This window comes from Anabrus simplex, chromosome 5, assembly GCF_040414725.1.
Source record: "Anabrus simplex isolate iqAnaSimp1 chromosome 5, ASM4041472v1, whole genome shotgun sequence".
Lineage (NCBI taxonomy): Eukaryota > Metazoa > Arthropoda > Insecta > Orthoptera > Tettigoniidae > Anabrus > Anabrus simplex.
Genome location: NC_090269.1, coordinates 392076105 through 392220283, shown reverse-complemented (window position 1 = coordinate 392220283; position 144179 = coordinate 392076105). Strand labels below are relative to the sequence as shown.

The 144179-nt window shown below is 39.2% G+C and overlaps 1 protein-coding gene across 1 annotated transcript; it reads right to left on the bottom strand.

Annotated features, from left to right (window-relative positions):
* Positions 1–54368: 54368 nt before the first annotated feature.
* LOC136874562 (uncharacterized) lies at positions 54369–98357 on the bottom strand. Its single transcript, XM_067148199.2, has 3 exons — positions 98238–98357; positions 62219–62405; positions 54369–54656 (listed from the first exon to the last, which is right to left on the bottom strand). The coding sequence occupies exons 1-3, from the start codon at positions 98355–98357 to the stop codon at positions 54427–54429; spliced, it is 537 nt and encodes a 178-aa protein (XP_067004300.2). The 3' UTR covers positions 54369–54426.
* Between the last annotated feature and the right edge of the window lie 45822 nt (positions 98358–144179).

The following is a 144179-nucleotide window of genomic DNA, read 5'->3' as shown; positions in this document are numbered from 1 at the left end:
GGAAGAGCAATATAAAAATGTGTTACTCTATGACGAAAAAAAAACCTGTTAGAAAGAAAAACGTTAACACAATTACAAATTAGTGTACAACTGTATATTCATACTCCTTTGTTCGTTATTTGGAAAAAATATACTACTGTCATCTGAACCCTTTAGGTCCTTATTGAGGGATACCTACCTTCCTTACCTATCAGCAAAGTTCATGAGATCTGTCTCTTGGGTCATTTCGGGTTCTTCGTCACTTGCTGAGGTAAAGGTAGGGTTCATTAATTCTAATATATCTACTGGAATGAATGGTCTATTTAAAAGATTCCTATTTATTCAGGGAAATGAAGTAATTTACTATGTCAACGATGTCATAGTCAATTGTGTCCACTGGACACCACAATCATTTTTACATAAATGTCAGAACACTGGTGTGAGACTTTAACGTAACTGCCTGATGGGCAATCTTACTAGAAACCATTATCTCAATTATTAATCATTTAAGAAAGGAAAGTCTGGAAATCCTTAAATTCGGCTTCCATGTGAGACCACATGTACCATCATAGTGATTCGTTATGGTCCAGCCCTCGTAACACGAACTCTGGACTCTGAGTATAATTAAGGCCGTCCAATCGGTGCGTGCCACACAGTGGTTCTACGGCATGGACCCTTAATTGAATCGATGTGACCTGCGTCTATGTCATGGACCGACATCTACTCTTCTAAATTACTTTAAAGTCATTGTGGATGATGACCGCAAGGAAATGATGCTACAATGGCATATGGCCCTAATCTAAGTCACTGAGGTTGATGACCCCCTGACCATCCAAGTTTCTAGGCTGAAGGCTAAACACAATTAAGTTACATCGGTTGATGACCAAAGTTTCCACTTTACTATCCCCAGCACATTCACTGCTCAATCAATCCAAGTTCAATAATTACAACAATAGCAATGCTCACAAACTTTGTGGCAGTAAAATCCATTTCCTTCGGATATGTCCCTTTAATCTTTACTTTATTTTAATATTCCCCAGACAACAAACTAAAATTTCCAGAATGCATCTCCAAGTTATTCGCTTGATTAAAGTTATTTCAAACTGCGGTTTCACTGAATTCAATAATTTAATAAATTTAAATGATTTATCGAAATGGTAAAGAACAGTAAATTTTATCTCCGCGGACTCTGGTTTCTTCACAAGTTTCTACGCAGCTGTGATGTGAATTCAATATTGCGATGTTTATCTGGCTGGAAAAGAATTTGTTACATCATTCATGTCCAGCTATATATCTCGTATCGTGATATCACACTTTAAAATTCTAATCTAGTCCTAACCGTTATTAACACTTGGATATCCTACTAATCTACGTACAAACCAAACAACTCGCCATATAATTACGATGTCATATCTCGTCATTACCATTATGAATTTTGCACACCCCTCACAGACAAATCGATCATCACGACCATCGCCCTATATTTTGGACAACCCTGAAATTGGGTTACTCTGTTCCTTATACTCAAAGTTCATGGTTTCAAATGTTCATTACGTCCCCAATTACAGTATTTCACAATACTTAGATCATTACCGGCTATGAAATTTCAACTAAATCCAGCATTTTAACGTTTCCCTGGCCGAGAATACAGTCTCAATACCAAGCCTGTCCCGTTAGATAGCTGAGGTGTCTCACCCCCCTCGCTCGCTTGGCAGTTACAGGAACCACCTGGTTTATTCACAGTTGACTGACTTCTCAAAATGTTCCCTTTAAACTCTGCCGACATAATTAAACAAATACGATATTCTAACCAACAAAATGCACAGATTATGCTTCAGGATGCCCACACTAATTATACGCGTCGCCAATTGATACCGCTATAGATTTCTATGAATTTCTTTCCATTCTCAACATTATAAAATATTCCTCGGGCTATCATATCCCGGCTTCAATGACAGGACTCTAACCTGATTCGCACATCTCATCTCAACTCATATAAAACACTCCTCGGGCTTCAGTGTCCCGGCTTCAATGACAGGTCCAACCTGATTCACAAAACTAACCTCTGTTTCCCAGCTCCACAATTATCATCGACCAAGAACTGGAATAAAATCCCCACTAGAAATCCTAACGTCTAATATCGCACAATGCATTAATCATGAATAACTTCGCATAAATTATATCGTATTTAATAACTTGATTTTTAAGAGAAATGACTGAAACATTCTACTAGATCTTTTATTGTCAGTCAGACACAGTTTAAAATGGGCATTAAATAAAAACGTTTCTCTCCGTGACCAAATTCATCACCCTTGGCTCTCACCCGACAGCGCGCTTCCACTCGATTGAAAATGAGTGACCATGGATTATTATTATTAACGTCAAATTGCAGACAGAAGAATTTTACATCGAATGAACATCTTACTTCGACATCACAAAATACAGGCAGTACACTCACACGGATGACGATCTACATTGGACGTGATATCACTTCGGAACCCTATTCAATAACTTTTTACAACATTATACGGCCCTCGCAAGACTTCAAAAATTTATCCAAGTGGAAAATAAAACAAATGACTCTTTTAGTCGTACTCTCACATTTACAAAACTGAGTAGGGCGACCACTGCGTCGTATATCCCCATGCAAATACACTTTTAGAAATCACGAGATGAGATATAAGAGGTAGTAAGATGGGAAGTCACCTACCTCATGTCGTCACGCCAGTATTCGTCTTAGGGCTCACCTGTGACCCTGGCAATTTAGCCATCTTTACATTCATGGCTGTACATCTCATTATGTTTCTTCAGGTTTCCTGGAATAAAGCATTAAAAAAAAAGAAATACCCTTCACTTGTTTGCGGAGCGCACACGATGGATTATAATTATTCCCGCACACGAATTACTTAATCACATTAGAATATTTCAGTACTTTGACCGTCCTATCTGGTACACTTATTTCTCTCAAGAAAACTATCTCCCCATGGAGTCACGACTTAGCCACACTGGCTAAAATCTGCAGTCGAACTCAGTCTACTTTCGTTGATTTGATTTCGCGGAGCAACTCAACAATTTCGTCCGCTTTGTATCACAAATGCCGGAGAAGGGAACTTCGTCATGGCGTCCCTTCATATTTATAGCAGTTACCCCCTCTCTTCGGATCTCTCCCCTTTCCGCCAAGAAAAATTTTATAAATTTTCTGACTTACCTAAACTGTAATTTCAAGAGTTTTGAAAGTGACTACATGCTTGCTACATTTCTGGCGGTAGTGTTCGTGGACATTTAAAAATTTTACGGGTTCGATTTGTGAGATGATTGACCTCCTTTGATAGGCACTATATTTTTTGACTTGGCGTGGTCACGCCGTGTACACGCGCTTTGAAATAGTTCATAAAAATTACTTGAGATTCTTCCGCCGTCGACACGTGTGTTTGACGTCACGTACCCCAGAGCGTGGGACCGAAGGTAATCACCCCCTCGTCACGTGTCAACTCCATGCTATCAAGAATCCAACTTTAAGTTTAATTGTCATATTATGCATAATGTTCTTAGGGCACAAAGGTCATGGGTTCACATCATTATAAAAGAAAGATAGATAATAGACCGTCCCAAGTTTATATAAATTAATTAAAGAAGATAAGAGTTTAAAAGTAATACTGGCCTCAAATTAAGAGTATATAGAGTCAAATAAATTGTGTAATCCGTCAATTAAGACTCAATTGGTCGGATGATTTGTTATTTATATATATATATATATATATATATATATCAAATTGAATAATTTCAACTGTGAACGTTCAGGAATATTGATATTGTTTTCCAAGTTCCAGGAAATATTTATGTGTAGTTTCTTGGGATGTTTATCGCTCATTTGCGTCAACACATAATTTGTCATTTTTGAGTTGTTGGATTTAAAGGAACTGTATTGAAGCATAGCGTCAGAATTCTACTTGCGATGCAGAGCAATTGTGTCGCTGTCGCACCCTTAAAATCCAGCTGCTCGATTGCTAGCAACACTGGCACATTTCACTTGTGCTATGACCCTGTCTTGTTATCGCCAAGGGATTTGCATGAAGAACATTACATTTCTTGCTAGAACATTCGAAGTCCGTATGTGTGACAGGTAGGGATATTGCTGTTCATGATATTAGTGGACAGCTGAATTTTGAAAGCAAGATAGTCACAAATTTCTATCAGCTAAGATAATGGACCCTAAATAGTCATATTTCTTAATGTGACATCCTTGCAGCAAACAAATCTTGTAATTCACTCGAAGACTTAGCTTTTAACTATATAGGAATATGACAGTTTGGCTAAAAAAATGTGAACTTATAAAAATAGCTTGTAATATTATTATGTGTGACGTTATTGTTATAAATTATATAACACTATTTCTACATAAGACGCGGTATATCAAATAATCAGTTTGTACACTTTCAGCATTCCTATGTAATTATGATGGTTCGATGAGAGAAGATGGTAAAACTTGCCCTGAAATCCGTTTTAGATGAAAAACCTTTGCAAGATAATGACATTCCCAGTAGAATTAATGTTATTAACTATAATTGTATGGCGAAAATTGACCTGTGTGTTTATATTACAATGAAGTTTCTCCCTTTCCCAGAAAATGTTGCAGATCTTGGTATGATGGTATCATTCATTATGGAAACATAGAAAAGTCAACTTCTGGGAGTAAACATTTGATGGCACTCACAAATGCTATTTGCTCCTCCTCCTCCTCCTCCTCCTACACATCATAATCATCCGGTTCCTCGTCCACGGATGTTGATAGTAGGAGCAGTGAATCATCGACGATTTAATTTGTGTTGCGACGTACAAACGGCAAGAAGACAGTGATGTAAGTGAAGGGGATGGTCTGAGTGTTGATACCATAACGACTGACATACCGGTCACTTATAAGAGTGGGCCTTCTTCCTCGTCTAGTACTCATCTACACTTAGAAAATATGTCCAAGCACTTCAACGTTGGGATTAAACCCACTTCAGAAATTAATAAATATTATGTAGCACATTGTCGCGACAAAAATTTTGACAATGGGAATAACAGGAAGAAATTGTTTGTTTACTATTGAGTTTTTAATTTCACTTTTCGTGCTAAATGCTGACATTGTACTCCCTATAGCAATGCGGAGGGAGATTATAGAAACATTTGGAACAAAAGTACAAACAAGAACTGGCTGAAAAAACTATCACTGGTTAAAAAAAGGACACTTAAAGAAGTGGTGACAGAAGATACCATTGTTGCAGTTTATGATTTGCCAGAAGTTATGAAACTGCCGAAAGGTGGCGTATCAGTCTTGTATTATAAATCGAAATGAAATGATCTGAACTTCACTATCTACAATTTGCAAAAGAGCTCCGGTGAATGGTACAGTAAGTCTGTGTTGTAAGCAATGGAAATGATATACAACAGAAGTATGCTAGGGGAGGCAAAGAGAAACAGAATGACAAACTAAGATGTGAGATAGGTGGTCGTAATGGAAAACCTAAATAAGAGGATTTATAGTAATAAAGATAGTTTTAACATGTAAAGAGGATGGAGGAGGAAAGGATACCTAAACCGATTATGGATATGATGTTCAAGAGAAAGAGAGTGAAGGGAAAAACAAAACAAGGTGGATCGATTCAATAAACAGGAGTGAAAGAAGAAGATACCTCCTGGACTGGAATAACATGATGAAAGAACGTTGGTGGAATATGGGAGGGAGGTGAAAATGTGCCTTAAAAGCCCCGAAGAGGAAGGTACTATATACTGAAAAAAAAGCGGAGGGTCAGTTATTCGTGCGATCTCCACCATTGGGTGGAGAAACGGGAGGAGGAATAGCTCACGTGTTAGCTAAACCTAGGAGCTATAGGAGCTTAGCCATCCCTGGCGTCGTACACTTTGTAATCTATGAACTGACGACGTGTGTACTTCGATACTTGAAAGAGAAACCTAGCGAAAATAAGGAGAATTACTTTATAGTTTACTTTAACAATTGCGCCGGACAAAGAAAGGTATGATTGCCGCGTATCACTACGCAGCCCAGTTCCTGGATATCAACAGTATTATGCACTAATACCGTATAATAGGCCACACACAAAACGAAGGTGATTCAGACCATTCCTTGTTAGAACGAAACGTAAGACGTATATTGAAAAATGGCCCCCTATGCTCACCAGAAAGTTTTTGTGCATAAGACTCAGGTTATTAAAGATGACCACAAATGCAGCAGGCATCGCCAAGGTATGGAGAGAATACTGCATCGAGCTGTTCACTGATGACCCACAAACAATTCCATGTTGCCAGGACCCAACAGACTTTGAACCAATGATCCTTAGAGAAGAAGTGGAACGTGCAATAAAAAAGCTTCGGAACCCGAAAGCACAACGCCAAGATGGAATCACTCCTGAAATCCAAAGGAACATGGGTGACCTAGATGTCGACATCCTCCTTAAGTTATGTCAGAAGATATGGACATCTGGAAATTGGTCGGACTAGTGGTGCCACTTCCTCTTCGTACCACTGTTCAAGAAAGGTTCTCCACTTGACTGTGAAATCTATCGAACTATAGCCCTCATCTCCCATGCCAGTAAAATCATGCTCACAGTGCTGAACGAGAGGCTGAAGGCCTTCTTACTTCCACAAATCTCAGAGGAACAAACTGGGCTTTTTCCCGGAAAAGGAACTCGTGAGCAGATCCTAAACATCCGATAGCTCATAGAGAAGACAAGGGAGTACAATATCAAGATGTTCCTGTGCTTTGTGGACTAAAAGAAAGCCTTCGAAAAGATAAAATGGTCAAAGCTCTGGGCTATACTCATTGAGATGGGGACGCCGAGACATATAGTGTATTTGATTCAACAATTGTACTCTTCGAACACTGCGACAGTGAGAGTTAATGGCGACTTCTCGGACACCTTTTCTACTAGTGCTGGAGTGCGACAAGGTTGCATTCCTTCCCCCTCTTACTTAATGAGTACATTGTGAGGGAGATTCTCGAGGACTGGAGTGACGGCATCACAGTTGGTGGCAGGAAAATTAACAATCTCAGATATGCGGATGACACTATGATAATTGCAACAGATGATCGTGAACTGGAAGCCATCATGCGGAGGTTAGACGAGCGAAGCAGAGGAATATGGTCTTGAAATCAACTATAAAAAAACAAAGTGATGATTGCAGACCGTTTTAATAACAACAGACCTGCCATAAAAAGAATTGCGGATTATGAGGTTGTCAGTCGCTTCGAGTATCTAGGATCTATTGTCACAAATACTGGAGACTGTAAACCTGAGATCCGCGAGCGCATTGCGATTGTGAGAAATTCAACAGCAAAACTTACTCGCATCTGGAAAGGCACCTCCATCACTAATAAGACAAAGCTCGCTCTCATTCGAACTCTGATCATCCCTATCGCTACCAATGGAGCAGAAATTTGGACGAAGAAGACGGCGGATCGCCGCAGGGTAGATGCTCTAGAAATGTGGTGCTATAGGAGATTACTGCGAATACCATGGGCAGCACACCGTACTAATGAATCGATCCTGCAACAGCTCGACATCAGTACAAGACTGTTGAGCCTTATCAACCCAAAACAACTCATATATATTGGTTATGCTGCCAGAAGGCAGGAGACAATGGAAATACTTATCATAGAGGGAAAAGCCGAAGGCTGAAGACCTAGACCTAGACACCATTACGATGCATGGACCAGATTAAGAACTTGAGCAGGAGGAGATTACAGCAAGCAAGTCACCATGCCCAAAGCAGAGACTCCTGGAGGAAGATCACCAAAAGGATTGTCGCGTGATACCACTACAGCCTTAAGAAATGTTGGACTAAAAGAGATGCCCCTACTAGGAGTGACAAGACAACATACAGTGAAGTATGCCCCTACCAGGAGCGGCAAGCCAACATACAGTGCAGTATGCCCCTACCAGGAGCGACAAGCCAACATACAGTGAAGTATGCCCCTACCAGGAGCGACAAACCAACATACAGTGAAGTATGCCCCTACCAGGAGCGGAAAGGCAACATACAGTGCAGTATGCCCCTACCAGGAGCGACAAGCCAAAGTACAGTACACTGCAATACACGCCTGCCAGGAGCGAAAAACTAACATACAGTGCAATATGCCTTGTCCCTACCAGGAGTGGAAACCCAACATAAAGAGACCCATTGCGCGTAAAATATCCACAGTCGGCAATGGAAATGTGCTGAACAAAAGTATCTGGGATACAACATTTGCATTTGTATGTTGCGACTTTTTGCACTATCTATGGGTTCTCTTAAGAAAGTAAGTTTTGCCACTCGATGGCATGAATACCTGCTATGAAAATTAGTGAAAACTGTAATATTTCTAAAAATACAGTTTTCTCATTAGCAATAATTATCTTATGAAGTATTGCAGGTAGGAGCATGAAGTATTCCTTTTAACACTGCTTTAGATCCCCTTTCACGCAACGCGTCGCATATTGTGAAGTAATCAACTTAAATACCTGATATGTCATCAAGAAAGTTCAAGCCCTGTACTCGCCTCTTTTCGTCACCTTGCCTGTGAAGGTATGAGGCCGACAGCCAGTATGCGTGTCTCACGAAAATTTAGAGAAAAGGACACACATTTCCAATATTCAGTGATGTGACGAGGATACACATTCATACTAACCTAAATCATGCCATGTCCCAGGATTCTCAGAGCTTTCTATGGTAAAAGTATTACTCGCTGTCACATCTAATTCCATTTGAAGAGCTGTTTCATTGATTTTCTTTATGCTTGAACTTAAACACCGATGTTTGTCAATGGTATAGTTGGCTGGTCCATGTATGTTTCCCACGAACCAGTCACCATACACCTGAAATACAGAACAGACAAATGTCATTCAAAGCAGACGCTCAAAGAGAAATTGAAGAATATTTCAGATTATTTTCATTACTTTACTTTCATTCATTCATTCAATATGCGTACCTCATTAATTGCAACAAATAAGATATCATCAAGAATATTACTAAACTGCTTTAAAGATGATTTTTAATTGCATCTTCCAATGCCGGTTACAGATAGTACCGTACATGTATGGATCACATTAGCGCGGTGGTCTGGGGATCGGTAATAAATGTACAGGGATCTGAAAGTGAAGTAGGGATGACAAAAAATGTTTAGTGTTGAACTGTAGCAGTATTGTAAAGAAAGGAATAGAATTAAGTAGTTAATAGATGTATACTGAAAAATGATATAATGGATGCAGAAATTTTCTCACGGAACTGGAGAGTTTAGTAAAATTATTTCAAGAATAAAATTTACTGTTTCCACCTATCCGGTACAAATTATATTCTGCAGTGATAAAATCCTACATGAATTACATATACTAATATACTAATCAGGTACATGTTTCGCCTTAGTTTTTGGGCAACTTCAGCCTAAATAATAATCTTAAGGTCAATTCCTTAAACCAATTAAATATTTGAACTTAAAACTAAACACATGGTCTTAGACTTAAAAAATTTGGTACACAAGTTGTGCTTCAGGTGATGTTTACATAGGTTTAAAATGTGTTCATTAATTAAAACCCAGAATTTTTGACAAAGAACCAATTAAAACCATAATACATTGAATAAAATTGGCCAAAGCGCAAATTGGAACTTCACCAACTGTTGGATGAATCATTAGGTTCATAGTTTGTAAAAATGTGTTAATCCAAAGGTGCTTATGGTCACCTATGTCTGTTTGTCTGTTTGTCTGTTTGTCTGTTTGTCTGTCCTTCTATAACTTAAAAACTATTGGATATATTTCCACCAAACTTCATATTTAGAATCCACCTGTCCTTGGGTAGGTTTTAGCGCAAATATCGCTTCTAAATCCCTGAACTGAGTGGGGATTTTTACGAAACCGAAACCGTGATTTTGCACTCCCTCAAAGTATACAAAATCGAACTTAATGGAAATCTACCTGCCTTAATGAAAATTCATTTTTAAACCTTTTTTTCTCATATGCATCATTTCGATAACAGGATTTAATAAGGGAGATATCATTAACGGACCGTTTTTCGGTACAAATCCCAGCAGACTTAACGCATGAGTGGGTGCGTGTAAAGCGTATTTCTTACAACTTGAAAACTACTGAAGATATTTGAACCAAACTTTATATATAGCATCCATCTCTCCAAGGGTAGGTTTCCTTGGCGTCTGTTAGTTAGTTTGTTTGTTTGTCTGTTGGTCTGTTTTTCTTTCTATAACTTGAAAACTACTGGATATATTTCCACCAAACTTCATATTTAGAATCCACCTGTCCTTGGGTAGGTTTTAGGGCAAATATAGTTTCTAAATCCCTGAACTAATAGGGGGTTTATACGAAACCGAAACTGTGATTTTGCACTCTCTCAAAATATACACAACCAAACTTAATGGAAATCTACCTGCCTTAATGGAAATTAATTTCTAAGCTTTTTCTTCTCATATGCATCATTTCTATACCAGGATTAATAACGGAGATATCATTAACGGACCATTTTTCGGTACAAGTCCCACCGGACTTAACGCAAGAGCGGGTGCGCGTAAAGCGTATTTCTTAGAACTTGAAAACTACTGAGTTATTTGAACCAAACTTTATACTTAGCATCCACACCTCCAAGGGTAGCTTTTAAGGTCTATACCATTTCAAATTCCCGGAATGGACTGGGGTTTTATAGGGGACCGAAATGGAGATTTTTACTCTCCCACAATATATAAAGTACAAGACCAACCTGACTGGAAATCGATCAAACTGTTTGGAAATCCAATTCTAATTTCTTTTTCTCATGTGCATTTTTCAACGAGTGGAATAATAAGGGAGATAACATGAAAGATCGGATTTCAGGCTAAGTCTAGCGGACATAGCCCAAAAGGTGTTATACGTGGAGCAGATTCCTTATCTATCTAGATAAATCATATCGTAACGACCGTGTGTCTGTGCATTGACTATTTTGGCGAAATTTTCGTACAGCTTTCCGTTTAAGGGGGATTAATGTCCACCTGCATATTTTTTAGCTATAGCTTCCTGGAAGTCCTAAATTTTACCCCTCCTCCTCGCCCAAAATCAAGATTGCCTCACAATCTGCCACACGAGCTGAAAAATTGAAATTAAGCAAATTTATACGTTTTAGCCGGTAACCTACGGAAAACTTCCAAGATCATGAAATATTTCACTTTTTATGCCTAATAATATCGAAATATAGGCAATTTAATGACGGTGCAAACCTTCGTTTCGAGGTATTTCGCAGCTAAACGGTAAGTCCTATCACAAAACGGATGGCACGATCTCCGTTCAATTTCGAGTGATATACAACTTTGTTCCTGTGATATTTTGTCGTATCTCTCTCTCTCTCCCTTATAGGGTAGATTTGGCTGTATATTTCGATGGTTCGTAAATTTTGTGCTTTTTACATGTGTATTACTTAGTTTGACACACTTATAGGAAAGGTAGAGTCATCGAATTTGGCACGCATATTGACACGACCAGTGTCTATATGCGAACCCAATTTCATGATTCTAGCTTCCACATAAGTATGTGAAAAATACTGTAAAATGATGAAAATGTACCCAAATTTCACCCCATTCAAATATCGTAACTCAGTCGAACCCATAAATATGTGAGATACGAGAAAATGTTTTAACACCAAACATGTAGAGCGATAAAAGGGACGTCTGAGGGTACAAACAGTTTGTTGGTATGATGTACCGTTTACGAGCAGTAAATCTCGAAATGAAGGTTTGCACTTTCAAACGTGCCCATGCTTATCTGTCATCTATATAAATATAATTGCAACGACCGTCTGTCTATACATTGGCTATTTTGGCGGAAGTTCCGTACAGTTATCCATTTCAGTTGTAATAATGACCATCTGCATTTCTTAACTTTGGTATCTGTCGGTTTGATTATATGAGTTTTTATAACTTGAAAACTACTGAATATATTTCTACCAAACTTGATATTTAGAATTCACCTGTCCTTGTGTAGGTTTTAGAGCCAATATTATTTCTGAATACCTAAATTTACTGGGGATTTATCCGAAACCGGAACCATGATTTTGCACTTTCTCAAAATATGCACATCCGAAATTAATCGAGATCTACAATCCTTAATGAAAATCCATTTCTAAAACTTTTGTTTTCATGTGAATTTTCGACAGGAGGATTAATAAGTGAGATATCATGAACGGTTGGTTTTGCAGGTTAAGTCCAGCGGACGTAGCCAAAATGTGTTGTACGTGGAGCAGATTCCTTATCTATCTATATAAACAAAATCGTAACGACTGTGTGTGTCTGTACATTGACTATTTTGGTGAAATTTTCGTACAGATAACCTTTTCAGGGGTAATAATGATCGTCTGCATATTTTTTGGTTTAATTTCCTGAAAGTCATAATTTTTACCCCCTCACCCAAAATCCAGATTGCAGCATAATCTGCCAGACAAGCAAGAAAATTGAAATTTGGTAAAAGTATACGTTTCGGCCTGTAACGAACGAAAAACTTCACAGATCTTTAATTTTTTATCCCCGAAGAATATCGAAATATGGAAGCAATTTTAATGATGGTGCAGACTTCGTTTCAAGGTATTTCGTGGGATAAACGGGAAGTCGTATCACATAACGGATGGCAAAATCTTCGTTGAATTAGGAGTGATCTTCAACCTCGGTCTTATGACTTTTTATCGTATCTGTATCGCTTATACGTTAGATTCGTCTCTATTTCCCGATTTTAAGTAAATTTGGATTCTTTACCTATATAATTCATACTTTCAATCACTTACAGGAAAGATAGTATGATCAAACTCTACACGAACATTGGCCCACCCAGTACCCATATGTGAGCCAAATGCTATGTCACATAATTATCCGAAAAGTAAAGCAATGTAAGATAATCTTTAAAAAATTTCAACTTATTGAACGTTTCTGACTCAATCTGACCCATGAATAGATGAGATGCGAGAAAATAACATAGGACCAGCCATTTAGATCGCCAAATACTGCGCCTTACGGTACAATCCTTTGTGAATATGGCGTACCGTTTAGCAGCAGTTAATCTGTAAATGAAGGTCTGCAATATTGTAAACATGCATATACTTTCGTCTGTCCATCTATATATTGTATATTCATTGATGTCGATTTGTAGCGATCGAGAAAGGGTGTGTCCGCTATTGTAATCAGTACTCCCTACACCAACTTTGACTGCTGGCAGTAGGAATGGGGTCCTTCTCCAACTCTTGTGTAACTGGCATTAGTAAGGAGGGCCTACCATTTTAATGAATAATTCACTTCTCGATTTGCTTGCACAAGGCAAGGAATCATGCAGTTCTGTTCGAAAGTCCTCTACCCTATTGTGTTTGGCTCTAGGCCAGGGTACCCGCCATTATAAACAAATGTTCCAATCTAAAATTTGACTAGCAATAGGCATAGTAGCCAGCTATTTTCATGGAAACTCACTAATTATGTGTGACTGGCAATAAGCTGGCTGGCAGCAGTAAAAAGGGCCTGTCATTATAGTGATAACTGCACAACTCAATTTTGACTGGTGGCAGGGAAGTTTCCTGCTATGATTATAAAAACTCCTCAACTGTAATCTGTCTGAAAGTAGGAAATGGGTCTGCCATTGTAACTAAAACTCCCCAAATCGATTGTGACCGCGCAATAGGCAATGGGGCCTGCAATTATAATGTAAACTTGCCAAATCGATTGTGAATGGCAGTAGGCAAGTGAGCCTGCCGTTATCATCACAACTCCGCAACCCTCACTTTACATTGGAAACAACGTATGGGGACCTTCCCATGCTATTTCTCGGATAAGGCTAAGAGACATGCAATTTTAAAACAATCTCATTTACTGCACGCACAGTATGTACGTCGATATCCGTATACAATGTAGAATACCGTAGCGAAGCACGTGTGTATTTGCTAGTCTATATATATAAAAGCAAGTCGGTGTGGAGCGATGTATATATAAATATTTAAAAATGAAAAAAGACGTGAATTAATGATGCACTTCCAGAAATCTCAGAAATCTGAAACTTGGTACGAGAGAAAAATCGAAAATTCTCAAATTTCCCTTAAGGGGGCACGCTGGGGGCCCTCAAATTTTGGGCTCGGCATAAGAACGCAGTCGTATATTTTATCCAAAGCCACAACCTATAGGTTTCGTGGACTTGAAAATTTTCAGGAATTTCCTAATTTTATTCCCGTCCCCCTAAATCAAGATGGCGGCACAACCTGCCAGACGAGGTAGAAAATTTAAATTTGGTGAAATGATAGCTTTTGGTCCCTAACCGACGGAAAAATTCCAAGATGTTCAAATTTTTCACATTTTACCCCCACAGATATTGAATAATGGAGGCAATTTTAATGACTGTGCAGACATTCCTTTTGAGCTATTTGTTGGCTAAACGGTAAGTCGTATCACAAAACGGACGGCACAATCTCGCTTCAATTCGGAGTGATCTACAACTTTGGTCCTATGACATTTTGTCGTATCTCTCTCCCTTATATTTAGATTTGGCCCTATTTCCGGATTGTTCGTAAATTTGCTGATTTTTACAAGTATTCTTCATTGTTTCACACACTTATAGGAACGATAGAATCATCAAGTTCAGTGCTCACATTGGCACAATCAAGGGCCATACGTGGACCAATTTTCATGATTCTAGCTTATATACAAGTAGGCAAAAAGTAATGTAAAACGTTTAAAATTTACCCAAATTTCACCCTATTCAAATGTTTGAACTCAATGTACCCCCTAAATATGGGACATAGGAGGAAATGGTTTAGAAACAAACATGTAGAGCGATAAATGGGGCGTCTGATGGCGCAAACTGTTTGTTAATATCATCCACCGTTTAGGAGTTATGAATCTCGAAGTGGAGGTCTGCACTTTGCAACGTGCTCATGCTTATCCGTCATCTATATTCTATATATTATATAAATGCAAGTCGGTCTGGAGCGATGTATTTATAAATATTTAAAAATGAAAAAACGACGTGAATTAATGAGGCACTTCCAGAAATCTCAGAAATTTGAAACTTGGTGCGGGAGAGGCTGATGACCCCAGGATCCCTAGAAAAATCGAAAATCCTCAAAATTCCCTTAAGGGGGCACGCCGGGAGGGCCTCAAATGTTGGGCTGGGCATAAGAACGCAGTCGTATATTTTATCCAAAGCCACAACCTATAGGTTCCGTGGGCTTAAAAATTTTCAGGAATTTCCTAATTTGTATCCCCCTTTCCCCTAAATCAAGATGGCAGCACAACATGCCAGACGAGGTAAAAAATTACATTTGGTGAAATTATAGCTTTTGGTTCCTAACCGACGGAAAAATTCCAAGATGTTAAAATTTTTCACCGTTTACCCCCACAGATATCGAAATATGGAGGCAATTTTAATGACTGTGCAGGCATTCCTTTTGAGGTATTTGTTGACTAAACGGTAAGTCGTATCACAAAACGGATGGCACAATCTCAATTTCGAGTGATCTACAACTTTGGTCCTATGACGTTTTGTCGTATCTCTCGCCCTTATACGTTAGATTTGGCCGTATTCCTTGATTGTTCGTAAATTTGGTGATTTTTACAAGTATATTTCATTGTTTGACGCACTTATAGGAAAGATAGGATCATCAAATTCTACACGAAAATTGGCCCACCCAGTAGCCATATGTGTGCCAAGTTCTATGTTTTAAGCTGTCACATAAGTGTCTGAAAAGTAATTCAATACGAGATAAGCTTACACCAATTTTACCCTATTCAACTTTTCTAAAACAATCTTGCCTTTAAATAGAAGAAATACTTGTACATATCATAAGACCAGCCATTTAGATCGCTAAATGTGGCCAGAGGCGTCTAATCGTAAAATCCGTTTTTCGATATGATGTACCGTTTAGTAGCATTTATTCTGTAAATGAATTTAAACATCCCTATAAATGTTCCTCAACTGTTATCCATTTGAAAGTAGGAAATACGGTCTGCCATTGTAATGAAGCCTCCCCAAATCGATTTGGCTGTGCATTAGGCAGTGGGACCTCCCGTTAAATGAAAATTACCAACTCCTTTGTGAATTGCAGTAGACAAGTGGACTTGCAGTTATCATCGCAATTCCGCAAATAGCACTTACATTGGAAACAACGTCTGTGGATTTCACAATGCTGTTTATCGGATAAAGCCAAGACACATGCAATTTAAAAAATCTTACTCACTTCAAGTGCCGTAATTTACTTCGATATCCGTATACAATGTAGTGTACCGTAGCGAAGCACGGGTACATTTGCTAGTGAATGATATTGACAATATGTTCGAACATACACGTTCTTAACTTCTAAAATAGTTCCATACAACCACGCTTCTTCCTAACGGGATATTCTGAACACAAGCACAATAATGCAATACATACCGTAACTGTAAAGAAGACTTAACAGGTTATGTGAAGAGTTCCTGAAGATAGCAAACGAATCATTCCAAGTAGCTGTAACCGTAGAGGTGAGGAGTTTCTCAGTACTTATGGACACTCTCAATTTAATACACGAAGTCTTTAATCTCGTAAATATCCGCAGTTCTAGCCCTTCAGCCAAGGAACTCAATGTTGAATACGTCCTATGGATATGAGCTTCGAATTTTAAGTAAATGAAATATACTAAGTATGAAAATAAATTTATTTCTAAAAATTAAAATCTTTTTCTTAATCATGATTACCCGGTCGATTACATTAGCAGCTTGGCTTTTTCTACCACTATGAGCGCTAATTGTAAAGAAATTCGGAGATCACTTAAGACCTCAGAAATATATTCGGTGCGGAAATGTTTAAAAAATAAAAAGCGCCTGAGGGTATTGAACCAAGGAACACATTGCACAAAGAATTATGCAAACAAGTTAATTTGGCTAGGATTTGAATCAAAAAGAAAGCGAGAAAATAAACAAGCGCAGAAGAGATTTTCGAAATATGTTCTTTTAGTTTGATAGAGCTATCCAAGACTCAGAATTTGAAACCTTTGCGGGCCCTTTATCCTTCAGATTTCGGTACAATTGATGAAATAACTTAATTTTACGTTTTTCGTAGAAAGGGGTCCCCTCCCTTGCCTGCTAAGAAATGCTTTCTACATTAAAACAAAAACCCTTGTCAAGACTGCTGATGGCTTGATACGCGTATGAAAACTAACAAAAGTACCCGTGCTTCGTTACGGTATTCTATATTGTATTAGGATATCGAAGTAAATACTCTGCATGCAGTAATTAAGATTGTTTTAAAATTGCATGTGTCTTAGCGTTATCCGAGAAACAGCATGGGGAGGTCGCCATACGTTGTTTCCAATGTAAAATGTTTCTTACGGATTTGTGATGAAAACAGCAGGCTCACTTGTTTACTGCCATTCACAATCGAGTTGGGAATTTTACATTATAATTGCAGGCCCCATTGCCTACTGCGCGGTCAAAATCGATTTGGGGAGTTTTCGTTACAATGGCAGGCCCCCTTTCCTATTTCCATACAGATTACAGTTAAGGAGTTTTTATTATAATGGCAGGCAACTTCCCTAATACCAGTCTAAATTGAGTTGTCCAGACATCATTATAATGACAGGCCCCTTTTCCTTCTGCCAGCCAGCTTACTGCCAGTCACACCAAGTTGGTGAGTTTCCATCAAAATAGCAGGCCACTATGCCTGATGCCAGTCAGATGTTATATGAGTACATTTGTTTATAATGGCGGGCACCCTTGCCTACAGCTCAACACAGTCGGGTAGGGGAGTTTTAAACAAAACTGCATGCTTCCTTGCCTTCTTCAAGTCAAATCGAGAAGTGAATTATTCATTACAATGTTTCGCCTCCTTTACTAATACCAGTTACGCAGGAGTTGGAGAAGGACCCCGTTCCTACGGCCAGTCAAAGTCGGTGTGGGGAGTACTGATTACCATAGCAGACACATCCTTTCTCGATCGATACAAATCGACATCAGAGAATATATATAGATCGACATACGAAAGTATATGCATGTTTACAATATTGCAGACCTTCATTTACAGATTAACTGCTGCTAAACGGTACGTAATATCGACAAAGGATTGTACCATAAGACGCCGGATTTAGCGGCCTAAATGGCTGGTCCTATGATATATCATCTATTCGTGGGTTAGAAACGTACAGTTTTGTAAGATTATCTCACATTGCATTACTTTTCGGGTAATTATGTGACAGCTACATACATAGCATTTGGCTCATATATGGCTACACGCTTGGCCAATTTTCGTGTAGAGTTTGATGATTCTATCTTTCCTATAAGTGACAAAGTATGAATTATGCATGTGAAAAATCCAAATTTACTTAACATCGAGAAATAGAGAAAAATCAAACATAAAAGGGATACAGATAAGACAAAAATTCATAAGAACAAGTTTGTAGATCACTCCAAATTGAACGGAGACTTTGACATCCGTTATGCGACAGTAAATCCCGAAGGTCTGCACCATCATTCTTCGGGAATAAAAAGTGAAAAATTTAAAGATCTTGGAAGTTTTCCGTCCGTTACAGTCTAAAAGTATAATTTTGTCAAATTTCAAATTTCTTGCTGGTCTGGCAGATTATGCCGCAATCTGGATTTTGGGCAAGGAGGATAGAAATTAGGACTTTCGGAAAACTATGTCAAAAAATATTCAGATGTTCATTATTACCACTTAAACGGGTAGCTGTACGAACATTTCGCCAAAATAATCAATGTACAGGCACACAGTCGTTACGATTATATTGATATAGATAGATAAGGAATCTGCTCCACGTACACCAGATTTTGGCCTATGTCCGCTGCACTTAACCTGCAAAACCGGCCATTCATGATATCTCCCTTATCAATCCTCATAATTTCGTCCTCATCCTGATGCCCAGGTCGCCTAAGGGCGTCAAATCGAAAGACCTGCAACTGGAGAGCCGAACATGTCCTCGGACATTCCCGGCACTAAAAGACATACGCCATTTCATTTCATTTCAGGCCATTATTTCTAAATCTCTGAACTGACTGGGGTTTTTCGAAACCGAAACCGTGATTTTGCACTCCCACAAAATATACACAGCCAAACATAATGGAAATCTACCTGCCTTAATGGAAATTAATTTCTAAATCTTTTCTCATTTGCATCAATTCGATACGAGGATTAATAAGGGAGATATCATTAACGGACCGTTTTTCAGTACAAATCCCACCGGACTTAACTCAGGAGCAGTTGCGTGTAAAGCGCATTTATTACAACTTCAAAACTGCTGAAGATATTTGAATCAAAATTTATATTTAGCAGCCACCTGTCGAATAGTATATTTTAAAGGTCAGCATCATTTCATGTTCCCGGAATGGACTGGCGGTTTGTAGGGAACCGAAATGGTGATTTTAATCTTCCACAATATGTATAGTACAAGACCAACCTGACTGGAAATTGACCCAACTTGATGGAAATGCATTTCCAAAACTTTTCTTTTCGTGTGCATTTGCTATCACATGGCCACTGGTCATGTCAATATGCGTGCCGAATGTCATAATTCTGTCTTTCCTTTAAGTGTGTCAAATGAAAACATATAGATGGAAATCCATTTCTAAAACTTTTTTCGTGTGCATTTGCTATCACATGGCCACTGGTCATGTCAATTTGCGTGCCGAATGTCATGATTCTATCTTTCTTGTAAGTGTACCAGATGATAACATATACGTGTAAAAGTATAAAATTAACTTGAAATCGAGAAACGTATAAGGAATAGAAATACTACAAAAATTGATAGGACCAAAGTTGTAGATGTCTCTAAAATGAAAGGTTATTGTGCTTTCTGATTTGTGATACGACTTACCGATTAGCCACCAATTATTCCGAAACGAAGATCTGCAACGTCATAAAAATTGCATCCATATTTCGATATTTTCCGGGGCCAAAAGTTATACATTTGCATAGCTTAGAATATTTCCTCAAAGAAAAGAGTGTCCAGCTTTCGGGATAAGCACTCGCATACATACGGAGTAATTAAGGAAGCAAATAATACAGTTAAGAAATTTGAAATTAATAGAAGATGGATTATAACTGAGGACAGCCGGATGACGACAAAAATGTAAATACCAAGTCAATGTATTGGAAAATCAAATTCCCCTCAACAAATTATGCTGGTGTGAGTTATGGGTATAAGAAAGCGGTAATAGAGAAGAAATTTAGGCGCAGTGATTCTTGGGTAAACAGGTAAGAAGATGACTAATGGTGTTATTAATTAAGCTAATCGAGGACGGTTGTAACCTCCAACGATATTCCGCCAATATACCGCAGAATGGCCGATTGACGCCTCTCCTGCCTTCTACCCAAGGAACAACCACGAATTTACAGGCATGATGTGGAAAATGGAAATGCGTTACTTCCCTGCTGGCAAACAGTCAGAGACATTGCCATGGTAACCTGTAGGTTCGTTGTCAGTCTGTCGGTCACTCAATGCAGAGCATGATACCCGCAGAAAATAGTAAATTTCTCCGTCATCTGTAGAGGAAGGTAAATTATGAACATACGAAAGTTGTTTATAATGAAGAGACGTTTCACATACGGTCCACGGAGTTTACAGGAAATCAATAGTGTAAGAGAAATTGGAGGAAAACCGTTCTGGTTTTCCTATAAACCCCCGTCTATTCAAAGATTTTGAAATGACATACATATCGAAACCTTCCTCGTGATGAGCAGAATCTAAATATGAAATTTGGTTGAGATCTATCCAGCCGTTGGTGGAACAAACAAACAGACAAACAGACACGAAAGATGAAAACAACCGATTCGGTCTCGAGTGGACCTAAAACGGATAAATATCACAAAAATTGGCAAAACAAACGAAATTACAGACAGCGGACCCCCTACGACTTTATTTATGTAGATTAAGGTCAGTCTATATCAGCACACATTAAAATCTTTTAATTCGTAACCCGTTTTTGGAATGTTAGTTACATCATCAGTGAATAAAATAAGAATATTAAAATTCACACAACTTTGTCGTCTTGATTTTAAAATGATTTAAAGCACAATTTTATAAGAATATCTGTCAAAATCATGTTTAAATCAAGACTAAATAATTATGTGGATATTACTATTTTAATTTAAAAGATTCACTGATGATGGAACTAAGATTCCAAAATCCGTTTTTGATTAAAACATTTTAAAATGTACCGATATGTACTGTTTTTAATTTTAACAATACACTAAGAGCTGAACATAAAGTCGAATCATAGGGCCTCACATCACGCCACAGGGCACTCTAGTGTCAGAAATAAACAGCTGGAACACCATTATTACAGCTAAAACAGACACAGAAATGTTGCTGATTGAGACCTGCGCGGTCGTCTATCGAATCTAACGCCTTATCTTCAATTTTCATCCAAAGAAACGAGATACTGAGAGGAAATCTCGAGTCGTAGTAGGCCTGCTGTCATATGTTCAAAGTTAAGAAAATTAACCCTTCATAAAAATAATTATGAATACACAAAATCTTAAATTGATGCATTTCCTGTTCCCACACAAACGGCACCTCCAGATCATTTCGAAACAAAAGCAAAGTAATCTGCGTACAAACCATTAAGGCCCTTTGAGATAAAGGCTTGCACTATCCGTAACCTCGGCACTTGATGCAGTAGAGTGGTTAGCTCTACGCCCGGCGGCCTTTGCGCCCAGGAATTAACCTGGTACTCATTTTTGGTGCAGGTTGAGTGAAGGCCATGTGCTCTCCGGAATAAATATTTCGTTTGTTAAATTTTACGACTTCCTGATGGGGATTCTAACCCACGTCTTTCCAGGCGAACGCCATGACCGCCTCGGCCAGGCATCCCCTCATGATCATTGTACCTTATAATACTAATATAAACGGTCCGTTATTGGACATTACGAATTTTCAAGCTAACTCATTCCTGGTTGCCAGCGTTTCGCTCTCGTGTGCTAAGTTGGACTCATCAGTTGTTACTTAGCACACCCACCAAGACGCATGGCTAGTGCATACCGTGGAGGCCACTACGTAGGCTACTTGGAGCGACCGGCTGTGCCAATGCACTATGAGAGACTTTGTCTCATTACCAAAAATTGATGCCTGCTTGGCCATCAGATTATATAGATGTTGATTCCCATTGGGAACCCGAAACATGCCATGCGTCTTGGTGGGTGTGCTAAGTACCAACTGATTAGCCCAACCTAGCATACGGGGGCGAAACGCTGACAACCAGGAATGAGTTAGCTTGGAAATTTATAATGTCCAATAACGGACCATTTATACTGGTACTATAAATTTACTAATTCGCAACAAATGTTTCAGGTTCCCTATGGGAATCAACATTTATATCGTTGTACCTTGACAAAATGTATAAATAACGTATAAGGATTACGTTTTTAAAGATTATTCCTTAAACATCTTCAGTTATGTATTGTTTTACATAATCCTAGCACCAACAATTCAGCCACTTTTATATTTGAACTTAGTTTAAGTAATTGCCATTGATCCGCGTTTAGTGCTGTCTGGGTGACAGATTCTCTATCACTTGTTTATCAATGTTTATATTATTTCAAAGAATTTCGAAATTAATCAAACATATTTCTTGGTACATAATTCCAATTGTTAATTCCCCTTATTATATACGAATGTTTGCCTTAATTTGTCGTCTTAAATTCCAACGTTACCTTCATATCATGATATTTTCTCTATTTAAAAACTCCTCTCATTATTAAGTTCATTCCACGACATCACCCCACTGGCAGTTCGGAACTTACGCTTAGCCGAGCATCGCGCCTCCTTGCTCCCAAATCCTCCCAGCTCAAAATTTACAACATTTTCGTAACACTCCCCACTTGTCGGAAACCAAGAACAAAGCATGCTGATTTCCTCCCAGTTTTCGAATCAAGTAATCCTGGTGAGAGTGTCATAGACTAGAACCATACTCTAATTAGGGTCTTACCAGTGCTTTAAACACCCTCTGTTTTACAGTCTCTATCATAACACCTCCACCCCTCACGTGAGGGCCGGGATGAAACCTAACTGGGCGCGGAGCTACAACATTGGATCTCATGAGCAAAATATCCTAAGTATATTAGTCATATTCAACGTTCAATACAGTGCTAAAATACGTTTCCCAAAGGTACATAGTACGTGTTTTAGAAATAGCTATACTAAATAAATTATGGTTTTTAACATCTTACTGTGTATATCTTGACAATTTAATTTGAAGAATGCGCTGCTCAAGTTCACTTGCTCATTAATGTTTATAATAGTGTAATTTCCACAGCATTATGTGTTTATCGTACATTTTACTTAAGAAATAACTAGAGGACTCGTTATAAGTAGGTCAGACAACTCGTCTTGGTATGTCTGCCGTAGTCATATTGTTTTGCCGGCCAGTTTGAAAGGTTTCATGAACATTTAATAGAAAGCGCGTTACGGTATCCCGCAGTTTTTTAGACAGAATTCATCCATCCTGACGTGATCATGCCGTCCGTTTGGTAAAAATCTATCCACATGTTCACTTTCTTTATCCTGCTGTTCTTGATGTAAAGCTTGGTATTGTGTCATGGAAGGTAATGGTATTTTTAATCTCAGTCCTTCTATATAGAACGATTGTCTTGTGAGCTCGTAGGTTAGTCTCGAAGGAGCGTTTTTATCCAGGCAGAGATAGTTTTAAAGATACATGACCTTCACGCTTTCTAGTGTAGCTAGGTTATCCTTCAATGGATGTTCCCAGTTAAGGTCTAAGACGTCTGTCATGATGGGGTCTGTTTAAATGTAGACTTTTATTCTCAGCAGCTTGTAAGTTATTGAGGAACGCTCTGCCATCTGTTGAATATAATTGGATGCTGGGAAATGTTAGAGAATCAAAGAGTATCTAGTACGGAATAGTATTCTTCCGTGTTCAGAGGAAGTGTATACTATCTGGCTTGGCAGGTAGAAATCAAAAATGGCTACATGCTATGACATTACTCTAGATGAAAATCACACATATCAGAATACTAGCAAATGTACCCGTGCTTCGCTACAGTATTCTATATTGTGTGCGGATTTTTCCGTAAATTACTGTAAAGGCAGTGAGTAAGATTATATTAAATTGCATGCCTCTTTGCGCTAAGCTAGAAACAAAACAGGGAGTACGCCACACGTTGTTTCCGAAGTAAGGCAGTCATTGGGGAAATTTTGAGGAAAATGGCGAGCCAAATTTCATACCTCCAATCACAATCGAGTTCGGGAGTTTCTAATATAACGGCAGGCTTACTTGGCAACTGTCATTCACAATAGAGATATATACAATCAATACAATCAATACTGATCTGCATTTAGGGCAGTCGCCCAGGTGGCAGATTCCCTATCTGTTGCTTTCCTAGCCTTTTCCGAAATGATTTCAAAGAAATTGGAAATTTATTGAACATCTCCCTTGGTAAGTTATTCCAATCCCTAACTCCCCTTCCTATAAATGAATATTTGCCCCAGTTTGTCCTCTTGAATTCCAACTTTATCTTCATATTGTGATCTTTCCTACTTTTATAGACGCCATTCAAACCTATTCGTCTACTAATGTCATTCCACGCCATCTCTCCGCTGACAGCTCGGAACATACCACTTAGTCGAGCAGCTCGTCTTCTTTCTCTCAATTCTTCCCAACCCAAACATTGCAACATTTTTGTAACGCTACTCTTTTGTCGGAAATCACCCAGAACAAATCGAGCTGCGTTTCTTTGGATTTTTTCCAGTTCTTGAATCAGGTAATCCTGGTGAGGGTCCCATACACTGGAACCATACTCTAGTTGGGGTCTTACCAGAGACTTATATGCACTCTCCTTTACATCCTTACTACAACCCCTAAACACCCTCATAACCATGTGCAGAGATCGGTACCCTTTATTTACAATCCCATTTATGTGATTACCCCAATGAAGATCTTTCCTTATATTAACACCTAGATACTTACAATGATCCCCAAAAGGAACTTTCACCCCATCAACGCAGTAATTAAAACTGAGAGGACTTTTCCTATTTGTGAAACTCACAACCTGACTTTTAGCCGCGTTTATCAACATACCATTGTCTGCTGTCCATCTCACAATATTTTCGAGGTCACGTTGCAGTTGCTCACAATCTTGTAACTTATTTATCACTCTATAGAGAATAACATCATCCGCAAAAAGCCTTACATCCGATTCCACTCCTTTACTCATATCATTTATATATATAAGAAAACATAAAGGTCCGATAACACTGCCCTGAGGAACTCCCCTCTCAACTATTACAGGGTCAGACAAAGCTTCACCTACTCTAACTCTCTGAGATCTATTTTCTAGAAATATAGCAACCCATTCAGTCACTCTTTTGTCTAGTCCAATTGCACTCATTTTTGCCAGTAGTCTCCCATGATCCACCCTATCAAATGCTTTAGACATGTCAATCGTGATACAGTCCATTTGACCTCCAGAATCCAAGATATCTGCTATATCTTGCTGGAATCCTACAAGTTGAGCTTCAGTGGAATAACCTTTCCTAAAACCGAATTGCCTTCTATCGAACCAGTTATTAATTTCATAAACATGTCTAATATAATCAGAAAGAATGCCTTCCCAAATCTTACATACAATGCATGTCAAACTTACTGGCCTGTAATTTTCAGCTTTATGTCTATCACCCTTTCCTTTATACACAGGGGCTACTATAGCAACTCTCCATTCATCTGGTATAGCTCCTTCGGCCAAACAATAATCAAATAAGTACTTCAGATATGGTACTATATCCCAACCCATTGTCTTTAGTATATCCCCAGAAATATGATCAATTCCAGCCGCTTTTCTAGTTTTCAACTTTTGTATCTTATTGTAAATGTCATTGTTATCATATGTAAATTTTATTACTTCTTTGGCCTTAGTCTCTTCCTCTATCTCAACATTATCCTTGTAACCAACAATCTTTACATACTGCTGACTGAATACTTCTGCCTTTTGAAGATCCTCACATACACACTCCCCTTGTTCATTAATTATTCCTGGAATGTCCTTCTTGGAACCTGTTTCTGCCTTAAAATATCTATACATACCCTTCCATTTTTCACTAAAATTTGTATGACTGCCAATTATGCTTGCCATCATGTTATCCTTAGCTGCCTTCTTTGCTAGATTCAATTTTCTAGTAAGTTCCTTCAATTTCTCCTTACTTCCACAGCCATTTCTAACTCTATTTCATTCCAGTCTGCACCTCCTTCTTAGTCTTAGATGGAGAGTTTTCATTATAAGGACAAGCCCTTTTTGCTAACGCAAGTAACAATCGAATTCAGAAGATTTGATTTTAATCGAGAAATGTAGCGCTATCTAACGTATCAACTTATCAGTGTCTCGTGATTCGTAATTCCGGAGAGAGTAATAAAAAATGAGACAAATCGGTTTCGTAGAACGGACGGATGGATTTGCCAAAGCAAACTCTTTTAACATACAGATTGCAATTCGTACGTGTAACGAAGCACACAGGCACCGCTAGTACAAAATGGAAAAGGCAGGAACAAGAAACGCGTTTACCGAACTTGACAAGTTTCTTGCCTGTGATCTATGCATCTCAGACCCTCAAACTGAGCTGAGAGGTCTCTTTCGATACCAGTGAAACGGTACACCACAACCATTTCCCCTGTTTGTCATGAAATATTTGGACATTACTTTGCGGCAGGTTAGATCAAATCATGCTTAGTGGATGCATTTTAGAGTAATCTGTTCTCTAATAGTAGTAGTAGGCCTGTTTTAAATCATTGTCATCTTGTGATCTAGTCTCAATATCTGTATAAATATATACAATAAGAGTACATTGCTCGGAATTTGAAAAGAATGACATTTTTGGGTATCGGTCATGTTCACAGTAACAAGGAAATGCACTTTTTACTTAACCCTAATTTCTGTCTGTCTGCCTGTATATACGCGCATTACGAGAAAACGGCAGAAGGGAATTTAATGAAAAATCGCTATGTAAAGTCGGGGAATGAGCCACTACAATCTAGGCTATAAATCATTTTACTCACATTGAGTGAAATGGTACTTTAGGGGAAGGTTTAAAATTTAATTCTTAAATATATATATTATTAGTGGTCATATCGATAAATACTACATAACTAAGGTTATCTTCTTCTTCCTCTTCTAAATCTGTTTACCCTCCAGGGACGGTTTTTCCCTCGGACTGAGTGAGGGATCCCACCTCTAGCTCCTCAAGGGCAGTGTCCTGGAGCTTCAGACTCTGGGTCGGGGGATACAACTGGGGAGTATAACCAGTACCTCGCCGAGGCGGCCTCACCTGCTATGCTGAACAGGGGCCTGGTGGGGGATGGAAGATTGGAAGGGATAGATTAGGAAGTGGGAAGGAAGCGGCCGTGGCCTTAAGTTAGGTACCATCCCGGCATTTGCCTGGAGGAGAAGTGGGAAACCACAGAAAACCACTTCCAGGATGGCTGAGGTAGGAATCGCCCACCTCTACTCAGCTGACCTCCCGAAGCTGAGTGGACCCCGTTCCAGCCCTCGTACCACTTTTCAAATTTCGTGGCAGAGCCGGGAATCGAACCCGGTCCTCCGGGGATGACAGCAAATCACACTAACCACTAAACCACAGAGGCGGACTAATTAAAGTTGTATAGATTTAAATTTCCGATTATTTATATATATTACATTTTTACCAGACCGGCTATGATAACAGATATTCATGAATTTGTATTTTTGTTGCTAAATCCATATCAACCGAGCCACGATAAAATGTACGAACAGAATTTAATGAAGATCGGTATATAGAGTCAGGGAATAAGAAACTACAGTCGAAGCTATAAAGAATTGTATTCACCCTGGTTGAAATGGTAGTTCAGGGGAAGGCGCTTAAAATTTATTTTTTAAATACCCATGTTATTGGTCCTACCGAAAAGTACTCTACAACAAAAAAAGTCATAGAGAGTACAATTTCCGATTATTTATGATTTATTCAGCTTTACCGTACAGCCTACGATAACAGTGGTATTTTAGAGTCGGAAGAAAATTAAATGTGAAGGCCTACAATATCGATAGAGCATAACATTGATCAACAATAACATTACATTGATCATTGTTTGTTGTAATGTTCTTTGTCTCTTATACTGCCGCTCAACTCCATTAGATGGGAATACTACCGCGTACCGAGTATAACAGCCTGACTGAGTACTGACGAGACATAGCTGGGGAGTAAGATAACTTCCTTCTTTAGCATGCCATTCCTCTGGTTAAGATATTTTCTGATACTACTGGTAGGTAACACACTGGTTCATCATAGTATTTCAGCTATTCGATCCCTATTCCGACGCGCTATTTTGAAAGAGCAGTGTGCACACTTAAGGCAGAGGCTCACTTAGTAGTAATATGACCTGTTCTAGAATTACAATGTAGGCCTATTCCAAATAATAGCACCACAACTCACTGAATAACTCAAAATTCAACCTTGAAAAGAGCCATTTCTTAAGAAAAGATTATTCTGCTTACTTTTATTTAATCTTTTTATTCCAAATTAGCAGGGAAGAGGGGGTTTTCTCCTCTGGTTAGGAGGAAAAAATTGCCTCCAAGTCAGATAGCTTTTTTCCCCCGTCTGTGTATTGAATCAAGAATTTCTGAGTCATCGTTTACTCCTAAGAAACAGATGAGTAAACGGGCATAGTTTTTGCCCTGGAACTGTCCACTATTCGACTCTTTCCCCCCCCTCCCTGCCGATAAAATGCGAATATTATTCAAGGATTACGGCTGTCTGCGACTTGGTCATTCCAGCTCTGGAACTTTGGACTGTTAGTTCGGAAGTATAGTACACTTCGTTAAAAGTGAGAAAATGTGTGGTTTTTCATTTGATCGACTATTTCATATCAAAGCATCGCTTTTAATCGCGCCATTCCTACTGACGTCATTGCAATGACCTATGTTCATTTCAGTTGGGAAAACCACTAAGAGAGTCTTTTTTAGAATGTAAAAAGGCAGGTGGAGAGACAGTGTGTGCCATAACAATGAAAACTCCCCAACCTGATTGTGACTGATGGTAGGCAAGCAGGTTTAACATTACAATGAAATTTTCCTAACCCAGTCTTCATATGAGAAAAGACGTTTAGTGACTTCCCCGTCGCGCTTCTAGGATAACGTTAAGAGCAATGCCATTTAATACAACCTTGCTCACAACGTGTACACTACCAAACCTAGAATTCTGTAATACAATGTAGAATTCCGTAGCGAAGCACGGATACATCAGCTAGAGTTGCCATATAACTTCAAATCTCAGGCTGTGCCATTAGTGACCACACAACGCCGTACATATTTCTATACTAGTTTCAATATTGGACATTTTTGAAATAAGTCTGATTAATATTCAAACACAAAATTATTAGATCTTAATATTTTTGCATGACATTACTTGTTTGCTACATTTTGCACTACAATAATGATCTTTCAAATTTCATCCCTGTTGAGTTAATTTTGTGTACGGTTATTCGGTCGGCGATTGCAGAGTTGGTCCCGGCCCACAAGCGGCCACGGCTGGTCCGTGGTCCGACAGCTCTGTACTCCTACCGACAAACCGAGCAGAGGAGGAGTGGACACGGCTCTACCGTGGGAGACGGAAAGGAGTGACCCTGACCGCTGGTTGTCCTGAGAATGGTTTTATGTGGTTTTCCGTTCTCCTGCACTAAAGTGAATGCTGGGACAGCTCCTAGTTTGGCCATTGGCGCAAACCCGGTCAATTTTCCCAGCACCTCCTTCACCGCAACAATTTTTCTAGCCTGACAGTCAGCGTAGTAGTAGTAGTAGTAGTAGCAGCAGGAGTAGCAGTCGCCGTGGTAGTAGTAGTAGTAGGGCTGTTTTAAATCATTGTCATATTGTGAACTAGTCTTGTTATGTTCACATATTATTATTATTATTATTATTATTATTATTATTATTATTATTATTATTATTATTATTATTATTAACTTTATCGGTTGAAGACATACCGAGTTAAGATAGTTTTTGCTGGGTACAATGGCCCTTCTTCCTAGCAATGAGATACTGAACTTCGTGCGTATTTACTAGAAATTATTTTCATTTTAAAACTTGAACGTGTTTTCTAACACTCGGGCACAAGTACGGTTCCGAAACTATACTCGTATTCGTCTGAAAGTTAAAATATTTAAATCAAATTACTGTATCTCACCTTATTTATATCAAGACCACTTGGTCCTCGGGGCAATGTGCATGTTGAAGTTTCTGCGCTGGCAGCACCAATGCAGAGCAGACCAAACAGGAACAACTGAACGTAGCCGTGCGAAGCCATGGTTGACGATTGATACCAATTGCCAAAATTTCTCGTCTTTAAATGGGCCTTGTTTTTGATACAAAGGCCTCTTCTTAAATGAAGGTCACTGTTCCTCTAACACACAATTTCATAATAATAAGGCACGGGTGAGGCTATGATAGCCAAAAAAGTGTCTCTCGTGAGTTTACGATTGGCCCCTTAATCTGCAGGACAAAGTTCCAGCTATTTGTGACCTTAACCCCTTCAAAATTAAGATTGTGGTTTTATCTCTTTGACGTATACATTTTTTGTTTGAAAAAGGGCCAGTAAATAGTATTATTTAAGAAGGGTGATCGACAAGGAATTAACAACACCTTTTGCAAAATATTTTATTAGAAAAATTATAGCATTATACATAACAAAACAACAGATGTTTCAACGTATGAACCAAGCATTAACATTTCTCCCATCCTCACACCGAGTTGAAAGCGTCTCCTCCATTGAACTCAGTTCCTTGGGAGTAAAGGATGCCCATTTCTTCATCTGAACCGAAACGTTGAACCCCTCGAAATTTCCTCAGAGTTACACAGAGTTTAAAGCCAGACAGTGTAAGTTCCGGACTGTGTGGCGACTGATTGGGCATCACCCAGCCATACTTTTCAAGTTTCTAAGAACAGAATTCGCAACAAAAGGACACTTGTCCTTGTGATCAACACTTCAGTTCGAATGAAGACATGAAACTGGTGGTACAAATGTCGTTACACTCTCAAGGAATTGAATTATATGAACGAAACGCATATAACATGATGTCATATGGAAGAAATGTCTCCACATAAATATTGAAATAGAGGTAAACCTGCGGGCTTTTTTGTGCATATATCCTTTTGCTTTTTCAACTCATTTAATATTTCGTTAAAAAGACCTTTGTTACTTTTCGATTCGCATTCATCTTCATTAGTTAATTTATGTTTACAAAGAAAAATGTGACCTCTTAGAATGTTAAGAACTCAGTCTTTGAATGTTAGGAAATATTTCTTTTTTACGTCGCATCGATACAGATAAGTCTCATGGCAACGATGGGATTGGGGAGGCGTAGGAGTTGGAAGGCAGCGGCCGTGGTCTTAATTAATTTACAGTCCCAGCTTTTGCCTGGTATGAAAATGGAAAACCACGAAACACCACCTTCAGAGCTGCCGACAGTGGGCTTCGAACCCACTATCTCCCGAATGTAAGATCACATCTGCGCTCCGCTGCCGGTCTCTGCGAAATTTTTATTGATATTCACTTAATTTGCAGTTCGCAGGTACAAAACAAGTTTTTATATGCTTTTCAAATTATTTAAAAACAACGAGAGTAGTTGAATATAAACTCATACATACATACATACATACATACATACATACATTATCACTATAGACTGTTATGCCTTTCAGCGTTCAGTCTGCAAGCCTCTGAGAATTTACTAAACGTCGCCACAATCCTCGATTTGCAACTAGTGTTGTGGCCTCATTTAGTTCTATACCTCTTATCTTTAAATCGTTAGAAACCGAGTCTAACCATCGTCGTCTTGGTCTACCTCTACTTCTCTTACCCTCCATAGCAGAGTCCATTATTCTCCTAGGTAACCTATCCTCATCCATTCGCCTCACATGACCCCACCACCGAAGCCGGTTTATGCGTACAGCTTCATCCATCGAGTTCATTCCTAAATTAGCCTTTATCTCCTCATTCCGAATAACCTCGTGCCATTGTTCCCACCTGTTTGTACCAGCAATCATTCTTGTTACTTTCATGTCTGTTACTTCTAACTTATGAATAAGATGTCCTGAGTCCACCCAGCTTTCGCTCCCGTAAAGCAAAGTTGGTCTCAAAACGGACCGATGGAAAGATAGTTTCGTCTGGGAGCTCACTTCCTTCTTACAGAATACTGTTGATCGCAGCTGCGAGCTCACTGCATTAGCTTTACGACACCTTGATTCAATCTCACTTACTATATTACCATCCTGGGAGAACACGCAACCTAACTGTTCTAGCTTCGTATCACCAATATGACATTCAATTCTGTTGAATTTCCTACCTACCGACATCAATTTAGTCTTCGAGAGGCTAATTTTCATACCATACACATTGCACATATTTTCAAGTTCCAAAATATTAGACTGTAGGCTTTCGGCACAATCTGCCATTAAGACCAAGTCGTCAGCATAGGCCAGACTGCTTACTGCATTTCTACCTAACTGAATGCCTCCCTGCCATTTTATACCTTTCAGCAGATGATCCATGAAAACTACAAACAGCAAAGGTGAGAGATTACAGTCTTGTCTAACTCCTGTAAGTATCCTGAACCAAGAACTCATTCTACCATCACTTCTCACTGAAGCCCAATTGTCAACATAAGTGCCTTTGATTGGTTTTAATAATCTACCTTTAATTCCATAGTCCCCCAGTATGGCGAACATCTTTTCCCTCAGTACCCTGTCATATGCTTTCTCTAGAGCTACGAAACATAAACACAACCGCCTATTCCTCTCGTAGCATTTTTCAATTACCTGGCGCATACTGAAAATCTGATCCTGACAGCCTCTCTGTGGTCTGAAATCACACGGGTTTTCATCCAGCTTCCTCTCAACGACTGATCGCACCCTTCTTTCCAAGATGCCAGTGAATACTTTGCCTGGTATACTAATCAATGAGATACCTCGATAGTTGTTGCAATCCTTCCTGTTCCCTTGCTTATAGATAGGTGCAATTACTGCTTTTGACCAATCTGAAGGTACCTTACCAACACTCCATGCTAATTTTACTACTCTATGAAGCCATTTCATCCCTGCCTTCCCACTGTACTTCACCATTTCAGGTCTAATTTCATCTATTCCTGCTGCTTTATGACAATGAAGTTTATTTACCATCCTTTCCACTTCCTCAAGCATAATTTCGCCATCATCATTTTCCTCCTCCCCATGAGCTTGGCTGTTCACGACACCACCAGGATGATTTCCTTTTACATTGAGAAGATATTCAAAATATTCCCTCCACCTCTCCAGTGATTCCGTGGGATCTATTGTGAGTTCTCCTGAATCACTCAAAACAATGTTCATTTCCTTTTTTCCTCCCTCCCTAAGATTCTTTATTACTGTCCAGAAAGGTTTCCCTGCTGCTTGACCTAGCCTTTCCAGGTTGTTACCAAAATCTTCCCATGACTTCTTTTTGGATTCAACAACTATTTGTTTCGCTCTGTTTCTTTCATCTACATACAACTCCCTGTCTGCCTCGGCCCTTGTTTGGAGCCATTTCTGATAAGCCTTCTTTTTACGTTTACAAGCTGCTCTTACTTCATCACTCCACCAAGATGTTCGCCTTTTCCCATCTTTACATACAGTTGTTCCTAGGCATTCCCTTGCTGATTCTACTACAGCATCCCTGTATGCCACCCATTCACTTTCTATATTCTGAACCTGCTTACTGTCTACTGTTCGAAACTTCTCACTAATCATATCCATGTACTTTCGTCTAATTTCCTCGTCCTGGAGATTTTCTACCCTTATTCGTTTGCAGACAGACTTCACTTTCTCTACCCTAGGCCTAGAGATACTTAGTTCACTACAGATCAGATAGTGGTCTGTATCATCGAAAAATCCCTGGAAAACTCGTACATTCCTAACAGATTTCCTGAATTCGAAGACTTTTAAGATATAGTCTATTATGGATCTGGTACCCCTAGCCTCCCATGTGTAGCGGTGAATAGCCTTATGCTTGAAGAATGTATTCGTAATAGCCAAACCCATACTAGGACAGAAGTCCAGCAAACACTTCCCATTCCCGTTAGCTTCCATATCTTCCCCACATTTACCAATCACCCTTTCGTATCCTTCAGTTCTATTTCCAACTCTCGCATTGAAATCGCCCATTAGCACTATTCTATCCTTGCTGTTGATCCTGACCACGATATCACTCAATGCTTCATAAAACTTGTCAACTTCATCCTCATCTGCACCCTCACATGGTGAATCCCCAGACTAAAAATTACGTTTAGCTATTTACTAGTTATTTGCCGGTACATTGACAAAAGCGGTTTGTATTGTGAGTTCACTTCTCAGTGATTCAAAGGAGGTGACTGTTCCCTCTTCCACCTGAGTTGATCACTGTCGTGAGTTTCGCGATTCACGTTTGAACAGTTGGCACTCCCTCCTCTAGTCGGAACAAATATCCAAACGAGTTCGTGCGCCCTGTGTGAGAGCTTCTCTCATCCCGCGACCAATAGCGATGGCGTTATGTTGTAGTCGAGAGGGGAATTTCCTGTTGTAGGCGTTAGTAGCTCTCCATTTGCAGCTGCTGACAAATGAGTCTTCAAAAATTATGATTCAAGGAAGAATGCTGGGTATTAAGCCCTGTTACAAACTCCAGCTAACTCAAACATTGGAGAGAAGTCCTATAGGGCTTTATTATTGCATTCGTATTGACACTGTGAGATACTTCTATATTATAAACAATGTTTGACGTCCCAATAACTACTTTTTCCGCAGATGCCGAAGTGCCGGAATTTTGTCCCACAGGAGTTCTTTTACCTGCCAGTAAATCTACAACTGACGTATCTGAGTACCTTCAAACACCACCGGACTAAGCCAGGATCGAATCTGTCGAATTCGGCTCGGAGAGCCAGCGCTTTAACCGTCTGAGCCATTCAGCCCGGTCTTCATGTGAATATTACGAACTGATATGTGACTGAACTAGTGACAGATTTCCATTAAGTATTAATTGGTTTGTGTAATTTATGACTAATTATTTCATTATTTTTGTCTAAAATGTATAACGCCGACTTAGTATCTCATTTCAGTAATTCATTTCACTCTTACTCCCCCCAAAATTTGTTGAAGATATATTTAATTTGAATGAAGTTTGACGCGAGAGAAACTCTCACGTGGGACCACTCGTGTCACAGTTCGGCTGGCTGCCACTCATGGGTTAAGAAAAGGATTGTAATTTCTAGAAATAAATAATAATTATATTCGCATATGTTATTATATTTTACTTAACTAAAATTCAAAGCTTATATCCCTGTAATGTTTTCAACATTGAGCTGGTTACCTGAATGGCTAGAACTGTGATTTATTGTTTTTGCGAAGAAAAGGTGTCGCTACTGCGTACCATACTGTACCACCACAAAGAGCAATAATTATTTATTATTAAAATTATTATTCTTCTTTCTTCGTTATGCCCGTTTACAGAGCGCGTTGGAACTTGTTAGCTTGATGGTTTTCCTTTCTTCTTCTTCTCCTTCCAAAATCTTTTCATGAACTCGCTATGCTGTTTCTAGCATTCTGCCGTCCATTGCTTCCCTGTGGTTCTTTTTGCCTTTTCCGTGAACGTGCGTTTTGCAACCAGATCCCTGATGATATCTTCTGTGATATTCATTTCTTTTAAGTCCTGCTTTATTTCCTCTAACTAGCTTATTTTGACCTTCTTTGATTTAATTATACCAAACAGATTTATTTCTTTTTTGCATATCTAGTGGCGTCCATTCTACAGATGTGGCCATAGAATTTCAATCGGCTCCTGCGTACGGTATCGGTGAAATTGTAGATTGCTTTGTACAAATCTACAGTTTTCATTTTGATCCATATACCATTTACATGAACGAGGCCATATATTTTCCTAAGAATTTTTCGTTTTTGTATTAAAATTATTATTATTATTATTATTATTATTATTATTATTATTATTATTATTATTATTATTATTATTATTATTATTATTATTATTATTATTATTATTATTATTATTTTTGCTATTGGCTTTACGTGGCACCGACACAGACAGGTCTTACGGCGACGAGGGGATAGGAAAGGGCTAGGATGGGGAAGGAAGCGGGCGTGAAATTAATTAAAGTACATCCCCAGCATTTGCCTGGTGTGGAAATGGGAAACCACGAAAAACCGTAGACGGAAACCAAAGGGTAGTTTGGTAAATTCTGTTTTTAATCTTTTAATGATATGGGGTGCGCAACTAAACGAGGTCCTATTCATATGGAAGGACTTAGTGAATGCACAGAGGCTTGCAGACTAATCACTGAAGTGCGTAGTAGTATATAAAGTGTGAACATATTGTAAATTTCAATCGTTCCGAAAGTATTTATAGATCAAATATTCAAAAGTCGACATCTGTGGTGTGGAAGTTAGTGTGATTAGCTGCCACCACCGGAGGCCATGGTTCTGTTCCCGGCTCTGCCACGAAAGTTGAAAAGTGGTACGAGGGCTGGAGCGTGGTCCACTCAGGCTCAAGAGGTCAACTGAGTAGAGGGGATTCGATTCCCACCTCAGCCGTCTTTAAAGTGGTTTCCCACTTCTCCTCCAGGCAAATGCCGTTATGGTGCGTAACATAAGGCCACAGCCCCTTCCTTCCCTCTTCCTTGTCTGTTCCTTCCGAACTTCCCATCCCCGCCAAAAGGCCCTGTTCAGCATAGCAGGTGAGGCCGCCTGGGCGAGGTACTGATCATCATCCCCACTTGTATCCCCAGACCCAAAGTCTCACGCCCCGAGACACTGCTCTTGAGTCGGTAGAGGACCCTCCTGATTCCGAGCGTAAAACTAACCCTGGCGCGTAAACGGATTAAGAAAGAAATATTCAAACAAGGCTTTCGACGATCAGAATCCCTAATTTTTGAATGTAACCTACGGCATATTTTGTGGAAATGGCCTTCAGACTGTAATAATTCTGTAAACAAGAAGGTCCATTTAATGAAACAGTATATTGGAGAAACAGTGTCTGATAACTTCATGGATATTTTATAATAATTTAATTCATAAAAAACGACTTGAACAACTATATGACGTATTCTAGAAATTGCCTTCTGATGATAATAACTAAGACTCGGAAGTTAAAGACCTATTAAAGACATGAAATATATAAAAGGGCTAAAACTGGCAAAAGGACGTGATAATGCAATCCAAATGCATTCATAATTTTAGTTTAAATTACATTTAATGAAGGAATAAAATGTTTTAGATATATAATTCATGTGGCATGCACCATACAGTGCAACCACATATGTGTGAAATACTACTTTTTTCAGACATTACATATCGAACCCATGACCTCTAGTGGACCAAAGGGCTCAATATGTCTAAATTAATATTATTGAAGAAAAGTAATTCCGGGTCTGTTATAAAAAAAGTTGCTTAATTTATAATGAAATGTTTTCTCCACAGAAATTGCAATTGTTAAACCTCACCTCAGTTGGCTTTGCGGTATATCACAATAGTCTTCTCCAGGTTCTTAGGTGTGAAGGGTTGTCTGGTTTCAGACAGCGCGTTGCAAAACATCGAGAAACGGAAGTTAAGGGTTCATACTTGTAGTAAATGAGATCTTCCACTTTAAAAGCACTCATACCAAAATTTTCTCCTTTCAATATTTCACTTACCTTCCACATAATTTCATACCCCTATTTTTTAGCCAACGGCCGTAGCCGTGTTGAAACACCGGATCCCGTGAGATCTCCGAAGTTAAGCAACATTGGACGTGGTCAAGAGTTGGATGGGTTGCCAAGCGCTGTTGGAGGGGGGTAAGGGAATGGAGGAGCGGAAAGGAACTGGCCACCCTACCGCACGTAAACTCCGGCTCAGGAACACCTCTGCGGAGGTTCGGACCTGCCTTCGGGCAGAATAACCCTTACCTTACCTATTTTTTAAACATTTGAGAATAGTCTTCTTGTAAGCACCAACTCCATATTATTACCATGTGCACCCGATATCACAATCCAGAGTGAATAGATTCCAAATACATAGGTTGGTTTAAATATGTCCTGCAGTTTTCCATTGTTACGAGTTTACAAGCAGATGGATAACCAGACAGACAGACAGACAGACACCAAAGAGAAAAGTACTACCTCATGTTTCCTCGGTGTTCACTTACATTAATTTTCAAGCCGAGCGAAATATTACGCATCCACTGATTCTCTACTGTCATGGATGATTCAAATAACTGTAGGTCTGCGAGAGTGTCCAACACTGGCTGCAGAGCATGAAGGCCGTGAGAAATAGTATTTTTCTCCGTCATTTGGAGAGTAGTAGAAATTATGTAAATAAAAAGAACTATTTAAAATGAAGGGGTGTTTCATATATAGTCTACATATTTTATATTGAGTAGTGTAAGTGAAAACTGAAAAACACTTTCCTGGTCTTTCTATACACCCCCAGTATTTTCGGTCATTTTTAAATGATTTGAAAATTCGAATCTACTCCTGGATGAATAGACTGTAAATACGAAGTTTCTTCGAGAGTAATCAGTAGGGTAAGAGACAATTGAAACAAACTCTCCTGGTCTACCTAAAAAGAACATTCTGTTCAGTTATTTGTAAGTGATATACTTATCAGGACCTGGCATTGAATAATAGACTCTAAGTATTACTTTTGGTTGAGATATAATCTACAATGTAAAAGAAAATCGATAAACACTCTTGGTCTTCCCATGGAACCCAGTTGGTTCAGAGATTTTTAAATGATATGCATATGGAAAACCTGTTCCTAGATGAGTAGACTCTAATAATGAAGATTGGTTGAGGTCTATTCAGCCGTTTACTTGTGATGATGGAAGAAACAAATATGCATGCAAATAGACACGAAAGCTAAACAATACTGATTTGACCACGAGTCGACATAAACGGTAAATATATCAAAATTTAGAGAAATAAATTACATTGCGGACATGGGACTCCCTAGAATTTTATTTATAAGACTATTACTACAATCCATAACTCATCTTCCAATAAATGAATACCAATTTTCCCTCTTGAAGTCACACTTACACCTTCATATTAAGGAATTTTCTACATTTAAAAATTCAATTCAAGGTTATTCGCCTACTTACTTTATTCCGCGCCAGCAATCCACTGACATCTAAGAACATTCCGCTTAGATGAACTCCTCAGCGTACTACTCCCAAGTCTTCCCAGTACAAATCTTGCAAAATATTCTTAAAACTACTTTTTCAGGAAATCTCCTAGAATGAAATTGTGCTGCTTTACGTTGGATCTTTCCCAGTTCTCGATTCAGGTAATCCTGGTGTGGGCTCCGCACAGTGGAACTATACTTAGATTGTATTCTTATACCCTATATTGAACATGCTTACTAAAATTCCTAAATGTGCTCATAACCATATGAATAGTTCTATAAACTCTAAGTACAATCCCTTCATGCTGAATAGAATACTCTCGTACCCTAATTCATGATCGCCTGAAATTGGGGAGACAGTGATCGTTTATTGAATTTCATTAGATACCTGCATAGTTTCGTCTTTTCCGCGTTATGTTCCTCTAGAATGGTTTCAAATGGTGGAAATCCTAATTCATGCAGATCGATTAATTTGGCGTGTTGCAGGTAGATACGCATTTCTAGAGAGTGATAATGAATACCTTTAACCTTCCACTGCATTCCTAAGTTATATTTAATCCATTACGTCTGCTTTTCATCTTTATCTGTTTGCAAACTGTAAAGGAATGGTGGACTAAATACTAAAGTCACTACGTTTGGTGCTCACAACACTGTGCAATCCAACACGCCTACCTCTTTCAGCACAAATTTGTTTACGTTCACTTTAAAACCTTGCACATCAACTACCAATGTTCTTGACATGATGAACTACAAAACCGGCAACTCCAACACACAATAGTGACATCACCCTTACGCTTGTCAATTAACTTAACATAATCTGCTCATCTATTTATATCGTCATACGTATGTAGCTTCATCTTAAATCGGTATGAAACAAATCTATAAAACACAGTGAACATCGAGGTGACGTACCACATGTAACCGAGTTCACAGACGTTCATAGGCAAATTCTCCAAGACTTAGGTTATAATCTCCTACACCAGATTCTAGATATTATTCTAGATATTATGAACGTAGTAGAAAAGCTTTGAGCTCAATTCCTGTCAACCATTTACTTTGGACGCAATAAACAATGATGAATTTCGCTTCAATATCAATCCTAAATATACATACACGCTACATCATGAAACTTTTCCTCTTTATAGAAGGACGCATTGATCTCCATGTGCATCCTACAATCATCGTTTAAAGTAGGCTACTACCCAAATATTTGTCAAGGTTTGAAGTCATTTTTTACCTCGTAACTTTGAAAAGAAACAGTTGGGGTTAAATTGACAAACATCGCCGGTCAGAGGATAATTTTTGATAATTTTTAAGCTAATATTAATTTTCTGCAACTAACGATTTAGGAGATACTCAATTGTTAACTTAAGGGTTGTTTTCACCCCCTAATTATTTTTTACTATGAAAGTTATTTAATGTATGTTCCGAGAATTCTGACCGAATATTTTCAAAAGAACCAGTTAAGTGTGATTTGAAATAAACACTTGTGGGAGGATAAAATTTGATAAGTTAAAGGCAAAAAATCAGTTTCCTAAGACAACGGGTTGAGTAACATAACAGTTTTAAGTTAAGTGTTGTCTGCACCCCCAACCTATTTTTATGCTAAAAGTCATTTAAAGTATCATGCAAAACTTTTCAATGTTAGAAGTAATTTTTACTTCGAAATTTTTGAAAAGAAACTGTTAGGAGTGATTGTTATATATCACTGGTTAGAGGATAATTAAAAAAGGCCAAAATTCAGTTTTCTACCATGAACAGTTGAAAATGTATTGAATGTTTAAATTAATGGATGTTTCACCATCTCCCTGACACGAGCACATTTAAATACACTACTTAAATGTATTAGAGTAACGCACATTATTAAACAAATTCTACATACATACATATAAGTGCACTGGGCTCATGACCGCGATATTACAAAGCTCTTAATGAATCAACAATAACAACTTAAAAGAACGGTTCGTTAGTGAAAGAGCATAAATCGTTCCATACAGGTCATGCATAGCAACCATCTTGCCAAGTTTCCTTTGCGCCAGAGGTCTACGGGCTAGCGTAGGGAAGGGCAGCAGGGTAAGAAAACGAAGTAGAAGTGGAACTGTATAGTCTGTACACCCTCTACCAGATTCGTAAGTCTGCACACGTAGGCACCTAGTTTTGACATCGTCCACCAGATCACAGCACATGCTCACTGCGTTGCTTGATAGCTGTACCATAAACCGCACCCACTTTTCAAATGGTTCGCTCTTTGTGACGTCACACCCCAGCAGCCCTTCGCGGTGTGGCTATAATCCGCACAGTCTCTCTACTTTCCTGTACCCAAAACACAAATAATTCCACTCCATGTTTCGAGAGTCTGTTAGAAAGACGAAGCCAAAACATGATTTTGCTTTAGTGCACATTGTGTACTCCACTGTGAATGTTCTGAAACCATCATGACATGAAGTTCTGTGTTGTATCCTTGCTTATTTCTGTCACCTTCTTCTCGTCCTCCGTCCCACAAATGTTCTTTGTTAATTTTTGTCCCGCCCACTAGTTCGTATGTTAATAAATATGAAATTAAATAAGGAATAGTAACTGAAAGCAAAACAAGTGATCGATGTATGTATGTATGTTTAGTCCTCAGCCCGAAGGCTGGTTGGATCCTCAACAGCTCCGCCATCAGCTGTCATAGATGGCCTAGGCATCACTGAAGAGGCGTACTAGGGAAATGAGGAGCGAGGTAGTTTCCCGTTGCTTTCCTCACCGAGCCAGAAGCTGCTATGAAAGTAAAAAGACAGAGTAACCCTTAAACACCGGGCTGCAGAATCTGCAACAATACAATTCTAATACTGCAACAGAGTACCATGAGAGTATCGGACAAGGCGATAATGTAACCAAGGGTAGGTGGATTTTATCAATTCCACGAGCGTAGTAGTGTGAACATTTCCCGACACTCTTCGTTTCATAACAGGTCTGTTAAAACTCTGCTCAGCACGAACACCCCCACACCCCCACACCCCCACACCCCCACACCCCCACCACCGCAAGATGTGCTCGTGGCATGTGCCACTCATTAAGCCCATTAGCTATCGTCCAGCACTGAAGTACGTCAAAGATAAATTCTCGGATTCAGTTGACCTATCGATATTAACTTACTTGCCATTTCGTGGTCATAATTCCTACCATTCGTGTTACCTTCGCAATTTACATTTGGTAAATTGAAGTCAAGCGCTAAAATCACGTACCTTTGCGTATAGTCTCCTACAAAACTGATTATCTTATGAAAAATTCCACCTAAGTGTCATCTCCTCCTTTTACAGTCTCTATACTACAAAAATATCAAGTTGCCTAGTATCTTTAGACATTAGCATTACAGGTAGAATATCATGTTCCTCATCTTTAACTCTTTCGTAGCTTACAAATTCGCAAGCCCACTGCCACGCACCTCCATCCGCACGGCCAACTCGCCCGGTTACAATCATACAAGCATCGAATTTGACCCAAAAGATTTGTACCTAAAAATAGCAGCTGCACCACCAGACGAGAACACGGATTTGCACCGCTAAATGTTTACAGTGTTGGTCTTTGATCTAAAGCATCCCGGCTTCGATTCCAGGAAATTTAACTGCCATTGGTTAATTCAAGCTTTGCAGAAAACTAATTTTAGCTTAAAAATTATCATCTAACCGGCGATGTTTATCAATTTAACCCCAGCTGTTTCATTTCAATATTACGGGGTAAAATTGACTTCAAATGTTTACAAAGTCTTAAAATTCGAAAACGTATGGGTAATGGTGTATCACGTTATACAATCTTGGGCAATCATAGTTTTTCTTGATCAGATGATGTTACGTGTGGAATCCTCCACAATACACGTCGAAGGTAGTTTCCGGTATTTCTGCTGTTTTAATGGCATTGTAATCACTTCGATCACGAATCAGAATTAGCTCAGTTTCTGCGCTGATTATAATATGTCTATAGTATTCATAATATGTTTTAATAACAGTCTACATGTAAAGGCACCACGCTTATAAATCATCATATTGTTAGTAGCTTTTGGACAACTTCCGTATGGTGTTAGTTTCTTCAGCACTAAAAGAAGTGCACGGTTTCATTGCACTAGTAATACCAACATTCTTTGATTTTTCAATTTGTGTACTATTTACTTCATAACGCGCCTCAGAAAGGAGGAAAGCTAGACCATGGTTGTTTAGATTAGATGTGCTCGTGCCATTCCAATCCGCCTTATCTATGCACCCTTCGATATAGAGGTAACTTTGATGAGGTAGGGTGTATGTGTAGGCTATGTTTGTATCTATCTATATCTAACCGGTGATATATATATATATATATATATAAAACAGCTCACCTCTAAGAGTTTCTTTTCAATATTTCAGGGCATAAGCTAATTTTATCGTGAAATACTTTCGGATAATATTTTAAATTATTTTTAGATTTGAAATAGTGGGTGAAAACAACCCTGAATTTAAAATGTATCTCTCAAACCGATGAAAATGAAATGTCGTATGGCTTTTAGTGCCGGGATATCCCAGGACGGGTTCGGCTCGCCAGGTGCAGGTCTTTCTATTCGACGCCTGTAGGCGACCTGCGCGTCGTGATGAGGATGAAATGATGATGAAGACAACACATACACCCAGTCCTCGGGCCATTGGAGTCAAGCAATTAAGGTTAAAATCCCCGATCCGGCCGGGAATCGAACCCGGGACCCTCTGAAGCGAAGGCCAGTACGCTGACCGTTCAGCAAAGGAGTCGGACTCTCAAACCGATCATCGTAGAAAACTGATTTCTAGCGTAAAATTCTTCAACAATTATGTTATAAGCAGTTATATATATATCAACTTCCCCCTAACTTTTCCTTTTCAAACTTTAGGGATAAACATAACTTCTAACGTAAAAAATGATCCGGATGACACTTTGAATGACTTTTAGAATAAAAAGTAGTTTGCGGTGAAAACAAACCTTAGCTTAAAATTTCTACATCACCTAACCATTATTCGCAGCAAACTGATTTTAGCATCAAATTTATTATACAATATCCTCTAACCGGAGATATAATATGTTAACTTACCCCAGAATGTTTCTTTACAAAGTTTCAGGGTAAAAACGACTTCGAACATTAAAACATCTTGAGTGACACTTTAAATAACATTTAGAGTACAAAAATAGTTTGGGAGTTGAAAACATCCCATACATTATACATTCATTGTCTCCTCAACACTTCGCCGTAGGAAGCTGTTTGTAAGTTTAAAATAATTCGTTTTACCTACCGTATATTCTCACATCACGTTTCTGCTCTTTATGCGTATATTTATGCACATGTGGTGTAGAGTTGCTTAGAAAATGACCATTTTTTTATTTATTCTCCATTTGTAGGGTATCTTGGTCATGTCCTTATAGGACTAACCCTGGGTCAAGTTCGATGCTTGCATGCGTTAGTTAATTCCGTTAAGATGCTGTGGTTTAGGTGGTGATTGAGGCGGAAGTTGAAGGAGAACTTGAGGTTGATGTGGAAATCACACACACACACACACACACACACACACACACACACACACACACACACACACACACACACACAAAACTAATCTACAGCTATGTTGAACGCGGGGAACAAGATGGCGGGACACATCAGGTGTCATTCCAAGGTCAGCCATGCTGTGATCTAGTGAACATGGTTATGCATGTGTAGACTTGTCTTACTGCAAACATAAAACTTAACTATTGCCTTTTCAACAGCATTACACTTTGTGTCAGACAGGAATGACATGATGTATTTACTTTACAAATGCTTCCTTCTCAAAAACTAGTTTTTAACATAGGCACTCACTTCCCGGCATGCATTGCGACACAACCAGTGAACGAGCATACATACGTGGTGTAAGCACAGTTCCGTCTTTTCCGCATTATGCTCCTCCAGATGGGATTCAAACGGTGAAATCATAATTCATGCAGATCGATAAATTTGGCGTGTTGCAGGTCGATACCCACGCATAGATTTAGAGCGATAAGGAACACCTCTCTCTTTCCACTGAATTCCTAAGTTATATTTAATCGATTGCGTCAGTTTTTTAATTTTCATCTGTTTGCAAACTGTAAGGGAATGGTGGGCTAAATACTAAGCCCACTACTTTTGGTACTCACAACACCGTGCAATCCAACACAGCTACCCCTATGAACACAAATTTGTTTCCGTTCTTTTTAAAACATTGCAAATCAACTACCATTGTTCCTGACATGATGAACTAAAAATCTGACAACTCCAACACACATTAGTGATATCACCCTTACGCTTGTCAATTAACATAATCTGCTCATTCATTTATATGGTCTACCGAGGTCGATAGCTGCAGTCGCTTAAGTGCGGCCAGTATCCAGTAATCGGGAGATAGTGGGTTCGAACCCCACTGTCGGCAGCCCTGAAGATGGTTTTCTGTGGTTTCCCATTTTCACACCAGGCAAATGCTGGGGATGTACCTTAATTAAAACCACAGCCGCTTCCTTCCCATTCCTAGGCCTTTCCAATCCTATCGTCGCCAAAGGCCTATCTGTGTCGGTGCGACGTAAAGCAAATAGCATTTATATGGTCGTACGCATGTAGGCTCATCTTAAGTCAGTATGAAAAATTCTGTAAAACACAGTGAACATCGAGGAGACATAACACATGTTTGCGTAAAATAACCGAGTTCACAGAGGTGCATAGGCAAATTCTCCAAGACTTAGGTTATAACGCACTATACCAATACGAAATAGATTCTAGACATTAATAGGAACGTTGTGAGCTCCACTTCTTCAACCATTTCGTTTGGACCCAATAACAATGATGGAATTCGCTTCGTTATCAAACAGAAATATATATACACCCTACCTCATGAAAGTTACCTCTTTATTGAAGAACGCATAGTTAAGGTGGTTGGAAGTCTCCTAGCACATCTCTACTAAACAACCATGATCTAGCTTGACTCTTTTCTGAGGCGCGTTACGAAGTAAAAAGTGCACAAAGAGATAAATCAAAGAATGTTGGTATTACAAGTGCAATGAAGCTGTACCCTTCTTTTAATTTTGAAGAAAGGAATACCTTAAGGATTGTGTCCAAAAGCTACTAACAACAGGATGACTCGTAAGCGTGGTACCTTTACAGGTAAACTACGGTATTATCGAAATATATTCTGAATATTATAGCCTAGACGTATTATAATCAACGCAGAAACACAGCTAATTCTGATCCATGATCGAAGTGATTTCAATGCCCTTTAAACAACAGAAACACCAGCAGACTCGGAAAATAACTTCAACGGGTATTGTGGAAAATTCCACAACTAACATTCTCTGATCAAGAAAAGGTTGTATTGCTCAAGATTGTAGAAAATGTTACACCATTAGCCATACATTTTCGAATTTGGAGCTCCATGGGTATCCTACAAAACGTCATTTAAATTAGGCTACTACCCAAAACTTTGTTAACGATCGAATTCATTTTACCCCGTAATTTTGAAAAGAAACGGATGGAGTTAAGTTGATAAACATGGCCGGTTAAAGAATAATTTTAAGTTAAAATTAGTTTTGGGCAACTAACGATTTAGGAGATATGACTTCCTAACTTAAGGGTTGTTTTCACCCAGAAATAATGTTTTAGTACAAAAGTCATTTAAAGTATTATCTGAGAATTTTTAACGTTAGAAGCCAGTTTTGACCCAAAATTTGCAAAAGAAACGTTTACGTGTGATTTGAAATATGGTGGGAGAATAAAATTTGATAAATTACAGAGAAGAAATCAGTTTCCTCAGACAAGCTATTTTTATTCCAAAAATTATTTGAAGTATCATCCGAAATTTCTCAATGTTAGAAATCATTTTTAATCAGAAATTTTTGAAAAGAAGTTGTTAGGATTGATTAGAATATTATATATCACCGGTTCGAGAATAATTTGTGAAAAATCTAAAAACAGGTTTTCTACCACGATCAGCCGAAGATATATTGAATATTTAATTTAAGGGATGTTTTCACACTCTCCCTGATACGGGCATATTTAAATACAATACTACATTTATTAGAGTAACACAGGTTATCGAACAAATTCTACATACATACATACATACAAGTGCACGGGACTGTTGACCGCGATATTACAAAGCTCTTAATGAATCAACAACAACAACTTAAAATAACGGTTCGTTCATGAAAGAGCATAAATCCTTCCATATAAGTCACGCATAGCAACCATCTTGTCAAGTGGCCCTTGCGCCAGAGGCCTACGGGCTAGTGTTGGGAACGGCCGCAGGCTTAGAAAAAAGTAGAAGAAGTTGGACTGTAGAGTTTGTACACCCCCTACCTGGTTCGGAAGTCTGCACACGTAGGCACCTAGTTTTGACATCGTCCACAAGATTGCAGCACATGGTTACCAGGTGGCCTGTTTGCTGTAGCATACAACCGCACCCACTTTTCAAATCGTTCGCGCTTTGTGACGTAACACCCCAACAGCACTTCGCAGTGTGGCTATAATTCCCACGACTCCTTACTTACCTGTATCCAAAATACAAATAATTCTACTCCATATTTCGAGAGACTGTTAGAAAGACGAAGCAGAAACAAAATTTTCCTTCAGTGCACATTGTGTAGCCTACACCACTATCAATGTTCTGAAACCATTATAACATGAAGTTCTCTTTTGCTTCCTTGCTTCTTTCTGTCGCCTTCTGCTCGTACTCCGTCCCACAAATGTTCTTTGCCAATTTTTGTCCTGTCCACTAGTTTGTATGTTAATATTTATGCTGTTAAGTAAAGAATGCTAACTGAAAGCAAAACAACAGATCGATATGAAAGTCAAAAGACAGAAGTAGTGCGACTAGGGGGATTCTAAACCACCTTGTCAGCATTGTTCTGCTGAGTCAGCACCCGCGGTCATTGACCCCTTAAGTATACCTATACGGCTTCTGACCGCGAGGTCATTGATCCCTGGTATAGTAGTACTGCAATGCGAATTTTGCATAAGAGAGCGAGTCTAATTTCACAGACGCCATCTTGGAGTGGCCTAACCTCACTTTTTCAGTCAGCTGGCCTTCCCGACGCGGATTTTGCATAAGAGAGCAGGCCTAACCTTACAGTCGCCATCTTGGAGGAGTCTAACCTTACTTTAACAGCTAGATGACCTTCCCGATGCCATCTTTAGCAGTAGGGCAATGGGGATTCTCGCGACGCCATCTTGACTATTAGGGCAATTGGGTTTCGCATAAGAGAGCATGCCTAACCTCATAGATGGGCCTAACTGCACAGGGCCTAGTTTTATGGTCAGATTCCCTTCCCGACGCCATCTTGAGTAGTAGGGCAAAGGAGATTCTCGTGACGCCATTTTGAGTAGTAGGGCAATGGGGATTCGCATAAGAGAGCATGCCGAACCACATAGATGGGCCTAACTAAACAAGGCCTGGTTTTACGGTCAGATGAACTTCCCGACGCCATCTTGAGCAGTAAGGCATTGGGGATTTTCGCGATGTCATCTTAAATATTTCGGCAATGTAGTTAGCGTATGAGAGCAAGCCTAATTTCATGGAGGGGCCTACCTTGACTTTTACGGCTAGATGCCCTTCCCGACGCCATCTTGAGTAGTAAGTGAATGGGGATTCTCGCGATGGCATCTTGAGTAGTAGGGCTATGGGAATTTCGTATATGAGAGCACACGTAACCTCATGGAATGGCCTAAATACACAGGGAATTTTTTACGGTCAGATGCCCTTCCCGAAGCCATTTGGAGGGGCCTCACTACACAGGGCACAGTTTTACGGTCAGATAACCCTTCCGTCGCCACTTCTATCCTCCCACCAGAGGGGACACATATGGCCTAACCTAGTTTTATGGAAAGATGCCCTTCCCGACATCATCTTGGAGGGGCCTTACTACACAGGGCCCAGTTTTATGGACAGATGCCCCTCCCGACGCCATCTTGCAGGGGCCTAACTACACAGGGCGCAGTTTTACGCTTAGATATCTTTCCCAACCGCCGTTTTGGATGGGCCTAAATACACAGACGCTATCCTGGGCACAGTTTTACGGTCAGATGACCCTCCCGTTGCTATTTTGGAGGGTTCTAAATACACAGTCGCTATCTGTGATCTTAAAAGAAGTCAGCTTAAGGCTTTATGTCTCCATCCGACAGACAACTTAGTTGTGCACCTGTGTTATCGAGTGGTCTGCTTATGGCTTTACGTCTGCATCCGACAGACATGTAACTTGACGTCACAGTTATATGCTTGCGTACGAGAGCAAGCCTAACCACACACAGACGCTATTCTGAAAGAGGCTATCCTTACAGACACTATTTTGGTGTGGTCTGGCCCAGTTTTATTCTGATTAAGGCTTTACGTCTCGATCCGATTGTAAAATAACGTGACGTTACAGCGTGAGTGATTTTAAAAGAGGTCAGCTCATGGCTTTATATCTCCATCCGGCAGTAACGAACAAGTCTAAACATGCATAACCTTGACGACGTGATCTTTACGCCCCTATGCGACAGACTGTCTCCTACGGGATTGAGCACGTGCCATACTGAGATTATTTCCTTACAGTCTTTACGACATGTGTGCATGCTCTCTCATTGCTTGCGTTGCAGTGCATGTCGGGAGGTGAACACCACATGCGTCTGGGTGTGGTAAGGCTTGCTCTCGTACGCAAGGATATAACTGTGATGTTACGTTACTTCTCCGTCGGATGGAGACGTAAAGCCATAAGCAGACCACTGGATATCACAGGTGCACAACTAAGTAGTCTGTCGGATGTTGACATAAAGCCTTAAGTTGACGTTTTTTAAAATTACAGGTAGCGACTGTGGAGTTAGACCCCTCCAAAATAGCAACGGGAGGGGCATCTGACAGTAAAACTGGACCAAAGATAGCGGTGGTGTTGTTAGGCCCCTCCAAAATGGCGGGCGGGATCGCCGCGTGTAGTTAGGCCCCTGGAAGATGGCTTCGGTTTGGACATCTGTCCGAAAAATTTGGCCCTCTGTAGTTAGGCCCCTCAACGAGGTTAAGTGCGTTCTCTTACGCGAATCAGCATTGGCGAACTACTCAAGACGGCGTCGCGAGAATCCACTTTGCCCTACCACTCAAGATGGCGTCGAGAAGGGCATCTGACCGTAAAACAAGGCCCTGTGTAGTTAGGCCAGAACTATGTTGTTAGGCATGATCTCTTGTGTGAATCCCCATTGACCTAATACTCAAGATGGCATCGCGAGGATCTCTACTTCCCTACTACGCAAGATGTACGCGACTGTAAAGTTAGGCTTGCTATCCTATGCAAATTCCGCATCGGGAAGGGCAACTGGCTGTAAAATGTGAGGTTAGGCAACTTCAAGATTGCGTCTGTGAGATTAGGCTCACACTCTTATGCAAAATCCGCATTACACTACTACTACACTTGGGGTCAATGAACTCGGGGACAAAACCCGCATAGGTATACTACTAGGATTCAATGACCACGCGTGCTGAGTCAGCAGAAAGAAATGCTGACGAGCTGGTTTAGAATCCCCCTAGCCCTACTATTGACAGAGTAACCCTTCAACACCGGGCTACAGAATTTTCAACAATACAATTCTAACACTGTACAAGAATACCAAGACAGTAATGGGCAAGGTACTAATGTAACCAAGGGTAGGTAGATTTTATCAATTTAACGACCCTAGTAGTGACAAAATTTCCCGACACGTTTAGTTTCATGATAGATCTGTAAAAACTCTGCTCGACACGAACACCCCCACACCCCCAGCACCGCAGGATGTGCTCGTGGCACGTGCCACTCATTAAGCCCATTACCTATGGTCCAGGTTTGAAGTACGTCAAAGATAAACTTTGTGATTCAGCTTACCTTTCGATATTAACGTACTAGCCATTTCGTGATCATAATCCCATAATTCGCATTACCTTCCAGATTTATATTCCGTAAATTGAAGTCACTCGCTACAATCACGTTCATTTACGTATCGTTTCCTACAGAACTGATTATAAAAAAATCCACCTAAGTGTCAGCGCCTCCCTTTACATGTTGTATACTCCAAAAACATCAAGTTGCCTATTACCTTCAGAGATGACCCTTACAGCTAGAATGTCATGTTCCTCATATTTAACATTTTCGTAGCTTACAAATTCGTCTTTCGCCAGAATGAATAGTCCCACTGCTGGCACTCCTATCCTGTCTCTACCATAAACACTCCAGTTCCATGAGAAAATGTCCTCAGTCAATTATATCCCTTCTCAGCCCAGATTCAACTCCTGTCGCATTACCTGGTAAATATAATGTCTGTTATATCACACAATTCAATCCTTACTTTACAATACTCTACAGTTCAACACAAATATTAACACGTTTATGTCATCCCTACTTGACTTCCAGATTCCTGTACCCTCATAACCGCTCCGCAGTCCACCCCCTTTCTCTGAATGTACCTCCCTATAACCCTTTTAAACAAACTTACCAACCTTTACGTACCACTGCGGTTCAAGTGAAGACCATCTTATCACAGAGGCCTATTTCCTACCCATCACTTACAATCTACAAATCTCACTCCCAGTTTCTCATATACACACTCCATAGTCTCGTTAATATCACCGATCACTTTCCAGTCAATGTCCACCCTACACTGGATTCCACTGATAACAAACATTTGTAATAAACAATGAGGTAAGATTCCTAAGATCAAAACACAAGCATTTTTTTGCTAGGGGCTTTACGTCGCGCCGACACAGATAGGTCCTATGGCGACGATGGGATAGGAAAGGCCTAGGAGTTGGAAGGAAGCGGCCGTGGTCTTAATTAAGGTACACCCCAGCATTTGCCTGGTGTGAAAATGGGAAACCACGGAAAACCATTTTCAGGGCTGCCGATAGTGGGATTCGAACCTACTATCTCCCGGATGCAAGCTCACAGCGGCGCGCCTCTACGCGCACGGCCAACTCGCCCGGTAAAACACGAACAAGTGTCCACATCATTATTATACTACTGAGTTACACACGACGGAGTTACAGGACATATATTGGCCATATCACAGGAGATGATCAATGACTAGATGTCAGCAGATACCTGGGTCCAGTCAAACAGCAGCGCAGTCGTTATTGATACACTGTTCCCCGTCGTAGATGTCGTTAATTGGTGTAGTGTACACCCTATTTTTCATTTATCCCCACTGACAGAAATGCGGTCAGGAGACCGGGCAGGCCAATGGACTCAGTGCCGAAGGTCACACTCGATTTGCATTTACGTACGATTTTGGGCACATATTTTATAGACATATGGTACGGCGAACTTCTAGATGCACATATCCTAGTAGCCCCGCAAGGAATGCCAGGTCTTTACCAGGTATTGACTCGGCAGTGAATAAAACGAACGACAAACAACGAATTCATCAGTCAGGTAGAACATATGTTCACTGAGAGATTATTTCGTGTTTAAATCGTAGGAATCATCCCAGTATATGTTTAGATATACCCTTATTTGCTAGTGTGCATCGACAAACTAAAGAAAAATGGGAGAAAAAATTAAAATAATTTTTTTTTGCTAGGGGCTTTACGTCGCACCGACACAGATAGGTCTTATGGCGACGATGGGATAGGAAAGGCCTAGAAGTTGGAAGGAAGCGGCCGTGGCCTTAATTAAGGTACAGCCCCAGCATTCGCCTGGTGTGAAAATGGGGAAACCACGGAAAACCATTTTCAGGGCTGCCGATAGTGGGATTCGAACCTACTATCTCCCGGATGCAAGCTCACAGCCGCACGCCTCTACGCGCACGGCCAACTCGCCCGGTAAAATAAAAAATTAGGTACTAGCACGCTTAGAACCTGAGATTACCACGTGGACGTTTAGGATCCTAAACTACAACTTTCAGATTTCGCGACAGATACTATAACCAACTGAGCTATTGTGGTCTAGGTCATATTTGGTCTGTCGGAAAGGATCTATGCTACATAATTAGTACTGTTACCACTGGTGTCTGAGTGACCATTTCTGTGCTGAACTTTAACCTGTTCGGTATGTACTATGTGCGCTAATATAGAATGTAACTCTAAAGGAAGATTATCGGAATTCAGTGAAATTATTCAAATTATGTGAATAAGGAAAGAAATGTTTTTAAGTAGAGGTCTAAAAGGTGTGGTGTGGTGGTTAACGGGGATATATAAAAATAAGTGTCTGGGAGAGAAACATAACCAAAACCATTGTTTATTGTGTGGAGACATAATGGAATAGGCGTGTCTATTAAGAGTATGTAGGGGAAGGAACGCAGTTAGAGTTAAATATTTGGGTGGTGAATATAAAACAAAAATAGAAAGCGAGAAAGAATTTTATATAGTTATTAACTTATGAAACGATGAATGGATCACACTGGGAAAAATATCAAAATATATTTGTATTTTGAAAAACATGTGGCGAAAGGAAATGAGAAAGAAAAGCACTAACAAAATGAATGAAATATAGGATGACTCTTTGTTCTAGAATCTGTAGAATTGTACTACGTCTAGAACAAAAAGAAATCAAAGAGAAAGAAAAAATAGGATGATAATTCGTGCAATGAAATTAGACATTATTAGCTTCAAGTAGACTATTTAACGCAAAAATAGTCAAGTACTTGTAAAATATTAAATTAAATGAATGTATCAAATAAAAGGACTGCAATACTTGAATTCTCTCAAACCAATTTCAGGCTATCTATAACTGGGGATGGGAGTATTCTGTTCTATTCTATTCTATTCTATTCTATTCTATTCTATTCTATTCTATTCTATTCTATTCTATTCTATTCTATTCTATTCTATTCTAATCTATTCCACATGTGAAAGTAAAATGAATGTTTATTTTGACTACATTGCGATCGTAAAAATCAACTACTGAGCTGTTCACCCCGCAGATTTGATTGGAGTATCATGATAACAGGACACGTGGAAACTATCACCTCTCTCTCGGAATTTATTCCATTGGCAAGGCGGTAACTGCCCTCAGGAAATACAGTCGGTATGTCGTAAATATAGAATCTGCTACTCAATGAAACTATCATGGGTCACAAAATACCACGTGTCAATTGCCATGGGTTAAAGAAACTTGCAACACAGTCTACCCGAATTTATATACGCACATATTTATTTCGTATCGTAGATATATAAACTGTTCTACGAACTGTGTGTAAATGACAACTACTTTGATAAATTTTAATTACTACATTTCATTTATTTTCACATATTTTATACATTTTTACATACTTGAATTAAATAAAGGGGAGCAATTGAAGTGAATTGTGATATGTTGTCCTCTTGCAGCTCTATATCTTAAGGAGACGGACAGGTAGCCTCAGAATCCCAAGTGAAGAAATTAATATTTTCTCCCACTCCTGCAGTCTCCTCAGCATGAACGATTTCAGCTCTTATTCCCGAGCTTAATGGTAACTGTTTACTTAGCAGTAGAAGGCCAGGTGCCGTTTGGTTCTTAATACAAAAGGCCAGTTCCATGGCAGAACCATCTGCGGACAGGTAGATCACCTGGACTCCACTGTCCTCATCTGAAACACAACAGAAAATATTTGGAGCGTACTAATAAACTTATTTTCGTTGATCTGAACGAGTAATTTACAAGGTAAAGCCTCATATATATGAACACATTTGGCAATGTGAATGTCTCTAATATTCAGTTAATAGGTCCGTCCAATAAACTGGCTATAAATGAACACTAATGTATACAAATATTACATCATCGACGGAACGAATACGTTTCAAAGCGAAAAAACACATAAGTAAAATGAAACAAGATCAGACATAATTATTTTACTCCTGGAATATGGGAATACATTCCCTCTCGTAGAATAGTATTCGTGGCTCAGGGTACAGCGCACTGTAATCTCACCGCTGCGTTACGTGGTGCAAATCTCGGTCACGTATTGTGAAGTTTGTGCTAGCCAAATTGGAGGGGAGACAGAATTTTCTCTGTGTACTGTGGTTTATCCTATTACCTTTCATTGTAGCAACACCCTCTAGTATCTTTTCATTTAATCTGTTAACCATTAATCTTTGCCCCAAAGGAGTGGGACAGGCAACCGGCACAATTCCTACCCTGGCCGCTATGCGGGGCTTCATTCATCAGATTCTTGAAACGATCGAATGACTGAAAACAGGCTGTATATTTTCATTTCCATTACCTTCCCTACAATTAACCAGTTCCAATTTAGTCTAGTACACAATCACTGCAGCAGAATTAAACCAACTTTGTGGTGCAGACAGATACTCCTGGCCACGTGATTGGCAAAGTCAGCTGATATTTCTAGACCGAGGAACAATGGAGGGCAAGGTGGAGTTCGAATCTGATTGGCTGGATTCAAGGACTACTCTAGACCCGAAGCTTCAATGTGCTTTTGGGAGCTGTCAACGTTGAATATCAAGATCAAAAATGTAATTTAATAGAACAATTTCTTGCAAATAATACAAATAAAAGTAATAAGATGAAGAAGTATAGCAATAATAAACATAGATTTAATAAGATAATATGTATATTAAAATAGAATCGTGTAATTTATAACATACTGCACAAACACATCATGAATAAAGAATTACATTAGATCACAATATACATCATTGTTATGCTAAAAAATCGATCTAACGTAAGTAAATTTACCAATTAAAGAATGTATAATGGGAGACGAATATCCAAAGTATACCGATATATTTCATTCTGTATAAGAGTGAAGAGAAAGCAAATTATAAAAATAAGGCAACAGTACATTAACGTAAGAGGGGAATAATGACGAAAGAAAGGAAAGAGAAACTCATGTTTTGCTATTATTCCTACCCTAACACTTGTCAAAGATTATTTTCTGAGTTGCAACAGGATAGAAACATTGCTATCCTGTTGTGAACGATCTACGCAAGTTAAGCTGCGGTGAAAAGTCTGATGTCGAATTTGATCATGTTTACGTTGTGACCATAAACTAGAAAAGGTTATCAAAAATCGAATTGCCGAAAATGTAGGAATAGGCTATAGTGATTCATTTCGGGCATTATCATAGGCTGACGAGTACAACAATTCTCTTCTTAGTACATCAATATTCTCAATTATGTTTTCTTACGGGGGACTGGAAACAAATGCAAACATTACGAAGTACACCGTCTCCAGCAGACAAGCCTAACACAAGACGAACTTAAAAGTAAACAACCGCCAGATTTAGAGAGTAAACAGACTCAAATATCCGAACAACTAAATTCTGCAAAATGAATTAAACTGAAGAGAGCAATGAGACGGAAATCACTTACGAAAACTATTTCTTTTGAAGTAACAACCTAAATTTAAAACTTGGCAATGAATGATCAAACACTATATATGACTATTCTTACGATAAGGTGTGGAAACATGGACGATCCAAAGCAACTCATTGACACGCTTGTAAGTCTTTGAAATGTGGAACCACAGGAGAAGTTTTGGGATGTCGTGTGTTAATCGACTAAATTACGAAAATTTACTCCGTGACCCAAGGGCAAGTCGGGAACTCCCCCTTCCTTGCTTAATGCCCGCACGATCACAGAGTTCCGCACAGGATCAAGTCGAAAACTAGAGCTCCGTAAAATTTCTTATATTGGCCATACACATTCTCAGAAATGAATATTACAAGAGCTAATAACGGTTTGGGCAGGGCAAAACAGAGGATAGAAGAAGTTTTGCAGAACGACGGACATCATGACTTGTAGGATCAAAGAATGGACTGGAATTCACAGTGATAAAATAATTTTCCATGTGGCAAGAGGTCACACAGAAATTGCCTACTCAGGGGAGGGTGATTCAAGTGATAATCTTTAGTGGCACTCAAACTAAGATTTGAACGAATATTGTAGAGGTGGCAGCAATGTGCAGACCAGTAAACAGCGTCAAAGTACCAATGTAAAAATGGCCGCCTTACATCAGGCTTACACAAACGAGCAGCGGTCTGTTACTCAGTTTATTGGGTAGTGAAGAATGAAAAATTATCGACAAATGACGGTCAGATTTTATTATAGAACCAACGTGACAGTGTTGAGCCCCCGTACTGCACGTGCAAATGATTCCATCATGAAAGACAATGATTTTGAATGTCTCCCTCATCCGCCACATGCAAGAAAGCACTGTGTGGATAGACGTGGAAGGTAAAAGTGGCTGGCTCATAGCCAAAGAATAATCGTGTACAGGAAGCGAAGCACTGTGTAAGCGCTCGAACAGTTGCATCGACACAGCATAGAAAAATGATCCCTTTGTGTTCGACTTCCACGGAAAAAATAATCTAAAAAAGATATTTAAGGTTTACATACTTAGATATTTTCACATCACATCTACGACTCATACTTCCTGATTTAGAACCATAAGTCCATATCACATTTGATTGGTGCTTTTACTCTAGATCTCCTTTAAGAGATGAATTCTAATGCTGAAGATAGTGCAAACACCAGCCCCCGAGTCGGAGGAATTAAGCAGTGGCGGTTAAATTTCCAGTAATCGAAGCCGGGATGCTTTAGACCAAAAACAACACTCTAAACATTTATCTGTTTAGCGGTACATATCCGTGTTCTCGTCTGGCGGTGTAGTTGCTATTTTCAGATACAACAATATACCATTTTAACCGCATATCAGCCCTCCTGCCAATCCCAAGTCGCTGTCACAACCGGGAAGCGGAATCGTGCTAACAGTAACACTACAGATGGGAACGGCTGAGATTCTTCAGTGGATGAAATTGAGTCACGATACTTCGAACACGTTGAAATGTTTCATTTTGTAATGATGTTTAGATGTACGAAAGAGCAATATAAAAATGTGTTACTCTATGATGAAAAAAACCTGTTAGAAAGAAAAACGTTAACATAATTATAAATTAGTGTACAACTGTATATTCATATTCGTTTGTTCGTTATTTGGAAAAGAATATACTACTGTCATTATTATAAAAGAAAGATAGATAATAGACAGTCCCACGTTTATAAAAAAGAATTAAAGGAGACAAGAGTTTAAAAGTAATACTGGCCTCAAATTAAGATTATATAGAGAAGAATAAATTGTGCACTCCGTAAATTAAGACTCAATTGGTCGGAGATTTGTTATATATATCAAATTGAATAATTTCTTCTGTGAACGTTCAGGAATATTAATATTGTTTTCCAAGTTCCAGGAAATATTTATGTGTAGTTTCTCGGGATGTTGATCGCTCATTTGCGTCAACACAGAATTTGTCATTTTTGAGTTGTTGGACTTAAAGGAACTGTTTTGAAGCATACCGTCAGAACTCTACTTGCGATGCAAGTGACATTATTGTTATAAATTATAGAACACTATTTCTACATAAGACGAGGTTTATCAGATGATCAATTTGTACACTTTCAGCATTCCTATGTAATCATGATGGCCCGATGAGAGAAGATGGTAAAACTAGTCCTGAAATCCTTTTTAGATGAAAAACCTTTGCAAGATAATGACATTCCCAGTAGAATTAATGTTATTAACTATAATTTTATGGCGAAAATTGACCTGTGTGTTTATATTACAATGAAGTTTCTCCCTTTCCCAGAAAATGTTGCAGATCTTGGTATGATGGTATCATTCATTATGGAAACATAGAAAAGTCAACTTCTGGGAGTAAACATTTGATGGCACTCGCAAATGCTATTTGCTCCTATTCCTCCTCATCATCATCATCCGGTTTTTCGTCCACGGATGGTGATAGTAGGAGCAGTGAATCATCGACGATTTAATTAGTGTTGCGACGTACAAACGGCAAGAAGACAGTGATGTACGTGAAGAAGATTGGTCTGAGTGTTGATACCATAACGACTGACATACCGGTCACTTATAAGAGTGGGCCTTCTTCCTCGTCTAGTACTCATCTACACTTAGAAAATACGCCCAAGCCCACTTCAGAAATTCATAAATATTATGTAGCACATTGTCGCGACAAAAATTGTGACAATGGGAATAACAGGAAGAAATCGTTTGTTTACTATTGAATTTTTAATTTCACTTTTCGTGCTAAATGCTGACTTTGTACTCTCTACAGCAATGCGGAGGGAGATTATAGAAACACTTGGAACAAAAGTATAAACAAGAACTGGCTGAAAAAACTATCAGTTTGAAAAGAGGACAGTTAAAGAAGTGGTGACAGAAGACACCAATGTTGCAGTTTATGATTTGCCAGAAGTTATGAAACTGCTGAAAGGTGTCGTATCAGTCTTGTATTATAAATCGAATTGAAATGATCTGAACTTCACTATCTACAATTTGCAAAAGAGCTTAGCCATCCCTGGCGTCGTACACTTTGTAATCTATGAACTGACGACGTGTGTACTTCGATACTTGAAAGAGAAACCTAGCGAAAATAAGGAGAATTACTTTATAGTTTACTCTAACAATTGCGCCGGACAAAGAAAGGTATGATTGCCGCGTATCACTACGCAGCCCAGTTCCTGGATATCAACAGTATTATGCACTAATACCGTATAATAGGCCACACACAAAACGAAGGTGATTCAGACCATTCCTTGTTAGAACGAAACGTAAGACGTATATTGAAAAGTGGCCCCCTATGCTCACCAGAAAGTGTTTGTGCATAAGACTCAGGTTATTAAAGATGACCAAGGGAATATCATCACAAATGCAGCGGGCATCGCCAAGGTATGGAGAGAATACTGCATCGAGCTGTTAACTGATGACCCACAACCAATGCCAGGTTGCCAGGACCCAACAGACTTTAAACCATTGATCCTTAGAGAAGAAGTGAAACGTGCTATAAAAAAAGCTTCGGAACCTGAAAGCACCACGCCAATATGGAATGACTGCTGTAATCCTAAGGAACATGGGTGACCTAGATGTCGACATCCTCCTTAAGTTATGTCAGAAGATATGGACATATGGAAATTGGCCGGACTAGTGGTGCCACTCCGTCTTCGTACCACTGTTCAAGAAAGGTTCTCCACTTGACTGTGAAATCTACCGAACGATAGCCCTCATCTCCCATGCCAGTAAAATCATGCTCACGGTGCTGAACGAGAGGCTGAAGGCCTTCTTACTTCCACAAATCACAGAGGAACAAACCGGGCTTTTTCCCGGAAAAGGAACTCGTGAGCAGATCCTAAACATCCGACAGCTCATAGAGAAGACAAGGGAGTACAATATCAAAATGTTCCTGTGCTTTGTGGACTAAAAGAAAGCCTTCGAAAAGATAAAATGGTCAAAGCTCTGGGCTATACTCATTGAGATGGGGACGCCGAGGCATTTAGTGTATCTGATTCAACAATTGTACTCTTCGAACACTGCGACAGTGAGAGTTAATGGCGACTTCTCGGACATCTTTTCTACTAGTGCTGGAGTGCGACAAGGTTGCATTATTTCCCCCTCCTATTTAATGTATACCGTGAGTACATTGTGAGGGAGATTCTCGAGGACTGGAGTGACGGCATCACAGTTGGTGGCAGGAAAATTAACAATCTCAGATATGCGGATGACACTATGATAATTGCAACAGATGATCGTGAATTGGAAGCCATCATGCGGAGATTAGACGAGCGAAGCAGAGAATATGGTCTTGAAATCAACAATAAAAAACCAAAGTGATGATTGCAGACCGTTTTAATAACAACAGACCTGCCATAAAAAGAATTGCGGATTATGAGGTTGTCAGTCGCTTCGAGTATCTAGGATCCATTGTCACAAATACTAGAGACTGTGAACCTGAGATCCGCGAGCGCATTTCGATTGTGAGAAATTCAACAGCAAAACTTACTCGCATCTGGAAGGGCACCTCCATCATTTCTACGACAAAGCTCGCTCTCATTCGAACTCTGATCACCCCTATCGCTACCAATGGAGCAGAAATTTGGACTAAGAAGACGGCGGATCGCCGCAGGCTAGATGCTCTAGAAATGTGGTGCTATAGGAGATTACTGCGAATACCATGGACAGCACACCGTACTAATGAATCGATCCTGCAACAGCTCGACATCAGTACAAGACTGTTGAGCCTTATCAACCAAAAACAACTCATATATTTTGGTTATACTGCCAGAACACAGGAGACAATGGAAATACTTATCATAGAGGGAAAAGTTGAAGGCTGAAGACCTAGACCTAGACACCATACGATGCATGGACCAGATTAAGAACTTGACCAGGAGGAGATCACAACAAGCAAGTCACCGTGCCCAAAGCAGAGACTCCTGGAGGAAGATCACCAAAAGGATTGTCGCGTGATTCCACTACAGCCTTACGAAGGGTTGGACTAAAAGAGATGCCCCTACTAGGAGTGACAAGACAACGTACAGTGAAGTATGCCCCTACCAGGAGCGACAAGCCAACATACAGTGCAGTATGCCCCTACCAGGAGCGACAAGCCAACATACAGTGAAGTATGCCCCTACCAGGAGCGGAAAGGCAACATACAGTGCAGTATGCGCCTACCAGGAGCGACAAGCCAAAGTACAGTACACTGCAATACACGCCTGCCAGGAGCGAAAAACTAACATACAGTGCAATATGCCTTGTCCCTACCAGGAGCGGAAACCCAACATAAAGAGACCCATTGCGCGTAAAATACCCACAGTCGGCAATGGAAATGTGCTGAACAAAAGTATCTGAGATACAAATTTGCATTTATATGTTGCGACTTTTTGCACTATCTATGGGTTCTCTTAAGAAAGTACGTTTTGCCACTCGATGGCATGAATACCTGCTAAGAAAATTAGTGCAAACTGTAATATTTCTAAAAATACAGTTTTCTCATTAGCAAAAGTCAATAATTATCTTACGAAGTATTGCAGCTAGAAGCATGAAGTCTTCCTTTCAACACTCAGCATCTTATGCCAATTTTATAACCACAAACATCTCAAAATTATAAGTACTTCTTTAGATCCCCTTTCACGCAACGTGTCGCATATTGTGAAGTAATCAACTTAAATACCTGATATGTCATCAAGAAAGTTCAAGCCCTGTATTCGCCCCTTTTCGTCACCTTGCCTGTGAAGGTATGAGGCCGAGAGCCGGTATGCGTGTCTCACGAAAATTTAGGGAAAAGGACACACTTTTCCAATATTCAGTGATGTGACGAGGATACACTTTCATACTAACCTAAATCATGCCATGCCCCAGGATTCTCAGAGTTTTCTATGGTAAGAGTATTACTCGCTGTCACATCTAATTCAATTTGAAGAGCTGTTTCATTGATTTTCTTTATGCTTGAACCTAAACACCGATGTTTGTCAACGGTATAGTTGGCTGGTCCATGTATGTGTCCCACGAACCAGTCACCATACACCTGAAATACAGAACAGACAAATGTTATTCAAAGCAGACGCTCAAAGAGAAATTGAAGAATATTTCAGATTATTTTCATTACTTTACTTTCATTCATTCAATATGCGTACCTCATGAATTGCAAAAAATAAGATATCATCAAGAATATTACTAAACTGCTTTAAAGAAGGTTTTTTAATTGCATCTTCCAATGCCGGTTACAGATAGTACCGTACATGTATGGATCGCATTAGCGCGGTGGTCTGGGGATCGGTAATAAATGTACAGGGATCTGAAAGTGAAGTAGGGATGACAAAAAATGTTTAGTGTTGAACTGTAGCAGTATTGTAAAGAAAGGAATAGAATTAAGTAGTTTAATAGATGTATACTGAAAAATGATATAATGGATGCAGAAATTTCCTCACGGAACTGGAGAGTTTAGTAAAATTATTTCAAGAATAAAATTTACTGTGTCCACCTATCCAGTACAATTATAATCTGCAGTGATTAAATCCTACATGAATTACATATACTAATATACTAATCAGGTACATGTTTCACCTTAGTTTTGGGGCAACTTCAGCCTAAATAATATTCTTAAGGTCAATTCCTTAAACCAGTTAAATATTTGAACTTAAAACTAAACACAATGGTCTTAGACTTAAAAAATTTGGTACACAAGTTGTGCTTCAGGTGATTTTTACATAGGTTTAAAATGTGTTCATTAATTAAAACCCAGAATTTTTGACAAAGAACCAATTAAAACTATAATACATTGAATAAAATTGGCCAAAGCGCAAATTGGAACTTCACCAACTGTTGGATAAATCATTAGGTTCATAGTTTGTAGAAATGTGTTAATCCAAAGGTCGTTATGGTCACCTATGTCGTAAGGACGGCAGCTACAAAACCGGAAAACCGGAACCGTGGTATAATGTCGATCTTGTTGAGCTTGTGTATCCCGTTAGGAAGAAGCATGGTTGGATGGCACTATTTTGGAAGTTAAAAACGTGTATGTTGGAACATGATGTCATTATCATTCATTAGACAGGTGCTCATATGATAAAATATTTTCTTGGAATGTTTGTGCCGTTCTTATCAGATTAATGTTCCCGTTGGAACGTATCTACCCTTAGGATGATTTGTAATTATGCAGTCGGATGTTAGCTGGATAATTACAGACAATACTCATAAATCATCCCAAGGGTAGATACGTTCCAATGGGAACATTAATCCGATAAGAACGGTACAAAAATTCCAAGAAACATTTTATCATACGAGCACCTGTCTAATCTATATAAATAAAATCGTAACGACCATGTGTCTGTACATTGATTATTTTGGCAAAATTTCCATACAGTTACCCGTTTCAGGTGTAATAATGACCATCTAAATCATTTTTAGCTTTGGTGTCTATTTGTCTGTCTGTTTGTCTGTTTGTCTGTCCTTCTATAACTTGAAAACTATTGGATATATTTCCACCAAACTTCATATTTAGAATCCACCTGTCCTTGGGTAGGTTTTAGCGCAAATATCGCTTCTAAATCCCTGAACTGAGTGGGGATTTTTACGAAACCGAAACCGTGATTTTGCACTCCCTCAAAGTATACACAACCGAACTTAATGGAAATCTACCTTCCTTAATGAAAATTAATTTTTAAACCTTTTTTCTCATGTCCATCATTTCGATAACAGGATTTAATAAGGGAGATATCATTAACGGACCGTTTTTCGGTACAAATCCCAGCGTACTTAACGCAAGAGCGGGTGCGTGTAAAACGTATTTCATACAACTTGAAAACTACTGAAGATATTTGAACCAAACTTTATATATAGCATCCATCTCTCCAAGTGTAGGTTTCCTTGGCGTCTGTTATTTAGTTTGTTTGTTTGTGTGTTGGTCTGTTTTTCTTTCTATAACTTGAAAACTACTGGATATATTTCCACCAAACTTCATATTTAGAATCCACCTGTCCTTGGGTAGGTTTTAGGGCAAATATAGTTTCTAAATCCCTGAACTAATTGGGGGTTTATACGAAACCGAAACTGTGATTTTGCACTCTCTCAAAATATACACAACCAAACTTAATGGAAATCTACCTGCCTTAATGGAAATTAATTTCTAAGCTTTTTCTCCTCATATGCATCATTTCTATACAAGGATTAATAACGGAGATATCATTAACGGATCATTTTTCGGTACAAGTCCCACCGGACTTAACGCAAGAGCGGGTGCGTGTAAACTTGAAAACTACTGAGTTATTTGAACCAAACTTTATATTTAGCATCCACACCTCCAAGGGTAGCTTTTAAGGTTTATACCATTTCAAATACCCGGAATGGACTGGGGTTTTATAGGGGACCGAAATGGTGATTTTTACTCTCCCACAATATATAAAGTACAAGACCAACCTGACTGGAAATCGATCAAACTGTTTGGAAATCCAATTCTAATTTCTTTTTCTCATGTGCATTTTTCAACGAGTGGAATAATAAGGGAAATAATATGAAAGGTCGGATTTCAGGCTAAGTCTAGCGGACATAGCCCAAAACGTGTTATACGTGGAGCAGATTCCTTATCTATCTAGATAAATCATATCGTAACGACCGTGTGTCTGTGCATTGACTATTTTGGCGAAATTTTCTTACAGCTTTCCGTTTAAGGGGGATTAATCACCACCTGCATATTTTTTAGCTATAGCTTCCTGGAAGTCCTAAATTTTACCCTCCTCCTCGTCCAAAATCAAGATTGCCTCACAATCTGCCACACGAGCTGAAAAATTGAAATTAAGCAAATTTATACGTTTTAGCCGGTAACCTACGGAAAATTTCCAAGATCATTAAATCTTTCACTTTTTATGCCTAATAATATCGAAATATAGGCAATTTAATGACGGTGCAGACCTTCGTTTCGAGGTATTTCGCAGCTAAACGGTAAGTCCTATCACAAAACGGATGGCACGATCTCTGTTCAATTTCGAGTGATATACAACTTTGTTCCTGTGATATTTTGTCGTATCTCTCTCTCTCTCCCTTATAGGGTAGATTTGGCTGTATATTTCGATGGTTCGTAAATTTTGTGCTTTTTACATGTGTATTTCTTAGTTTGACACACTTATAGGAAAGGTAGAGTCATCGAATTTGGCACCCATATTGACACGACCAGTGTCTATATGCGAACCCAATTTCATGATTCTAGCTTCCACATAAGTATGTGAAAAATAATGTAAAATGATGAAAATGTACCCAAATTTCACCCCATTCAAATATCGTAACTCAGTCGAACCCATAAATATGTGAGATACGAGAAAATGTTTTAACACCAAACATGTAGAGCGATAAAAGGGACGTCTGAGGGTGCAAACCGTTTGTTGGTATGATGTACCGTTTACGAGCAGTAAATCTCGAAATGAAGGTTTGCACTTTCAAACGTGCCCATGCTTATCTGTCATCTATATAAATATAATCACAACGACCGTCTGTCTATACATTGGCTATTTTGGCGGAAGTTCCGTACAGTTATCCATTTCAGTTGTAATAATGACCATCTGCATATTTCTTAACTTTGGTATCTGTCGGTTTGATTATATGAGTTTTTATAACTTGAAAACTACTGAATATATTTCTACCAAACTTGATATTTGGAATTCACCTGTCCTTGTGTAGGTTTTAGAGCCAATATTATTTCTGAATACCTAAATTTACTGGGGGTTTATCCGAAACCGGAACCATGATTTTGCACTTCCTCAAAATATGCACATCCGAAATTAATCGAGATCTACAATCCTTAATGAAAATCCATTTCTAAAACTTTTGTTTTCATGTGAATTTTTCGACAGGAGGATTAATAAGTGAGATATCATGAACGGTTGGTTTTGCAGGTTAAGTCCAGCGGACGTAGCCAAAAGTGTTGTACGTGGAGCAGATTCTTTATCTATCTACATAAACAAAATCGTAACGACTGTGTGTGCCTGTACATTGACTATTTTGGTGAAATTTTCGTACAGATACCCTTTTCAGGGGTAATAATGATCGTCTGCATATTTTTTGGTTTAATTTCCTGAAAGTCATAATTTTTACCCCCTCACCCAAAATCCAGATTGCAGCATAATCTGCCAGACAAGCAAGAAAATTGAAATTTGGCAAAATTATACGTTTCAGCCTGTAACGAACGAAAAACTTCACAGATCTTTAATTTTTTATCCCCGAAGAATATCGAAATATGGAAGCAATTTTAATGATGGTGCAGACTTCGTTTCAAGGTATTTCGTGGGATAAACGGGAAGTCCTATCACATAACGGATGGCAAAATCTTCGTTGAATTAGGAGTGATCTTCAACCTCGGTCTTATGACTTTTTGTCGTATCTGTATCGCTTATACGTTAGATTCGTCTCTATTTCCCGATTTTAAGTAAATTTGAATTCTTTACCTATATAATTCATACTTTCAATCACTTACAGGAAAGATAGTATGATCAAACTCTACACTAACATTGGCCCACCCAGTACCCATATGTGAGCCAAATGCTATGTCACATAATTATCCGAAAAGTAATGCAATGTAAGATAATCTTTAAAAAATTTCAACTTATTCAACGTTTCTGACTCAATCTGACCCATGAATAGATGAGATGCGAGAAAATAACATAGGACCAGCCATTTAGATCACCAAATACTGCGCCTTACGTTACAATCCTTTGTCAATATGACGTACCGTTTACCAGCAGTTAATCTGTAAATGAAGGTCTGCAATATTGTAAACATGCATATACTTTCGTTTGTCCATCTATATACTGTATATTCATTGATGTCGATTTGTAGCGATCGAGAAAGGGTGTGTCTGCTATTGTAATCAGTATTCCCTACACCAACTTTGACTGCTGGCAGTAGGAATGGGGTCCTTCTCCAACTCTTGTGTAACTGGCATTAGTAAGGAGGGCCTACCATTTTAATGAATAATTCACTTCTCGATTTGTCTTGCAGAAGGCAAGGGAACATGCAGTTTTGTTCGAAAGTCCCCTACCCTATTGTGTTTGGCTCTAGGCCAGGGTACCCGCCATTATAAACAAATGTTCCGATCTAAAATTTGACTAGCAATAGGCATAGTAGCCAGCTATTTTCATGGAAACTCACTAATTCTGTGTGACTGGCAGTAAGCTGGCTGGCAGCAGTAAAAAGGGCCTGTCATTATAGTGATAACTGCACAACTCAATTTTGACTGGTGGTAGGGAAGTTGCCTGCTATGATAATAAAAACTCCTCGACTGTAATCTGTCTGAAATTAGGAAATGGGTCTGCCATTGTAACTAAAACTCCCCAAATCGATTGTGACCGCGCAATAGGCAATGGGGCCTGCAATTATAATGTAAACTTGCCAATTCGATTGTGAGTGGCAGTAGACAAGTGAGCCTGCCGTTATCATCACAACTCCGCAACCCTCACTTAATATTGGAAACAACGTATGGGGACCTTCCCATGCTATTTCTCGGATAAGGCTAAGAGACATGCAATTTTAAAACAATCTCATTTACTGCACGCACAGTATGTACGTCGATATCCGTATACAATGTAGAATACCGTAGCGAAGCACGGGTACATTTGCTAGTCTATATACATATAAAAGCAAGTCGGTGTTGAGCGATGTATATATAAATGTTTAAAAATGAAAAAGGACGTGAATTAATGATGCACTTCCAGAAATCTCAGAAATTTGAAACTTGGTACGGGTGAAAATCGAAAATTCTCAACTTTCCCTTAAGGGGGCACGCTGGGGGCCCTCAAATTTTGGGCTCGGCAAAAGAACGCAGTCGTATATTTTATCCAAAGCCACAACCTATAGGTTTCGTGGGCTTAAAAATTTTCAGGAATTTCCTAATTTTATCCCCCGTCCCCCTAAATCAAGATGGCAGCCCAACCTGCCAGACGAGGTAAAAAATTTTAATTTGGTGAAATTATAGCTTTTGGTCCCTAACCGACGGAAAAATTCCAAGATGTTCAAATTTTTCACATTTTACCCCCACAGATATTGAATTATGGTGGCAATTTTAATGACTGTGCAGACATTCCTTTTGAGCTATTTGTTGGCTAAACGGTAAGTCGTATGACAAAACGGACGGCACAACCTCTCTTCAATTCGGAGTGATCTACAACTTTGGTCCTATGACATTTTGTCGTATCTCTCTCCCTTATATTTAGATTTGGCCCTATTTCCGGATTGTTCGTAAATTTGCTGATTTTTACGAGTATTCTTCATTGTTTCACACACTTATAGGAACGATAGAATCATCAAGTTCAGTGCTCACATTGGCACAATCAAGGGGCATACGTGGACCAATTTTCATGATTCTAGCTTACATACAAGTAGGCAAAAAGTAATGCAAAACGTTAAAAATTTACCCAAATTTCACCCTATTCAAATGTTTGAACTCAATGTAGTACCGTACCCAGGGGTAAATACCCACTAGGACGATGCCTCCATTCCTGTATGAGCATCCGACTAACTCAGGGTTGGGCAGAGAGTGGGTTGGTTGTCGGTTGGGTCAGGATAAAAAGTCGAAGTTCTACTCTAAAATATCAATCAATGACAGGTCATGGAGGTATAACACGAATGAGAAACAATCATAGGGGGTAAGATGGATTTATTGATAAATATCCCCGATCATATCCCAAGAAAACAATTAAATCAAGAAAAATAATTAGTAAAAAAATGAACTCAAAATATTAGAAATAAGTCGATATTAGAACGTTACTTGAATGATAATACCAAATTTGACATCAAAATCAAGTTCAATAAAGAACACTATATACAGAGATGCCAACTATTACGATTCAATCGTAATAATTACGAATTACCCATCACAATTACGCCTTTACGAATCACACACCTCAAATTACGTTTTTTTGTAGATTTTCAAATCTAAGTGTATGAGGTGTTCAAAAGTATAGACAAGGAATGCCATTACAGCTTTCATTCTCAGAATGTTATTTTCGGATTTCTCGGTAATCAATTTTACCCCTCTCCTGTCTCTCATTTGAGAATATTTCGAGTTTTCTCGCGCCGAACTCAGTGTGTGCTTCCATTACCGGAGAAATTGGGACCTGTGAAGTGGTATATCTTGCGGAGCTGTTGTCTTTGTTCGTCACATGACCAGACTTCCTTGAAATTTGCGAGTTGTTTTGCCTTTGGTTTGGCGGCGAAGTGGTGAGAAACTCCGTTTCATTGTGGATACTGCGTGCGTGACTGTTGAAATATTGATTGCGATTTTGGTTGCCAAATTTACATATATTGCTCTTGTAGGATATATGCTAATCGTGTGTTCCAAATGTGAAAGGTTTGAAATAATGAAGCGATTTATTGTGCAGGAAAATGCGTGTGGTGACGTTACCGTGATTATTGACGCTAGTAATAAACTAAAAATAGTTCAAAAATTTAGGGAGGAATACTCGAAAGAATGGCCCTGTTTACTGCGTTCCTGGGTACGATGCGCATTGGTATCACCCTAATATCACCGTAAAATTTGTCACAAATGGAACATAATAATTGCTTTTACACATATCAAGTGAAAAATCCCTTGCAAATTAAGAAATACCGTCGTTATTTGAGAAATATGAAAACATACTTAAGGCTTGTAGACAGGACTGGTTTATGACGTACTGCGCTGCTTGTGCCGTCTTTTGTTACTTTCTTCAGGTCCAGGGCTAGCACCATGGAATGGGAGTGCTATGTCTGTAGATTCTCATTCTCTTTGTCCATATGACTAGAGCGGCCAGTTCAAACAGCAAAATGGAGGTCAACAGAAAAATAGCATGATCCCTGGACCAATAAATATTTTTATTTCTGTTCGAACGAAAGTAGCTTGATCCCTGGACCAATAAATCACTAGTCCACTGAACATTTCTTATGTACATTGGCCATACCATTTTGTCGCTTATTGCATATCGCGATACAATTCATGAAATGATGTTTGACAAGTGAAGCAATGAAACGAAAGCAAAGATCTTCAATGAACACAGATATCACACACGAAATCGTTGAAAGTGTAAGACAAAAGACATACGTGTGTCACTGTGAGCGCAAGACCAAATGTACTTGTAAAGTGGTAAAGTACGTATATATAATAGTCTCCAAAAATCAAATATTTCTTAATTTGCCAGGGATTTTTCACTTGATATGTGTAAAAGCAATTATTATGTTCCATTTGTGACAAATTTTATAGTGATATTAAGGTGATACCAATGCGCACTATACCCTGCGTTCCTCAAAATCTCATTCGCGCGTGTTTTTGTAGTGTGTGTAGCCGAGAATTTTCAGTTGCGTATGGTGACGAAGAACAAGACTGAGTTCTGTGCTAATATGAACACCGTGTTACGTAGCGCATACCTATCTACGAAATGTCACTGTAATATTTGTCCCAAATGGAACATAATTGCTTTTACATAAATAAACTCGAAAATATGTGGTAAATTAAGAAATAGTACGAAATGTTTTACTTGAAGAGAATGATATGGATACATACTTTACTACCTTAGGACTACTTTTTTTCTGCTACGTCGCAGCGCTTCCGTATGTGTTTTTGTCTCAACACTTTCGTGTATGATGACTTTGCTCACTGAAGTTGTTTGTATTAATTAGGTGTCGTTTCCTTCATGTTGCTCATTCGTTTTGTGCCCTAACTCATTCATAAATGATATATTTATTGGTCCAGGGATCATGCTATTTTCCTTTCAACAAAAGAGTAATATATTTATTTTGCTGTTTGAACTGCCCGTGCTAGTCATATGGACAAAGATAATGAGAATTCACAGACATAGCACTCCCATTCGTCAGTGCTAGCCCTGGACCTCAAGAAAGAAACAAAAGACGGCACGAGAAGCGGAATACAACATAAGGGAGTCCTGTCTACAGCCCGTAAGAACGTATACCGCAGACAGACGTGCCAAGTCTCCCGATTTGAGCGGGAGACTCCCGATTTTTCATCGTTCCTCCCGATCTCCGGGTCCGATCTCCCGATTTTCAGAGCAATATCCGTAATTTTCGTATTATTTTAAACTCCCGCGTATTTCCTCATTCTATCGATATATGGCTGAGTATGGCTGGTCGATAGTAGTTCTAATAATGATACCAGATGGCAGTACGGGGCACGGTGGCTAGTCATGTGCTGCTCTTTGATCTATAATACAGTCATTCTCTTTGCAAGCGAGTCAAGCGAGTAACATTCTCTTTGGAGTAACCTAACCTCAGAAGTAGCACACCATAGTTGTTTTACCCGTAGAAGTGCTCGTGTTGTGCCTTAATATTTGTTTTGGCCAAAATGACAAAAAAGAAATATGATGCAGTGTTTAAAAGTGTTCATAAGGAAGAGTTTCCGTGTTTGAGTTTATCCAGGAAGGGACCAACGTTCACATTCTGTACTATATGTAGGTGTGAATTTTCAGTTGCACATGGCGGGAAATGCGATATACTCAAGCATATGCAAACGAAAAAACATAAGGAGAGTGTCCAGTGTGTAGAAATAAACCAGAAACTGAACTTTTCATGTAAAAACCAAGATGTAAATCCTGTGACAAATGCCGAGGCGTTATTTACGTCATTTATAGTAGAACATAACCTGCCTGTAAATTGTGCCGATCACGCCGGGCCTTTGTTTCCCAAAATGTTTCCTGATTCGGAAATCGCTAAACGATATGGGTGTGCTAGAACGAAAACAGCGGCTATTATTACAGAAATGTGCATGGAAGAAATGGCGAAAATTGTATAACATTTGCAGGTGAATGCATTTTCTGTTGCTACTGATGGTAGCAATAAAAGCGACTTGAAGATATATCCCATTGTTGTAACATTTTTTAGGCCTGAACTCAATGAAATTCAGAGTTGTCTACTCGCTGTGCCTAATTTAGAAGGGGATGCTACTGGAGCTAACATTGCCAATCTTTTGCTCTCAACTTTTCGGGAATTCTGCATTCCATTAAAAAACTGCCTAGCTCTTGGTGCTGATAATGCTCCAGTAAGGGTAGGATTAAAGAATGGTGTGGCAGGATGTTTGAAGCGGGAAAATAGTAACATAATCATCGTAGGCTGCTCTTGTCACCTAATTAATCTTGCTGCCGAGATGGGTGCGGCGTGCTTGCCCGTAAATATAGATGAAAGTATAATTGATATATTTTATTATCGGGAAAGGAGTGCAAAGAGGAAAAAAAAGTTCAGAGAATTTCAGACTTTACACAACACTGAGATCAGGAAAATTCTGAAGCATGTGCCTACTCGATGGTTATCACTAAGAAGGTGTTTAGATAGGATTTTGCTTCAGTGGGACCCTTTGGTTACATTATTCAGGAGCGAAATTGTTAGTAAGGATTCTCAGATGGAAACTTTGAAGACTTACAAAATTCCTAAGCGCAGTTTAAGTGCAGATGTGTCTTGTTTGTCTGAAAACATTAAGGAATGTCATAACATTTCACCTAACTCCTCAGTTAAAAGGAAAACCCAGTCATCAGTTTCACTTTAAAAAAATGAAACTACTGATCACACTAAGATCCATGCATTGTCACGTGAAGAACGACTTTTCATATTCCTTTCATCAAATTTACATAAATCTTTTTGCCATTTTCTCTCAAGTTTTATGGATATCTTTGAGAATCCAAACGTAGCTCTTCAGTCAAGTATGCCGCACATCCACTTATAGAGGTCAGTTTTGGAGGAACTATTGAAGAATGTGATGGCAAGGTTTGTGAAACCAGACGTTATTAAAAGATCCTCCTCTCTCCTTGATGTAGATTATCATGCTCCAGCAAATCAAAAGGATGATTGTGATTTGATGATAGGGAACTCTGCGTTTGTTTTAGTGAACACCTTGAAGTCTGAGGAAAAGTGCGTATTCTTTAAGTCTGTTAGAAAGTGTTTCTCTTCGTGTGACTACATGGTTCACAAATTTCCATTCAAAGATGAAGTTTTAATTAATGCAGAAGTTGCAAATATTTCTGCTATAAGTAAGGCATCATTTTCTAGCCTTAGATTTTTCATTAACAAGTGTCCGAACATTTTGACTAGTGAAACGGAACATTTGGATAAGGAAACTGATATTCTTCACTCCCAGTTCTGTAACTTTCAGCTCGAAGAAACAGACCTGGCAAAAGGAAGAATTGATGCTCAATGGGCATTGGTAGGTCAGATGAAATCAGCTGATGGTGTACTTATGACAGACTCTCTAAGGTGATGCTTGCTATTTTGTCACTTCCACATAGCAATGCAGAATGTGAAAGGATTTTTAGCAGAATCACAAAGACAAAAACACAGTTCAGATCCTTGCTGTCTGAATAAACTTTGGAGAAACGTTTAACCTTGAAATCAGTTCAGCAAGGCAAGTGCTTTGAGCAAAAATTTAGTTCCGAGTTTCTGAAGAGGACTAAGTCAGCTACTGGTGTGTTGAACAACAATTAGTCATAATGTGAGTGATCACCATGTTGAAGGATGAGAAGTCACATGTTTCTACAGTTCAGGTATGTCCAGTATTTAGTATTCACATGTAAATGATGAAAAAAATATATATGGGCAAATAGAATTGTTAATGTATTGAATTATAATGAATTTGTACATATTTTGCCATCAGTGATGTGTCGTAATACGATACGTCGCGATATTACAGTGGCATTTCGTAGATAGGTATGCGCTACATAACCTGAACACCGAACTGTTAAGTGCTCTGTTAGTGCAGAGGAAGCACACGATATCAAACGAAATAGCATGTCACCAGTGGTACGTTTACCAAACAGCAACTACAAGCAGCTAAGGGCAGCAACTACAGTACTCAACAAAAGAAATGATCCTTCAACCTACCTCAGATATGTACCGCAGATCACCTGTTACTTTAGCGGGTAAGAATCATACACTCTTTATATGCCAGTCTTTGAATATCTGGTTGATTTGTATGTTCATTAATTTTTCAATGATATGTACGTTAGTAAGATCTCGAAGAAATAAAATTCTACGGCCGCCTCGCCCGTCACCCCCCGCCCCTCCCCCGGTGACCGAACGGCTACATTACGAATTGCCTTTCTTGAAAGTTGGCATCTCTGTATATACATGAAGACTGAGCTTCTTCTAATAGTCCAATGTTTATAATTTATGGCAACAAGTGTACGCAAACACAGACATGTGGTATTTCCGTATGGAGTTTCACACCATCGCATCCCAACGATACGGTTTCAAAGTTAAGTTAATCCAGAGAGTCGCCGAAATTACAATTAAATAAAAGTTACATTATAAAGAAAAGTTACGACGAAAAGAAAATAATTAAGACGCAATGGACGCTATGTAAGTTATGCAAAATACTAGGGGCATATCCTATACTGTATTTACAACAATTCAAATAATCAAACTAAACACATCTATATACATCGGATATCGAGTAAAGTCTTAAATGCTACACTGATTCTAATGTGAATCCCGGTTCACTGCAAAAGATCTAGACAGAACTAGATAAACCAACAATATTTCAGCACTCGGGCTGTTCCCTTTTTAAAACAACGAGACAAGGTATACAATCACAAATAACAATGTAAAACATCATCCTGTAAGGGAAAAACATATAAATAACCCTTGATATCACGAAGAAGGCAATGGGCAACATTGCCTCCTTCTGCTGCGTTTGAGCGCTCAACAGCGCGGTCATCCGTCATGTACTTCCGGGTAGATTACGAGCTGAAAAGAAATGTTGAACTCCACTATGCTAAAGATTGGATTTTGTCTCCCGAGGCTGCCACAAGGAAATACTGTCTCCTTCACACCTACAGGTAAACACAGGCCAGAAATCAGCTTGCCATGAGATAACGCCTTTCATCGGCTACACGGAAACTCACGTATATTCATTCCTTCTTAGCATTCTTGGGCCATTTAACAACATCAGACTCAATAGTCTGGAATTAACACTGTCCATTCTGATCACAATATACACTCAGAAGACACTAGGCAGGCACACACATCTGCACAATACTTTTTATCTTGTCAGGCATACAATCAGCCTGCGCCAATACATTATAATTCAGCATGCAATCTTTATCTCATTATTTCTCATGAATCCCATTGGCCTTCCACATTATGAGTCGCAGTTCGTGTCCTTTGCAGACCATCAGGCAAACAGAATCCAACTTAACTTCAAAGATCTTATTTTAACAACGACGTTTTGCAGCTCTTTCAATCAGCTTCTGTAAAACCATGCATCATGCAGAATAGCTATGCCTGTCTCTCTGAATAACCGAAATAAAATGAACTAATACGTGTTTAACGTTATATAAAGATGAACCTGTCAATCTAGCCCTTCTAGCATATATTTAAGGAAAACTCGGAATATCCTACGCTAAGTAACATATGTAAATAAACAACAACTAATCCTATCAATCCCTCATTTTCCCAAACATCTAATCATAAAGCAAAATGAAAATAAAATAAACATACATTATTCTCGTATCCGAAACTATCATAATAACAAAATTAAACAAACACATGCCGTCAGGCTTACTTTACATGAAGTTATAAATCCTATCTACACTGCCCTAGTACCTTAACATAATTTACATATCATGCCATAAATATCACATGCGCCTTAACTGAATCGACGACCCTCGAGATACCAGGATAGCAGCTTTCATCCCCGCTAATTGAGGGATTTATTCCACGTTAATCACAGCATTAACATGTGGGAATGCACTTCCTTCTTCTACGGTTGTGGCCATCATCTTGCTGGAAAATAATTCACTGGAAACACAGAGGACTTTAGTTGACAATATCTTCACTGCTTAATGCTACGAGCCGAAATACCCTTTCTCTTTAAAAGATCAGCTAAACACACTGATTCACATATATATTACACACTTCACTTAAAGGGTAAAAATACAGTTTGAAAAGCAGCACACGGTTCGTTACGGAAGTTCCACGTGAAAACGCGCCCGTCGCGAAGTAGTGAAACAATAGCACGTTTCCACTACACTTGTTACTCAGCGGTCACTAAACACCGTCTTTATCGATTGAAAGTAAACTTTGCTAAAATTATACTATTCCATTTATTCAAGTACATTAAAATTTTCCAACTGCACAATTTAAAGTATCATTGAGAACCAGTTACTGTTACTGGAATAACACCACGTTAACCACGATCACCAATCAGAGTTTGTGCTTCCGCACTATCCAAGCATTTAACACAGAGTGACGCTCTCCAGAGCTTGGGTTACTGAGGAGGCTTCGGTGACGAGATTAATACTGGGGTTCCCGGGTGTCTGAACCAATCACCAATCAGAGAATTCGTCGTATATGATGACACACTACTTATTGTGATATATTTACAAAACACAGCTCAAACACTAGCAAATCTCTTCCACCAATTTTTATATTACATTTCCGAATATATCTGACTTCTGAAACTGTGGAAAACCGATTACCTACAGAAACTGACTTTAGCAGCTGAGCACGTTGGTCATTCTGGAATTAAGATTTGGCGCGGTGTAGCCTCCATGTTTCCCAAGTCCTTAATTTCCATTGGCTGAAATATATTGCTTGGTCAGCAGCTAATACACGTGTCGATCCAGGCCCGCGCTTGGTTACACCATCCTTTCTCACAGTCATACGGAAATATGAAGCAATGTCCAGCGACTCACTGTCTTGCTCAACATCCGGTATCAACTATCTTGGGATACGATGCTTTAACATATTAGACTGTAACTTTTATGAATAAATTTTACATATTGGGTCAAATAATACTCTAATTATTATTATGGGCCGGCAGGATACGGCTCAGTACCCCCTAAATATGGGACATAGGAGGAAATGGTTTAGAAACATACATGTAGAGCGATAAATGGGGCGTCTGATGGCGCAAACCGGTTGTTAATATCATGCACCGTTTAGGAGTTATGAATCTCGAAGTGGAGGTCTGCACTTTGCAACGTGCTCATGCTTATCCGTCATCTATATATTATATCAAAGCAAGTTCGTCTGGAGCGATGTATTTATAAATATTTAAAAATGAAAAAAGACGTGAATTAATGAGGCACTTCCAGAAATCTCAGAAATTTGAAACTTGGTGCGGGAGAGGCTGATGACCCCAGGATCCCTAGAAAAATCGAAAATCCTCAAAATTTCCTTAAGGGGGCACGCCGGGGGGCCCTCAAATTTTGGGCTTGGCATAAGAACGCAGTCGTATATTTTATCCAAAGCCACAACCTATAGGTTTCGTGGGCTTAAAAATTTTCAGGAATTCCCAAATTTTTATCCCCCGTCCCCCTAAATCAAGATGGCAGCACAACCTGCCAGACGAGGTAAAAAATTTAAATTTGGTGAAATTATAGCTTTTGGTCCCTAACCGATGGAAAAATTCCAAGATGCTAAAATTTTTCACCGTTTACCCCCACAGATATCGAAATATGGAGGCAATTTTAATGACTGTGCAGACATTCCTTTTGAGGTATTTGTTGACTAAACGGTAAGTCGTATCACAAAACGGATGGCACAATCTCCGTTCAATTTCGAGTGATCTACAACTTTGGTCCTATGACGTTTTGTCGTATCTCTCGCCCTTATACGTTAGATTTGGTCGTATTTCTTGATTGTTCATAAATTTGGTGATTTTTACAAGTATATTTCATTGTTTGACGCACTTATAGGAAAGATAGGATCATCAAATTCTACACGAAAATTGGCCCACTCAGTAGCCATATGTGTGCCAAGTTCTATGTTTTAAGCTGTCACATAAGTGTCTGAAAAGTAATTCAATACGAGATAAGCTTACACCAATTTTACCCTATTCAACTTTTCTAAAACAATCTTGCCTTTAAATAGAAGAAATACTTGGACATATCATAAGACCAGCCATTTAGATCGCTAAATGTGGCCAGAGGCGTCTAATTGTAAAATCCGTTTTTCAGTGTGATGTACCGTTTAGTAGCAGTTGTTCTGTAAATGAATTTAAACATCCCTATAAATGTTCCTCAACTGTTATCCATTTGAAAGTAGAAAATGCGGTCTGCCATTGTAATGAAGCCTCCCCAAATCGATTTGGCTGTGCATTAGGCAGTGGGACCTCCCGTTAAATGAAAATTACCAACTCCTTTGTGAATTGTAGTAGACAAGTGGACTTGCAGTTATCATCGCAATTCCGCAAATAGCACTTACATTGGAAACAACGTCTGTGGATTTCACAATGCTGTTTATCGGATAAAGCCAAGACACATGCAATTTAAAAAATCTTACTCACTTCAACTGCCGTAATTTACTTCGATATCCGTATACAATGTAGAGTACCGTAGCGAAGCACGGGTACATTTGCTAGTGAATGATATTGACAATATGTTCGAACATACACGTTCTTAACTTCTAAAATAGTTCCATACAACCACGCTTCTTCCTAACGGGATATTCTGAACACAAGCACAATAATGCAATACATACCGTAATTGTAAAGAAGACTTAACAGGTTATATGAAGAGTTCCTGAAGATAGCAAACGAATCATTCCAAGTAGCTGTAACCGTAGAGGTGAGGAGTTTCTCAGTACTTATGGACCCTCTCAATTTAATACACGAAGTCTTTAATCTCGCAAATATCCGCAGTTCTAGCCCTTCAGCCAAGGAACTCAATGTTGAATACGTCCTATGGATATGAGCTTCGAATTTTAAGTAAATGAAATATACTAAGTATGAAAATAAATTTATTTCTAAAAATTAAAATCTTTTTCTTAATCATGATTACCCGGTCGATTACATTAGCAGCTTGGCTTTTTCTACCACTATGAGCGCTAATTGTAAAGAAATTCGGCGATCACTTAAGACCTCAGAAATATATTCGGTGCGGAAATGTTTAAAAAATAAAAAGCGCATGAGGGTATTGAACCAAGGAACACATTGCACAAAGAATTATTCAAACAAGTTAATTTGGCTAGGATTTGAATAAAAAAGAAAGCGAGAAAATAAACAAGCGCAGAAGAGATTTTCGAAATATGTTCTTTTAGTTTGATAGAGCTATCCAAGACTCAGAATTTAAAACCTTTGCGGGTCCTTTATCCTTCAGATTTCGGTACGATTGATGAAATAACTTAATTTTACGTTTTTCGTAGAATGGGGTACCCTACCTTGCATGCTAAGAAATATTTTCTACATTGAAATAAGAACCCTCGTCAAGAGTGCTGATGGCTTGATACGCGTATGAAAACTAGCAAATGTACCTGTGCTTCGCTACGGTATTCTACATTGTATTAGGATATCGAAGTAAATACTCTGTATGCAGTAAATAAGATTGTTTTAAAATTGCGTGTCTCTTAGCGTTATCCGAGAAACAGCATTGGGAGGTCGCCATACGTTGTTTCCAATGTAAAATGTTTCTTACGGATTTGTGATGAAAACAGCAGGCTCACTTGTTTACTGCCATTCACAATCGAGTTGGGAAGTTAACATTATAATTTCAGGCCCCATTTCTTACTTCCAGACAGATTACAGTTAAGGAGTTTTTATTATAATGGCAGGCAACTTCCCTACTACCAGTCTAAATTGAGTTATCCAGCTATCATTATAATGACAGGCCCCTTTTCCTTCTGCCAGCCTGCTTATTGCCAGTCACACCAAGTTGGTGAGTTTCCATCAAAATAGCAGGCCACTATGCCTGATGCCAGTCAGATTTTATATGAGTACATTTGTTTATAATAGCGGGAACCATTGCCTACAGCTGAACACAATCGGGTAGGGGAGTTTTAAACAAAACTGCATGCTTCCTTGCCTTCTTCAAGTCAAATCGAGAAGTGAATTATTCATTACAATGTTTCGCCTTCTTCACTAATACCAGTTACACAGGAGTTGGAGAAGGACCCCGTTCCTACTGTCAGTCAAATTCGGTGTGGGGAGTACTGATTACCATAGCAGATACATCCTTTCTCGATCGATACAAATCGACATCAGAGAATATATATAGATCGACATACGAAAGTATATGCATGTTTACAATATTGCAGACCTTCATTTACAGATTAACTGCTGCTAAACGGTACGTAATATCGACAAAGGATTGTACCATAAGACGCCGGATTTAGCGGCCTAAATGGCTGGTCCTATGATATATCATCTATTCGTGGGTTAGAAACGTACAGTTTTGTAAGATTATCTCACATTGCATTACTTTTCGGGTAATTATGTGACAGCTACATACATAGCATTTGGCTCATATATGGCTACACGCTTGGCCAATTTTCGTGTAGAGTTTGATGATTCTATCTTTCCTATAAGTGACAAAGTATGAATTATGCATGTGAAAAGTCCAAATTTACTTAACATCGAGAAATAGAGAAAAATCAAACGTAAAAGGGATACAGATAAGACAAAAATTCATAAGAACAAGGTTGTAGATCACTCCAAATTGAACGGAGATTTTGACATCCGTTATGCGACAGTAAATCCAGGAGGTCTGCACCATCATTCTTCGGGAATAAAAAGTGAAAAATTTAAAGATCTTGGAAGTTTTCCGTCCGTTACAGTCTAAAAGTATAATTTTGTCAAATTTCAAATTTCTTGCTGGTCTGGCAGATTATACCACATTCTGGATTTTGGGCAAGGAGGATAGAAATTAGGACTTTCGGAAAACTAAGTCAAAAAATATTCAGATGTTCATTATTACCACTTAAACGGGTAGCTGTAAGAACATTTCGCCAAAATAATCAATGTACAGGCACACAGTCGTTACGATTATATTGATATAGATAGATAAGGAATCTGCTCCACGTACACCAGATTTTGGCCTATGTCCACTGCACTTAACCTGCAAAACCGGCCATTCATGATATCTCCCTTATCAATCCTCATAATTTCGTCCTCATCCTGATGTCCAGGTCGCCTAAGGGCGTCAAATCAAAAGACCTGCAACTGGAGAGCCGAACATGTCCTCGGACATTCCCTGCACTAAAAGCCATACGCCATTTCATTTCATTTCAGGGCATTATTTCTAAATCTCTGAACTGACTGGGGTTTTTTCGAAACCGAAACCGTGATTTTGCACTCCCACAAAATACACACAGCCAAACATAATGGAAATCTACCTGCCTTAATGGAAATTAATTTCTAAATCTTTTCTCATTTGCATCATTTCGATACGAGGATTAATAAGGGAGATATCATTAACGGACCGTTTTTCAGTACAAGTCCCACCGGACTTAACTCAAGAGCAGTTGCGTGTAAAGCGCATTTATTACAACTTCAAAACTGCTGAAGATATTTGAATCAAAATTTATATTTAGCAGCCACCTGTCCAATAGTATGTTTTAAAGGTCAGCATCATTTCATGTTCCCGGAATGGACTGGCGGTTTGTAGGGAACCGAAATAGTGATTTTAATCTTCCACAATATGTACAGTACAAGACCAACCTGACTGGAAATTGACCCAACTTGATGGAAAAGCATTTCCAAAACTTTTCTTTTCGTGTGCATTTGCTACCACATGGCCACTGGTCATGTCAATATGCGTGCCGAATGTCATAATTCTATCTTTCCTTTAAGTGTGTCAAATGAAAACATATAGATGGAAATCCATTTCTAAAACTTTTTTTCATGTGCATTTGCTATCACATGGCCACTGGTCATGTCAATTTGCGTGGCGAATGTCATGATTCTATCTTTCTTATAAGTGTACCAGATGATAACATATACGTGTAAAAGTATAAAATTAACTTGAAATCGAGAAACGTATAAGGAATAGAAATACTATAAAAATTGATAGGACCAAAGTTGTAGATGTCTCTAAAATGAAAGGTTATTGTGCTTTCTGATTTGTGATACGACTTACCGATTAGCCACCAGTTATTCCGAAACGAAGATCTGCAACGTCATTAAAATTGCATCCATATTTCGATATTTTCCGGGGCCAAAAGTTATACATTTGCATAGCTTAGAATATTTCCTCAAAGAAAAGAGTGTCCAGCTTTCGGGATAAGCACTCGCATACATACGGAGTAATTAAAGAAGAAAATAATACAGTTAAGAAAGTTGAAATTAATAGAAGATGGATTATAACTGAGGACAGCCGGATGACGACAAATATGTAAATGCCAAGTGAATGTATTGGAAAATCAAATTCCCCTCAATAAATTATGCTGGTGTGAGTTATGGATATAAGAAAGCGGTAATAGAGAAGAAATTTAGGCTCAGTGATTCTTGGGTAAACAGGTAAGAAGATGACTAATGGTGTTATTAATTAAGCTAATCGAGGACGGTTGTAACCTCCAAAGATATTCCGCCAATACACCGCAGAATGGCCGATTGACGCCTCTCTTGCCTTCTACCCAAGGAACAATCACGAATTTACAGGCATGATGACGAAAATGGAAATGCGTTACTTCCCTGCTGGCAAACAGTCAGAGACATTGCCATGGTAACCTGTAGGTTCGTTGTCAGTCTGTCGGTCATCTGTAGAGGAAGGTAAATTATGAACATACAAAAGTTGTTTATAATACGGTTTCACATACGGACCACGGAGTTTACAGGAAATCAAAAGTATAAGATAAATTGTAGGAAAACCGTTCTGGTTTTCCTATAAACCCCCGTCTATTCAAAGATTTTGAAATGATATACATATCGAAACCTTCCTCGTGATGAGCAGAATCTAAATATGAAATTTGGTTGAGATCTATCCAGCCGTTGGTGGAACAAATAAACAGACAAACAGACACGAAAGATGAAAACAACCGATTCGGTCTCGAGTGGACCTAAAACGGATAAATATCACAAAAATTGGCAAAACAAACGAAATTACAGACAGCGGACCCCCTACGACTTTATTTATGTAGATTAAGGTCAGTCTATATCAGCACACATTAAAATCTTTTAATTCGTAACCCGTTTTTGGAATGTTAGTTACATCATCAGTGAATAAAATAAGAATATTAAAATTCACACAAATTTGTCGTCTTGATTTTAAAATGATTTAAAGCACAATTTTATAAGAATATCTGTCAAAATCATGTTTAAATCAAGACTAAATAATTATGTGGATATTACTATTTTAATTTAAAAGATTCACTGATGATGGAACTAAGATTCCAAAATCCGTTTTTGATTAAAACATTTTAAAATGTACCGATATGTACTGTTTTTAATTTTAACAATACACTAAGAGCTGAACATAAAGTCGAATCATAGGGCCTCACATCACGCTACAAGGCACTCTAGTGTCAGAAATAAACAGCTGGAACACCATTATTACAGCTAAAACAGACACAGAAATGTTGCTGATTGAGACCTGCGCGATCGTCTATCGAATCTAACGCCTTATCTTCAATTTTCATCCAAAGAAACGAAATACTGAGAGGAAATCTCGAGTCGTAGTAGGCCTGCTGTCATATGTTCAAAGTTAAGAAAATTAACCCTTCATAAAAGTAACTATGAATACACAAAATCTTAAATTGATGCATTTCCTGTTCCCACACAAACGGCACCTCCAGATCATTTCGAAACAAAAGCAAAGTAATCTGGGTACAAACCATTAAGGCCCTTTTGAGAGGTGGAAGATAAAGGCTTGCACTATCCGTAACCTCGTCACTTGATGCAGTAGAGTGGTTAGCTCTACGCCCGGTGGCCTTTGCGCCCAGGAATTAACCTGGTACTCATTTTTGGTGCAGGTTGAGTGAAGGCCATGTGCGCTCCGGAATAAATATTTCGTTTGTTAAATTTTACGACTTCCTGATGGGGATTCTAACCCACGTCTTTCCAGGCGAACGCCATGACCGCCTCGGCCAGGCATCCCCTCATGATCATTGTACCTTATAATACCAATATAAATGGTCCGTTATTGGACATTATGAATTTTCAAGCTAACTCATTCCTGGTTGCCAGCGTTTCGCTCTCGTGTGACAAGTTGGACTCATCAGTTGGTACTTAGCACACCCACCAAGACGCATGGCTAGTGCATACCGTGGAGGCCACTACGTAGGCTACTTGGAGCGACCGGCAGTGCCAATGCACTATGAGAGATTTTGTCTCATTACCAAAAATTGATGCCTGCTTGGCCATCAGATTATATAGATGTTGATTCCCATTGCTAACCCGAAACATGCCATGCGTCTTGGTGGGTGTGCTAAGTACCAACTGATTAGCCCAACCTAGCATACGGGGGCGAAACGCTGACAACCAGGAATGAGTTCGCTTGGAAATTTATAATGTCCAATAATGGACCATTTATACTGGTACTATAAATTTACTAATTCGCAACAAATATTTCAGGTTCCCTATGGGAATCACATTTATATCGTTGTACCTTGACAAAATGTATAAATAACGTATAAGGATTACGTTTTTAAAGATTATTCCTTAAACATCTTCAGTTATGTATTGTTTTACATAATCCTAGCACCAACAATTCAGCCACTTTTATATTTGAACTTAGTTTAAGTAATTGCCATTGGTCCGCGTTTAGTGCTGTCGCCCAGATTGCAGATTCTCTATCACTTGTTTATCAATGTTTATATTATTTCAAAGAATTTCGAAATTAATCAAACATATTTCTTGGTACATAATTCCAATTGTTAATTCCCCTTATTATATACGAATGTTTGCCTTAATTTGTCGCCTTAAATTCCAACGTTACCTTCATACCATGATATTTTCTCTATTTAAAAACTCCTCTCATTACTAAGTTCATTCCACGTCATCACCCCACTGACAGTTCGGAACTTACGCTTAGCCGAGCATCGCGCCTCCTTGCTCCCAAATCTTCCCAGCGCAAAATTTACAACATTTTCGCAACACTCCCCACTTGTCGGAAACCAAGAACAAAGCATGCTGATTTCCTCCCAGTTTTCAAGTCAAGTAATCCTGGTGAGAGTATCGTAGACTAGAACCATACTTTAATTAGGGTCTTACCAGTGTTTTAAACACCCTCTGTTTTACAGCCTCTATCATAACACCTCCACCCCTCACGTGAGGGCCGGGGTGAAACCTAACTGGGAGCGGAGCTACAACATTGGATCTCATGAGCAAAATATCCTAAGTATATAAGTCATATTCAACGTTCGATACAGTGCTAAAATACGTTTCCCAAAGGTACATAGTACGTGTTTTTAGAAACAGCTATACTAAATAAATTATGGTTTTTAACATCTTACTGTGTATATCTTGACAATTTAATTTGAAGAATGCGCTGCTCAAGTTCACTTGCTCATTAATGTTTATAATAGTGTAATTTCCACAGCATTATGTGTTTATCGTACATTTTACTTAAGAAATAACTTGAGGACTCCGCAGCATTAGTTATAAGTAGGTCAGACAACTCGTCTTGGTATGCCTGCCGTAGCCATATTGTTTTGCCGGCCAATATGAAAGGTTTCATGAACATTTAATAGAAAGCGCGTTACGGTATCCCGCAGTTTTTTTTAGACAGAATTCATCCATCCTGACGTGATCATGCCGTCCGTTTGGTAAAAATCTATCCATATGTTCACTTTCTTTATCCTGCTGTTCTTCATGTAAAGCTTGGTATTGTGTCATGGAAGGTAATGGTATTTTTAATCTCAGTCCTTCTATATAGAACGATTGTCTTGTGAGCTCATAGGTTAGTCTCGAAGGAGCGTTTTTATCCAGGCAGGGATAGTTTTAAAGATACATGGCCTTAACTCTTTCTAGTGTAGCTAGGTTATCTTTCAATAGATGTTCCCAGTTAAGATCTAAGACGTGTGTCATGATGGGGTCTGTTTAAATATAGACTTTTATTCTCAGCAGCTTGTAAGTTATTCAGGAACGCTCTGCCATCTGTTGAATATATTTGGAAGCTGGGAAATGTTAGAGAATCAAAGAGTATCTAGTACGGAATAGTATTCTTCCGTGATCAGAAGAAGTGTATACTATCTGGCTTGGCAGGTAGTAATCAAACATGGCTACATGTTATGACATTACTCTAGATGAAAATCACACATATCAGAATACTAGCAAATGTACCCGTGCTTCGCTACAGTATTCTATATTGTATACGGATTTTTCCGTAAATTACTGTAAAGGCATGCCTCTTAGCACTATCCTAGAAACAAAACAGGGAGTACGCCACACGTTGTTTCCGAAGTAAGGCAGGCATTGGGAAGTTTTGTGGATAAAGGGAAGCCTAATTTCGTACTGCCAATCACAGTCGAGTTTGGGAGTTTCTACTATAATGGCAGGCTCACTTGGCAACTGCCATTCGCAATAGAGATGGAGAGTTTTCCTAACGCAAGTAACAATCGAGTTCAAAACATTTGATTTTAATCGAGAAATGCAGCGCTATCTAACGTATCAACTTATTAGTGTCTCGTGATTCGTAATTCCGGAGAGAGTAATAAAAAATCAGACAAATCGGTTCCGTAGAACGGACGGATGGATTTGCCAAAGCTGTTTTTGGTAAACTCTTTTAATATAGAGATTGAAATTCGTACGTGTAACGAAGCACACAGGCACCGCTAGTACAAAATGGAAGAGACAGGAACAAGAAACGCATTTACCGAACTTGACAAGTTTCCTGCCTGTGATCTATGCACCTCAGTCCCTCAAACTGAGTTGAGAGGTCTCTTTCGATACCAGTGAAACGGTACACAACAACCATTTCCCCTGTTTGTCATGAAATATTTGGACATTACTTTGCGGCAGGTTCGATCAAAACATGCTTAGTGGATGCATTTTAGAGTAATCTGTTCTCTAATAGTAGTAGTAGGCCTGTTTTAAAATCATTGTCATCTTGTGATCTAGTCTCAATATCTGTACAAATATATACAGTAAGAGTACATTGCTCGGAATTTAAAAAGAATGACATTTCTGGGTATCGGTCATGTCCACAGTAACAACGAAATGCACTTTTTACTTAACCCTAATTTCTGTCTGTCTGCCTGTCTGTCTATCTGCCTGTATATACACGCATTACGAGAAAACGGCAGAAGGGAATTTAATGAAAAATCGCTATGTAAAGTAGGGGAATGAGCCAGTTCAATCTAGGCTATAAATCATTTTACTCACATTGAGTGAAATGGTACTTTAGGGGAAGGCTTAAAATTTAATTCTTAAATCTTCTATATAAATAAAATTGTTCGTGTCTGTTTGTTTGTCTGTCTGTTTGTTCCACCATCACGTCGAAACGGCTGGATAGATCTCAACCAAACTTCATATTTAGAGTATAACCATCCCGGGGAAGGTTTCGATATGCATATCATTTTAAAATCTTTGAATACGCGGGGGGTTTATAGGAAAACCAGAATGGTTCTTCCACCATCATGTCGAAACGGCTGGATAGATCTCAACCAAACTTCATATTTAGAGTATACTCATCCCGGGGAAGGTTTCGATATGCATATCATTTTAAAATCTTTGAATACACGGGGGGTTTATAGGAAAACCAGAATGGTTCTTCCACCATCACGTCGAAACGGCTGGACAGATCTCAACCAAACTTCATATTTAGAGTATACTCCTCCCGGGGAAGGTTTCGATATGCATTTCATTTTAAAATCTTTGAATACACAGGGGGTTTATAGGTAAACCAGAATGGTTTTTCCACCATCACGTCGAAACGGCTGGATAGATCTCAACCAAACTTCATATTTAGAGTATACTCCTCCCGGGGAAGGTTTCGATATGCATATCATTTTAAAATCTTTGAATACACGGGGGTTTATAGGAAAACCAGAATGTTTTTTCCACCATTACGTCGAAATGGCTGGATAGATCTCAACCAAATTTCATATTTAGAGTATACTCATCCCGGGGAAGGTTTCGGTATGTATATCATTTTCAAATCGTTGAATAGACGGGGGTTTATAGGAAAACCAGAATGGTTCTTCCACCATCACGTCGAAACGGCTCGATAGATCTCAACTAAACTTCATATTTAGAGTATACTCCTCCCGGGGAAGGTTTCGATATGCATATAATTTTAAAATCTTTGAATAGACGGGGGTTTATAGGAAAACCAGAATGGTTTTTCCACCATCACTTCGAAACGGCGGGATAGATCTCAATCAAATTTAATATTTAGAGTACACTCCTCCCGGGGAAGGTTTCGATATGCATATCATTTTAAAATGTTTGAATACACGGGGGGTTTATAGGAAAACCAGAATGGTTTTTCCACCATCACGTCGAAACGGCTGGATAGATCTCAACCAAATTTCATATTTAGAGTATACTCATCCCGGGGAAGGTTTCGATATGCATTTCATTTTAAAATCTTTGAATAGACGGGGGTTTATAGGAAAACCAGAATGGTTTTTCCACCATCACGTCGAAACGGCCCGATAGATCTCAACTAAACTTCATATTTAGAGTATACTCATCCCGGGGAAGGTTTCGATATGCATATCATTTTAAAATCTTTGAATACACGGGGGGTTCTGGTTTTCCTCCATTTTCTCTTATACTATTGATTTTCTGTAAACTTCGTTTACCGTACGTGAAACGTCTCTTCATTATAAACAACTTTCGTTATGTTCATAATTTACCTTACTCTTTACATGATGGAGAAATTTACAATTTTCTGCTGGTACCATGCTCTGCATTGAGTGACCGACAGACCGACAACGAACCTACAGGTTACCATGGCAACGTCTCTGACTGCATGCCAGCAGGGAAGTAACGTATTGCCATTTTCCTCATCATGCTTTTAAATTCGTGGTTGTTCCTTGGGTAGAAAGCAAGAGAGGCGTCAATCGGCCTATCTGCGGGATATTGGCGGAATATCGTTGGATGTTATAACAGCCTTCGAATAGATTAAGTAATAACACCATTAGTCATCTTCTTATTATTTGTTTACCTAGGTACCAATGGACTTAAATTTCTCCTCTGTTACCGCTTTATTATGTCCATAACTCACACTAGCATAATTTATTGAGGGGCATTTGATTTTCCAATACATTAACTTGGCATTTACATATTTGTGGTCATCCGGCTGTCCTCAGTTATAATCCATTTTCTATTACTTTCAACTTTCTTAACTGTATTATTTTCTTCCTTAATTACGCCGTATGTACGCGAGTGCTACAAACTACCGGATGTATTTCCACCAATACTCATATTTAGAATACAACTGTCCTTGATAGGTTTTAGGGCAAATATTGTTTCTAAATCCCTGAACTGACTGGGGGTTTATACGAAACCGAAACAGTGATTTTGCACTTCCACAAAATATACACAACCAACGTTAATTTAAATCTACCTGCCTTGGTAGAAATTAATTTCTAAACCTTTTTTCTCATGTGCATCATTTCGATACGAGGATTAATAAGGGAGATATCATTAACGGACCGTTTTTTTGTACAAGTCCCATCGGACTTAACTCTCGAGCGGGTGCGTGTAAAGCGTATTCCTTACAACTTGAAAACTACTGAAGATATTCGAACCAAAATTCATATTTAGCATCCACCTGTCCAAAGGTAGGTTTTAAACGAAAATAACATTTCATGTTCCGGAATGGACTGGCGGTTTATAGGGAACCTAAATGGTGATTTTACTCTTCCTCAATATATACAGAACAAGACCAACCTGACTGGAAATCGACCAAACGTGATGGAATTCCACCTCTAAACCTTTTTTTCATGTGCATTCTTTCGTCAGGAGGATTAATAAGGGAGATATCATGAATGATCAGTTTTGCAGGTTAAGTCCAGTGGACATATCCAAAAAGGTGTTTTACATGGAGCAGATTCCTTATCTATATAAATCAAACCGTAACGACTGTGTGCCTCTACACTGACTATTTTGGCGAAATTTTCGTACAGCTTTCCGTTTAAGGGGTAATAATGACCATCTGCATAATTTTTGGTTTAGTTTCCTGAAAGTCCTAATTTTTACCCGCCTCGCCCAAAATCCAGATTGCGGCATAATCTGCCAGAAGAAAAAGAAGATAATTGAAATTTGGCAAAATTATACGTTTTAGCCTGTAACGAACGGAAAACATCCAAGATCATTAAATTTTTCACTTTTTATCCCCGGAGAATATCGAAATATGTAGGCAATTTTAATGATGGTGCAGACCTTCGGAAATTCCTATCACATAACAGATTGCACAATCTCCGTTCAATTTGGAATGATCTACAACCTTGGTCTTATGACTTTTTGCCGTATCTGTATCCCTTTTACGTTTGATTTTCCTCTATTAATGGATGTTAAGTCAATTTGGAATTTTCACATGCATAATTCATACCTTCGATTACTTATATGAAATAGAGAATCATCAAACTTTTCACGAAAATTGGCCCATCCAGTAGCCATATATGAGCCAAACGCTATGTATGTAGCTGTCACATAATTATCCGAAAAGTAACGTAATGTGAGATAATCTTACAAGAACGTTACCCTGTTCCTCGTTTCTAACTCAATCTGACCCAAGAATAGATGACATATCATAGGACCAGCCATTTAGGCCACTAAATCCGGCGTGTCTTATGGTATAATCCTTTGTCGACATGACGTACGTTTAGTAGCAGTTAATCTGTAAATGAAGGTCTTCAATATTGTAAACACGCATATACTTTTGCATGTTGATCTCCAACTCCTGTGTAACGGTCATTAGTAAGGAAGGTCTACAATTGTAATGAATAGTTCACTTCTCGATTTGACTTGCAGAAGGCAAGTGAGCATGCAGTTTTGTTTAAAACTCTCCTACCCGATTGTGTTTGGCAGTAGGCAAGGGTGATCGCCATTATAAAGAAATGTCCTCATCTAAAATGTGACTGGTATTAGGCATAGTGGCCTGCTATTTTGATGGAAACTCACCAACTTGGTGTGACTGGCAGTAAGCTGGCTGGAAGTAGGAAAATGGGCCTGGCATTATAATGATAACTGCACAACTCAATTTCGAGTGATAGTAGAGTAATTACCTGCCATTATGATAGAAACTCCTCAACTGTAATCTGTCTGGAAGTAGGAAACGGGGGCTGCCATTTTAACGAAGACTCCCCAAATCGATTCTGTCCGCATAGTAGGCAATGGGGCCTGCAATTATAATGTAAACTTCCCAGATTGTGAATGGCAGTAGGCAAGTGAGCCTGCCGTTATATCCCAAATCCATAACAAACACTTTCAATTGGAAACAACGTACGGGGACCTCCCCATGCTCTTTCTCGGATAACGCTAAGAGACATGCAATTTTAAAACAATCTTATTTACTGCAAGCACACTATTTGCTTCGATATTCGAATACAATGTAGAATACCGTAGCGAAGCACGGGTACATTCGCTAGTCTTCTATATAAATAAAATTGTTCGTGTCTGTTTGTTTGTCTGTCTGTTTGTTCCACCATCACATCGAAACGGCTGGATAGATCTCAACAAAACTTCATATTTAGAGTATACTCCTCCCAGGGAAGGTTTCGATATGCATATCATTTTAAAATCTTTGAATACACGGGGGGTTTATAGGAAAACCAGAATGGTTTTCCCACCATCACGTCGAAACGGCTGGATAGATCTCAACCAAATTTCATATTTAGAGTATACTCATCCCGGGGAAGGTTTCAATATGCATATCATTTTAAAATCTTTGAATAGACGGGGGTTTATAGGAAAACCAGAATGGTTTTCCTCCATTTTCTCCTATACTATTGATTTTCTGTAAACTTCGTTTACCGTACGTGAAGCGTCTCCTCATTATAAACAACTTTCGTTATGTTCATAATTTACCTTACTCTTTACACGACGGAGAAATTTACAATTTTCTGCTGGTACCATGCTCTGCATTGAGTGACCGACAGACCGACAACGAACCTACAGGTTACCATGGCGACGTCTCTGAGTGCATGCCAGCAGGGAAGTAACGTATTGCCATTTTCCTCAACATGCTTTTAAATTCGTGGTTGTTCCTTGGGTAGAAAGCAAGAGAGGCGTCAATCGGCCTATCTGCGGGATATTGGCGGAATATCGTTGGATGTTATAACCGCCTTCGAATAGATTAAGTAATAACACCATTAGTCATCTTCTTAATATTTGTTTACCTAGGAATCAATGGACCTAAATTTCCCCTCTGTTACCGCTTTATTATATCCATAACTCACACTAGCATAATTTATTGAGGGGCATTTGATTTTCCAATAAATTAACTTGGCATTTACATATTTGTCGTTATCCGGCTGTCCTCAGTTATAATCCATTTTCTATTTCTTTCAACTTTCTTAACTGTATTATTTTCTTCCTTAATTACGCCGTATGTACGCGAGTGCTACAAACTACTGGATGTATTTCCACCAATACTCACATTTAGAATACACCTGTCCTTGATAGGTTTTAGGGCTAATATTGTTTCTAAATCCCTGAACTGACTGGGGGTTTATACGAAACCGAAACAGTGATTTTGCACTTCCACAAAATATACACAACCAACGTTAATTTAAATCTACCTGCCTTGGTAGAAATTAATTTCTAAACCTTTTTTTCTCATGTGCATCATTTCGATACGAGGATTAATAAGGGAGATATCATTAACGGACCGTTTTTTTGTACAAGTCCCATCGGACTTAACTCACGAGCGGGTGCGTGTAAAGCGTATTCCTTACAACTTGAAAACTACTGAAGATATTCGAACCAAAATTCATATTTAGCATCCACCTGTCCAAAGGTAGGTTTTAAACGTAAATAACATTTCATGTTCCGGAATGGACTGGCGGTTTATAGGGAACCTGAATGGTGATTTTACTCTTCCTCAATATATACAGAACAAGACCAACCTGACTGGAAATCGACCAAACGTGATGGAATTCCACCTCTAAACCTTTTTTTCATGTGCATTTTTCGTCAGGAGGATTAATAAGGGAGATATCATGAATGGTCAGTTTTGCAGGTTAAGTCCAGCGGACATAGCCAAAAAGGTGTTTTACATGGAGCAGATTTCTTATCTATATAAATCAAACCGTAACGACTGTGTGCCTCTACACTGACTATTTTGGCGAAATTTTCGTACAGTTTTCCGTTTAAGGGGTAATAATGACCATCTGCATAATTTTTGGTTTAGTTTCCTGAAAGTCCTAATTTTTGCCCGCCTCGCCCAAAATCCAGATTGCGGCATAATCTGCCAGAAGAAAAAGAAGATAATTGAAATTTGACAAAATTATACGTTTTAGCCTGTAACGAACGGAAAACATCCGAGATCATTAATTTTTTCACTTTTTATCCCCGAAGAATATCGAAATATGCAGGCAATTTTAATGATGGTGCAGACCTTCGGAAATTCCTATCACATAATAGATTGCACAATCTCCGTTCAATTTGGAATGATCTACAACCTTGGTCTTATGACTTTTTGCCGTATCTGTATCCCTTTTATGTTTGATTTTTTTCTATTAATGGATGTTAAGTCAATTTGGAATTTTCACATGCATAATTCATACCTTCGATTACTTATATGAAAAACAGAATCATCAAACTCTTCACGAAAATTGGCCCATCCAGTAGCCATATATGAGCCAAATGCTATGTATGTAGCTGTCACATAATTATCCGAAAAGTAATGTAATGTGAGATAATCTTACAAGAACGTTACCCTGTTCCACGTTTCTAACTCAGTCTGACCCAAGAATAGATGACATATCATAGGACCAGCCATTTAGGCCACTAAATCCGGCGTGTCTTATGGTATAATCCTTTGTCGATATGACGTACGTTTAGTAGCAGTTAATCTGTAAATGAAGGTCTTCAATATTGTAAACACGCATATACTTTCGTATGTCGATCTATATATATTCACTGATGTCGATTTGTAGCGATCGAGAAAGGGTGGGTCTGCTATTGTAGTCAGTACTCCCCACACCGACTTTGACTGGTAGTATGAAAGGGTTCCTTCTCCAACTCCTGTGTAACTGTCATTAGTAAGGAAGGTCTACAATTTTAATGAATAGTTCACTTCTCGATTTGACTTGCAGAAGGCAAGTGAGCATGCAGTTTTGTTTAAAACTCCCCTACCCGATTGTGTTTGGCAGTAGGCAAGGGTGCCCGCCATTGTAAAGGAATGTCCTGATCTAAAATGTGACTGGCATTAGGCATAGTGGCCTGCTATTTTGATGGAAACTCACCAACTTGGTGTGACTGGCAGTAAGCTGGCTGGAAGTAGGAAAATGGGCCTGGCATTATAATGATAACTGCACAACTCAATTTCGAGTGATAGTAGAGTAATTACCTGCCATTATGATAGAAACTCCTCAACTGTAATCTGTCTGGAAGTAGGAAACGGTGGCTGCCATTTAGCGAAAACTCCCCAAATCGATTCTGTCCGCATAGTAGGTATTGGGGCCTGCAATTATAATGTAAACTTCCCAGATTGCGAATGGCAGTAGGCAAGTGAGCCTGCCGTTATATCACAAATCTATAACAAACACTTTACATTGGGAACAACGTACGGGGACCTCCCCATGCTCTTTCTCGGATAACGCTAAGAGACATGCAATTTTAAAACAATCTTATTTACTGCATGCACACTATTTACTTCGATATTCGAATACAATGTAGAATACCGTAGCGAAGCACGGGTACATTCGCTAGTATATATTATTATTGGTCATATCGATAAATACTACATAACTAAGGTTATCTTCTTCTTCCTCTTCTAAATCTGTTTACCCTCCAGGGACGGTTTTTCCCTCGGACTGAGCGAGGGATCCCACCTCTAGCTCCTCAAGGGCAGTGTCCTGGAGCTTCAGACTCTGGGTCGGGGGATACAACTGGGGAGGATGACCAGTACCTCGCCGAGGCGGCCTCGCCTGCTATGCTGAACAAGGGCCTTCTGGGGGATGGAAGATTGGAAGGGATAGATAAGGATGTGGGAAGGAAGTGGCCGTGGCCTTAGGTTAGGTACCATCCCGGCATTTGCCTGGAGCAGAAGTGGGAAACCACGGAAAACCGCTTCCAGGATGGCTGAGGTGGGAATCGCCCACCTCTACTCAGCTGACCTCTCGAAGCTGAGTGGACCCCGTTCCAGCCCTCGTACCACTTTTCACACTTCGTGGCAGAGCCGGGAATCGAACCCGGTCCTCCGCGGATAGCAGCAAATCACACTAACCACTAAATCACAGAGGCGGACTAATTAAAGTTGTATAGAATTACATTTCCGATTATTTATATATTATACACTATTACCAGACCGGCTATGATAACAGATATTCATGAATTTGTATTTTTGTTGCTAAATCCATATCAACGCCGAGCCACGATAAAATGTACCAACAGAATTTAATGAAGATCGGTATATAGAGTCAGGGAATAAGAAACTACAGTCTAAGCTATAAAGAATTGTATTCACCCTGGTTGAAATGGTAGTTCAGGGGAAGGCGCTTAAAATTTAATTTTTAAATACCCATGTTATTGGTCCTACCGAAAAGTACTCTACAACAAAAAAAGTCATAGAGAGTACAATTTCCGATTATTTATGATTTATTCAGCTTTACCGTACAGCCTACGATAACAGTGGTATTTTAGAGTCGGAAGAAAATTAAATGTGAAGGCCTACAATATCGAAAGAGCATAACATTGATCAACAATAACATTACATTGATAATTGTTTGTTGTAATGTTCTTTGTCTCTTATGCTGCCGCTCAACTCCATTAGATGGGAATACTACCGCGTACCGAGTATAACAGCCTGACTGAATACTGACGAGAAATAGCTGGGGAGTAAGATAACTTCCTTCTTTAGCATGCCATACCTCTGGTTAAGATATTTTCTGATACTACTGGTAGGTAACACACTGGTTCATCATAGTATTTCAGCTATTCGATCCCTATTCCGACGCGCTATTTTGAAAGAGCAGTGTGCACTTTATAGGCAGAGGCTCACTTAGTAGTAATATGACCTGGTCTAGAATTACAATGTAGGCCTATTCCAAATAATAGCACCACAACTCACTGAACAACTCAAAATTCAACCTTGAAAAGAGCCATTTCTTAAGAAAAGATTATTCTGCTTCACTTTTATTAAATCTTTTTATTCCAAATTAGCAGGGAAGAGGGGGTTCTCTCCTCTGGTTAGGAGGAAAAATTTGCCTCCAAGTTAGATAGGTTTTTTTCCCCGCCTGTGTATTGAATCAAGAATTTCTGACTCATCGTTTACTCCTAAGAAACAGATGAGTAAACGGGCACAGTTTTTGCCTTGGAACTGTCCACTATTCGACTCTTTCCCCCCCTCCCTGCCGATAAAATGCGAATAGTATTCATGGATTACGGCTGTCTGCGACTTGGTCATTCTAGCTCTGGAACTTTGGACTGTTAGTTCGGAAGTATAGTACACTTCGTTGAAAGAGAGAAAATGTGTGGTTTTTCATTTGATCGACTATTTCATATCAAAGCATCGCTTTTAATCGCGCCATTCCTACTGACGTCATTGCAATGACCTATGTTCATTTCAGTTGGGAAAACCACTAAGAGAGTCTTTTTTAGAATGCAAAAAGGCAGGTGGAGAGTCAGTGTGTGCCATAACAATGAAAACTCTCCAATCTGATTGTGACTGATGGTAGGCAAGCAGGTTTAACATTACAATGAAATTTCCCTAACCCAGTCTTCATATGAGAAAAGACGTTTAGTGACTTCCCCGTCGCGCTTCTAGGATAACGTTAAGAGCAATGCCATTTAATACAACCTTGCTCACAACGTGTACACTACCAAACCTAGAATTCTGTATACAATGTAGAATTCCGTAGCGAAGCACGGATACATCAGCTAGAGTTGTCATATAACTTCAAATCTCAGGCTGTGCCATTAGTGACCACACAACGCCGTACATATTTCTATACTAGTTTCAATATCGGATTAATATTCAAACACAAAATTACTAGATCTTAATATTTTTGTATGACATTACTTGTTTGCTACATTTTGCACTACAATAATGATCTTTCAAATTTCATCCCTATTGAGTTAATTTTGTGTACGGTTATTCGGTCGGCGATTGCAGAGTTGGTCCCGGCCCACAAGCGGCCACGGCTGGTCCGTGGTCCGACAGCTCTGTACTCCTACCGACAAACCGAGCAGAGGAGTGGACGCGGCTCTACCGTGGAGCTAAGCCTCTGTATTTGGGAGACGGAAAGGAGTGATCCTGACCGCCGGTCGTCCTGAGAACGGTTTTATGTGGTTTTCCGTTCTCCTGCACTAAAGTGAATGCTGGGACAGCTCCTAGTTTGGCCATTGGCGCAAACCCGGTCAATTTTCCCAGCACCTCCTCCACCGCAACAATTTTCCTAGCCTGACAGTCAGCGTAGTAGTAGTAGTAGTAGTAGTAGTAGCAGGAGTAGCAGTCGCAATAGTAGTAGTAGTAGTAGTAGTAGTAGTAGTAGTACCGGGCGAGTTGGCCGTGCGCGTAGAGGCGCGCGGCTGTGAGCTTGCATCCGGGAGATAGTAGGTTCGAATCCCACTATCGGCAGCCCTGAAAATGGTTTTCCGTGGTTTCCCATTTTCACACCAGGCAAATGCTGGGGCTGTACCTTAATTAAGGCCACGGCCGCTTCCTTCCAACTCCTAGGCCTTTCCTCTCCCATCGTCGCCATAAGACCTATCTGTGTCGGTGCGACGTAAAGCCCCTAGCAAAAAAAAAAAAAAAAGTAGTAGTAGTAGGGCTGTTTTAAATCATTGTCATATTGTGAACTCGTCTTGTTATGTTCACATATTATTATTATTATTATTATTATTATTATTAACTTTATCGGTTGAAGACATACCGAGTTAAGATAGCTTTGCTGGGTACAATGGCCCTTCTTCGTAGCAATGAGATACTGAACTTCGTGAGTATTTACTAGAAATTATTTTCATTTTAAAACTTGAACGTGTTTTCTAACAATCAGGCACAAGTACGGTTCCGAAACTATACTCGTATTCGTCTGAGAGTTAAAATATTTAAATCAAATTACTGTATCTCACCTTATTTATATCAAGACCACTTGGTCCTCGGGGCAATGTGCATGTTGAACTTTCTGCGCTGGCAGCGCCAATGCACAGCAGACCAAACAGGAACAACTGAACGTAGCCGTGCGAAGCCATGATTAACGACTGATACCAATTGCCAAAATTTCTCGTCTTTAAATAGACCTAGTTTTTGATACAGGAGGCAGTTCGTAGGTCATCAGATTAAATTAAGGTCACTGTTCCTCTAACACACAATTTCTGAATGATAAGGCACGTGTGGGGCTATGATAGCCAAAAAAGTGCCTATCGTGAGTATACGATTGGCCCCTTAATCTGCAGGACAAAGTTCCAGCTTTCTGTGACCTTAACACCTTCAAAATTAAGATTGGGTTTTTATCTCTTCAACGTATACATTTTTTGTTTGAGAAACGGCCAGTAAACCGTATTATTTAAGAGGAGTGATCGGCAAGGAATACACAATGCCTTTTGCAAAATATTATGTTAAAAAATGATAGCACTATGCACAATTCGAAACATTTCTCCCATCCTCACACCGAGTTGAAAGCGTCTCTTCCATAGAACTCAGTTCCTTGGGAGTAAAACCTGCGCATTTCTTCGTCTGAACCGAAACGTTGAACTCTTAGAAATTTCTTCAGAGGTACACAGAGATTAAAGCCAGACAGTGTAAGTTCCGGACTGTATGGCGACTGATTCGGCATCTCCCAGCCAAGTTTTCAAATTTTTCAAGAAGAGAATTCGCAACAAAGGGACACTTGTCCTTAGTGATCATCATTTAAGTAGCTGCCTCTGTGGATCAGCGGTAGAGTGTCGGCCTTCGGATCCCAAGATAGCGGGTTCAAACCCGGCAGAGGTAGTCGGATTTTTGAAGGGCGGAAGAAAGTCCATTCGACACTCCATGTTGTACGATGTCGGCATGTGAAAGATCTCTGGTGACACATTTGGTGTTTACCCGACAAAATTCATTAAATCTCAGCCATAGACGCCCGAGAGAGTTTCGGTTTACTCGGTCTGCCACCTAGTGGGGGCCTAGAGTAAAACGGAACGTCGAAATTGACGAGCAGACAGCCAGATGGCGTCAAATTGAAATGTCTGCACACGGTAGCTGAGGCCATACGATTATTATTATCATTATTATTATTATTATTAACATTTAAGTTCGAATGAAGACATGAAATTGGTCGTACAGATGTTGTTATACTCTCCAGGAATGGAGTTCTATGAACGAAACGTATAGAACATGATGTCATATGGAAGAAATGTCTCCACATAAATATTGAAATAGAGGTAAACCTGCGGGCTTGTTTGTGCATATATCCTTTTGCTTTTTCAACTCATTTAATATACGTTAAAAATAACTTTGTTACTTTTCGATTGGCATTCATCTTCATAAGTTAATTTATGAAGTTTAGAAAGAAAAATGTGACCTCTTAGAATGTTAAGAACTCAGTCTTTGAATGTTACAAAATATTTCTTTTTTACGTCGCATCGATACAGATAAGTCTCATGGCGACGATGGGATTGGGAAGGCGTAGGAGTTGGAAGGCAGCGGCCGTGGTCTTAATTAATGTACGTCTCCAGCTTTTGCCTGGTATGAAAATGGCAAACCACGAAACACCATCTTCAGAGCTGCTGACAGTGGGCTTCGAACCCATTATCTTCCGAATGTAAGATCACATCTGCGTTCCGCTGCCGGCCCTGCGAACGTTTTATTGATATTCACTTGATTCAAATTATTTAAAAACAACGAGAGTAGTTGAATGTAAACCCCAGATTAAAAATAACGTTTAGCTATTTACTAGTTGTTTGCCGGTACATTGACAAAAGCGGTTTGTATTGTGAGTTCACTTCTCAGTGATTCAAGCGAGGTGACTGTTCCCTCTTCCACCTGAGTTGATCACTGTCGTGAGTCTCGCGATTCACGTTTGAACAGTTGGCACTCCCTCCTCTAGTCGGAACAAATATCCAAACGAGTTCGTGCGCCCTGTGTGAGAGCTTCTCTCATCCCGCGACCAATAGCGATGGTGTTATGTTGTAGTCGAGAGGGGAATTTCCTGTTGTAGGCGTTAGTAGCTCTCCATTTGCAGCTGCTGACAAATGAGTCTTCAAAAATTATAATTCAAGGAAGAATGCTTGGTATTAAGCCCTGTTACAAACTCCAGCTAACTCAAACATTGAAGAGAAGACCTATTGGGTTTTATTATTGCATTCGTAATGACACTATGAGATAGTTCTATATTAATAACAATGACGTCCCAATAACTACTTTTTTCGAGGATGCCGAGGAGCCGGAATTTTGTTCCACAGGAGTTCTTTTACCTGCCAGTAAATCTACGACTGACGTATCTGAGCACCTTCAAATACCACCGGACTGAGCCAGGAATTCGGCTCAGAGATCCAGCGCTTTAACCGTCTAGTAGCGAAGTTAGAGTGAGAGGGGTTGAAAGGGGGGGAGGGGAAGTGGTGAGGAGAGGGGTAGGGAGGCGGAGTTTAAGGCGGGTCAGGAGGGCGGAGTGGCAGTGGTGTGGGACGTAAAAGAGTACTGTGGAGAGCGTGAAAGATCGATTTTCCTCCCGTGGTTTTTATACCTCTAAAGACTTCTATTAGGAAGTCGAAAAGAATGTTGGATTTTTCTGAGATTTCGTTAAGATTTAAGTTAGGGTTAAAAAATTGGTCTAGGTGAATAAAACAGTTCTCCGTAACGTCGAGTAAAGGGCCTTTATTTATGTTTTTGAGAATTTCTAGGTCTTGTTCTATGGTAGTAAAATTATGCTTTAAGTCATGTATATGTTGGCCTATTGCGGAAAATCTATTATATCTAATGGCATTAACGTGTTCTAAGTATCTAACTTTGAAGCTGCGCCCGGTCTGTCCGATGTATGAGGAAAAACAGTTATTGCATTGAAAACGGTAAACGCCTGACATTGCGTAAATGTCAGACCTGTTAACTGATTTGGAATTGTGAACTATATCTATGTTTCTATTGCTGGTTCTGTAAGAAATTTTAATATTATGTTTCTTGAAAATATTCGTTACACTGTGTATGTTTTCGTTAAAGGTGAAGGTGGCGAATAGGGCAGGGTTATGTCTTTCTTTGGTTAATGTTGTCTTCAGTCTATGTTTACATTTGTTAATGATGCGTTCTATGAATGAGGTGTTATAACCGTTGAATTTAGCAATGGTACGAATGGTGTTCAATTCCTTCTTTAGGTTTTCCTTGGATAACGGTATTTTTAGTGCACGGTCTACCATACTATAGTAAGTGGCGCATTTATGTGCGTGTGGATGTGTAAAGTCATTTCTGATAGTAGTCGCTGTTTGGGTTGGTTTTCTGTAGATATTGTATTCTAAAGAAGAAGGATGTCGTTTAATTGTAAGGTCTAAAAAATTGATCGAGTAATTGGACTCGGATTCTAATGTGAATTTTATATTAGAATCAATCTTGTTTAAGTTATTAAGAGTGGTAGCTGCATTAACCGTTCTGTCATCTAGAATAACCAGAGTATCATCAACATACCTAGACCAGAAGTGTATATTTGAAAAAGTGTTATTGGTATTAATTGCTTTGTCTTCTAGGAAATCTATGTAAATTTCAGCCAAAATTCCTGAGGCCGGCGACCCCATAGCCAGTCCATCTTGTTGGTAAATGCATTTGTCAAATGCGAAATAGTTGTTATGTATTACGAGTTTTAGGACCTGCATAAAGTCTTGGATCTCTAGTTTACTTAGCCCACTATATGTTTTTAGGTTTTTTTGTATTATGGGAAGGAGTTTCTTGGTGTTGATACTGGGATACATATTATTAATATCGAATGAGTGAAGGGTGTGAAATGGTAGTATTTCAAATGTATTCAGTTTTTCGATTAGTTCAGTGGTGTTTTTTACGGATTTTTTCGACTGAAATTTATAGTTTTTACTAAGAAATTTTTGTATGAATTGGGCCAATTTATATAATGGGCTAGGTCTATAGTTAATGATGGGGCGTATGGGGACGCCGGTCTTATGGATTTTGGGGAGAGCTTTAGGGGTAGGCAGGCCTGGATTCATATTAATTAATCTCGTTTTTTCTTGTTCTGTAAAAAGGAATGATGCATTTTTTAAAGTTTGTTTTAGGAGACGTTGGATTCGCTGTGTCGGATCTTTTTTGACTAAACAGAAAGAACTAGTATTGAAAAAACTTTTTGTTTTTTCGATATAATCATTTTTATCCATGATGACCGTTGTATTGCCCTTATCAGCTTTTGTGATGATAAGGTTATGAACTTTAATTTTTTCCGCGAGTTTTGTAATGTGTTCTCGTTCTGCGAAGGTTTTTTATGTGAACTAATATTAGTGGGAGTTGTTCTGTTTTTTAGGTTATTGATTTTGTTTAAAGTTCGTTTGACGTCGAATCTAACCTCATCTTGTGCGTCTAAAGGTATTTTATTTATGGCTGTTTCGGATTCCATGACTAGTGTGGTAGCGATGTTAACTTTATTTGGATTAGGCCAATTGTGTTTTGGTCCTTTTTCGAGGATCTCGTTTTCCTTGTCTGAAAGTGTTATTTCTGTTAAGTTAGCTGCTGGGGGATGGAAATGTTCTTTTAAAGACTCTAGGTTACGGGTACTCGATTCGTTAGGAAATGCTGTAGTTGGACTATTCAGCCTTGCGTTATTTTTAAGGTTGTTAAGTTTCTTCTCATGTGTTGCTTGTTTTTGTTCAAGTATATAGAGCAGTTTGTCCGCAATTTTACTGGGAATATATTCCATTGAGCTTTAGAAAGTAAGTGTGCTGTCGCAAGGTGCGTCTCATATAGTTTAATTGTTAATTCAATATTTCCTGACAGCTACGTGTTCGCTCTGCTGTGCTCAAAAAAGCACTATGATGAAATTGATCATTTAAAACCTCTTTAATATCGCCGTGGGTAACAGGTACCGTAAAGGAAAAACGGACATGCGACGGGCTCTAGGCCTATGTGGCAACATTTTTATCGTGAAGTGATATTAAACCATACATCACATAACCAGCAAGTGCAACTGGGCAATAACCTCTTTTTAACACTAAAAGCGCATAAAAGACTGAATGGCCACGAAGGTCGTGAAAATGTAAGACTCACTGGGCTTCACAAACCAAATACCATAGTGATCAGGAAAAAAACGTTTGACTGTCTTCCTCCTGTGTTCGCTGTAAGAAAACCGTATGGATAAATTTCAGTACATTCTGCGAACGACGTTCATTTGTCGACAGTCAAGGCCAGATCAGTCCCCTCATTTACATATCACTGAACAGACTTTTCCTTTTAGAAAGACCAGAAGAGTTTGTTTCAATTGTTTCTTACCCTACTGATTATATCTCGACCAAATTTCATATTTACAGTCTACTTATCCAGGAGTAAGTTTCGATCATATAATTTTTTAAAAAACCTCTGAAAACACAGGAGATTTATAGGATGACTAGGAGAGTGTTTTTAAGTTTCACTTGCACTATTCAATATAAAAATATATGTGAAAAACCCCTTTATTTTATACAGTTTTTGTTATTTACATAATTTCGCCTATTCTCCAAATGACGGAGAAAAATACAGTTTTCTACGGGATTCATGCTCTGTAGCCAGTGTTGGACACTTTCGCACAGCTACAGTTATTTGAATCATCCAAAACAGGAGAAAATCGGAGGATGCATAATATTTCGCTCGGCTTGAAAATTAACCGCACCTAATGTAAGTGGAGGAAACCTGAGGTTGTACCTTTCCCTTTGGTATGTGTCGGTCTGGTTATCTATCTGTTTGTATACACCCAAAAATGGAAAACTGCTGGACTTATTTAAACCAATCTATGTATTTGGAATCTACTCACTCAGGATTGTGATATCTGGTGCACATGGTAATCACATGGAGTTCGTACTTATAGGAAGATTATTCTCAAATGTTTGAAAAAACTATGGGTATGAAATTATGTGGAAGATAAGTTAAATACTGAAAGGAGAAAATTTTCATATGAGTACTTTCAAAGTTGAAGATCTCATTGACTTCCGTTAAGAAGTTTCTGGATGTTTTGCAACGTGCCGTCTGAAACCAAACAACCCTTCACACCCAAGAACCTGGAGAAGGCTATTGTGATTCACCGCAAAGGCAACTGAGGAGAGGTTTAACAATTCCAATTTCTGTGGAGAACATATTTCATTCCAAATTAAGCAAGTTATTTTTTAAGAGGCATGGAATTCATTTTTTTAATAATGTTAATCTAGACATACATAATATCTGAAAGAAGGTTTATTTCACACATGTATGTCTGCACTGTATGTTGCATGTCACATGAATTATGTATTTAAAATATTTTATTCCTTCATGAAATATAATTAAAACTAAAATTATGAATGCATTTGGATTGCATTATTAGGACCGTTTTGCCAGTTTTAGCCCTTTTTAATATTTCACGTCTTTTTATGGGTCTTTAACTTCCGAGCCCTAGTCATTATTATAAGAAGGCAATTTCTAGAATACGTTATTCTTTAACTCTCGGGACGTCGCGCCGCGGTCTTTTCGACCGCACGCATCCTTCTTTTGTTACTCTGCCTACGATTGTTAGAGGACAGATTTCTCCTTCCACAATATCAACCCCGCAACCTTCCTCTAGTGTTTATAGCCAGGTAGCGCTCCCCAATTGCTCTTCTGTTGTCGCTGTAGATGTTTATGTGAGTGTGCGGTGCTTTCGACCGTGGGCAACTCGGCCGTTTGTTGAATTTGGTTCTAACACTGGACGCGCAACTGTTCGTGCAGACGAATTGTTTGACTGTTTACTTGTGTTGTGAGTGAAAACGGATTCCGAAGAAGTTGATAGGATAAACAAATTGATGGATGGTGTGGAAAACGAAGCAGAAAGCCGAAGACTTCGTGTGTTACCTGCTCTCTGTGCGTATGCCGGGAGCACACTATCTTCACCTGTCAAGCCTGCGGTATGGGGACAGCAGGTGAAGAAAATGAAGATGACCGTTTTATTATCTAAGGACACAGTCAGCTCAGTCTTTAGTAAACAGTAAATCTCTAATTGCTGTTACCCTTCGATCTGTTGTAGCCTTGCTCTTACCATTGGACAGTATACCTTATTTATATTGCTGTAACTTTGTTTTGTACATATTTTTACTGATAGTTGTAAATTACTCGTACATTGCACTATACTTCTTTTACCAGTTTACTTTTGTGAATTCTGTAAATGAATGTTCTTCCCATTTCACTGTTGTTTGATGTGTGTTAAGTAGAACGTAACGTTAGTTATTGTATTATTTTAAAGCACTATTTAAATGTAAATAAATAATATTTGTATTTTTAATGATGAAAATAGAGAGTAAACAAAAATATAGCAACATAACAAAAATAAATTGCAAATTGTAATACATAAACGATATGGAATTCTTGCGCGGTCTTTTCCACCTCACGCGACGATTGACGTTACACTGCCTCCCGCGACGTCCCGAGGGTTAAATAAGATACCTTGTTCACATTCGTTTTTTATGAATTATAATAATATAAAACATCCATGAAGTTCTCAGAAGCAATTTCTCCAATATACTGTTTCATGAAATTAACCTTCTTGTTGACAGTCTGAAGGTCATTTTCACAAAATATGCCGTTGGTCACATTCAGAAATTAGAGATTCTGATCGTAGAAAGCCCTTTTTGAATATTTCTTCTGTCTTTCTCTCTTCCTTTCTTAATCCGTTTACCTGCTAAGGTTAGTTCTTCCCTCGGAATCAGGAGGGATCCCACCTCTACCGACTCAAGAGCAGTGTCCTGGGGCGTGAGACTTTGGGTCGGCGTGCATGCTGGTCGTTACAAGTGTTCTCCGTGCATTAATCATAGTTTTGTTGATAAAAAGTGCCGTGACGTACGCGAAAAGTGTAACAGTGCATTCGGATAAGTCTTGTGGTGTTTTGAAGAAGGTTCATCTACTGGAAAAACTCTTGGTAAGTGAGAAATGTTCTCTTAAGTGTCTCACTGGGTGTGGCAGTGAAAGCCTTGGGCTGCTGGCGGTAGGGCGGCCGCGTCGTAATGGGGAAGGCAGAGTTGTCAGACTTCCGATTGCTGGGCGGCCACTGTGGTGCCTAACTCTCGCGCTAATTGGAGACATTGAATTGAACCCCGGACCTCAGCATTGTACAATATGTGAAAGCAGCGGGCGTCGTAATCAACTATTTGTAAACTGCAATAATTGTTCGTCAAGCAGTCACAGGACATGTGCACAAATTTCTACTTCAGAATACAGGAAATTAAAGAAGGGAGGAAGAACGTGGACTTGCTGGCAATGCGAAATGCCGCCACTAACGAACTCTTTCTTTACCAATACCAGTGACGTTACCAGTGACTCTGTAAATAGCTACAACTGTAAATATGTAAATAATAATCTAACTCTCTTTGCGTTTAACGCACGCAGCATTTTACGTCCAGGTAGAAAACAATATATTCTCGCTTCGCTCTCAAGCCTAGATCCCTCTGTTGTGTGTATCAGTGAAACATGGCTTTCAGACACAATTAATGACTCAGAAGTGCTACCAGATTCTTTCATCCTGTTCCGTAAGGACCGCACTCTAACCACAGTAGGCGGAGTTCTTATTGCCGCAAAACCAGAGTGTAATCCAACTAGACGTCCCGAGTTGGAGACGACAGCTGAAGCCGTGTGGGTAGAAATTACGTGCGGTAGTAATAAATTCCTCATCGGATCTGTATATCGTTCACCGAAGTCCTCACAAACAATGAACGATGCTTTGCTCTCCTCTCTGGATCGTGTGCAACAAGTACAGAATAATTATGACTCAATTTATATTGCTGGTGACTTCAATCTTGAAATTACTTGGTCTAGAAATGCCGCCCCAGTACCAAACAATCCTCTTGCTAATAGTTTTCTCTCCACCTTCTACGACATTTTCCTCCATCAGTTAGTGTTCGAGGCGACTCGTATTACTCAAAATTCCCGCTCCACACTAGACCTGTTCCTTACTAACTCTCCATCATCCGTCCAGTTTCTGGACGTAATACCTGGATTTTGTGATCACCAAGCCATAATTACAACTTTGAGCTACAGAAAACCCTCCCCAAAACTCCACTCCAGAACAATATATAATTTTTCCTGCACCAACTGGAACGATCTTTCCTCTCTTCTATCAAAAAGTCTTCCTATTCCCCTCGCGTCCTTCACCGGCGATATAAATATCAACGAGATCTGGGAAGACTGGAAATAGGTATTTTTTGAATGTGTCGATCAAGTTGTGCCGAAAGTTTCCATCACTAATAAGCGAAAAACGCCATGGATCAATAAAGAGATAACATCAGGTATTCGAAAGAGAAATTGTTTATACAGGAAATGGAAGGAAATCCCAAGTGACAGTAGGTGGGAGAAGTACAGACTGGCTAGGAACAAACTCAAATCATTAATCCGTGATGCCTACAGTTCATATATCCACAGCCTTAGTTCCAATAGTAAAGAGCTATGGGCTTTCATTAGAAACAAAAGTGGCAAAAGTGCTCCATCCGTCTTCAAGTACAACGGACTATCAGTTTCCTCTCCCCAAGAAATAGCAGACACATTCAATAGTAAATTTAAAAATAACTTCTCCACTGCTGACAAGGATGAAGACATGTTCACTCCAAGGTCAATCCCTCCCTTTCTGCCCCTAACTAGCTTGTACTTCACTGCTAACGAGGTCGTAACAAGTCATCGGAGAACTAGACCTCATGCTGCGAACGGCCCAGACAACGTGCCGGCCAGAATTCTCCATCGAGGTGCAGAAGCATTAGCACCTTCTCTCTGTGCAATATTTAACATTTCAATGAACAGTGGGTCTGTTCCAGAAGAATGGAAGAAAGCAAATGTCGTTCCCGTATTCAAAGATGGTGACAGGGAAAATGTAGACAACTATCGCCCAGTCTCTATTACATCTGGCTTATGTAAATGCATGGAACGCCTGATTGTTAAACATGTGCTGGATTTTCTGAATGAGAGAAACCTGTTGAATAACAACCAACATGGATTCCTCCCTGGAAAATCCTGTACTACACTTTTAACAACAGTAATTGATGAGTGGCAACATTCCCTGGACCAGTCTAATATATCCCAAGTGGACTGCGTAACTCTCGACTGGAGTAAGGCCTTTGATCAGGTACCTCATCAACGACTGTTGTTAAAACTTAACAAGTATGGCATTCAAGGCAACCTGCAGGCATGGTTTCGATCATTCCTGGTAGGTCGGACGCAGAGCGTTGTGTTCAGTGGGGCCAGGTCAAAACAAACCTCAGTCACCTCGGGTGTGATTCAAGGTAGTGTGATAGGGCCGCTGCTGTACACAATATTTACGCTGGATCTGCCAGGTTGTGTATCGTCTTCTATGGCACGGTACGCTGATGACACCATCATTTACAGAGCCATTCGCAATGAGAACGACGTAAATAAGTTACAGTCAGATCTCGATAACGTGGTTCTGTGGTGCAAAATAAATAGAATGTGTATAAATGTACAGAAATGTAAATATATCCGCTTTACTAGAGCAAGATCACAGTTACAACACGAAATTTCACTGTGTGGTAAAAACCTGATGCCTTGTACCTCAATAAAATTGCTTGGCATTCACATCTGCAGCAATTTAAAATGGAATAAACATGTTGAGGAAATAAGGTGTAAAGCATACAGAGTCCTGGGATTCATCCGCAGATCTCTACTGGGAGCCAGGAAGAAAGCCGTTCAGACAGCCTATCTGTCATTAGTACGGCCAATACTGTTGTACGGGCTTCCTTCCTGGCACCCTACTACAGTGGAGAACATGACGAAACTAGAGAGAGTTCAACGCCGAGCAGAACGACTAATTACTCAACACGGTCATTTAAATACAGCCAGGTCACTGCCCTCCATAACATCCCTCTGTAAACAAACAGATATTACTTTCCTGAGAAAATCCCTCGCAGGTAACATTCATATAAACCCTTTCAACCGCTTACAGCTGAACTATCGTTCCGCTCAAAGAGGTCGAGGTGTGTTCCTTTTCCCTCCATTTGCAAGAACAGCATCATATCAAAGCGGCTTCTTTAGTCGTTCTGCTCGGTTGTGGAATGAACTCCCACCGCAGATAAAAGAACTACCTGCAGAAAATTTCTGCAAAGACGTAAAACGGATGTATATATAACGAAACCCTTTGTACAAAACATAATTTATCTACCGTGAGAATGTTCAGTATGAGTGGGAGGATGGATGAAAGTTATGGGGTCCCGAGTGATTGAGACGGTAAATGGGTATGAGTGAGCCGGCCTAGCTAAAATATATTTGGGGTTTCTAGAGAGAGAGAGAGAGACTGTGTGTGTGTGTGTGTGTGTGTGTGTGCGTGTGCGTGTCGAATGACTTGAATGTTGAACAGGTCTTGTGAGTATTACTGTACGTAAATATGCCTATGTAAATATTTTAACTGTATATAAGAACATCATGTAGAATGTAATTGTATATTTGTATATTGTAATTTTAAGTGGTGATGGAGGCACTTTTGTGTATATGGGGCTATGCCCTTTCTCCATTCACCATCCCTAAATTGTAACTACAATTAGTGGAAAATAAATAATAATAATAATACAAGTGGGGATGGTGATCAGTACCTCGCCGAGGCGGCCTCACCTGCTATGCTGAACAGGGCCTTGTGGGTGGGGTTGGAAGTTCGGTAGGGAGGGACAAGGAGCAGAGCAGGAAGCGGTCGTGGCCTTATGTGATGTAGCATACCGTCATTTGCCTGGAGGACAATCGGGAAACCTCTTTGAGGATGGCTGAGGTGGAAATCGTACCCCCTCTACTCCCTTGACCTCTCGAGGCTGAGTGGACCTCGTTCCAGCCCTCGTACCACTTTCCAATTTTCGTGGCAGAGCCGGGAATAGAACCATGGCCTCCGGGGGTGGCAGCTCATCACACTAACTTCTACAGCACAGAAGCGGATTTTTGAATGTTTGATCTATAAATAGTTTAGGAATGATTGAAGTTTACAATGTATTCACACTACTACTAAGCACTTCAGTGATTAGTCTGCAAGCCTCTGTGCATTCACTAAGTCCCTCCATATCACTAGGGCCTCGTTTACTTGGGCACCTCACATCATTAAGAGATTAAAAACAGAATTTACCAAGCTAGCCTTTGGCCTCCGTCTACATCCCTTATCAGTCACGGCCGAGTTTTGATTCTTCTAATATCACAGATTCATTCACAAGTTCATTGCTGACTTAGTTTTATTCCTCATTCCGTATGCCTTTCTGTACAACGATGACATTATTAATAATAATAACATTAATAATAAATAATCATTGCTTTTTGTGATGGTACACTATGGTACGCAGTACCGAAAACGTTTCCTCGCAAAAATCAATAAATCACAATTCTAGCCATTCAGGCAAGTAGCTCAGTGTTGAAAACATCCCAGGGACATAAGCTACGAATTTTAGTTAAGTAAAATATAATAACATATGCAAATATATTTATTATTTATTCCTAAAAATTACAATATATTTCTTAACCCTTGAGTGGCAGCCAGACGAACTGTAACACAAATGGTCGCACGTGAGAGTTTCCCTCACGATAAACTTCATTTAAAGTAAATATATTTTCCACAATTTTGCGGGAAGTAAGAGTGAAATTAATTACTGAAATGAGACGCAAAGTCTGGGTTATACATTTTAGATAAAAATAATGAAATGATAACCCGTATATTACAGAAACCAATTAATAATGGAAATCTGTCAGTAGTTCAGTCACATATCAGTTCGTAATATTCACAAGAGTGGCTCAGACGGTTAAAGTGCTGTCTCTCTGAGCCTAAGTTGACAGATTCGATCCTGGCTCAGTCCGGTGGTATTTGAAGGTGCTCAGATACGTCAGCTGTAGATTTACTGGCAGGTAAAAGAACTTCTGTGGTACAAAATTCTGGCACCTCGCCATCTGAGAAAATCGTAAAAAGTAGTTTTTGGGACGTCAAACAAATAACATTGTTAATAATATAGAACTATCCAACAGTGTCAATACGAATGCAAGAATAAAGCACGATAGGTCTTCTCTCTAACAATTGAATTAGCTGGAGTTTTGTAACAGGGCTTATTACCCACCATTCTGCCTTGAATCATAATTTTGAAGATTTATCAGCAGCTCCAAATGAAGAGCGACTTAATTCAAATGCTAACACCTACAACAGGAAATTCTCCTCTCGACTACAACACAAACGCTACTGGTTGCGCGGTGGGAGAAACTCCCACACAGGACGCACGAACTCGTGTGAATTTTTGTTCCGACTAGAGGTAGGGGTGCTTACCCTTCAAAAGTGAATCGCATTACTCACTACATTTATCAACTCAGCTAGAAGAGGGAACAGTCACCTCCCTTGCATCACTGAGAAGTGAACTCACAATACACACCGTTTCTGACATGACTAACCTAGTGGTATCCTCATAGCCGTTAATATCAATGTACCAGCAAACTACTAGTAAATAGCTAACCGTTATAGTTAATATGGGGTTATTGTAAGTTTAAATTCAACTGCTCTCGTTGTTTTTAAATAATTTCAATAGCATATAGAACGCTTGATTTTTGTCGCCGAGGCGGGTTCCTAGTCATTTAGTAGGAGCAAGGCGTGCACGTTGTTCACAAGCTACAGAAGTGAAATGAAGAAAATATCTAATTATTTTGTACCAGTGCACAATAACAGAAAGCATGACGATTCATCTGAAGTACCTCCTGAACCCACGAACAGTAAATAAAGTACGTAAATGTGAAGAAAAGATCTCAAGTACCGGTAGCGGAGCTCAAATGTAAGCTTGCATTCGGGAGATAGTGGGTTCGAACCCCACTGTCGGCAGGCCTGTAGATGGTTTTACGTGGTTCGCCATTTTCATACCAGGCAAAAGCTGGGGTTGTACATTAATTAAGACCACGGCCACTGCCTTCCAACTCCTACCCGTTCCCAATCCCTTCGTCGCCACGAGACTTATCTGTATCGATGCGACGTAAAAAAAAAATCTTTCGTAACATTCAAAGATCCCAGTTATTAGCATTCCAAGAGGTCATATTGTTTGTTTGTAAACTTATAAATTAACTTATGAAGATGAATGTCAATCGAAAAGTAACGAAGGTCTTTTATAACGAAATATTTTTGAGTTGGGAAAGCAAAATGACATACGCACAAACAAGCCCGGAGGGTTTACCTATTTTTCATATATTTACATGGAGATATTTCTTCCATTTGACATCATGTTCTATACGTTTCGTTCATATAACTCCATTCCTTGAGAGTATAACTACATTTGTACGACCAGTTTCATGTCTTCATTCGAACTGAAGTGTTGATCACCTAGGACAAGTGTCCCTTTGTTGCGAATTCTGTTCTGGCAAAAATTGAAAGTATGGCTGGGAGATGCCGAATCAGTCGACATACAGTCCAGAACTTACACTGTATGGCTTTAACCCCCGTGTACCTCTGAATAAATTTCTAGGAGTTCAACGTTTCTGTTCAGATGAAGAAATGCGCGGGCTTTGCTCCCGAGGAACTGAGTTCTATGGACGAGACGCTTTCAACTCAGTGTGAGGATGGGAGAAATGTTTCGAAAGGCTTGGTTCATACGTTATAACATCTGTTGTTTCTTGTGCATAGTGCTATAATTTTTCTAATAAAATATTTTTCAAAAGGCGTTCTGTATTCCTTGCCGATCACTCCTCTTAAATAATACGGTTTACTGGCCGTTTCTCAAAAAAGTTAGACGTCGAAGTGTTAAAACCACAATCTTAATTTTGAATGGGTTAAGGTCAGAGATAGCGGGATCCTTGTACCGAAGATTAAGGAGCGAATCGTATACTCACGATAGGCACTTTTTTGGCTGTCGGTGGCCTCACACGTGCCTTATTATTATGAAATTGTGTGTTAGAGGAACCGTGACTTTCATTTAATCTGATGACCCACGAAGAGCCCTCTGTATCAGAAACAAAGCCTATTTAAAGACGAGAAATTTTGGCAATTTGTCTCAGTCGAAAACCATGGCTTCGTACGACTACGTTCAGTTGTTCCTGTTTGGTCTGCTCTGCATTGGCGCTGCCAGCGCAGAAATTTCATGCCCAACGATCCGAGCACTAAGTGATCTTGATATAAATAAGGTAAGGGACAGTACTTTGATTTAATTATTTTAACTCTCAGACGAATACGAGTATAGTTTCGGAACCGTACTTGTGCCCGAGTGTTAGAAAACATGTTCAAGTTTTAAAATATAAATAACTTCAAGAAAATACATGCGAAGTTCAATATCTCATTTTAACGAAGAAGGGCCATTGTACCTAGCAGCAACTATCTTAATTCGGTATGATTGCAACCGGTAATGTTAATAATAATAATAATAATAATAATAATAATAATAATAATAATAATAATAATGGCTTTACGTACCACTAATTACTTTCACGGTTCCCGAAGACTTCGAAGGACCAGAATATACACTGACTGACAGAGCAAATGCAACACCAAGAAGGAGTGGTTCGAAAAGGATGAAAGTTGGGGAAAAAACAGAGACGGCACGGACGAATAATTGATATTTATTTCAAACCGATATGCAGGTTACACAATGCGCACGGCATCGACTCAGTAGGATGTAGGACCACCGCGAGCGGCGATGCACGCAGAAACACGTCGAGGTACAGAGTCAATAAGAGTGCGGATGGTGTCCTGAGGGATGGTTCTCCATTCTCTGTCAACCATTTGCCACAGTTGGTCGTCCGTACGAGGCTAGGGCAGAGTTTGCAAACGGCGTCCAATGAGATCCCACACGTGTTCGATTGGTGAGAGATCCGGAGAGTACGCTGGCCACGGAAGCATCTGTACACCTCGTAGAGCCTGTTGGGAGATGCGAGCAGTGTGTGGGCGGGCATTATCCTGCTGAAACAGAGCATTGGGCAGCCCCTGAAGGTACGGGAATGTCACCGGCCGCAGCACATCCTGCACGTAGCGGTGGGCATTTAACGTGCCTTGAATACGCACTAGAGATGACGTGGAATCATACGCAATAGCGCCCCAAACCATGATGCCGCGTTGTCTAGCGGTAGGGCGCTCCACAGTTACTGCCGGATTTGACCTTTCTCCACGCCGACGCCACACTCGTCTGCGGTGACTATCACTGACAGAACAGAAGCGTGACTCATCGGAGAACACGACGTTCCGCCATTCCCTCATCCAAGTCGCTCTAGCCCGGTACCATGCCAGGCGTGCACGTCTATGCTGTGGAGTCAATGGTAGTCTTCTGAGCGGACGCCGGGAGTGCAGGCCTCCTTCAACCAATCGACGGGAAATTGTTCTGGTCGATATTGGAACAGCCAGGGTGTCTTGCACATGCTGAAGAATGGCGGTTGACGTGGCGTGCGGGGCTGCCACCGCTTGGCGGCGGATGCGCCGATCCTCGCGTGCTGACGTCACTCGGGCTGCGTCTGGACCCCTGCACGTGCCACATGTCCCTGCGCCAACCATCTTCGCCACAGGCGCTGCACCGTGGACACATCCCTATGGGTATCGGCTGCGATTTGACGAAGCGACCAACCTGCCCTTCTCAGCCCGATCACCATACCCCTCGTAAAGTCGTCTGTCTGCTGGAAATGCCTCCGTTGACGGCGGCCTGGCATTCTTAGCTATACACGTGTCCTGTGGCACACGACAACACGTTCTACAATGACTGTCGGCTGAGAAATCACGGTACGAAGTGGGCCATTCGCCAACGCCGTGTCCCATTTATCGTTCGCTACGTGCGCAGCACAGCGGCGCATTTCACATCATGAGCATACCTCAGTGACGTCAGTCTACCCTGCAATTGGCATAAAGTTCTGACCACTCCTTCTTGGTGTTGCATTTGCTCTGTCAGTCAGTGTATATACCCGCAGGATTTCTTTTACGTGCGAATAAATCTGAATAAACGAGACTTAGGTTTTTCAGCACCTTCAAATAACACCGGGCTGAGGCAAGATCAAACCTGCCAAGCTGGGGTTAGAATGCCAGCGCCTCATCCTTCTGAATCATTCAGCCTGGCATCTGATAAGATAATAGCACTGGTAACTTGACCCAGAAATAACCACCAGGATAGTATAGTAAATTAGTGGCAGAGTAGGGACTGGTTTCTGCACTGTGACAATGCGCCAGGTAACGCAGCTATTCGTGTGCGTGATTATTTTTTGGTGAATATCCGCTTCCTCAACCACCTTATTCGCCAGATGTCGCATGTGATTTATTTTTATTTCTCCGAATGAAAAGGAGGCTGAAACGAAAACGTTCTGCAGTCATTCACGCAGTGGAAAACTTTCGAACGAATGTATTAGTGTCCATGCAGAGTACTTAGAAGGTGATAACGTTTGCAACTCAAAAAATTTGTATTTGAAGATAAATGATGTCCGGTTATTCTCAGGTGACCCCTAATATTAGAATCGCCGTGTCGCGCGGCTAACACCGTAGTTCAAGGCTCCGACATGGTAGCTCGTAATGTGATGTCGTGTGATTTGTAAAAGCGAGTTGTACAAGTTTACGGCAAAGGGAAATCAAATACATAGGGACAACTCAGAAAATGAAAGGAAAGAGTATCGATGGCGGTGCTTGACAAGGCGTTCGCCTAGAAAGACATGGGTTCGAATCCCCGTGAGGAAGTCGTAAAATTTAAGAAACAAGATTTCCATTTCCGGAGGCGCACATTGCCCTCACTCAACCTGCACCAAAAATGAGTACCACGTTAATTCCTCGGGCAAAGGCGGCCGGGCGTAGAGCCGACGTTACGAATAGTGGAAGCCTTTACCTCCCTCCCTCCCTTCCTCCCTCCCTCCCTCCCAAGGGCCTTCATGGTTTGTACGGAAATGATTTTGATTTTGATTTAAAATGTTCTGGAGGTGCCGTTTGTGTGGGAACAGGAAATGCACCAATTAAAGATTTTGTGTATTCAAGATTATTTTTATTAAGAGTTAATTCTGTTAACTTTGAACATATAACAGTAGGCCTATTACGACTCTAGATCTCCTCTCAGTATCTCGTTTCTTTAGACGATAATTGAAGACAAGGCCTTGGAATCGCTAGACGATCGAGCAGGAGTCAATCAGCATCATTTCTGTGTCTGTCTTAGATGTAATAATGGTGTTCCAACTGCTTGTTGCTGACACTAGATGGCGTGATGTGATGCCCATTGGTTCGAATTTATGTTCAGAATGAAGATTTATGAGTGGTTTGTAAAAATGGTTAAATTTAATGACGGTATATATCAGTACACTTTAAAATGTTCTAATATACAGTAAAACCGGATTTTGGAATCTTAGTTCCATCATCAGTGAATCTTTTAAAGTAAAGTGATATCCACATCATTATTTAGTCTTGATTTTAACATGTAGAAGACAGTTGTTCTTATGAAACTGGGCCTTTAATCATTTTAAAATCAAGACGACAAAATTGTGTGAATTTTAATATTCTAATTTTATTCACTGATGATGTAACTAAAATTCCGGAAACCGGTCATAAATTAAAACATTTCAATGTGTGATGATGTAGGCCGATTTTAATTTTCAAATGTGTATCGAGCCATCGGCACTGTTTACAAGGATTTTTATTTTAATGCCGAGAACATTTTTAGCAGAATACGTAGTGGTCCCCTTTTTAAGAAAAACGTAAAATAAAGTAATTTGGTCAAGTGTACCGGAACCCGAAGGGTAAAGTGCCCGGAAAGATTTCAAATTTTGAGACCTAGATAGCTCTATCAAACTAAAAGAACACATTTCCAAAATCACTTCTGGGCTAAATTCAGATCCGGAAAAGCAGGCTAAAATTGCTTGTTTCTTGACTCGTTTCCTATTTGATTCAAATCCTAGGCAAATTAACTTGTTGACATAATTCTTTGTGTAAAAACTTCCTCGGTTCTGTACCCTCACGCACTTGGGTTTTTTTTTAAATATCCGCACAGAGTATATTTCTGAGGGCTTAAATGATCTCTGCATTTACTCACATTAGCGCTCGTAGTGGTAGAAAAAGGCAAGCTGCTAATCTAATTGACCAGATAACGATGATTAAGAAATGGATTTTAATTTTTAGGAATGTATATATATTCTCATATTTAGTATATTTTATTTAGCTAAAATTGAAGCTCATATCCATAGGACGTATTCAACATTGAGTTGTTCGGCTGAAGGATTAGAACTGCGGATATTTACGAGATTACTTCGTGTATTATATTGAGAGTGTCCATAATTACTCAGAACCTCTTCACTGTACGGTTACAGCTACTTGGATTGATTCAGTGGATATCTTCAGGAACTCTTTACATAACCTGTTAAGTCTTCTTTACAGTTACGGTATCTATTGCATTATTGTGCTTGTGTTCAGTTTACTCTTTCACCGTAACTTTTTGCACACACGTTTGAGACAGTGCATCACCAGGGAGTGGTGTAAAAAACTGCCTGAACGTGAGGTGTTTACCTTTGTGTAGCCCCTGCTTACTAGAGGTGTTTAATTGAACTTATTCGTATTTGTCTAGGACGTGAAGACTTTAACTCCACCTCTGTGAATCTTGCACCGTACTGCTCCTTTATCAATCGAAATTATTATTATTAGTATTATTATAAAAAAACCTCGCAATTTTGATATATTCCGGTGGCAATGGTCAATTACTATAGTCTATACTTCTATACTTAATATTATAAAGAGGAAAAATTTGTTTGTTTGTAACGAATAGGCTCAAAAACTACTGAAACGATTTAAAAAAATACCTCACCTGTAGAACGCTACATTGCGAGTGAGTAACATGGGCTGTATTTTATTTTCAAAACAATTCGAGGTGGGGGGCCACGGGGGGGGGGAAATATAAAAATAATAGGCTAATATAGGCAAAATATCGAATTTGTCGTATAAGGACGAGACAAAGCTCAATTTAATCCTCTTGACGCAAGGAACAAAACTCGATAAGCGCTACGGGCCCCACAACCATGTTTTAAGGCCCTAAAACCAACCGTTAAGGAGATATTGGCACCACACTTCCCCTCCTCTAGGAATCGGATAAAGTAATGAACTGCCGTAACCATGCAACGTCAGCTTCAAGATTCTACAGCAGCGAAATTATCTACAATAAATCACGAAAACTGAACATGTTGCAGACATGAAAATTGATATTTGGAATCTCCTTTAAAAATAAAAGAACACAAATATTCGTTTTCCCAAAATCGACTTCAGGGGGGGAGTGTGTGAAAATAAGTGAGGAAGGAGTTGAATTATTTATATGAGGATACATATATCTCAAAAACTGAAGATGTTACAGACTTTAAAATTGGTACTTCGAATCTCTTTAAAAATGAACACACTCTTTTTGGAAAATCCACTTAAGGGGGTGAAAAGAATAAAAAATCGTGTGAATTTTTAAACATGAGTAACTTCTTCTTCTATCGCTTTACCCTCACCTGTGAGGTTGCGGCTACGAACTGTGTCGCACATGAGGATTTGACCCTGTTTTGCGGCTGGATGCCCTTCTTGACGGCAACCTTATCTGTAGGGATGTAATATATACTTCTGTACTAATATTATGAAGAGGAAAAATTAAATATTTGTTTGTAACGGATAGACTCAGAAACTACTGAATCGATTTTAAAAATTACTTCACCTGTAGGAGCTACATTGTCAGTGAGTAACATGGGCTGTATTTTATTTTCAAAACAATTCGAGGAGGGGGCGATGACGGGAGATATAAAAATATTAAAATAATAGGCTAATATAAGCGAAATCGAATATGTCGTACAAGGACGAGACAAAGCTCATTTTAAGCCCCTTGACGCAAAGAACAAAACTCGGTAAAACCTTCGGGCCCAAAGGCCATGTATTAAGTCCCTAAAACCAACCGTTATGGAGATATTGGAACCACACTCTCCCTGCTCTAGGAATCGGATAAAGAAACGAACGGCCGTAACCATAGCAACGTCAGCTCCAGGATTCTACAGCAGCTAGATTATGCACGTACGTTTGGGCATAGCTGCCAACCAAAATTGATACACGTATGATTTACTATCTGGAAAAAATAAACTGTTGAGTAAGACGCTCATAGCACTCCTTTGGGCGTGGATGGAAAGGGAGTGAAGTATAAAAAGAATAGCCCCGGGGATCTCCTTAGTACAGCGACCAGCGGTTGCCGGAGGACCTCCGTTTTTACGTACTGGCTTAGGTTTCAGCATTTTGCGGAGTTTGTTACCTATAGTTTAAACTATTTTCTATCAAATAAAGGAGTAGTAGGATCACTGATGTTATTAGTGCCGATATTTTGATCCACTTTTACGGTCATTGTAACTATGAAAACCTACATACTGTACACAATTGTCAAGATGGTGCGCCCATGACTTGAAAAAAATTTCTCAACATTTATACTCATATACATTATGTGATGTGCGACATGAGAATTATAATTCTCGATAATTATAGTAGTTTCTTTTATGCATCGCGTATTTCCTTTATCAATTGTAATAGCTATGAAATGTCGGACCAAACAAATACATTCAATAATATTTATATTGTCCCCTTCAAAAGTGGTAAAAATCATTTACTGGAGAATATTTTATTTCTACTGTAAATTGGAACATTATTTTGTGAACCAGGAAGGGAGTTTTAGCACTTCGAGTCGGCTAGAACCAGACACCAGGTGTACGGAAATCCTAGCCAAGGGCGAGCAAGAGGAGAGAGCAGATACAGCTAGCCAAGTAACCTTTAAATCAGCCGTGAATGCCACGTGACCAGGCGAAATGTGTGTCAAGTGCTCGATCGATATTAGTGAAGGTATATGACGTCTGACTATGGCAGCCAATCAAGTGATTAATTTGGTGTGAAGTTAATGAATTAACCAATCGTGTATAATGAAAAGACGCACCCCTGTCTTAAGACGGTGGATTATGGATTTTCCTAAGAAAACTTTACTCTGAAATTTCCACCTCTGAACGCGATGTGTGGAGAATTACTCTGACTTCAACTACGGACGTGAGAAGACGCATTTTGCTTATTGGGGGAACTTCGTCTTATTTAGAGCCCACAACTTGTTGCAACAGCAGTTCAGACGTTCACGGATTCTACCTACAATTCATCAGATATTAAAAGATAAGTTACTTTTCCATCTCATCAAACAGCGGTGTGTGTTTTGGACTTGTCTCAGACTTAATTTTCAGTTTCAGCTTTCACAAGAACTTCCACAGAAGAGATCATTGGTTCGAGTGCAAGTCAGGATGCCGGTCTTCTTACGAGATGAATGGTGTGATTTCCAGCGCGCCAGCATGTCCTCAATGTACGAGTAAAATGTAAAGCGGTTCAGACGGGCGAGACCAGGATCGATGGTGCGTAACGTGGTAATGCACTAGGTCATCAGCCCGAGTCCTACGATCGACAGTCACCACCAAGTAATATTTAAACATTGTTATTCTTTCTTCCTATCTGTAAATGTAAATGTAATGATATAGCCTCTACTTATTTGCTTAGAAGAATTTCTATTAGTTAGAATTTTTCCACCTCTTCTTTCTTGGTGAAGGTAGTTTGGGAATGTGTGAGTATTTTGAACCTATTAGCTTGTTTGAGTGAATGTCATCGAGAAATGTTTCAACTGTCCCGAGTTCATTGTGGCAGGAGAAATAAAAGTAATACGACCTCAACGTTAAACTAGGACTATTTGAATGATTTTTAATACTTGAATTGAGATCAAATGGGACAGTAATTTCGTGGATTCCATTATATCAGAGTTCATTCCTCGATTATACGACGTATGGTTGGATTTTGAGTGCGATAGAGTCATCTGAGATATTGTTGTGCAGTAGCTTCCGCATGTATGATCTTGCGCGGCCAGGGATGATAATAATAATAATGATAAAAATAAATTAACCTAATTATCGCGTAAAAGAACACCTAAGGTCATGAGCATAATATTAATTATTATTGAATAAGGTTGATGTGCGCTCATTTATAGTAATTTAGGCCTGGGAAATGGCAGTATCTGACCGATACATTTTTATATATTTGCGCTGTGCTATTATAATTAGTTGACTGGTAGATGGATGTTATTGAATTTAGCAGATAAGTTGTGTATCCATTATTGAGTCAATTTAAGAAGAAAATATGTTACTTGACGTAATTTCTTCGTTGTGAGCGCAGATGAATTGAGAGCCACAATTATGGTGGAGAGGTAAAAATAAATATCGCAGCTCATGAACCGCGTGCGCGGGATGTTAATTCTGACCTGTGTTTAGGCAATTTTGTCGATGATTTTCGGATGATTTTTGTTCGTAAATTTTCCCTGAACATCGTCGTATGGCTGAGTTCTTTAATAAAGTGATAATCATTGCTCTATCACATCTCAAGTTGATGAAAGGAAGTCCCCACGATAGTGTCATCATGAGAATATTTTCCCTGACTTTGACTAAACATGAAAATAATAATCAAGGGCTAGCATTCGTGTAAATATGTATATAATATTTCCGTGTATCTTTGTGTGAGTGTAGTGTGTGTGATTTGTCTGTATTTTGCTTATTGTAATTTTTCAGTCCATATTTGTGATGATGCTCTTCGTTGTTTCGTGGATTTTTTGGGCCTATTTTACGCCAACTTTAGTGGTTCACCATTTGACAGAATTTAAACCTTTAGTGAATTTTATTCGTATTTAAGGCAGAATAGGGTCTTAAGTAACGAATACACATAAATAAGTATAGGCCATGTCAGTGGATTGAACTCACAAAATCAAAGTTGTAAGAGTTACATAACTAATTATTTTCAATCAATGGGTAAATGTAGGTTGACATGATGTCAAGTTCCAAATTATTGTGTGAAGATCAACTATTGAATAATTATAAAAGAGAATTTATTAACTAATTTAAAGGTCAAGGAGGACGATTTAACCATAATTTCATGGGAGAAATTTTTTTATTTAATTTTCAGAAAGGAGTGAAAATGATCATTTTCAAACTCGATTTAAGTTAAATCCATTGAAGAAGGAAATTTTATTTCAAATCAGTTAATTATTAATGGAAGAGATAATCTCAAATTAATTATTATTGATCATTTAATTAATTTTCAACTAAAAATATAAATATTATATTTACAGATTCAGGCATTTGCTGTTTCGTTTATCGATGGAGTGTCCATGTTGATAACGACATAAAAGAAGACAAGTCATATAAAATTCCTAGATTTTGTAAATTATTGTAGAGTTTGAGAAGAGCAGTAGTTGTAATAAATGTGTGAAACCTATTTAGCTTTCTCTCATTTGCCACTAGTTCATCATCTATCCCTGCACTTTAAAAATTTCGCACAGCCGATAAGCGAACGATCTACCCCCTGGAGATCCTCGCTCACCGGCCGAGCTGAGCCCGGCATGACGGGTGCAATATTTGTGGCACTATCTAGCGGAAGTATACTTACACTAAACCTGCAGCTTTGTGAAGGGAGCAGGTATATCTAGGTGGGAATGAAGGAAAAACATGGTAGCAAAATATCTTAGAGGTCGACGCTAATTAGGAACTAATATTTAGAGGCCCCCATGAAGAAAAAAAAAGAAGAATATACACTATAATTCCAAACATGACAAATAATTCCTACGTTCTTAAGTAAATACACCAGTGATATAAATATCTAATGAAGTCAGTCACACCGATAGTATGAGTAACTAAAGCCAGTTTCTGATAACTGTCACTTCTGCTAGTGTGATAATAAAGTAAAAATATAATTACCCAACAACAACAACAACAACAACAACAAAAACAACAACAGTAAAGTAGGCATTTCCATGGAAAGAGAATATTGCAAGAAATACTACTAGTTTAACATTCTAATTCGTGCATTATCATATACAATTTCACACACAACTGAAGTATACATGCGCTTAACTTTACGGCATACGGAACTAGAGTTCAAGCTTGCTACTAGCTTAATATTGCCAGTGATAGTAAATTAAAGTAAAAAATTACCCAACCAGAATTATAAAAAACAACAGTACAACAAGCAATTCCATGGAAATACTATATTAAAAGCTTTAACATTGTAAATCCAGCATCATCATATACAATTTAACATACAATGACATCGTGACGGGTGACGTTTCAGTATTCACACTAAAGAATATTCAGTGTGGTGTCGGTTGTGTGTTGGGTCCAAGTGGAATCGGTGATGAGTGCAATGTGTGAATTGTTATACACCTGTTAACATGGATATGTTTTTGGGCTGGTGAGCTACCTGGAAGCTATTTAGCGTGGACAGTTATTCGCGGACAAAACCATCACCGTCGTAACCGGGCAACGACTGTACGTCATGTGGATGGAAGAACGGCACCGTGTTGGAGGACGGAAAGACATGTTTTTGGAGGATGATGATGTTGCGCGTATTAGCTCTATAAAGAGCAAAGTAATGGTGAATAATTTGAAAGGGAAACCTTTAATTAAAATTCTGAACTCTGCAGAAAGACGAGAAAACTATTTCTTGGACATAAAATCATGCGCCCAAGACCAATAGCAGGTTCTACTTTATTTTATCGTAATGACATTGTTATTTCTTCTTTGAAGTATTACAGGTACTTCGTGATATCCTCCATCTAATTGGCGTCGTTCCATCATCATTTGTCCTTACTTGTTTATTACTTCTTTTTGTGCTCTGGTTGGAAACGCCAGGAATTTAGAAAAACCTACGCGCTTCTTAATGGTATTCGTGCAGGATATTGTCGTAAAATGAGGATGATAATTATTAAAATAACAATATTAATAATAAAAGAAGGAAATGCAGTTAAATCCTATAGCTAGCAAATAAATTGCTAACGTTTATGAAAATATGCTCATTCACGCACTCATTCACATTTCACTCATCATGCAAGTCAGCTAGACGTATTCAGTACGTGATTCAGCATTCCGCCTTAAATCTCCTACGAGAACGCAAAACTCTAACGTTAGCAGGGAGGGTATTCCAGAGCCTAGCGGCCATTACTACACCGGAACAGTTGTAAGGCCTGGAGTGACTGAGAGATATAGTTAAAGAGGAGCCAGATCGTGTATCTTGGTTATGACAGAAGGAGAGGTAATTAAAATTTGATGAAACGCAATTCGTTACACCTGAATTTAAAACTCCATGCAGAAGGGGTAAATGTGGAGACTGCGCGAATCACGTTATTTGTTCTGTTGTGCAGTTGTAATAGCACGAGAATATTGTAAGGGAACAAGAAGAAGAGGAATGCCCTTGAACAGCGTATCAATAACACCTGCGTTGCTACTCAGGGTGGACACTACGAGGATTTCTTGCAACATAGCCTGCAACTCCATCGCATGTGAGTCAGTAACAACGTAATGTAGGACATATCCTTGTAGGGAATTCTCTTTATGGGTGTTTGATCTGAGGGACAGCCTTCCGAATACTGTTACATATATAGCATTATATGCTATTTTTATACATATTTCTTAAACAACGGCACCGGATTTTCCCCATAATACGAATCTCTCGAATACATACGTTATGGCCACAAAGTTTTGATCTATATCAACGATAAAGGCCCTCAGCCTTCTGAAGATTCCTCTTCTCCCCACAAGGCAGTGGATTCCGACCGTTTTACTTCGTTGGCAGGTTGCACTTTCCACTGCTTTCGCCGTACCAGATCACTGGTCCCTGCCTTAAATTCCGTTGAGGATTTTCATTCCACCTCCGTCATTCGGTTTTGTGACCGGCAATTCCGGAATTACTTTAAGTAAAGTACTTAGGTGTTTATATAAGGAAAGATCTACATTAACTAGGGCGCACATAAAGGTTACAGATCTCTCCACATGGTTATGAGAGTATTTAGGGTGTAGGGGAGAAGGTGAATAAGTCGCTGGTAAGACCCCAATTAGAGTGGGTTCCTGTATATGGGATCCCCCACTATCACTTATTAGAGAACTCGAGAAGATCCAAAGCAAGGCAGCACGATGTGTTCTGAGTGATTTCCTTAAATGATAGTAGTGTTACGAAATCTTTATAAACTTTCGACTAAGAAGTCTTGTCTGTAAGGAGACGAGCTGCTCGACTAAGTTTCCAGATGCCAGTGGTGAGATGGCGTTGAGTGATATTATAAGAGGAATAAGCATGAACTCAAGTTTTCAGAGTAGAAATGATCATAACATGAAGATCTAGTTCAAATTCAGGATTACAAATTAGGTCAGATATTGGTATACAGGAAGATGAATTAGGGATTGGAATAATTTATGAAAGGAATTGTTCCATGAAAAAGGAGAGACTTACACATATTAATAAATAAGAAAGTAAGTAATCCGTCCTTATTCGTGGTGAAGGTATGCCCTCTCTTACATTTAACCAAAACATTTAAGAAAACATTTAACAGAAATGGAATTTTAAAGATACAACAAATCATGTAAAAAAACGTATGTAGTAGTAATAATAGTAAATATGAAGATACGAATATTAGAAATAATAATAGACTGTTTCAAATTATGAGAGAGAGAAAGCAGATGTAATCAACAAATTCTAGCTCAAACAGTCTCTTTCTCATTCTCCACTGGATACCTCTCCTATTTCCATGCGGTATATTTATCAGTGAACTGTTAAGAAATAATAGAAGCATATTTTTAGATTGAATGCAGCCATGCCTTAATCCGGAGCAGTGAACTACTGGAATTATAAAGCTTATTGACTAAGCGGTATGTTCCCAAATGTCATATCGTTAATGATATTCCATATTTTTAAAGCAATCCCACACTATTGAAGAGTTTTTCACACAACAAAATGGAATTAACTTTAAATGAATGTTAGGTGCAGTATTGTTGCCATTTTGTGCTCTGTTCCAGCAGATGTTTCTCATGGTGTTAATGTTTAGTCAATCAATCATTACTAATCCGCATTTAGGGCAGTCAACCAGGTTGCAGATTCCTTATCTATTGTTTTCCTAGCCCTTTCTTAAATGATTGCAAAGAAATTGGGAATTTATTGAACATCACCCTTGGTAAGTTATTCCTATCCCTAACTCTCCTTCCTATAAACGAATATTTGCTCCAATTAGTACTCTTGAATTCTAATCTTATCTTTATACTAGCTGTAGTACCCGGTGTTGCCGGATATTTTTTGAATAGTTTACCGTCAAGATTTTTATTACCAGTTAGTTATGTGTGGAGTGAATTTTTATAGAATTCCTTTTTTAAATGGTGATTGATGATCTATTATGTAGTTTTAGAGTTATTGAGTTGTGCTTGATTTCAAGTTTTAGATTATTTAATTTTCGAGTAAAACTTTATGGTTATGGAAGCTCGAATTGTCTGGAAAGTGTTTGACCCTGTCAAAAATATAAGTGATAACTAGGACCCGGATATTTTAAAAATGCATATGTGCATATGCAAGTGCATATTGTGAACGTTAGAGCATATTTAGATATATTCTCTCTTATGTGTGATTGATTATCTAAGATTTCTGAACGAAATGAAAAATCTAATGGACTCTATATATGTTGTATAGTACATCTCTTGGCAATATGAGAAGCCTTCCTGATCAAGGAAAGTGTTATCAGTATCGCAGGCGGATATGACCCTTTTCACAACAGCTATTTTCTTCTTTCAGACATTTTTTGTTAGTGGTTTTACGTCGCACCGACACAGATAGGTCTTATGGCGACGATGGGATAGGAAAGGCCTAGGAGTTGGAAGGAAGCGGCCGTGGCCTTAATTAAGGTACAGCCCCAGCATTTGCCTGGTGTGAAAATGGGAAACCACGGAAAACCATCTTCAGGGCTGCCGATAGTGGGATTCGAACCTACTATCTCCCGGATGCAAGCTCACAGCCGCGCGCCTCTACGCGCACAGCCAACTCGCCCGGTAGAGTGGGATTCGAACCCACTATCTCCCGGATGCAAGCTCACAACCGCGCACCTCTAACCGCACGACCCAACTCGTCCGGTATTCAGACATTCAATCCATGAGCAACTACATAGGTAGAACCTGGGAGTCTTTGCCCGAAGAATGTTCTAAGCACTCAGTGCCAGTGTACAAGTATTGCCTAGTTACGTCCGTCGACGGAGAACGATCATTTGTAACGTATAAATTAATTCTGTCCGACATTGAACCCTGAAAACATTGAAAAACTGTTCATAACCCACTGCCATGCATCATTTTGTAAGCAATGGAAGATGTTTGTCAATTTAACACTGAGTTCAAATTAAATAATGCGTTTGGTAAGTGCATTTTGTTTAATTTTTAGCGCAAATTTTTGTGCATATTTTTGGAGTTTTTAGTGCATATGAATCCGGGCCCTAGTGATAACTACATGTATTTACCCGTCGCACTGTAGATACGATGTACACGATTTAAACTGTCACTGGGATTGCCACTAGTCATCCTTGCGACCCCAAGAGCAGTGGATTCAACACTAATCTCCGTTATTTTAGACTATTTACTTTTAACTCTCTACTGCATGAATTATTATTCGTTTCCGTTTGGTGAAAAAAATTCCAAGCTTTAACGTTCAACATACGCTCAGTGGTTTAGTTATACCAGCAATTCTTAACTGGGCCTAATAGCTTAACACTCGTATGTGATGTGGATTGCCATATTGGAATATATATACGATTATCCACGATTTTACGCTAAGCTTTTAACATTCAAAGACCGAACATTACTGCCTACTGGCCATGGGTACGTATTGCAAGGCGCAAGTATACTTGTCTTTGAGGTTGAGCCAGAGGGGAGGGCCCACGTAAAATAAACGGTGGTTGGTTCGCGTGGATGTTGACGGGGTGGAAGGAGTACCTTCGGCTGCAGGGCTGTTTTGTCTTATATAATGTAAAAAAAAAAAAAAAAAAAAAAAAAAAAAAACAAGGCATCACTGGGATATGTGTTTAATTGACTGTACAGTTGAAAGTGTGCCGTAAAACTACCTCTGTCTATAATATTTATCCATTTACACAGGTGAAAAGTTATTTGTTGCCTAATTGCAACAGTATGCAGCAGAGGGTTAAGCCCATCTCAGCATCCAGGCTGAACGCGACTTTATCGGTATCCAGAGCGTAACAATTCATCTCAGCGACACATAAACAATTTATTCTATATTAGTATAGGTTCTTCTAACACTTTTCCCACACTTGTGGGTTTGAGGGAACGAACTGCATCGTACGTGTGTCTTTGGCCCTGTTTTACGACCGGATGCCTCTCCTGACAGCGATCCTACATGGAGGAACATAATCATTAATCCCTATTGCATGTCCCTGTCGTGGTTGGTAGTATAGTATGTTGTCTTAATATGAATAAGTGTGGGGATAAGTATAAACACCTAGTCCACGAGCCAGAACAATTAATCAAAAGTGACTAAAATCCCCTACCAGAAAGGGGATCAAACCCAGGACCCACTCAACCGAAGGCCGCTAAGCTGACCATTCAGCCAAGGAGTGCGATGACATTAATATAGTTAGTTTCCATTATTTTTACAGGTTAGCCCCTCCCATTCCCCGACCTTCGCGGGGTTTGGAATGTACACACATACGTTCTTATGTCGGTCGTTTTGGAAATATTGCTTTTTACCTTTACTCACACACGATGCCAAAGAGGGCTGAACTTGGACTATTTTCGATTGTTTTTATGCCTCACACCCCCCCCCCTCGCCTCCCACCGCAAAAGAGGTCTGAACATTGACTTAAGAAATTCGGAGTGTTACTATTCATGTCAGCGACACCGAAAACTATGGATTTGCCACTATTTTCGTTTATTTATATATCTCACTCTTCCCTAGCCCCCCACAGTAAAGGGGGATGAACTTTGTCTTAAAAAAAGGTCCAGATGGTTAATATTCACCTCACTGACCCAGAAAACAATCGACTCGACACTATTTTCGGTAATTTTTATATCTCAATGCCCCCTAGCCTCCCACCACGAAGGGGGCTGAACGTGGACTTAAAAAATTTCGGAGTGTCACTTTTCATTTCAGTGACCCCAAAAACTATGGATTCGGCATATTTTAGATTAGTTTAAATCTCACTACGCCCTCGCACCCCATCGCGAAGAGGCTGAAATTTCAGTTATAAAAAATTCGCAGTGTTACTATTCACATAAGTGACCCAGAAAACAATGGATTCTACACTATTTTCGATTATTATTTCACCGTAATCCCCCACTCGGCCCCCACCCAAAGGGGGAATGAACTTGGAATTTAAAAATTCTGGAGTGACACTATTCATCTCAGCGACCGCGAAAACTATTGATTCGATGCTATTTTCGATAATTTTCACACTTATCCTCCTGACGCCCCACATCTAAGGGGGATAGAGGTGGATTACCCGTGAAGTGCTGTCTGCAGATAGTAAATAATAAGTGTTCAAAATTTGATTGAAATTACTCCAGTGGTTTAGGAGGATATGTGTCCTTTGCACACATTTTTTTCCATTTTTATATATAGAAAGATTGTGATATTTCCTACTTTGAAAGGCATCACTCAGACTTATTCGTCTATTAATGCAATTCCACGCCATCTCCCCATTGACAGCTCATAATATACCACCTAGTCGAGCAGCTCGTCTCCTTTCTCTCAAGTCTTCCAGCCCAAACTTTGCAACATTTTCGTAACACTCTTCTTTCGTCGGAAATCACCCAGAACAAATCGACCTGCTCTTCTTACTGGATAAGTTCCTGAATCAAGTAATCCTGGTGATGTCCATACAATGGAACCAACACTAGCTGGGGTCTTACCAGACACGTAGGCCTATATGCCCTCTCCCTTACTACAACCCTTATATACCCTCATAACCATGTGCAGCGTTATTTACAATCGCATGTATGAGGTTACCTCAATGGAGACCTTTTCTTATTTTAACACCTAGCTACTTACAATGATCCCCAAAAGGAACTTTCTCCCCATCAACGCAGTAATTAAAACTGAGAGGACTTTTCGAGTTTGTTAATCTCACAATCTGATCCTTAACCCTGTTTATCATCATATTAATGCTTATTATTCATCTCACAACGTTATCGAGGTCATTTTGCAGTTTCTCACAATCTTGTAACGTATTTATTGCTCTTTTCAGAAAAACAATATCCGCAAAAAGCCTTATCTCTGATTCCAGTAATACTAGCTTGATGAATTCCCCTCATAATTATTATAGGGTCAGATAAATCTTCACCTACTCTATTTCTCTGAGATCTATTTTCTGGAAATATACCCACAAATTCAGTCCTCATTATGTCTGGTCGAATTGCACTCATTTTGTCCAGGAGTCTACCATTATCTACCCTATCAACTACCTTAGAAGTTTCAATCGCGATGTAGTCCATTTTACCTCCTGAATCCCAGATATCTGCTATATCTTGCTGGAATCCTACAAGTAGAGCTTCAGTGGAATAACCTTTCATAAACTCGAACTGCCTTCTATCGAACCAGTTATTAATTTCGCAAACATGTCTAATATAATCAGAAAGAATGCATGTCAAACTGACTGGCCTGTAATTTTCAGCTTTATCACCCTTTCTTTATATTCATGGGCTACTATAGTAACTCTCCTTGCATTTGGAACAGTCCATTCTTGCAATCAATAAGTAATTCAGTTATGGTAATATACCCCTACCCATTGCCTTTATTATATCCCCCGGAATCTAATCAGATCCAACTGCTTTGCTACTTTTGACATTTTTTACCTTATTGTGAATGCTGTTGTTAACGTAGGTAAATTTTAATACGTTTTCAGTATTAGTCACTTCCCCTAACTGGACATTATCCTGTAACCAACAATATTTAAATACTGCTGGGTGAATACCTCTGCGTTTTGAAGACTCTCGCATACACACTCACTTTTCATTAATTATTCCAAAAATGCCCTTCTTGGAACCTGTTTGTGGCTCGAAGTACCTATGCATACACTTCCATTCTTCACTAATATTTGTATGACTGACAAATATGCTTGCCATCATGTAATCCTTAGATGACTTCTTTGCTAGATTCAATTTCTTAGTAAGTTTCTTCAAGTTCCTCCTTATTTCCACAGCCATTTCTAACTCTTCTTTCCAACCTGCGCCTCCTTCTTAGAATCTTTACTTCTCTGTTACAATATATAGGAGGTCTTTACCATTCCTTACCGCCATTAAATGCACTAAGCTGTTTTCACATTCCTCAAAAATTGCTAAAACCCATCCCGTTTACCGTTTTCCACCGATCATAGTTACTTTCTAAAAACTCCCTCATGCCTCCTTTAACAGCCATATGGCACTGCCTAATAGCCCTTTTTACGGCCTTCCTTTCTATCACATTTATTTTTAACGACGAAAGAAACAGCTTCGTGGTCACTATTATCATCTATTACTTCAGTTTTCTATGCAGCTCATCTGGTTATACCCGTACCACGTCCAGAACATTCTTCCCTCCAGTTGACTCCATCACTTTCTGAATCAGCTGTTCTTTTCATATTAACTTATTTGCTATTTGTTGGTCATACTTCCTGTCATTTTCGTTACCTTCCCAATTGACATTTGGTACGTTGAGATCACTCGATACAATCACGTTCCTTTCCATATTGTTTCCTACGTAGCTGATTATTTAAAAAAACATATCCGGAACAACGTGAGCGCTACCCTTTCCCAGTCTGTACACTTCAAGCTCATCAATTTGCCTACTATCTTTAGAGGTGAGCCTTACACATAGAATTTCATGTTTGTCATCTTTAACTTTTTCGTAGCTTATAAATTCTTCCTTCACCAGAATGAATACACCCCATCCTACCATTCCTAGTATATCTCAACAATACACAGTCCAGTACCTTGAGGAAAATATCTGGTCAGTATATGTCCAATAATTTAGTTAATTCTATTCCTTTCTTTACAACACTCGTTCAGTTCAACACTAACATTTTCATGTCATCCCTACCTGACTTCCAGTTCCCTGTACCCTTATCACCGATCCCTAGACCACACCGTTAGTGCGATCCATACATCTGCGGTACTATCTGTAACCGGCATTGGAAGACGCAATTAAAAATCGTCTTTAACGCAATTTAGTACTATTTGTGATGATATCTGGTTTGGTGCAATACAAGGGATACGCATATTGAATGAATTAAAGTAAAGTAATGAAAAATTCTGAAATATTCTTCAGTTTCTCTTATATTCATTTTAAATTTACTGATCTTTGAGCGTCTTCATTCAATAACATTTGTCTGTTTTATATTCCAGGTATATGGTGACTGGTTTTTGGGAAGGATGTGTGGACCTGACAACATTACCCTTGACAAAAGTGCGTGTTTTCGTATGAGCATAAAGAAAATCAATGAAACAAATCTTGAAATAGTAACAGCGACGACACCGCCTGAGACTATCAACATAGATATCTCTGAGAATGCTGGGACATGGCGTTATGTAGGTTAGTATGAAAATTTATCCTTGTCACAACATTGAGCATATCGTTGTATCCTAAATTCTCGTGAGACAAGCATACGGCTGTCGGCCTCGTACCTTCACAGGCGCGGTGACGGTAAAAACGAACACGGGGATTGAATTTCATTGATGACATACCAGGTGTTTAAGTTGATTAGTATGTGACACATTGCGTGAAAGGGGCCTAAAGTCAGACTTTTCTGTTTGAGATGTTGGTGTTTATAAAATTGGCATGAGATACTGAGTGTTAAAAGAGGAACTTCATGCTCCTAGCTGCCATACTTCGTAAGATAATAATGATTGACCTGTTGCTATTGAGAAAACTGTATGTTGAGAGTATTACAGTTTTAACTAATTTTCTTAGAAAATAATCATGACGTGGAGTGGCATGACTTACTTTGTTAAGAAGACCCATAGATAGGCAAGAAGTCTCAACATACCAATGCAACTTTTATATCCCAGATACTTTTGTTCAGCCCATTTCCATTGCCGACTGTGGGTTCTTTTACGCGAAATGGGTCTCTTAATGTTGGGTTGCCCCTCCTGGCAGGGGGTGTGCTCCTCTATATGTTGGCTTGTCGCTCCTGGCAGGGAAGAACTCCACTGTTTGTTGGCTTGTCGTTCCTAGCAGGAGCACTGCGCGGTATGTTGGCTTGTCGCTGCTTGCAGGGGCGTCTTCAACTGTATATTAGTATGTCGCTCCTGGCAGGGGCGAACTGCACAGTATTTTGGCTTGTCGCTCCTTGCAGGGGCGCCTTCAACTGTATATTAGTATGTCGCTCCTGGCAGGGGCGAACTGCACTGTATGTTGGGTTGCCGCTCCAAGCAGGGAAGCTCTCTACGACGTACTGGATTGCCACAACCAACAAACGAAACTGTATGGAAAGGAAAGTGAATGGAATATCACATTTTACATGAATATTATTGGACATTTCATCACAGTAAATGAACGGTAAGTTCTGCACACAAGGACACCCTATTCATTATGCTCACTCTCGCGTAAAAATTGCAAGTATTATAGTTGCTAGTGGAAGTGTGTGCAGAAGGTCAGCTCAATTGCCGGTAGCATTGCATAAAATTGATTGCGCAAATACCACCATAAAAATGTCAATGGGGGTTAAATCTGACGGTCTTTCAGATCAATCGTATTGCGTGTTGTGGAGACCCACCAATACTTCGGGATCAATTCATCCCTTGTTCCGGAATAAACCATCGGCTGTTGAGAGGGTACTTCTTAAATTTAAATTCATTTCGCACGTCACCAAGCGTACTTGGTAAGCCAAAACAACACGAGACACTCCTTATATAAATTTGAGGTATTTAAATAATAATGTGATTTATGCACCCGTGCGTGCAATTCACATGTTCGAAGATCCACGCGTAGGATGCTTCCCTGCGGGTTTAGTCATGCTGTGGAAGGCAATGAATTGTGAGGCGTTTGGATGACTGCCAGCGAAGATTATGTTTAGTCTTATAATCCCATACACTTTAAAATGATGCACTCCTCGTTTGTGTGTGCCAAAGCTCCAGCACTTCTATGATGTTCAGCGACAACAGATTTGATTTTTATATTCACGTCCTTCGGATCAATTTAACGAATAGCCAAGGAGGAGTTACCGTAAGAAGCGTACCAGGCTGGTGTAGTCTTTTGCCTTCGTTGTGAAACGTATTACGTTCTGGACGTCATCTGTGTGTATATCGCTGTGTATAAGGCATAGCTGCTTGTTTATTGCGAAGACTCTCACCTAATATAAGCAGTGTTACAATGTAAGGTTCTACAGTTGACCAGATGGACCACCGATTTTACTGCGAAGTATGTTTGTGAAACACCAGATAAAGTGAATTAGGTTGTGGACGAAAGAACAAATATACAAATATCACATCCGAAAGGCTCATATACATTTGGTAATAGCATTATACAACGATATAGAAGGATCATTTATTTAATCCGCCGGTCTGGCGGTAGCAAGCCTACTTTAACGGGGGGACCTTGGCTATAATCCCGGGGATTTTAACCTGAATATGGAGTCTAATTCAGTGCCCACTCAGCCTACATAAGAAGAGTATAGGTGCTAAATTGGGGTGACCTAGAAATCAACGTCTACAAAGCAAGGGTTGACCACGCGTTATACCGCAATATTGAGACCTCTGCGATGAACAGTGTTCGTTTGCTGGACGAGGATTTTCAGCGCTGTAGTGCGTTGCATTTTGAAATGATTTATGATTGCAGACAATTCGTTATCAACATAAAAGAAGGTTTTACATATTTCTTTTGTAATTGATGTTACTTTTCCTGTGAAGTAAGAAGGCTGAACGAAGTTCACACGCCATAATTCAATCGTTCATCTATTTCCTTGGCCGAAACAAATGGGAATTTGTCTTTTCGTAGGGCTGGTTATAGCCTTATTGTTTGTATCTCTAGCATCATCTCTTGAACACGTATTCTCCACAAAGGAACAGATCAGTAGGCGATCTGGTAGCTGTAAATGATCACAGTCGCTGAGTTCATTACTGTTGTCGAGCTTTTCACTTCTTCAGATTGGGCTTACAGAGTGAAACTCCCATCCTCAGCCCACTGCAGCATTTCCAAGTACCGCATTGCAAGCCCTGACCTGGTACCAGTTCTTCAGAGATACGGATGACCTTCCGTATCACCACACTAGCAATTCCTACAAGCTCTCAAGGGCACCTAATCCTCTCAAATGGGTCGAGATGTCTCTGTCGAGATGATCTGTGGTAAAACAGTAGGCGTTTAAAATCAGGTTAATTTCTATTACTTCTTAAAACAGTGGTTGTTTTTATTCGGCGGTAAGGTGGAGCAATTCCAATCACGAGATATTTGCGAGTATCGTTGAAAGGCAAATTTTATCCATTCGCGAAATTGTAAAGACGAAGAAGAAAACTGATTATAGACAAACCAGTCGTGTAATCACGAAGCAAACGTTCACAGATAAAATTATTCAATTTGGCACACATAACAAATATTCCGACCGATTGAGTCCTAATTGATGGATTACACAATTTATTATTCTCTATATACTATTAATGGGAGACAAGTATTACTTTTATTCTTATCTTCTTTTAATTACGCAATTTATATAAACGTATGACTAACTGTCCATTTTCTTTCATAATAATGTGTACCAGGAAAAGTTGATTTTAAAGAGCATGAGGTCTTTCAAAGGGGTGCCTAGTCCTTAGGAGATGGTACAGAGAGGGAGGATCACAAGGCGAAATAATAGATATTATATCTTTCTTTCCTTTATTCAATCTCTGGAAGGCCACCCTATTATGTCGCCGAATCATACATATTTAATAGAAAATAAATTCCAATTTCAACAACAGAATATCGATATTCAAGTGAAATTCAACTGAATAATATCTTTCTCAGTCTGTTATGTCCATTATAACTTTCATGGCATAAATTAATAATAAAAAATGTTGTAAGTAAATAAGATATCCTAAAGTCTTTCTATTGGCATTTGCGATTTCAGACTACACTTTCTACATGAAATGAATAAAGGAAATTTGGTAATATGAAAACACCTGAAATCGAAACTTGTCTTCTTGTATAAAGTTCTGAGTATCGTCCTACTCTTTTGTAAATTACTGTACACTTTATGAAAATATTGTGAATTGAGAGTTTATGATACACTTCCACTATGAATAATGCACTCAATTGATATTTCAAAGTTCCAATAAATGAGAATATACGAGAGCACACTGTTATTTGAAAGTCTGTCTTGACTTGAAAAGTTGTAAAACGTTAATTTTCCATGTAAAATATTAATTAAGTGAACTTTTAATGTTCTTTGTCAGTAATGACACTGTTTATAAAAGTTCTGCTCAAAGTCAGAATTGAATGGAGAAATCACTGATATCACCTGATATACGCCTTCTCGTTGAGCTCGAACAGTTAAATACTGCTCTGCAAACAGCAATCTGGAACTCAGCTGTCAGCAGACACCAAGATGTTCCATAGTACCACGTCCCTGGAACTATTCCTCGTAGTACCAAATCTCCGTCAATCTCCGTCGTTCTACGCTGATCTCCGTCGTTCTCCGTCGATCTACGCTGATCTCCGTCGTCTCGAGTCAGGATTTCTCATGTTATTAAAAGAGTGGCTTTACCGAGCTCGATAGCTGCAGTCGCTTAAGTGCGGCCAGTATCCAGTATTCGGGAGATAGTAGGTTCGAACCCCACTGTCGGTAGCCCTGAAAATGGTTTTCCGTGGTTTCCCATTTTCACACCAGGCAAATGCTGGGGCTGTACCGTAATTAAGGTCACGGCCGTTTCCTTCCCACTCCTAGCTCTCTCCTGTCCCATCGTCGCCATAAGACCTATCTGTGTCGGTGCGACGTAAAGCAACTAGCCAAAAAAAAAGAGTGGCTTTAACACGAGAAAGTCCAACTGACTAGGTTGAAAATGTGCACCATTTGATTTCGCACTGTTAGAACTGATGTCTGTTTCATAAATAATCACCATTTACTCGATGAGAAATACGTCGGAGCACTGTCTATTATCGTAAATCACGATAATGAGAAATACACTGCAGTGTACAGTTCATCTAGACACTTACCGCTCACAGTTTGTATGGTCAAAATGACTTTCATTTGAAGCACAGTTTGTCAGGGCTCACCTTCACAGCAAAGACATAAATAAATGGCTCTCTCTCGTAATATCTCGTATTGTTACTGCTCACTACCACAGTTCTACAATTATTCATGTACGACTCCTATACTTCACAATATCACTGAGTTACGAAGTTCATTATACAGTCTATCCACACGCGTTGTTTTAAATGGTTCAGTCTGTTATGGCGATATGCGAACAGTCTCTCTACCCAAATTAAAGTGTTCTAGGCGTTGATAATACTCAAAATAGTCAATGTGTTGCGACCTACACTCACATTATTCGCAGTGGAAACAGTCCAAGATCATTACAATTAAAAATAACCGTACTAATTTCAAGTTGTTTATGGTTATTCACACGAAATTAAGATACTTGTCAAGTTCAAATATTGGTGAAATATTACAAGTCTTTATGACTTTGATGTCACACACACGTTAATTTCCTAAGTATGAATGTCTGACGAATCGCAAGTCCCACAATTTATAAGTTACTCACTGGTATTCACAGAAACTAAGTGCCAACTTGCCGTCGAAATTTTCTAAGTATTACGATGTCCGACAGCAGGAATACTGAGTTCGACTCGTCGCGTGCAGCACGACCTGCTAGCCAGCTGTGAAGAATGCGAACTGAATTGCTGCGGACCAAGGGACCAAGGGAAATGTTTTCATTCCCCTCCCCGAAGGGGAGGGGCGGGCCACCTAGAAGGTAACGCCTTCTCTCTGGCCAGGAGATTTGGCGGGTTTGGAGGATTGATTGGGTTTGTGGGCGGAGGGGATAGGTTTGATTCTGTGAAGGAGTTGGGAGGGGGTTTCGACTTCTTGGCTAAATATTTATTGATTTTTCAGTATGTACAGAATATTTACATATTACAATTTTGGTGTTTTACAATTTGTTTTTAACATTGTGAGTCTTGTTCTGATGTTTTTCATTCTTCTTGCTGTTTTTTAGTAAAGATTTGTCTCCAACGTATTGTTTTTACAGTTATTATATGGAAATATATCCCTTGCCCCCGGTTTTATTATTTTGAGTTTATTGGGGGGGCTATTAGGATATTTACAATAGACGGTTACTTATTTTACACTATTTACAGTTTAGATTCTTTGGTATTTACAATGGATGTTTACAAGTTTTTATCATATTTACATTTTACAGTGTTTTGCCGTTGTTTCCTAGTTGTTCACCGTGCTATTTACAAGTGTTGTTTTAAGTTAAATTTTTACAATAATTTCTTCTTGCCTTGTTGGTGGGGATACTATCCTTCTGAAACATATGCGATAAATATTAGTACATGTATTGTATACTACTGCTATGTAGAGGGGAGGGGGGTTCCGACGAGGGCTCGTGGGGCGTCTATTGGGGGGGGGTTGTGGTTGAGGTTTTAGGGGGTTGTGGGGTTACAGAGGTTTGGGTGGCGGTGATTCTGTGGCGGGTAGGGTGTCACAGCTTATTATTCTTATGTGTTACCGCCATCGGGTCGGGGTGTGGGAGCGATAGTGGGGTAGGAGTGCTAATCTAGGGTTGGTTTATGGTATAGTGGGAAGATTTTTGTTCGGGTCTGGCCAGCTGCTTATATCCCGTACGACTCAAGGCTGCTTGCCACGTCACAGAGGGGAAATGTGCTTATATCTCTTGAATGCCGTGACGGATTTTATTGAAATTAACATATGTTTACATTTAGAACATGAGCTACACGATGATATATGTCTCATTTCCATAACTTAATAGGCTGAAAAGTTAGACATTTTCTTTCTAGTACATTCGATAGAGAGGCGTGCAACATGTGATAGTGACGTCACTCGCAGCGCCACGAGGAACTTCGTATTGCGCTCGCACAAGATGTCGGCCATACGAACAGATATTATCGCCGTCCCTTTTCCACATGTTCCGGCAATTATAAAACAATGTACAGGGCTGGAACAGTTCCTGGTACAAATAGCAATAATATAAATTTCAAATAACTAGAAGAAACGAATATGAATAGACAGTTGTATTCTAGAAGAGCCTCCGTGGCTCAGACGGCAGCGCGTCGGCCTCCCACCGCTGGATACCGTGGTTCAAATCCCGGTCACTTCATGTGAGATTTGTGCTGGACAAAGCGGAGGCGGGACAGGTTCTTCTCCGGGTACTCCGGTTTTCCCTGTCATCTTTCATTCCAGCAACACTCTCCATTCTCATTTCATAGCATCTATCATTCATTAATAAATCACTTTGGGAGTGGCGACCCCATCGTACCAACAGCCTATATCTGCTTCATTCATTACATCCCTGACCCGGTCAATGACTGGAAAACAGGTTGTAGGTTTTCTTTTTTCAGTTGTATTCTAATTTGTAGTTATGTTAACGTTTATCTTTCTAAAGCACGTTTTCTTGATCATATAATAAGATATTTTATATTACTCTCCTGTGCATCAAAGTATCGTAAACAATTTCATCCACTGTCATATAAGTGGTTTGCTAAGATTCTCAACTTATCCCAGCCGTAGTGTAACTTTTAGCACAATTCCGTTCCCTGGTCGTGACAACCACTCGGGATTGGCAGGAGGGTTGATATGCGGTTAAAATGGTACATTAAGTTCCAATGATTTTGTACCTGAAAACAACAGCTACACCACCAGACGAGAACACGGATTTGTACCGCTACATGGCTAAATGTTTAGAGTGTTGGTCTTTATCTAAAGCATCCCGGCTTCAGTTCCAGGCAATGTAATTGACATTTGTTAATTCTCCGACTCAGGGGCTGGGGTATGCACCACCTTCATCATTAGATTCCATCTCTTAAAGGAGATATAGAGCAAATCAGGAAGTAGGAATCGTAGATGGGATGTGAGAATATCTAAAGAGAGTCGAATATAAACCTTAAATATCATTCTTGGTTTAATTTTCAGAGAAATTCGGACACAAAGAGATTACTGTTCCATACATTCACGATGCAACTGTACGAGCGCATACAAAGTGCTTCGCTTCCTGTAAACGAATATTCATCGGTTGTCTGCCAGCCACTTTCACCTTCAACGTCTATTCACACAGTGCTTTCTAGCATGTGGCAATCACTAGGAGCGAGGTCTTAAATGTGGCGGATATGGGAGACCCTCCAAATCATTGTCCTTAATGATAGAACCATTTGCACGGGCAGTACGGGGGCTCAACTTTACCACGTTGCTTCTATAATAAAATTTGAACGTCATTTGTCCATAATTTCTCATTCTTTCCTAGTCAATAAACTGAGTAACAGACTGCTGTTCATTTGTGTAACCCTGATGTAAGGCGACCGTTTTTACATTGGTACTTTGACGCTGTTTAGTGGTCTGCACATTGCTGTCACCTCTACAATATTCGTTCAAATCATAGAGTACCATCAAAGATTATCATTTGAATCACACTCCCCTGAGTTGGCAATTTCTGTGTGATCTCTTGCCACATAGAAAATTACTTTATCACTGTGAATTCCTGTTCATTCATTAATGTGACAAGCCATGATGTCCGTCGTTCAGCGAAACTTCTTCCACCGTCTATTGTGCCCTGCCCAATCCGTTGTTAGCTATTGTAATATTCAGTTCTGAGGATGTGTATGTTCATTGTAAGAAATTTTATGGAGCTGTATTGTTCGGCTTGATCCTGGGTTCGGTGATTACGCGTGAATTAAGCAAGGAAGGGAGAGTTCCCGGATTGCCCTTGGGTTCCGGAGTACATTTTCGTGCTTAAGTCGATTATCCGACGACATCCCGAAACTTCTCGGGTGGTTCCACATTTCAAAGACGTCCAAGCGTGTCACTGAGTTGCTCTAGAGGGCCCATGTTTGCACACCTTATCGCAAGAGTATTCATATATAGCGTTTGATCATTCCTTGGCAAGTTTTAAATTTAGGTGGTTAATTCAAAAGAAATAATTTTCATACGTCATTTCCGTGTCATTGCTCCCCACTGTTTAATTCATTTTTCAGAATCTAGTTGTTTGGTGATCAACCGGATATTTGAATGTGATTACTCTTTAAATCTAGCGGTTGTTTTCTTTTTAAGTTTGTCTAAGACTCGTCTACTGAAGACGGTAAACGTGGTATTGTTTGCATTTGTTTCTAGTGCCGCATAAGAAACCATAATTGAGAATATTGAAGTACTAAGAAGATAATTATGAGATTATGATGTTGCCCGAAATAAATCACTATAGTATATTCCTAAATGTCCGGCAGTTCGACTTTTGATAATCTTTCTGGTTTATGGTCACAACGTAAACATGATCAAATTCTACATCTGACTTTTCATCACGGCTTAACCTGCGTAGATTGTTCACAACAGGATAGCAATGTTTCTGTCCTGTTGCAACACAGAAAATAAGCTTTAACAAGTGTTAGGGTAGGAATAATAGCAAAACATGAGTTTCTCTTTCTATCGTCAGTATTCAACTCTTACTTTCACGGATTGTTCCCTTATTTTTTTAAATTTTCTTTCTCTTCATCCTTATTCTGAATGAAATGTATCGGTATACTTTGAATATTCGTCTTGTTTTATACATTCTTTTAAATGGTAAATTTACTTATGTTAGATCGATTTTTTAGCATTCCTAACACGTATATTGTGATCTAATGTGATACTGTATTCATGATACGTGTGTGTAGTATGTTATAAATTACACGATTCTTTTTTAATACAATTAGATTAAAATATTTATATAATCTATGTTTATTATTGCTATATTTATTTCTTCATCTTATTACTTTTATTTGTATTATTTGCAAAAAGTATTCTATTGAAGTAAATTTTTGATAGTGATATTCAACGGTGACAGCTGCCGAAAGCACATTGAAGCTTCGGATCTAGAGCTGCCCTTGAAACCAGCCAATGAGATTTGAGCTCCGCCTTGCCCTCCCTTACTCTTCCATCTAGACATATCAGCCGACTCCGAAGCTCACGTGCCCAGGAGCATCTGTATACACCACAAAGTTAGTTTAATTCTGCTGCAGTAATTGTGTACTACACTATACTGGAACTGATTAATTGTGGGGAAGATAATGGAAATGAAAATACACAGGCTGTTTCCAGTCAGGAGTCTGATGAATGAAGCCTCATGTAGCGGCCAGGAGAGGAATTGTGCCGGTTGCCTGTCCCACATCCCTTGGGGAATGACTGAAAGGTTAAATGAAAAGATACTGGAGAGCTTGATGCAATGAAATATAATAGGATAAAACAGAGTACCCGGAGAAAAATCTGTCACCCCTCCTACTTGTCTAGCACAACCTTCATATTAAGAGACCGAGGTTTGAACCACGTAACGCATCGGTGAGTGGAGAGTGCGCTGTCCCCTGAGCCACGGAGGCTATTATAGGGGAGGGAATATATTCCTATATTTTCGGAGTAAAGTAATTTTTGTCTGATCTTATTTCATTTCACATATGTGTGTTTCCGCTTTGAGACGTATTCATTCTTTCGATAATGTGATATGGCTAGTCTTATGGACGGATCTATTAACTGAATATTAGGTACATGTATATTGCCAAATGAGTTGATATATGTAAGGTTTTACTTGGTAAATTACTCGTTCAGATCAACTACAATAACTTTATTATCATGCTCCAAATATTTCGTGCTGTGTTTCAGATGAAAACCGTACATCCCAGGTGATCTACCTGTCTGAAGATGGTTCTGCCATGGAACTGGCCACTTGTATTAAGAACCAAACGGCACCTGGCCTTTTACTGCTAAGTAAACAATTACCATTAAGCCCGGAGAAGAAAGCTGAAGTCCTTCACGCCGAGGAGATAGCAGGAGTGCCAGAACATATTCATTTCTCCAAGTGGGAGTCTGAGGCTACCTGTCCGTCCACGTAATGTGCAGAGCTGCAAGAGGACAAAATGTCATAATTCATTTCAAATTTTCCATTTTATTTAATTCATGTATGTTAAAATATATGAATATATGTGAAAATAAATGAAATCTATTAATAAAAATATTTCAAATCAGTTGTTATTAAAACATAATTCGTAGAATAGCTTTTATATCTACGAAACGAGATAAATGTGTACATATATAAATGGGGGTATACTGTGCTGCAAGTTTCCTTAACCCGTAACAATTGACGCGGGGTATTTTGTGACCCATGATAGTTTAATTGAGTAGCAGTTTCTATATTTACGTCATACCGACTGTACTCACCATACATTCCTTTCCTCGCACTCCTTTTGTATTTCCTGAGGGCAAAAGGGATAAATTCCGAGAGAGAGGTGAAAGTATCCATGTGTCCTCTTATCACGATCCACCAACCAATTCTGCAGGGTGAGAAGTTCAGTACTTATTATTCACGACCGCATTGTACTCGAAATATATATTCATATTATTTGCACATAGAGTATGGAATAGAACAGAACATAATAGAATAGAATAGAATAGAATAGAATAGAATAGAATAGAATAGAATAGAATAGAACATAATCGAATAGAATAGAACAGAATAGAACATAACAGAATAGAATAGAATAGAACAGAATAGAACAGAATAGAACATAATAGAATAATATAGAATAGAATGGAATAGAACAGAATAGAACATAATATAATAGAAAGAATAGAATATAATATAATAGAATAGAATAGTAAATAATAGAATAGAATAGAATAGAATAGAATGGAATAGAACAGAATAGAACGTAATATAATAGAAATTATAGAATATAATAGAATAGAATAGTAAATTATAGAATAGAATAGAATAGAATAGAATAGAATAGAATAGAATAGAATAGAATAGAATAGAATAGAATAGAACCGAATAGAACGTAATATAATAGAAAGAATAGAATAGAATAGAGTAGAATAGAATAGAATAGAAAAGAATAGAATAGAACATAATATAATAGAATGAATAGAGTAGAATAGAATAGAACATAATAGAATGAATAGAATACAATAGAATAGAATAGAATAGAATAGAATAGAATAGAATAGAATAGAATAGAATAGAATAGAATA

Coding starts and splice junctions, on each gene's coding strand:
- LOC136874562 (XM_067148199.2), bottom strand. CDS start 98,357: ATGGCTTCGCACGGCTACGTTCAGTTGTTCCTGTTTGGTCTGCTGTGC. Junction 62,406..98,237: donor GTGGTCTTGATATAAATAAG/GTGAGATACAGT, acceptor TCTGTATTTCAG/GTGTATGGTGACTGGTTCGT. Junction 54,657..62,218: donor TGGGGCATGGCATGATTTAG/GTTAGTATGAAA, acceptor GTTGTGTTTCAG/ATGAGGACAGTGGAGTCCAG.